The sequence below is a fragment of the Pristiophorus japonicus genome, unplaced genomic scaffold (assembly GCF_044704955.1).
Source record: "Pristiophorus japonicus isolate sPriJap1 unplaced genomic scaffold, sPriJap1.hap1 HAP1_SCAFFOLD_986, whole genome shotgun sequence".
NCBI classification, from domain to species: Eukaryota; Metazoa; Chordata; class Chondrichthyes; family Pristiophoridae; genus Pristiophorus; species Pristiophorus japonicus.
This window is the reverse complement of record NW_027254915.1, coordinates 1-137,418: the sequence shown is the minus strand read 5'-3', so window position 1 is coordinate 137,418 and position 137,418 is coordinate 1. Positions and strand designations below refer to the sequence as shown.

Here is a 137,418-nt window from a genome sequence, read left to right as displayed (position 1 = left end):
AGAAGGGAGGGGGGAGAGAGAGACAGGGAGAGAAGGGAGGGGGAGAAGGGAGGGGAAGAGAGAGAGAGGGGGGAGAAGGGGGGGGAAGAGAAGGGGGGGAAGAGAGCTAGAGAGGAGAAAGGGGGAGAGAGAGAGAGAGAGAGATGGAAAGGGGGAGAGAGAGAGAGAGAGAGAGAGAGATGAGAAGGGGGGTGAAGAGAGAGACCGAGTAGAAGGGGTGGGGGGTGGAGGAGGGAGAGAGAGAGAGAGAGAGAGAGAGAGAGAGAGGAGAAAGGGGGTGAAGAGAGAGAGAGAGAGGAGAAGGGGGTGTGGGGGGGGGAAGAGAGAGAGAGGGGAGAAGGGGGGGAGTTAGAGAGAGAGGGGAGAAGGGGGGGAGAGAGCAAGAGAGAGGAGAAGCGGGGGAGAGAGCTGGAGAGAGAAGGGGGGTAGAGACAGAGGAGAAGGGGGGTGGGGGTGGGGGAGAGAGAGAGAGAGAGAGAGAGAGAGAGAGAGGAGATGGGGGGGGAAGAGAGAGAGAGGAGGAGGAGGGGGTGAGATAGAGAGAGAGGGGAGAAGGGGGGGGGGAAAGAGGGCAAGAGAGAGAAGAAGTGGGGGAGAGAGCTGGAGAGTGAAGGCGAGGGGGAGAGAGACAGAGGAGAAGGGGGGTGGGGGTGGGGGAGAGAGAGAGAGAGAGAGAGAGAGAGAGGAGGAGGGGGTGAGATGGAAATACCCTCTTGTGAAGCACGTCGAGATTGATGACCGGCATGGCATCAAACACCCGCATGAATCCCCGGTTCATCTGGTCGAAAGTTAGAAACCCAGAGCCCGAGAAACTCTTCAGGAGTTTTACAATCAGGTCAGAGGGGTCGCCACTGGTGGATTAAAGAACCATCACCAGGGGCCCCTCCCAGGCCAAAGCTCCATCTTGATTTTCTCAAAAAGAGTGTTTCTAATCTGAAAATCCCCTCATCCAAGGCTGAAAGGAATCAAATCATCTTTTGACATGAAGAGAAGAGAACAATCAGATGACACAGCCTGCAGAGCACACTCTGGCCGCCGATGAGGGAGCCCATTCGGCCAGGGCCAGGGATGGCGTGCTTCCACACAGCCTGCAGCGCGTGTTTGCAGAAATGGCCTGCCAGGAGCTACTGCACATGTGTGCTTAGAGGCGGACAAAAGCGGCGCAGCTCGAGTGAGGGCATCAGAAAAAGAGGTTAGGGAAATTTGGGCCCATTGATGCTAAAATGCTGCAAACTACACTTTACCTTATTGCTGAAAGTCTTGAAAAGAGGCACTTTCCATAACTTGGCCTCCTTAAAGAGTGCATCATCAAGGAGGAAGGCAAGCCTCTGGCCCGCCAAGGGCCCAGGACATTTCATGGCACCTCCAAGGTAGGCCAGTTTACCAGGCAGGCACAGCTACCTAGGAACAGAGAGGTTGGTTTTAAAACACTTTGTAGAAGTAAGATAAATTTATATAACAGATAAGAGTGAGTTATCGATTTGCACAGGCCTAAAGCTCCAACAGATTATAAGCTCCACAGACATGCAACAAAGCAATCCAAGGATCTCATAGACCCCGAAAAGACGGCTGGAACAGGGAAGGGGGCTTACAATTGTTCAGAATTATTGTTCATTTGCATTTAAGACACAACTAGTTCTTCACAATTCTGTAGCATGAGGACATATGTTTTGAAAGTATATTTTAGACACAGTGCTACAGTATCACCAGAAATGGAAATTCTTAATTTCTTTCTTTTTTTAATCAGGGTATGACGACTATTTCCTATGTGTTATCCGACCTTCCGGTCACTTACTTGTCTTACTTTGTTGCCTAGAACTATTCCCACATTTATTTAATGTTTAAAACTCTATAATGTATTTTAGACCAACAAGTTTCTTTAGAAAATGTGTCTGTTGATAATTAACCTTGCAGCTAAGGGCACCAGTTCCATAAAGAAAGAAAAAGAAAGAGTTGCATTTATATAGCGCCTTTCATGACCACCGAGCATCTCAAGGCACTTTACAGCCAATTAAGTACTTTTGGAGTGCAGTCATTGTTGTAATGTAGGAAATGCAGCAGCCAATTTGCACATAGCAAGCTCCCACAAACAGTAATGTAATAATGACCAGATAATCTGTTTGTTATGTTGACTGAGGGATAGATATTGGCCAGGACATCCGAGATAATGTCACTGCTCTTCTTCTTCACTCAGAGGGTTGTGAATCTTTGGAATTCTCTGCCCCAGAGGCCTGTGGATGCTGAGTCGTTGAGTATATTCAAGGCTGAGATAGATAGATTTTTGGACTCTAGGGGGAATCAAGGGATATGGAGATCAGGCAGGAAAGTGCAGTTGAGATCAATGATCAGCCATGATCTTATTGAATGGCGTAGCAGGCTCGAAAAGCCTACTCCTGTTCCTATTTCTTACATTCGCATGAAATATTCCCATGGGATCTTTTACGTCCACTTGCGAGAGCAGACGGGGCCTCGGTTTAATGTCTCATCCGAAAGACGGCACTTCTGACAGTGCAGCACTCCTTCAGCACTGCACTGGAGATGCCTCATACCTGAGATGAGGGTCCTGAGGTGCAATGGTTTATTAACCATCCAGGCTCTAATATTCCCGCTGCTCAGTGTGCTAAATGCAATTTCTCACCCATTGATACTAATTCACTGAATTTAATGTCCTTTTTGACATGCTGAAACATCAGTGTTCCTGGCTTTGAGTTGGCAAAGATTGCCCCCAATTACTGCTTTCAATCTCAAAAGCAATTTGGAGGTGGTAAGTTCAATTGACACTTAGAGACTGCATTGTGTGCTTCATTCCTGAATCCTGCCTGCTTGAAATATAACTGTTACCCTTTTCCATTCTCACCCCCATAACCAACTTGCATCCTGCACCACAGTAATATAAACAAAATTTTCAAGTACAGCAGCTACAAGGATGTCAGCTTCAAAAGGAATCCAATATCATTTTTAATACAAATACAGTATGCGAGACTAACAATCGCTCCAATTTTTTTTAGGTTTCAAAAAACTATTTTAAATGCTTATCTTTTAGAGAATTTTCAAGAAGATGATTCTCGCTATAACTAGCTGAGACACAGCTCCAACTGGCAGTCTATAGAGCTGAATGTCACAGCATTCATCCTGCTGAATGGATGGGGCAGTTGTTCAACAGGCTAAACCAGAGTCAGTCTATTAAAATGCATTAATAAAAATTGATTCCAAGTAAGTCATTCCATACACAAAAGATGTCCTACTTAATTGGCTTGTAATATATCTTAAAACGTTCTGCACAGGAACGTTTTCTGATTCAACAACCTATCAAGCGGCAGTTTGATTCTTAAAGACACAAGTACATTCCTCATGAAATTTGTAAGACTAATCTTTTTGCACCTCTTTCACCAGCCCACATCCTTAACACAGTCAGCTGATGTATTTATTATCTCACTAGCTCTGCAACTCCTGAAGGATATTGCAACATATAAGCCGTCATCAGTTGTGTCACGAAATATCCACAAAGCTATTTCATCATCTCACTTTAACCATGGGTTAACCCACATCAAATAATGATTAATTATGGTTTAAATGAAAAGAAAACTGTGGAGGAAGGAAATCCTCTAATTTAATTCCACAGACAAAAATGGGACTGTGTGGTCCAATTGGATGTTGGCCACCTCACAAAGACACTTTCTGTTAAAATGAGAATCAGAAGATCAAGGGGCTGAATTTTTGCCACCATTCTGCGCCATTTTTTTGGCCCATGCTGTTTATTTTGGAGCAGACTAAAATCTGCAAGTTTTGGCAAAGTTTCTGCGCCATCCTAAACTATTTACGGCTGATTTTTTAATTTCTCGATTTTTTGACATCACTGGGGGTGCCGGCTGCTGGCTGCGCCATTTTCTGGCCATTTAAGTGAGTTTGGCCAAGTAGGATTTTTTCAAAGAGGTCGCGATGCACCAGTCTGAAAAACCTTACCTGCACTTAAGAAAATCGGCACAGAGAAGACACCTTTGTTTTAGCAGAGCTGAAGACACAGCACCGGGGGCGGGGAGGCCTTCTGGCCCGGGATAGGAGCAGCACCGGCACAGGGGCAGGGGGCCTTTCGGCTCAGGATAGCAGCAACACAGGCATCTGGGGCGGGGGGACCTTTCGGCCTGGGATAGCAGTGGTACCGGGGGTGGGGGGGGGGGCCTTTTGGCCCGAGATAGCAGCAGCAGGGGATGGGAGGCCATTTGGCCCGGGATAGCAATGGCACCAGGGGCAGGGGGACCTTTAGGCCTAGGATAGCAGCAGCACCGGCATCTGGGGCAGGGGACAGGAGGCCATTCAGCCCGGGATAGCAGTGGTACCGGGGATGAGGGGCCTTTCAGCCCGGGATAGCAGCGGCACTGGGGCTCTACAAAAAAGCGATAACCTAATGTGCGATTGTGTGTGGAATTACTTTCATTTCATTAGACCTGTTGCATCTAAAATTAAATAAATAAATATTGCAGAGAATGATAGTTTGTCACTACAATCTTCCAATAAACAGAAGTGAAGAAATCTTGGCAATTGAAATATGTACCTGCATCTGTCTTGCTGCATCTTGCATGTTTCACTTTGCAGCCTCAGTCCTTCAGTGTGTCCCTTGTTACCCTGGCAACCTCTGTTTTTCGGCGCAGACCTTAAGCTCCACCCACAGAGCTCAAGGACAATCTGCGCCACTCCAAAATGAAAAGGTTATGCCAGCGAAATTTGCAACTTTTTTTTTTAGTGTAATCATCAGCCACTAAAAAAAAAAATCAGACATACCTCTACAACTGCGCCAAAAATCGGCCATGTGGAAAATTGGCCCCTACATGTTCATGCATAAAAAATGTTTTCTGGCCTGAGAGTTAGATATGATAATGAATTAGGTTATTCCACTATTATTGTCTTCAGTTATGTGTGGAGGTTCTTTAGGGACATTTCCACTCACTGCCTTGATTCTTGGTCGCTTTCTGACTCGTTCGCCAAATTCTCAAAACAGGTTTGGAAGAATTTTCACAGCATATTAAAGACAAGAATAAGCTAGAAACCATTGTTTATTTGTAAGCCCATTGTTTGCAGTTTTCATTGGAAAATGAACAGAGCCACACAATAGGATCCCCAATTTTAAAATCTCAGAATTTAATGTAAGAAAAATGGAATTTGACTTAGTCAGTCATAATGATTCTATGCGTCTATGATAGAAACATAAAAAATAGGTGCAGGAGTAGGCCATTCGGCCCTTCAAACCTGCACCGCCATTCGATAAGATCATGGCTGATCATTCGCTCAGTACCCCTTTTCCTGCTTTCTCTCCATACCCCTTGATCCCCTTAGCCGCAAAGGCCATATCTAACTTCCTCCTGAATATATCCAATGAACTAGCATCAACAACTCTCTGCGGCAGGGAATTCCACAGGTTAATAACTCTGAGTGAAGAAGTTTCTCCTCATCTCAGTCCTAAATGGCCTACCCCTTATCCTAAGACTGTGTCCCCTGGTTCTGGATTTCCCCAACATCGGGAACAATCTACCCACATCTAACCTGTCCCATTCCGTCAGAATCTTGTATGTTTCTAAGCGATCCCCTCTCATCCTTCTAAACTCCAATGTATAAAGGCCCAGTTGATCCAGTCTCTCCTCAATGTCAATCCAGCCATCCCGGGAATCAGTCTGGTGAACCTTCACTGCACTCCCTCAATAGCAAGAATGTTCTTCCTCAGACTAGGAGACCAAAACTGAACACAATATTGCAGGTGAGGCCTCACCAAGCCCTGTACAACTGCAGTAAGACCTCCCTGCTCCTATTCTCAAATCCGCTAGCTATGAAGGCCAACATACCATTTGCCTTCTTCACCGCCTGTTGTACCTGTATGCCAACTTTCAATGACTGATGAACCATGACACCCAGGTCTCGTTGCACCTCCCCTTTTCCTAATCTGTCACCATTTAGATAATATTCTGTCTTCGCGTTTTTGCTCCCAAAGTGGATAACTTCACATTTATCCACATTATATTGCATTTACCATGCATTTGCCCACTCACCTAACCTGTCTAAGTCATCCTGCAGCCTCTTAGTGTCCCCCTCACAGCTCACACCACCACCCAGTTTAGTGTCATCTGCAAACTTGGAGATATTACACTCAATTCCTTCATCCAAATCATTGATGTATATTGTAAAGAGCTGGGGTCCCAGCACTGAGCCCTGCAGCACTCCACTAGTCACTACCTGCCATTCTGAAAAGGAACTGTTTATCCCTACTCTCTGCTTCCTGTCTGCCAACCAGTTCTCTATCCACGTCAGTATATTACCCCCAATACCATGTGCTTTGATTTTGCACACCAATCTCTTGTGTGGGACCTTGTCAAATGCCTTTTGAAAGTCCAAATACAGCACATCCACTCTACTAGTTACAGCCTCAAAAAATTCCAGAAGATTTGTCAAGCATGATTTCCCCTTCATAAATCCATGCTGACTTGGACCGATCCTGTCACTGCTTTCCAAATGTGCTGTTATTTCATCCTTAATAATTGATTCCAACATTTTCACTACCTACTGATGTCAAGCTAACTGGTCTATAATTACCCGCTTTCTCCCTCCCTCCCTTTTTAAAAAGTGGTGTTACATTAACTACCCTCCAGTCCATAGGAACTGATCCCGAGTCGATAGACTGTTGGAAAATGATCACCAATGCATCCACTATTTCTAGGGCCACTTCCTTAAGTACTCTGGGATGCAGACTATCAGGCCCCGGGGATTTATCGGCCTTCAATCCCATCAATTTCCCTAACACAATCAGTAGCTCTGATTGTTTGACTTCTTTTAAACAATCAAGGGAGGAGAATCATAGTACTGGTAGTAAAGAGAATGTACACAGTGTCCAAGGGCTTTTGGTCCAGAACCATAATATTCTGCATATAAAGGAAGCATTTAGACATATAGAGCTGGATTCTCCTCCTACTGGTAAGTTAGTGAAGGGCAGGGCTTCCTTCCACTCATACAATCCCACCACTAATCCCCTCAAACTTCTTGGACTGGCCCTCTTTAGTTACACGGGGCAGTAGGAAACGAGGTGCCAACATCAGATTGGTAAAGACCGGTCAAGGGGGAAGCACATGTCCTTTCAGCTTGATGTAGATTGCTCCGGCTAGAATGGCTGTACATTTAACTGCTTTTTCTTCAACGGGCTCTGTAAGTAATTACACAGCTAAACAAGCTTCTGCTATTTTGAAATTCTAGGGGGATGACTTTGAAGAAGAGACCAGCTGCTCAGATGAACAGCCAGGCTCATCAAGATTGGCAACTCTTGTCCATCCTCACCACTCCATCATGGCATCTTACCTATCCTGGCACTAAACCAGGGAAGGAAGCAGTTAGGGGGCTTTCATCAAGGACTGGCAAGCATGAAGATTCAGTAACAGAGGGGGAGGGAGAGAGCTATTTCTCCATGGAGAGGAGGAGAAACTGACTAGCCTACGGATCTAGCTCTCGAGGACTCAGCCTTCAAAATAGCAATGATTCAGGAGCATAGGTCTCATGTGCAGGCAGTGGAGACAATTTCCATGAATATGGTTCAGATTATGGAGATGTGGGAGGAGTCCACTACACACATCTGCAGCACATTGCAGGAAGGTTCTCACAACATGCGGAACACCCTGGAGAGACTGACAGTCCATGGGATTTCTGCAGCAACAAGTTGCCAGGGCTTCCAAGGCTTGATTGGAACTTTGAAGACTCTAATGGCACAGACACGATGGGCTTAATGGCATCCCTCTCTGCCGTACATTTCTATGATTCTATGACCAGTAGCACTCCTAAGCCTGATCTTGCTGACTCTCACGATAGCTACAAATGCGCCTTTTCAATGCCAGCACCTGAGGGAGCTTCAGCCCTGGGCCCAGCTCCCCTTGACAATGCAGGTGAATGCCAAACACAGGTCAGTCCTTCAGGGACAGCAGCTTCACTGATACAAGAGTCACCTCAGTCCTCGAGGGGTTAGAGCAATCTTTCCAGCCATGCACCTCTCATCGCTCAGGGAGCAGCTCATGGAAGAAGTAGGTTAGGAGTTAGAGCAAGGCAGCCAGAACACAAAGCAAACATGGTGGCAAGATATAGTTGCAGTTAGACTGCAAGAAATTATTAGAATGTTTTGGTGAATTTTGCTATGGAGGAGGAGATGGAGGAGGAGGAGGAGGAGATGGAGGAGGAGGAGGAGATGGAGGAGGAGGAGGAGATGGAGGAGGAGGAGGAGATGGAGGAGGAGGAGGAGATGGAGGAGGAGGAGGAGATGGAGGAGGAGGAGGAGATGGAGGAGGAGGAGGAGATGGAGGAGGAGGAGGAGATGGAGGAGGAGGAGGAGATGGAGGAGGAGGAGGAGATGGAGGAGGAGATGGAGGAGGAGGAGGAGATGGAGGAGGAGGAGGAGATGGAGGAGGAGGAGGAGATGGAGGAGGAGGAGGAGATGGAGGAGGAGGAGGAGATGGAGGAGGAGGAGGAGATGGAGGAGGAGGAGGAGATGGAGGAGGAGGAGGAGATGGAGGAGGAGGAGGAGATGGAGGAGGAGGAGGAGATGGAGGAGGAGGAGGAGATGGAGGAGGAGGAGGAGATGGAGGAGGAGGAGGAGATGGAGGAGGAGGAGGAGATGGAGGAGGAGATGGAGGAGGAGGAGGAGATGGAGGAGGAGGAGGAGATGGAGGAGGAGGAGGAGATGGAGGAGGAGGAGGAGATGGAGGAGGAGGAGGAGATGGAGGAGGAGGAGGAGGAGGAGATGGAGGAGGAGGAGGAGGAGGAGATGGAGGAGGAGGAGGAGGAGGAGATGGAGGAGGAGGAGGAGGAGGAGATGGAGGAGGAGGAGGAGGAGGAGATGGAGGAGGAGGAGGAGGAGGAGATGGAGGAGGAGGAGGAGGAGGAGATGGAGGAGGAGGAGGAGGAGGAGATGGAGGAGGAGGAGGAGGAGGAGATGGAGGAGGAGGAGGAGGAGGAGATGGAGGAGGAGGAGGAGGAGGAGGAGGAGGAGGAGATGGAGGAGGAGGAGGAGATGGAGGAGGAGGAGGAGATGGAGGAGGAGGAGGAGATGGAGGAGGAGGAGGAGATGGAGGAGGAGGAGGAGATGGAGGAGGAGGAGGAGATGGAGGAGGAGGAGGAGATGGAGGAGGAGGAGGAGATGGAGGAGGAGGAGGAGATGGAGGAGGAGGAGGAGATGGAGGAGCAGGAGGAGATGGAGGAGGAGGAGATGGAGGAGGAGGAGATGGAGGAGGAGGAGATGGAGGAGTCCTCCTCCGCTTCAGGAAGTACTAATCTTTTCTGCATGGTAATATTATGCGGAACACAGAAAGCAACAATGATTCTGGACTGTACTACAATGCTCCAACAGATTAAGCCAAGCACCTAAAATTAGATTTCAAAATGCCCATTGTCAGCTCTATCCTGTAGTCCCTTGGGCCTTATTGGATTTTATTCTCCCCGCGCCACCCCACCCACCCCCCACCCCTCAGCTTGCAGGGGATATCCCTGACCATCAAAGGACCATCGTGATATATTTTTCTGAGTCAGGTTAGATTGTCACAAGACAAGAGCATAATTTTAGCTTTCCAGGTAGTTGTTATTAATGTGCGTGATAAAGTTACTGACAAGCTAGATATTTATTGAATGAAAACCCTTCCTATTAATAAACCGAGGGAGTTGTCATATTGGGCTTTCAATGTCACATATTTTTCCATCTGTTGTTCCTTACACCTGTGGGAACCCAGCCAATCTATAGAATTGAACTGCTCGCTCTCTTTGTTTTGAAGCTGCCATGGAGGAGGTAATGAACTGCGAGGCCCACCTGCCTAGACCATCAGTGACAAAAAGTCAACGGAGGCTGCCTGGAATGGTCCAATGGCAAAAAACATTCAAGGCAGTGGTCATTTTCACTGTTATTGTATTCATACAATAACAGTGAAAATGTTGAAGCAGAAGTAGGCAACAGGTCGTCAGCAGAGCGGGATGGTGAAGTGCGGACTTCGGAGGCACTGACAGCCAGAGAAATTTGAATAAGACCTTCTAGGCCTATAAACCATTTGCAGTGAGTATTGGCATGTAGGAAATACACATCTTCTGTCTTGTCTCACTAAATGCCCCAATCTAGCCTCTTCCACATCCTCATCCTCCGCCTAATAAAATGATTGACTTCCTTCTGCGCTCTTTCAGCCCATTGTGCCTGTATCAGCTCTTAGTAACAGCTGTACAATTAGTCCAACTCCCGTGCTCTTTCCCCATACCCCTGCAAACCTGTCCCCTTCAGGTATTTATCCAATTCTTTTTTGAAAGTTACTATTAAATCTTGCTTCCACCACCCTTTCAGGCAGTATATTCCAGATCATAATACCTCATTGTGTAAACATTTTTTTCCCCTCAACTCGCCTCTGGTTCTTTTACCAATTATCTTAAATCTGTGTCCTCTGGTTACAGACCCTTCTACATTGGAAACAGTTTCCTCCCTATTTATTCTATCAAAATCCTCTATCAAATCTCCCATTAACCTTCTCTGCTCTAAGGAGAACAACCCCACTTTCTCTAATGTCTTCATGTAACCAAAGACTTTCATTCCTGGTTCCGTAAATCTCCTCTGAAACCTCTCTAAGGTCTTGATATCCTTCCTAAAAAGTATGGTGCCCAGAATTGGTCACAATTCTCCAGCTGGGATCTAACCAGTGTTCTATAAACGTTTAGCATAACGTCCTTGCTTTTCTACTCTATGCCACTTTTTATAAAGCCAAGGATCCTGTATGCCTTTTTAACAGCCTTCTCAAGTTTATTATGTGGTAAACATACACAACATCAACTGCACTGCCCTCTTCATAGAGATTTTCGAACTGGGCAATCCATTTCCCCAGTCCAGAAATGTACTTTCTTAAGTACTCACAAAAACATAATGACCGCAAGTTCCAGGTGTACGCATGCGCTGTACATGCACGAAAACCTGGAACTTGCAATCTGTCAAGCATCTCCGGGAAATGGACATTCACTGGCTGAGAGTTGGGCTATTTGCCCAGCGAATGCCCGTGAAATTCTTAGGCCTCGTAAAAGCAGGCATAGGGCCTTCTTTTACCAACGTAAGGGTTATTTAAATATATATTTATTTTTAATAATTTTAACATTCAAAAACATAAAATAAGTTGTGTTATTTTTGGCCCCTTGAAAAATGTTTAAATTTATTTTTCAAAAAATTAATTTTGGTTTAAATGTTTAATCAAATTGTATTTTAATTAATTTTAAACATGTGAAGGAGTGTATGCATAACTTGTACCATTTTCTGGAGGTGCAGAGAGTGAAGAAACCGCTGTTGATAAGATCTTATGCTCCTTTTTGTGATATATGCCGAGGAACCATAAAGGCTTATTGAAGTCATAGGCTCTTCGAAGAAAATTATGGAACTCCCAACCAAATGCGTCCTTGACTATGTCTCTTACATTTAATCACTGCTATTGATTGAGTTTGCTAGCACTGAATCCTGCGGGTATGTGTTGAAAGAAGATATGATTGTATTTGAAACCTTGAGACAAGAGCAGAACATCATGTTGAGACTTGGTCAAAGCCCTAATTGTAAGGATCAGCCTGGCCATATGACTGACCCAGGAGATATAAAAGACGGTCAGACTAAGCAGCTGGATTGCAGCTGGGTGGGTTGATTTCCCACACAGAGATCGACAAGAGCTCAAATCGAACTTATCAATCATTTGTACCAAGGAAGTGTATGTATTGTTTGCTGACTGTTGACTAATCAAGTAAAATAGTTGAACTAAGACTACCTGTTGTTGTGTCTTTCCTACGGGTCAACTCGTAAGGTTTTCAGTTGAAGAAACAGAATCTTACACATGTAATTATTTTTTTTATTTCAGTGTTATAATATATTTTGGTCAATTTCTATTAAGAGTATGGGGATTATGTACATAAATGGAATCCCCATAAGCATAATGGGAATCCCCTTTCTGATGGGTTGGGTTGGCCCACGTGATCCCAAGAACGCTTGCGAACCATATGCACCTCTGGAATATGTGGGTTTCTACACATGCACGCGCATAGAGGCCCATGAGTGCGAGTCTGGGGAGGCTGGGTCATTGAATATATTTAAGGCGGAGATAGACAGATTTTTAAGCGATAAAGGAATAAAGGGTTATGGGGAGCAGGGAAGTGGAGCGGAGTCCATGATCAGATCAGCCATGATCTTATTAAATGGCAGAGCAGGCTCGAGGGGCCGTATGGCCTACTCCTGCTCCTATTTCTTATGTTCTTATGAGTCTTTGTGGATCCAGAACCATCAGGTAGGTGCATAGTTTTATTGTGGTTCGGAGGCGTGAAGCCTCTGACCCCAAATTCAAGCTCATTAAGAATGTTTTCAGAGAAGTTCGAAAGCAAGAGCCAACTGAAAATTGTTTCTGCAAGTGTCAGTCAAAAAATATAAAATGGCCTCCCCACCCTCCTCAGGGATACTGCTGTGTTGCTTATACTGTCACATTTTTGGTGTCGATGTTCTCAGAGGTCTGGGTTTGGGGCGGTTAATGAGGGGAACTGCACAGAGGCCTAGGCCAGGCTCACCTGCCCCTATTTACATGCGGCAGGCAGGTGAGTAGTATTGCAGATTGGTGGATTTTGAGGAGAATTTTGGTTCAACTTTTTTGGAGTGTATTGTGGCAGTAGGCCATATCACTCTATTCTGCTCTTTTAGCACCCTATACCACCCAAAAACAGGTGGTTTAAAGGAGGCAAATTCAGCCCATTATATCTCCTTGCTGCTTTGGCTCTGGTCTGTTCAGTTAACTCCTCTCACCACACTCTCCCTCATGGCTAATCCCCTCCCTATAGAGTTAAATTTATATTTCAACTGGAGCCAAGTAGGAAAAGTCAGCTTGAGGCTGGTAACTGTACTCTATAAACGTCCGAAGGGACTGAGAATTTCAAAATACAGTGACTGACTTGCCAAACCTCTCCAAGTTCACTCCGACTAAATTCTCCAGTAACTATGGGTCATCTACTTCTGTAAACTTAGTTTTGAAAGTTACATTTAACTGAATGCCTGCTCCAACTTCGTATTTATAGAAACCGGGCACAAAAAATGTAGAGGTTTCCTCATTCTCCAACACAACTAAGTCTGTCACAATCGCAGCGACCTTACGTCTTAGTTGCAATCGAGAATATAGCAGGGAATGAATATACACAATGTTACCTGTGACCCATTACAGTAGTGCGAGCTCCCCTTATTTACAAATTAAACAATGGACCAAAACCCTTGGGAAAAGTGGAGCGTTTGGGTTGGGTGTGAGAGTGTGACTATTGTAAACAGCCTGGGTCTGACCCTAATGAGATGGGGGCGGGGAATTATTCCCATGGTATTACTGAACATGTCCAAAATCTGATTTCAGTATTTTTGTGACTGATACATTGAGCAACTGTTGTAACTTGGTATTCTAATGCAAAATAAGGGTGTAAACTCTAGCAATTTCGGAGCTAAAATCTCTGGGGGCGGGGTGCAAATAGCGGCTGCTACCCTTGAACAGCAGCAGAAACAATTACCCCAACAAAATTCACTTCAAAACAGTGGATTTGAGAACAGCTGGGCGTTCAGAAGGCGAAGGAAGAGTTACAAATAGTGGACAAGGCTTCAAACTTCTCAATCCCCTCCCTCCAGCAACATTATTAACAAAACATGGCCATCAACTTTATACCCAAAACACTACACATTTTTAAAATTCTTACTTGTAACAATATCTTGTAAACAACTAAAGCAAAAAATATAATCAGCACTGTCCTCTAAATCAATTTACTTATAGCAGTTTATATAGTGCAAGCTTTAAATGGAGAAAGTAAAATCGGACTTGTAGAATATGTAAAATATACTCTTGTATACGTACAGTACACAGAATGACATACTTGATTTGTAATATATTATGTACAATATAGCCACGGATAAGGCGCTAAGGTCCTCTGAACCGTTGATGGCTTCTGTCTCTTTGGTATTGATCTTTGGCTGAGATCCTGGTCCGGCACCAGAGGAAATATTTACGAGAGAGAAAGCTGCAATCATTTACCTCTTCCCCTAAACAAAGCGGAATGTGCGTCCTGTGTCTTCGCCCCGCTCAAATCCATCAGTTCGGCATCTTCGCTCTTCCGTTTTCAGAGTCTTGCAAGAAAACAAAAGGAAAAAGTCGAGCCTGTCTTCGTGGCTTAAAAAAAAACTTCAACTGTGGATTATAAAAAGAGAATCATGTTTCCCCGAAATGGGCGACCATTGTCCGGATGTGTACGGAAGTAGCGGGCGAAAGAAATACACACTGAAAGCCCGCAGAATTCAATGCGATCGATCGAGGAAGAAAGGGCTGATTTTACACTGTGCAGGAACCGCCCTCTGTTGCGATACCGACCGCAGCTGGAGTCTGTTTAAAACCTTCGGCTCCTCCCCGTTTCTTCACGTAAGCAGTTACGTGCTGACTTGCACGACAGGAACACCCCGTCCAGGCTGCGATCCATTTTGTGAGATGAGAAGTTTCAGCCGAACTGAACCCATTTATATTTTCATTCTTCTTGTTCGATCATCCCCAGCCACCAGCAGACAATGAATTACAAGTGTGTGAATCATAAATTCCAATGGCCGAGTTTGGAATAGTATAGTTGCTATCTGCTAATGCAACCCTCACTTTAATTACAGAGCTCACAACATCTCACTTAGTTCCAGCTGATTCTGGCTGAGATCTGGATCAGTGAAACTTGTTTTTTTCCCTGTGTCTCGCTGTGAAAAAAAACTCTACTCAATTAAATTGCTTTGCAGATTATCTGTAACTGTGAACAAATTTAACCCAGTTTGTTCGTGTTAGTAGTTTTACAATCTATTTTTACTAAAATAAAAATATCTAATTCATTTTAATGGAGTATTTAATATGAATCATTGTCATCAATCCAGCGAGCCACATCGTCCGCATGCCCAACACAGACTCCCTAAGCAAGTGCTCTACTCGGAACTCCTACACAGCAAGCGAGCCCCAGGTAGGCAGAGGAAACACTTCAAAGACACCCTCAAAGCCTCCTTGATCAAGTTCAACATCCCCACTGGCACCTGGGAATCCGTGGCCCAAGACCACTCAAAGTGGAGGAAGAGCAGCCGGGAAGGGGCTGAGCACCTTGAGTCTCGTTGCTGAGAGCCATGCAGAAACCAAACGCAGACAGCGGAAGGAGCGTGCGGCAAACCAGACTCCCCACCCACCCTTTCCTTCAACCACTGTCTGCCCCACCTGTTACAGAGACTGTAATTCCTGTATTGGACTTTTAGAGTGGAAGCAAGTCTTCCTCAATTTTGAGGGACTGCCTATGATGATGATGATATTTATTTTGATTGGGTTGCAATCTGTCTCACGAAAAAAGAAGAGAGAGAGAAAACGGGGAATTATAGACGGGTTAGCCTGACATCGGTGGTGGGGAAAATGCTGGAATCAATTATTAAAGATGTAATAGCAGCGCATTTGGAAAGCAGTGACAGGATCGGTCCAATTCAGCATGGATTTATGAAAGGGAAATCACGTTTGACAAATCTTCTAGAGTTTTTTGAGGATATAACTAGTAAGAGTGGATAAGGGAGAACCAGTGGATGTGGTGTATTTGGACTTTCAAAAGGCTTTTAACAAGGTCCCACACAAGAGATTAGTGTGCAAAATTAAGGCACATGGTATTGGAGATAATGTATTGATGTGGATAGAGAACTGGTTGGCAAACAGGAAGCAAAGAGTGGGAATAAATGGGTCCTTTTCAGAATGGCAGACAGTGACTAGTGGGGTGCCGCAAGGTTCAGTGCTGGGACCCCAGCTATTTACAATATACATTAATGATTTACACAAAGGAATTGAATGTAATATCTCCAAGTTTGCAGATGACACTAAGCTGGGTGGCAATGTGAGCTGTGAGGAGGATGCTAAGATGCTGCAGGGTGATTTGGACAGGTTAGGTGAGTGGGCAAATGCATGGCAGATGCAGCATAATGTGGATAAATGTGAGGTTATCTACTTTGGTGGCAAAAACAGGAAGGCAGATTATTATCTGAATGGTGACAGATTAGTAAAAGGGGAGGTGCAACGAGACCTGGGTGTCATGGTACATCAGTCACTGAAGGTAAGCATGCAGGTACAGCAGGCAGTAAAGAAAGCAAATGGCATGCTGGTCTTCATAGCGAGAGGATTTGAGTATAGGAGCAGGGATGTCTTACTGCAGTTGTACAGGGCCTTGGTGAGACCACACCTTGAGTATGGTGTGCAGTTTTGGTCTCCTAATCTGAGGAAGGGCGCGCTTGCTATTGAGGGAGTGCAACGAAGGTTCACCAGACTAATTCCCGGGATGGCAGGACTGACATATGAAGAAAGATTGGATCGGCTAGGCTTATACTCATTGGAATTTAGAAGAATGAGAGGGGATCTCATAGAAACATATAAAATTATGACGGGACTGGACAGGTTAGATGTTGGAGAAGTCCAGAACCAGGGATCATAGTCCTAGGATAAAGCGTAAACCATATAGGACCGAGATGAGGAGAAACTTTTTCACCCAGAGAGTGGTGAACCTGTGGAATTATCTACCACAGAAAGTTGTTGAGTCTAGTTCCTTGGATATATACAAGAGGGAAGTAGTTGTGGCCCTTATGGCTAAAGGGATCAGGGGGTATGGAGAGAAGGCATGAGTAGGGTACTGAAGTTGCATGATCAGCCATGATTATATTGAATGGCGTTGCAGGCTCGAAGGGCCAAATGGCCTGCTCCTGCACCTATTTTCTATGTTTCTATGTTTCTATGAATGAACCATGCCTATTCTTTGTGATCAAGTTGGTAATTTGTCCCACTGTAATAAATCAGGCTGGTTTGTTTGGCACATTTATCATATTGTAACATAGATACATAGAAAATAGGAGCAGTAGTAGGCCATTCGGCCCTTCGATTCTGCACCGCCATTCAATATGATCATGGCTGATCCTCTATCTCAACACCATATTCCTGCTTTTTCCACATACCCCTTGATGCCTTTTGTTTCTAGAAATCTATCAATCTCCCTCTTAAATATATTCAGTGACTTTGCCTCCACAGCCTTCTGTGGTAGAGAATTCCACATGTTCACCACCATCTGAGTGAAAACATTTCTCCTCATCTCGGTCCTAAATTTCCCACCCTGTATCCGAAGACTGTGACTCCTTGTTCTAGACTTCCCAGCCAGGGAAACATCCTCCCCGCATCGAGTCTATCCAACTCAGTCAGAATCTTATATGTTTCAATGAGATCCCCTCTCATTCTTCTAAATTCTAGAGAATATAGGCCCAGTCGACCCAATCTCTACTCATAAGACAGTCCAGCCATCCCAGGAATCAGTCTGGTGAACCTTCACTGCACTCCCTCTCTGGCAAGTATATCCTTTCATAGAAACATAGAAACATAGAAAATAGGTGCAGGAGTGGGCCATTCGGCCTTCGAGCCTGCACCACCATTCAATAAGATCATGGCTGATCATTCCCTCACTACCCCTTTCCTGCTTTCTCTCCATAAGGGCCATGTCTAACTCCCTCTTGAATATATCCAATGAACTAGCATCAACAACTCTCTGCGGCAGGGAATTCCACAGGTTAACAACTCTGAGTGAAGAAGTTTCTCCTCATCTCAGTCCTAAATGGCCTACCCCTTATCCTAAGACTGTGTCCCCTGGTTCTGGACTTCCCCAACATCGTGAACATTCTACCCACATCTAACCTGTCCCGTCCCGTCAGAATCTTATATGTTTCTATGAGATCCCCTCTCATCCTTCTAAACTCCAATTTATAAAGGCCCAGTTGATCCAGTCTCTCCTCATATGTCAGTTCTGGTGAACCTTCGCTGCACTCCCTCAATAGCAAGAATGTCCTTCCTCAGATTAGGAGACCAAAACTGAACACAATATTGCAGGTGAGGCCTCACCAAGCCCTGTACAACTGCAGTAAGACCTCCCTGCTCCTATACTCAAATCCCCTAGCTATGAAGGCCAACATACCATTTGCCTTCTTCACCGCCTGCTCTACCTGTATGCCAACTTTCAATGACTGATGAACCAGGTCTCGTTGCACCTCCCCATTGAGTAATCTGCCGCCATTCAGAGAATATTCTGCCTTCGCGTTTTTGCCCCCAAAGTGGATAAGGGGTACTGAACGAATGATCAGCTATGATCTTATTGAATGGTGGTGCAGGCTCGAAGGACCGAATGGCCTACTCCTACACCTATTTTCTATGTTTCTATGAAAGGATATACTTGCCATAGAGGGAGTGCAGTGAAGATTCACCAGACTGATTCCTGGAATGGCAGGACTGTCATATGAGGAGAGATTGGGTCGACTGGGCCTGTATTCACTAGAGTTTAGAAGAATGAGAGGGGATCTCATTGAAACATATAAAATTTATCCACATTATACTGCATCTGCCATGCATTGTGTGGAAATGTATTTTTTATAAGCTGCATTACACTGTTTTTGCACCCTTTTTGACATAAAACAAAATGGAGTCCTGGTCCTTCCAGAAACTTCTGCAACAGACAGTCTGTTTGCATAACAAATGCTAACCCTGACTGGAACTGCTGAGGGCTGATTAATAGCTACCAGACAACATTAAACTGTCTTGCTGAGATAAGTATCACCCATTGTGCTCCCCTGTATTATCAATACACCCCCTAAGAGATACTCAAACTACCAGCCATTATCTCTTGTACAGAACTCATCCATGTTATGCGAAAAGATAAGTACCCAATCAACCACTATGGGAATCAAGGGCCCAAATAACTGACCAGGAAACTGGACAATCCTGACACAACACAAGGCCGGTAATAGCACATTATCACACTCTAATCGAGTAATGGCTGACTGGCCCACTAATAACCCTGACAAGGAGACATTTGGAAACCATGTCAAGACAAGGATGTGGTAATTAACTCTTTATCTGTATTCACTGACTGCAAAGACAGAGCCAATACACAGGATGGGACCATAACTTGTTTTTTTACTGTATAAATACTTTGTGAAAACTGTACCATATTGAAGGTCTTCACTTAGCCTTTGACTGAGTGAGACTCTTCCCTTGCTGCAAGTAAAAAATTAAAACAACTGCCAGAGCTGAAGGTGTCAGAGTCGTATATTGTGAGTCGAGATTTCGACAGTTATTTCAAGGAGGTTCCACCGAGATTGCTTACTCTCTACCCTGCGAGTAAACAGATGCCGGCATAGTGCCTCTTCAGTGAAGGACTTCACTGGCCAGAATAAGGTGAGCCTTTTGCTCACAAGAGGTCTCTTTACTGTTGAATCGCATATGTAATCTGTTGTCCACTGTGGAGGTACTGCGATCTACGAGACTTGACATTTAAGAGCTAAAGTTTTTTTTGTAATCATTTCCTTCTCAGCTTGTAGGCAGAGGGATCTGAACCTGAAAATATCTTGAAACAGCCCAGGGAGATTTTCATTAGGAAAAGGTAAAAAGAGCGCTATCGATCGACGGTTCTTATGTGATAAGTTAAGGTAATTCTTGTGAAGATCAGAGTCCTTGTGTGATAGGACCATAAATTAAGGTGATTCTTGTGAGAATCAGAGTCCTTGTGCGATAGGACCATAAGTTTTATTAAGATAAGGTAAGGACTCGGTCTGTAGTGGTGTGCAATGAAGACTGAGAATTGACTATTTGTTTAGATGGAGTTTAAGGCTACGATTTGTATACCCGCGTGAATGTTGTTTGTCCTAGTTGTCCTTGTTATACTGTTGTGTTCAATACCTTTGTGCAACAGTGCAATTAGAGAAACGGGAAGAGTCACTAGGGAAAACTGTGATTCGGGAAAACAAGAATTGATTGAGAAAAGAAGCAGTAACTGATTGATCAACTACAGTTGGTTCGTGTCAATATATCTCACACACCCAGACTGAGCCCGAATTCAGAGCCTTTTCAGGCCACGTGACAGCCAGGAGAAGTGGGCGTAGACAACTCGGTTGACCGAAAGGATTGTGAGATCAGAAACTGTGAAAAACCTTAATCATCCAGAATGGGTGTCGGAGCAAGTAAAACACCACCAAAGGGCACACCAGCCTATTTTATGCTCCAGAATTGTGGTCAGTCTTCAATTGACCACCAAAAAAAAATGGGTAATGTGAACTAAGGGTGAAACCAAGCCATTTCCACCCGATGGTTCATTTAATTTAGAGAGAATAACATGTCTAAAGGAGTGTCTTATAGTCAGAGACCCAGGTAGAACAAGGTAAAAAAAAAGAAAGTAATAAAAAAAGGCCTGGGTTCCGATTCTTCGAGCCCATGTAAAATTAACATAGGAAGTAAATCACTATATAAGAAAAAAAAAGAAAACCTGATAGTGACGTATGGATCCAAAAATAGAGCTGGCCATACAATAAGCTTTGTTGAATGAAGAGAGACTTTTGTGCGTGTCTGTCTTTGAATGAGAGTGCTTCTGTCATTTTGACTGTGGAATTTTTCATATGTCTGAAAGCCTGTTTGGGAAAGTGGTGGAACTGTCTGCTGTTTTAGCTCCACGCACTTTTTCAAACAAGTGCACGTTTTTTTAACCTTTCGTAGTGTTGTCCTGTATGTGGGAAGTTTTAAGAAAGTGTGAACCTTATTGAATTACATTTTAAGTTAGAAACGCAGGTGTGGATTTATTCGGATGAAAAGTTACGGAGCTAGGAAATGCACAAAGGATAGGTCTGTTGAGCAAAAGATAAAAAATGTGTGGTCCTGTTGTTTTTTTTTAAATAATAAATTTTGGGTTGAAAGACAATAAATTTAGTCTCGGAATGAGATAAAGAATGGAGAAGGGAAGTTGTAATGCCTTTAAATGAAGTTGTAATGCCTTTAAAAAAAAACCTTGGTTGGTCTCTCGAGGCTGGGGAAAGGACACCCCCATTTTCCTTTGTGTGCTCAGTAAAAAGAGTTTTAAATAAAAGATTGGCAGTACAATATCTGAATTGGGATTTTGAGATATTTCAGGTGATTCTCCTTGATAAACATTTTGGTTGTATTGGAAAATCTTGGGTTTGGAAGCCTTTTTAATAAAATTACATAACTGCTGCGTCAGAAGCTGAAGCTTAAAAAGGTGTAATTTATGAGACACTGTATCATAAAATTGAAGTTACAGGGCAGAAGATTGGAGTTTTTGATGTTCAGCTTCTAAAACAGAAGTTGGGCACACAATTATAAAACAAGTACTTTGCATTCTGTGATCTGTGAATCACTATAAGCATAAATGAGAAGTCCGTGTAACACACCGATTTTACCGGTTCAGAAGCCCAATAGTGACAAATGGAGGTTTGTCCAAGACCTGCGAGCTATGAATGAATCTGTATTCCCAACTTGTCCAGTGCTGCCCAATCCTGCGACTATACTTAGCAGTATTCCGGCAAACTCAACGTATTATACGGTGATTGATCTATGTTCAGCATTTTTCTCAATACCCATTTACCCAGAGCCCCAATTCCTGTTTGCCTTCACGTATAAAGGATGCCAATATACGTGGACAAGACTCCCGCAAGGATTTACCGAAAGTCCTACTATGCTCTCACTACCAGAAAAGTTGATTTGGAATGAAATATCCCGGAATGCTTTCCAGAATCTTAAGCAGGCCCTCACTTCAGCAGCAGCCTTGGGATTACCAGATTACACTAAAACATTCAACTTATTTGTTCATCACAAGTCGGGTTTTGCACAATCTGTTTTGACTCAGTTACATGGGGACAGGCAGCGACCGATAGCGTATTTCAGCGCCCAACTAAACCCAGTGGCATGCGGACTACCAGGATGTCTTCCTTCGTTGGCAGCAGCTTATTATGCTGTACAACAGGCTCAAGCAATAATTCTAAATCATCAAACTGTTTAATATATATACCACACTCTGTCGAGATTTTACTTACTAAATGTGCCACTCAACACCTAACTTCTGCAAGAACCACTAAATATGAAGTTGAACTGTTATCAAATTCGAACCTTATCATTAAAAGATGTACTACCTTAAATCCAGCCATTCTACTCCCCACGGAGGAAGACGGCAAACCTCATTCATGTGAAATGGTAACCGAATTAGTGACTAAACCACGTATCAATTTAACAGATATACCAATGTGTAACCCTGATCTAGTGTATTATGTTGACGGATCAGCCTTACGAAATGATAGGGGCCAACCTAGAGCGGCTTATGCAATTGTAACCCAGTTTAATGTTGTCGAAACAGCCTCTCTTCCAGACTCCTTTTCAGCCCAACAAGCCGAATTGTTTGCATTAACTCGAGCCTGTATTCTGGCTGAAGGACAAACAGTTAATATCTACACTGACTCCAGGTATGCTTTTGGGGTAACACATGACTATGGACAAATTTGGAAAATTCGCGGGTACCTGACTTCTTCAGGAACCACTATCAAGAATGCAGAACAAGTAGAAAATCTTCTACGAGCCATTCAATGCCCCTTAAAACTTGCCATTATCAAATGCCAAGCACATACAGACCAGTTGAATGAGGTAGCACTTGGAAACGCCAGAGCTGATAATGCAGCTAAGTCAGCAGCTCTGTCAAAAGGGGGGATGCAGGTGTCATTGTTTCCACTAAGGAAAAATAATTGCTCAGATCCGCCACCCACTATTAATGATGTGCTGGCCTTTCAGACACAGGCCAGTACGGAGGAGGTGTTGACCTGGTTATAAAAATCCAGAAGGAATATGGGAATATGGTGGCGCCCAAATCCTTACTTCCATGGATTGCCCGATGTGTTCATACATTCACACATGCGGGCAAAGGGGGGATGGCAGATTATATTTTGGCAACTTGATATGCACCAGGTATTTCGGCAATTGCAAAACAAATCTGTGAAAATTATGTTACCTGTCAGACAATGAATCCGGGTAAGACGGGAAAAGTAGAATCTGCCTCCCACCCAAATCCAATGGGGCCTTTTGTACACCGATTTTATTGAATTACCTATGTGTATGGGATTCAAGTATGTATTAGTTATTGTAGATGTGTTCTCAAGATGGATTGAAGCCTTTCCATGTAAAAAGGCCGATGCCACTACTGTTGCTAAATGTTTGTTAAAAGAAATTGTACCGCGCTTCGGAATCCTTGCTAAGCTTTCTAGTGTTAATGGGTCACATTTCACTGGAATTGTTATAGGAGAAATGTGTAAAGCTTTATAGATTAACCAACGTTTTCATTGCAGTTATCATCCACAATCAGCTGGACTCGTTGAAAGATGTAATGGAATGCTTAAAAATAAGCTGGCAAAATTATGTAATGACACTGGACTAAAATGGATAGAACTGCTGCCCTTAGCCTTGATGGTAATGCGATCTGCAACCAACAGAACAACAGGCCTGTCACCGCATGAGATAGTTATGGGACATCCCCAATGACTACCTTTTACAGCACCATTTACTGCAAAACAAATGGACATCCACAAAATGGAAGAAAATATGTTGAATTATTGTATTGAACCAACCAAATGTATTTCCAGCTTTCATTCGCAGGTAAAGGAAGCTCAAGTCAAGCCAGCGGAAGGGAAGTGTCATAACCTGGAGCCCGGGGAATTCATTTACATCAAAATCTTTAAAAGAAAAAAGCAGTCTACAACCAAGATTTGAAGGTCCATACCAGGGCTTGCTGGCGACCAATACTGCAATCAAGGTAAAGGAAAGACCAACATGTATCCATGCGTCCCATTGCAAAAGGGCACCCGACCAGGAGGAAGGGAAGAAGGAACCAGAGGAACAGAAAAAGGAAGACTGAATAAGGAACTGTACGGACAATGGGGACTGATGGTGCTGTACTTGACAGGGTTTTTTGCTTTGCGTTATTGATAATACCAGGGGTACAGAAACGCGAACGAAGGGAACTGCAGGTAAACGTATTTATGGCGCTGAGTCATAAGTATGCTCAAGAAAGAAACTTGTCTAGTTGTTGGATATGTTCCCATGTACCTGTACACTCCAAAGGGGGTATTCCCCTAAGATCTGTCCCCTTTAATGAATCAGAAATGGTAGAATGGTTGATAGTGCAAAATAGGACAAACCTAACCAAGGTGTCAGAAACAAAGGATCTAACAGAATGGAGGTCAGCGGGGTATAAACTTACAATGTTCCAGGGATGGTACCAGCCAAATTATAATAATAACCGTCAGCCACCCTTCCTAAGTATTACTCCCAGAATAGGAAATCCTGAAGGTATAATATGCCTAGTGAGTAATGAGACTAAAGGACCAGAAATGGGACACAGCAATTGTTCCCAAATGACTAAGTGGCAAGCCATAACAAATCTCCCTGACGGGAGAAAGATAGCATCCATTAACTGTAAGATGGTCCATAACAAGGCCTCAGGTGAAGGGTGGGACAGGGAGACCACTCGAGTATGGATGGCATGAAGGGACCAAAAACTGACGTCTTATAATTGCACCTACTTTATTTGTGACCATAAAGCCTACCCATGGTTACCAGCCAACTGGACAGGGTCCTGTTACTTAGGATATGTGGTACCCTTTATTAGGTCAACAAAGACTCTAAGGGATGCCTATGGAAGTCATAGACTTAAACGGGATTTGACATGGGTAAATGATATATTCAGGGTAATGATACCACCCTATGGAATAGCATCAAACAATGGCAATTACAGGAACTGGCTAATTTAGTAGAATCAGTAGCCAACACAACTTCCCAAACCTTCGAAGGGGTGAATGATGAAATGGTAGCCATTCGAACAGTGGCTCTCCAAAGTCATATGGCCTTAGATTATCTCCTAGCCAAAGAAGGAGGGACATGCACATTAATAGGGGGAGAATGCTGTAGTATATCCCGGATAAGTCAGAAGAAATCGGCAGTCTAGCTGAATACATTAGGAAAAAGGTAATAGAGTACAAACAGACTATTGGCCAGGACGGTACCACCTTGTGGGATTGGCCAACGGGATGGTTGGGATACCTAGGGAGATCTTTGGTACAGGGTTTGATCATATTCCTGCTGATAGTCTTCGCCCTATATCTTATGTTTGTCTTAGACAAAGACATAGAAAATAGGTGCAGGAGTAGGCCATTCGGCCCTTCGAGCCTGCACCGCCATTCAATGAGTTCATGGCTGAACATGCAACTTCAGTACCCTATTCCTGCTTTCTCGCCATACCCCTTGATCCCCCTAGTAGTAAGGATGACATTTAACTCCTTTTTGAATATATTTAGTGAATTGGTCTCAACAACTTTCTGTGGTAGAGAATTCCACAGGTTCACCACTCTCTGGGTGAAGAAGTTTCTCCTCATCTCGGTCCTAAATGGCTTACCCCTTATCCTTGGACTGTGACCCCTGGTTCTGGACTTCCCCAACATTGGGAACATTCTTCCTGCATCTAACCTGTCTAAACCCGTCAGAATTTTAAATGTTTCTATGAGATCCCCTCTCATTCTTCTGAACTCCAGTGAATACAAGCCCAGTTGATCCAGTCTTTCTTGATATGTCAGACCCGCCATCCCGGGAATCAGTCTGGTGAACCTTCGCTGCACTCCCTCAATAGCAAGAATGTCCTTCCTCAAGTTAGGAGACCAAAACTGTACACAATACTCCAGGTGTGGCCTCACCAAGACCCTGTACAACTGTAGTAACACCTCCCTGCCCCTGTACTCAAATCCCCTCGCTATGAAGGCCAACATGCCATTTGCTTTCTTAACTACCTGCTGTACCTGCATGCCAACCTTCAATGACTGATGTACCATGACACCCAGGTCTCGTTACACCTCCCCTTTTCCTAATCTGTCACCATTCAGATAATAGTCTGTCTCTCTGTTTTTACAACCAAAGTGGATAACCTCACATTTATCCACATTATACTTCATCTGCCATGCATTTGCCCACTCACCTAACCTATCCAAATCACTCTGCAGCCTCATAGCATCCTCCTCGCAGCTCACACTGCCACCCAACTTAGTGTCATCTGCAAATTTGGAGATACTACATTTAATCCCCTTGTCTAAATCATTAATGTACAATGTAAACAGCTGGGGCCCCAGCACAGAACCTTGCGGTACCCCACTAGTCACTGCCTGCCATTCTGAAAAGTACCCATTTACTCCTACTCTTTGCTTCCTGTCTGCCAACCAGTTCTCAATCCACATCAGCACACTACCCCCAATCCCATGTGCTTTAACTTTGCACATTAATCTCTTGTGTGGGACCTTGTCGAAAACCTTCTGAAAGTCCAAATACACCACATCAACTGGTTCTCCCTTGTCCACTCTACTGGAAACATCCTCAAAAAATTCCAGAAGATTTGTCAAGCATGATTTCCCTTTCACACATCCATGCTGACTTGGATCTATCATGTCACCTCTTTCCAAATGCACTGCTATGACATCTTTAATAATTGATTCCATCATTTTACCCACTACCGATGTCAGGCTGACCGGTCTATAATTCCCTGTTTTTTCTCTCCCTCCTTTTTTAAAAAGTGGGTTACATTGGCTACCCTCCACTCCATAGGAACTGATCCAGAGTCGATGGAATGTTGGAAAATTACTGTCAATGCATCCGCTATTTCCAAGGCCACCACCTTAAGTACTCTGGGATGCAGTCCATCAGGCCCTGGGGATTTATCGGCCTTCAATCCCATCAATTTCCCCAACACAATTTCTTGGTTAAGTGTTGCTGTGCCAGGTTAGGAAAAACAGTGTTACCTACCGAGACCACTGCTAGGGTTATGGTAGCAACAACTACTCAAGGTTCTTGTATGGAAATGGAAATAGAGAGACTGTGCAAGATCAGAATGGATTAAGTTGTCCTTGTGAAGGACAAAAGGGAGAAATGTGGAAATGTACTTTTTATAAGCTGGATTACACTGTTTTTGTACCCTTTTTGACATAAAACAAAATGGAGTTCCGGTCCTTCCAGAAACTTCTGCAACAGACAGTCTGTTGGCATAACAAATGCTAACCCTGACTGGAACTGTTGAGGGCTGATTAATGTCATGTATCTCACACTACTGTACATAACTGTATCTTACCATGCTATACATGACTGTAACTAGAGATGACCTGTAACCACAAGCTTACCTTACCACCAGGGGTGCACTTGCAGGAGACACTGGATACCTGTCCCACACAGGTATATAAAGACAGGTCTCAGGCAAATGTGGCATTCGAGAGCTGTGTAGTAAAGGTACAGGTCCTGAGTGACCTTGACTTCAGCATGTGCCTCGTGTGAGTCTGTACTGCAGGGACAGGATTTTACAATTAATAGCTACCAGACAACATTAAACTGTCTTGCTGAGATAAGTACCACCCATTGTGCTCCCCTGTATTACCAATAGCCCCGAAGACATATTCAAACTACCAGCCATTATCTCTTGTACAGAACTCATCCATGTTATGCAAAAAGATAAGTACCCAATTAACCACTATGGGAATCATGGGCTCAAATAACTGACCAGGAAACTGGACAATCCTGATACAATGCAAGGCCGGTAATAGCACATTATCATATTCTAATCGAATAATGGCTGACTGGCCCACTAATAACCCTGACAAAGGAGACATTTGGAAACCATGTCAAGACAAGGATGTGGTAATTAACTCTTTATCTGTATTCACTGACTGCAAAGACATAGCCAATACATAGGATGGGACCATAACTTGTTTTTTACTGTATAAATACCTCGTGAAAACTGTACCATATTGAAGGTCTTCATTTAGCCTTTGACTGAGTGAGACTCTTGCTGCAAGTAAAAAGTTAAAAGAACATCTGCCGGAGCTGAAGGTGTCAGAGTAGTATATTGTGAGTCGAGATTTCGACAATTTGCCCACTCACCTAAACTGTCCAAGTCACCCTGCAGCCTCTTAGCATCCCCCTCACAGCTCACACCCCCACCCAGTTTAGTATCAACTGCAAACTTGGAGATATTACACTCAATTCCTTCATCCAAATCATTGATGTATATTGTAAAGAGCTGGGGTCACAGCACTGAGCCCTGCGGCACTCCAATAGTCACTGCCTGTCATTCTGAAAAGGAACCGTTTATCTCGACTCTCTGCTTCCAGTCTGCCAACCAGTTCTCTATCCACGTCAGTATATTACCCCCATTACCATGTGCTTTGATTTTGCACACCAATCTCTTGTGGGAAAGTCCAAATACAGCACATCCACTGGTTCTCCCTTGTCCACTCTACCAGTTACATCCTCAAAAAAATTCCAGAAGATTTGTCAAGCATGATTTCCCCTTCATAAATACATACTGACTTGGACCGATTCTGTCGCTGCTTTGCAAATGTGCTGCTATTTCATCCTTAATAATTGATTCCAACATTTTCCCCACCACTGATGTGAGGCTAACCTGTCTATAATTATCCGTTTTCTCTCTACCTCCCTTTTTAAAAAGTGGTGTTAAATTAGCTAACCTCCAGTCCATAGGAACTGATCCAGAGTCGATAGACTGTTGGAAAATGATCACCAATGCATCCACTATTTCTAGGGCCACTTCCTTAACTACTCTGGGATGCAGACTATCAGGTCCTGGGGATTTAGCGGCCTTCAATCCCATCAATTTCCCGAACACAATTTCCCACCTAATAAGGATATCCTTCAGTTCCTCCTTCTCACTAGACCCTCAGTCCCCTAGTACTTCCAGAAGATTATTTCTGTCTTCCTTCGTGAACATAAGAACATAAGAATTTAGGAACAGGAGTAGGCCATCTAGCCCCTCGAGCCTGCTCCGCCATTCAACAAGATCATGGCTGATCTGGCCGTGGACTCAGGTCCACTTACCCGCCCGCTCCCCATAACCCTTAATTCCCTTATTGATTAAAAATCTATCTATTTGTGATTTGAATACATTCAATGAGCTAGCCTCAACTGCTTCCCTGGGCAGAGAATTACACAGATTCACAACCCTCTGGGAGAAGAAATTCCTTCTCAACTCGGTTGGCTCCCCCGTATTTTGAGGCTGTGCCCCCTAGTTCTAGACTCCCCGACCAGTGGAAACAACCTCTCTGCCTCTATCTTGTCTATCCCTTTCATTATTTTAAATGTTTCTATAAGATCACCCCTCATCCTTCTGAACTCCAACGAGTAAAGACCCAGTCTACTCAATCTATCATCATAAGGTAACCCCCTCATTTCCGGAATTAGCCTAGTGAATCGTCTCTGTACCCCCTCCAAGGATCGTATATGCTTCCTTAAGTAAGGTGACCAAAACTGCACACAGTACTCCAGGTGTGGCCTCACCAATACCCTGTACAGTTGCAGCAGGAACTCCCTGCTTTTGTACTCCATCCTTCTTGCAATGAAGGCCAACATTCCATTCGCCTTCCTGATTACCTGCTGCACCTGCAAACTAACTTTTTGGGATTCATGCACAATGACCCCCAGGTCCCTCTGCACCGCAGCATATTGTAATTTCTCCCCATTCAAATAATATTCCCTTTTACTGTTTTTTTTCCCAAGGTGGATGACCTCACACTTTCCGACATTGTATTCCATCTGCCAAACCTTAGCCCATTCGCTTAACCTATCTAAATCTCTTTGCAGCCTCTCTGTGTCCTCTACACAACCCGCTTTCCCACTAATCTTTGTGCCATCTGCAAATTTTGTTACACTACACTCTGTCCCCTCTTCCAGGTCATCTATGTATATTGTAAACAGTTGTGGTCCCAGCACCGATCCCTGTGGCACACCACTAACCACCGATTTCCAACCCAAAAAGGACCCATTTATCCCGACTCTCTGCTTTCTGAAGGCCAGCCAATTCTCGATCCATGCTAATACATTTCCTCTGACTCCGCGTACCTTTATCTTCTGCAGTAACCTTTAGTGTGGCACCTTATCGAATCTAAATCTAAATACACCACATCCATCGGTACACCTCTATCCACCATGCTCGTTATATCCTCAAAGAATTCCAGTAAATTAGTTAAACATGATTTCCCCTTCATGAATCCATGCTGCGTCTGCTTGATTGCACTATTCCTATCTAGATGTGCCTCTATTTCTTCCTTAATGATAGCTTCAAGCATTTTCCCCACTACAGATGTTAAACTAACCGGCCTATAGTTACCTGCCTTTTGTCTGCCCCTTTTTTTAAACAGAGGCGTTACATTAGCTGCTTTCCAATCCACTGGTACCTCCCCAGAGTCCAGAGAATTTTGGTAGATTATAACGAATGCATCTGCTATAACTTACGCCATCTCTTTTAATACCCTGGGATGCATTTCATCAGGACCAGGGGACTTGTCTACCTTGAGATCCATTAGCTTGTCCAGCACTAGCCCCCCACCAGTGATAGTGATTGTCTCAAGGTCCTCCCTTCCCACATTCCCGTGACCAGCAATTTTTGGCATCGTTTTTGTGACTTCCACTGTGAAGACCGAAGCAAAATAATTGTTTAAGGTCTCAGCCTTTTCCACATTTCCCATTATTAAATTCCCCTTCTCATCTTCTAAGGGACCAACATTTACTTTAGTCACTCTTTTCCGTTTTATATATCGGTAAAAGCTTTTACTATCTGTTTTTATGTTTTGCGCAAGTTTACTTTCATAATCTATCTTTCCTTTCTTTATTGCTTTCTTAGTCATTCTTTGCTGTCGTTTAAAATTTTCCCAATCTTCTATTTTCCCACTAATCTTGGCCACCTTATATGCATTGGTTTTTAATTTGATACTCTCCTTTATTTCTTTGGTCATCCATGGCTGGTTATCCCTTCTCTTACCGCCCTTCTTTTTCACTGGAATATATTTTTGTTGAGCACTATGAAAGAGCTCCTTAAAAGTCCTCCACTGTTCCTCAATTGTGCCACCATTTAGTCTGTGTTCCCAGTCTACTTTAGCCAACTCTGCCCTCATCCCACTGTAGTCCCCTTTGTTTAAGCATAGTACGCTCATTTGAGACACTACTTCCTCACCCTCAATCTTTATTACAAATTCAACCATACTGTGATCACTCATTCCGAGAGGATCTTTTACTGGGAGATTGTTTATTATTCCTGACTCATTACACAGGACCAGATCTAAGATAGCTTGCTCCCTTGTAGATTCTGTAACATACTGTTCTAAAAAACAATCCCGTATGCATTCTATGAATTCCTCCTCCAGGCTACCCCGTGCGATTTGATTTGACCAATCGATATGTAGGTTAAAATCCCCCATGATTACTGCCATTCCTTTTTCACATGCCTCCATTATTCCCTTGATTATTGTCCGCCCCACCGTGAAGTTATTATTTGAGGGCCTATAAACTACGCCCATCAGTGACTTTTTCCCCCTACTATCTCTAATCTCCACCCACAATGATTCAACATTTTGTTCATTAGAGCCAATATCGTCTCTCACAACTGCCCTGATATCATCCTTTATTAACAGAGCTACCCACCTCCTTTCCCTTCTTGTCTATCTTTCCGAATTGTCAGATACCCCTTTATGTTTAATTCCCAGTCTTGGCCACCCTGCAACCACGTTTCTGTAATGGCCACCAAATCATACCCATTTATAATGATTTGTGCCGTCAACTCATTTACTTTGTTTCGAATGATGCATGCGTTTAGGTAAAGTGTTTTAGTACTAGTTTTTAAACCATGATTTTTAGTTTTGACCCTTCCTGCAGCCCCTTTATATTCATACATAACCCTTTCTATCATCTTGTGATTTACAGTTACCCCAGTACTACTCTGCTCTGTTGCCTCCTGCCTTTTGCATCCTTTCTTGGGGTTCTGTTCATCTGAGCTCTCACCCACTCTAACTAGCTCAGAGCCCTTCCCCCTGCCAAGCTAATTTCAAGCCCTCCCAACCGCACTATCAAAACCACCCGCGAGAACATTGGTCCCGTCTCTGTTGAGGTGTAACCTGTCCGACTTGTACAGGTCTCACCTACCCCAGAAGCGGTCCCAATTGTTCAGGAAACTAAAGCCCTCCCTCCTGCACCAATGCAGAACCAAAGTATTTGTTGAATTGGTCTGCCATTTCTTTGTTCCCCCTTATAAATTGACCTGAATCTGACTGCAAGGGACCTATGTTTGTCTTCACTAATCCTTTTCTCTTCACATATCTATAGAAGCTTTTGCAGTCAGTTTTTATGTTCCCAGCAAGCTTCTTCTCGTACTCTATTTCCCCCTCTTAATTAAACCCTTTGTTCTCCTCTGATGAATTCTAAATTTCTCCCAGTCCTCAAGTTTGTTGCTTTTTCTGGCCAATTTATATGCCTCTTCCTTGAATTTAACACTATCCTTAATTTCCCTTGTTAGCCACGGTTGAGCCATCTTCCCCGTTTTATTTTTACTCCAGACAGGGATATACAATTGCTGAAGTTCAATCATTTGATCTTTAAATGTATCATTTGCCAGTCTATTCTAGCCAATTCATGCCTCAAGCCATCGAAGTTACCTTTCCTTAAGTCCAGGACCCTAGTTTGTGAATTAACTGTGTCACTCTCCATCTTAATAAAGAATTCTACCATGTTATGGTCACTCTTCCCCAAGGGGCCTCGCACAACAAGATTGCTAATTAGTCCTTTCTCATTGCACATCTAGGATGGCAAGCTCCCTACTTGGTTCCTCGAAATATTGGTCTCGAAAACCATCCCTAATACACTTCAGGAAATCCTCCTCCACCACATTGCTACCAGTTTGGTTAGCCCAATCAATATGTAGATTAAAGTCACCCATGATAACTGCTGTACCTTTATTGCATGCATCCCTAATTTCTTGTTTGATGCTGTCCCTAACCTTACTATTGCTGTTTGGTGGTCTGTACACAACTGCCACTAGCGTTTTCTGTCCCTTGGTATTCTGTAGCTCCACCCATATTGATTCCACATCATCCAAGCTAATCTCCTTTCTTACTATTGCATTAATTTCCTCTTTAACCAGCAATGCCACCCGGCCTCCTTTTCCTTTTTGTCTTTCCTTCCTAAATGTTGAATACCCCTGGATGTTGAGTTCCCAGCCTTGGTCACCCTGGAGCCATGTCTCCGTGATGTCAATTACATCATACCCGTTAACTGCTATCTGCGCAGTTAATTCGTCCACCTTATTCCGATTACTCCTCGCATTGAGGCACAGAGACTTCAGGCTTGTCTTTCTAACACACTTTGCCCCTTTAGAATTTTGCTGTAATGTGGCCCTTTTTTATTTTTGCCTTAGGTTTCTCTGCCCTCCACTTTTACTTTTCTTCTTTCTATCTTTTGCTTCTACCCCCATTCTACTTCCCTCTGTCTCCCTGCATTGGTTCCCATCCCCCTGCCATATTAGTTTAACTCCTCCCCAACAGCACTCGCAAACATTTCCCCGAGGACATTGGTTCCGGTCCTGCCCAGGTGCAGACCGTCCGGTTTGTACTGGTCCCACCTCCCCCAGAACCAGTTCCAATGTCCCAGGAATTTGAATCCCTCCCTTCTGCACCACTCCTCAAGCCACGTATTCATCTGAGCTATCCTGCAATTCCTACTCTGACTAGCACGTGGCAATGGTAGCAATCCTGAGATTACTACTTTTGAGGTCCTACTTTTTAATTTAGCTCCTAGCTCCCTAAATTCGTCTTGTAGCTTCTCATCCCGTTTTTTACCTATATCTTTGGTACCTATATGCACCACGACAACTGGCTGTTCACCCTCCCTTTTCATAATGCCCTGCACCCACTCTGAGACATCCTTGACCCTTGCACCAGGGAGGCAACATACTATCCTGGAGTCTCGGTTGCGGCCGCAGGAACGTCTATCTATTCCCCTTACAATTGAATCCCCTATCACTATAGCTCTCCCACTCTTTTTCCTGCCCTCCTGTGCAGCAGAACCACCCATGGTGCCATGAACTTGGTTGCTGCTGCCCGCCCCTGATGAGTCATCCCCCTCAACAGTACCCAAAGCGGTGTATCTGTTTTGCAGAGGGATGACCGCAGGGGACTCCTGCACGACCTTCCTTGCACTGCTCTTCCTGTTGGTCATCCATTCCCTATCTGGCTGTATATCCTTTACCTGCGGTAAGACCAGCTCACTAAACAGGCTATTCACATCATTCTCAGCATCATGGATGCTCCATAGTTTATCCACCCGCAGCTCCAGTGCCGCAATGTGGTCCATCAGGAGCTGCAGGCGGATGCACTTCCTGCACACGTAGTCGTCAGGGACACCGGTGGCGTCCCTGACTTCCCACGTAGTACAGGAGGAGCATAATACGTATCCGAGCTGTCCTGCCATGATTTAACCCTTAGATTAACTTAAATTGGCAACAACAATGCTAAAGGTTACTTACTGATAAAGAAAAGAAAAAGAAAAACTACTTACCAATCACCAGCCAATCACTTACCCCCTTGGCTGTGACGTCACCTTTCAATTTCTTTCTACTTCTTTTTTGCCTCCCTGCTGCAGCTGCACCGGCTGGCCTCCTCGATGTCCCGCTGCTCCCGTGAACTCTCTCTCCCCCGACTCCGAGTGTGGGCCTTTATAGGCCTCTAGCCTCCTCGATGTCCCGCTGCTCCCGTGAACTCTCTCTCCCCCGACTCCGAGTGTGGGCCTTTATAGGCCTCTAGCCTCTCCGACGTCCCGCTGCTCCCGTGAACTCTCTCTCCCCCGACTCCGAATGTGGGCCTTTATAGGCCTCTAGCCTCTCCGACGTTCCGCTGCTCCCGTGAACTCTCACTCCCCGGACTCCGAGTGTGGGCCTTTATAGGCCTCTAGCCTCTCCGACGTTCCGCTGCTCCCGTGAACTCTCGCTCCCCGGACTCCGAGTGTGGGCCTTTATAGGCCTCTAGCCTCTCCGACGTCCCGCTGCTCCCGTGAACTCTTAAGTAAGGAGACCCAAGACTGCACACAATACTCCAGGTGCAGGTCTCACCAAGGCCCTGTATAACTGTACTAAGACATCCTTGCTCCTGTACTTAAATCCTCTTGCAATGAAGGCCAAACATAGCATTTGCCTTCCTAACTGCTTGCTGCACCTTCATGTTTGCTTTCAATGACTGGTGTACAAGGACACCCAGGTCCCTCTGTACATCGACACTTCCCAAGCCATCACCATTTAAATAATACTTTGTCCTTATATTTTTCCTACCAAAGTGGATAACTTCACATTTATCCACGTTATACTGCATCTGCCATGTGTTGCCCACTCACTCAACCTATTTAATTTGCCTTGCAGCATCTTTGCATCCTCCTCACAGCTCACAGTTCCACCTAGTTTTGTGTCGTCGGCAAACTTGGAAATATTACATTTGGTTCCCTCATCCAAATCATTTATATATATTGTGAATAGCTGGGGCCTATGCACTTATCCCTATGGTACCCCACTAGTCACTGCCCGCCACCCTGAAAAAGACCCATTTATTCCTACTCTCTGTTTCCTGTCAGTTAACCAATTTTCAACCAATGCCAATACATTACCCCCAATCCTATGTGCTTTAATTTTGCACACTAACCTCTTATGTGGGACTTTATCAAAGGCTTTCTGAAAATCCAAATACACTACATCCACTGGTTCTCCCTTATCTATTTTATCAGTTACATCCTCAAAAAACTCCAGTAGGTTTGTCAAACATGATTTTCCTTCCATAAATCCATGTTGACTTTGTTTAATCACGTTGATATTATCTCAGTGTGCCGTATTCACATCCTTTATAATAGACTCCAACATTTTCCCTACTATTGATGGTAGGCTAACTGATCTGTAGTTCTCCGTTTTTCTCTCTCCCTCCTTTTTTAAATAGTGGGGTTACATTTGCCATCCTCCAATCTGCAGGAACTGTTCCATAATCTATGGAAGATGACAACCAATGCATCTACTATTTCCAGTTCCAGCTTCTGTATTTCAATGGGTGCTGCAATGTTTCACTGTAATAAATGGTGTGAATTTATTTCAATGCTATTTCAATGCTCTTTCGAGGAGCAATCCAATTATTCTCACTCCCCCGCTCTTCATATCACCGCAATTTGTTCTCTTTCAAGTATTTATCCAATTTCCTTTGGAAGGCTAGTATTGAATCTATATCCACCACCCCATCAGGTTGCAGAACAGTTTATTTTCGTGTTGTCATTCACGTTAAATCTGTCCCCTCTCTTTATTGACCTATCTATGCTATCAAAACCTCATCATTTTGAGCACCTCTAATAAATCTTCCCTTAACCTTCTCTGCTTTAAGGGGAACAACCTTTATTTTATCCTGGTTTTGCACAAAGTGGATCCACGTTATTGATTCTTTTTGTTCCTTATTTTAAACACCTAAATTACATCCCCATTTTTTTTATCCTCAGAAAAACATTTGCTTCCTTAGCTTTCATTCATAGTTTCATTCATAATGAATCAACCCCAAGTTATCCTTGTTATCCTTATTTGATTCATTTCTCCTGCCTCAATATCTTTTGGAGTTGGTAATTCATTTCACTGGAATAAACCAGCTTTGTTCATCTGAATCGGTTTAAATTCCACTGCAGTACAGGGTATAATAAATACTGCTTTGTTCATTTCAATAGTTTCATTCTGCCTCACTATAATAAACACAGTGCTATTCATTTCAATGCGTTTGCAATATGTTTCACTATAATAAATTCAACTCTATTTATTTCAGTGTTTTTATCCCCCCTTCAGTTATCTCTCTGCCTGTCTGGTAGACACTGAACAGTGTCCATCAGCACTAGTTGCTCTCTCGTACCTTGCCCAAGTAGCTATTTATCATATGTGGCCTTTTCAAATTGAAATCCCTGTAGCTTAGAAGGTCCATAAGGGATCCCGGGGGTCACTGAGATTATCAGATATCTGCCTGTCATCAGAATTCTACATTTTGCTGTAAGATGACTGACTGTATGTGTTATGTATTATGGGGGTCAGCAGACACCAGAGGGCGCCGCGGTCGGAGGTCATCAGGCTGTACGCATGTGGCATGTGTGCTTGGTCACCTGTATATAAGCTGGGTGTCTTTGTCACGCAGGCACTCTCGGGCTGAAATAAAGATGGATCAGGTTGCACCTGAGTGAGTTTACAGTAACCAGACTCTTGAGTCATTACAATTGGCGATGAGGTAATTTAAGAACCTCGCGTACACAATGGGCACGGTTGGAATCCTGGAGAGATTCGTGGAGGGTGAGGATTGGACGGATTTTGTCAACCGCCTGGATCAGTATTTTGTGGCCAACGGCATGGAGGCAGAGGCCTAGGCAGTTTAAGCACAGGGCAGTTCTCCTCACTGTTTGTGGTCCGAAAATTTATGGCCTCATGAAGAATCTTCTCTCGCCTGTACGTCTGGCAGAAAAAGGGTACGAGGAATTGTGTACTTTGGTGGGTAGCCATCTGAAGCCACAAGAGGGGATCATCATATCACGCTACCGTTTCTACACGCATGTTCATGCTGAGGGCCAGGTTGTGTCGGGATTTGTCGCCGACTTGCGACGTCTTGCTGAGCTGTGTAAGTTCGGGAACATGCTGGAAGACATGCTGCGTGATGTCGTCGTGATAGGCATTAGCCATGATGCAATCCTCAGGAAACTGTTGGCTGCAGAGACGCTGGTTTTGAAAAAGGCCATCGCGGCTGCCCAGGCATGTATGCTGACGGATGATAATTTTAGGCAGATATCATCGACGAGTCGGAGATCCACGGCAAGTACTGTAAACAAGATGGAGCCATTTTCAGGCAGAGCTGCTTGCACGAAACCTGCCACTGCTCAGAGCCCACCAACTGGTTCGAACCAGATTTCAACCTATTGGCGTTGTGGGGGCAATCAGCGTCCTCATCAGTGTCAGTTTAGACAACACTCATGCAATGGATGCTCAAAAGTGGCGCAAGCATGGTGCCGCTCACCACGTGGTTGATGAGGACCAGTTCAGTGATGGCCCAGATACGCAACTCGAGGAGGAAGTGAATGGACTGTATTCGTTCCTGAGCAAGAGCCAGCCAATAGTTGTTAATGTGAAGCTAAATGGCGTGCCTGTTTCAATGGAGCTGGACACGGGTGCAAGCCAGTCGATAATGAGCCAAAGGACATTCGACAAGCTGTGGGACACTAAGGCTGCGAAATCGAAGCTGAGTCCAGTCAATGCCAGGTTGCGTACTTACACTAAGGAACTCATACCGGTGCTCGGCAGTGCAGCAATCAAAGTGTCATATCACGATGTGGTTCATGAGCTACCATTATGAATCGTCCCAGGTAATGGTCCAACGCTGTTCGGCAGGAATGGGCTCGAGAAAATCAAGCTGAACTGGAATGATGTTATCCTTGGTGGATGATACTTTGTGTGCTCAAGTATTGAAAAAGTTTCCTTCTTTGTTTGAACCGGGCATTGGTAATTTTACGGGAGCCAAGGTGCAAATTCACCTGGACTCCAATGCAAGGCCTATCTATCGCAAAGCTCGGTCTGTTCCGTACATGATGAGGGAGAAGGTTGAAATTGAGCTTGACAGACTCCAGCGTGAAGGGATCATATCACCGGTCGAGTTTAACAAGTGGGCTAGTCCCATTGTTCCTGTGTTGAATAGTGATGGCACTGTCACGATTTGTGGAGACTACAAGGGAAGATTAACCGATTTTCGAAACAGGATCGGTATCCGTTACCGAGGGCTGGTGACCTGTTTGCCATGCTAGCTGGTGGAAAGTCGTTCACGAAACTGGATCTGATGTCGGCCTATATGACCCAGGAGCTTGTCGACACTTTGAAGAAACTCACCTGCTTCAACACCCATAAAGGACTGTTCATCTACAACAGGTGTCCTTTTGGGATTTGTTCGGCTGCAGCCATATTTCAGAGGAATATGGAGAGTTTACTGAAGTTCATTCCTAGAACTGCTGTGTTTCAAGATAACATTCTGGTGACAGGTCGCGACACTGCTGAACATCTGAACAATCTTGAAGAAGTCCTACAGCGTCTGGACAAAGTGGGACTCAGGCTGAAATGCTCTAAGTGTGTATTCATGGCACCTGAAGTCGAATTCCGCGGGAGGAAGATTGCTGCTGATGGCATCAGGCCCACTGATTCAAAAACCAAGGCCATCAAAAATGCACCCAGGCCTCAGAATGTGACAGAGCTACGTTCGTTCCTTGGGCTACTCAACTACTTTGGTAATTTCTTACCCAGATTGAGCACTTTACTAGAGCCACTGCATGTGTTACTAAGAAAAGGCGACAACTGGGTCTGGGGTGCGTCTCAAGATAGAGTCTTTGAGAAAGCCAAGAATCTGCTATGTTCAAACAAGTTGCTTGTTCATTATGATCCTTGTAAGCGTCTTGTATTAGCCTCTGATGCTTCATATGGGGTTGGCTGCATACTCCAACAAGCAAATGAAGCGGGCAAGCTACAACCTATTGTGTATGCTTTGAGAAGTCTGTCTAAAGTGGAAAGAACTTACAGTATGGTAGAGAAAGAAGCTTTGGCCTTTGTGTATGGGGTAAAAAAAATGCACCAGTACCTGTTTGGTCTTCGTTTTGAACTAGAAACGGATCACAAGCCACTCATTTTATTGTTTGCGGAAAACAAAAGTATTAATACCAATGCATTCAAAGGTGGGTGCTGACGTTGTCTGCCTATGATTATGTCATCCGTTATAGACCTGGTACTGAGAATTGTGCCGATTGAATGAATCGTCTGCCCTTACCCACAACTAAAATGGAGACGCCTCAACCTGCAGATCTACTGTTAGTAATGGAAGCTTTTGAGAATGAAGGAACCCCTGTCACTGCTCAACAAGTTAGGATCTGGACCAGCCATGGCCCTATTTTATTGGTTGTGAAATGATGTGTACTTAGTGGTGATTGGTCTGCCATACCTATGGAGATGCGAAGAGGAGACCAAACCTTACAATCGTTGCAAGGATGCGCTGTCCATTCAGTCAGACTGTTTACTATGGAGTAATCGTGTAATCATGCCTAAAAAAGGTAGAGAAAAATTTGTATGTGAACTTCATAGCATTCATCCTGGTATTGTTATGATGAAGTCCATTGCTAGATCTCATGTATGGTGGCCTGGAATTGACTCTGATCTGGAATCATGCGTGTATCAATGCAATACTTGCATGCAGCTAAGTAAAGTATCAGCGGAATCTCCGCTAAGTCTTTGGTCGTGGCCATCCAAACCATGGTTGAGGATCCACATTGATTTTGTGGGCCTGTTCCTAGGAAACATGTTTTTTGTCGTAGTAGATGCATATTCTAAGTGGATAGAGTGTGTTATTATGTAATCCAGCACATCTACAGCTACCATTGAGAGCCTTCGGATCATGTTTGCTACTCATGGTTTGCCTGACATTGTTGTGAGCGACAACAGATCTTGCTTCACAAGTCTTGCATTACAGGAGTTCATGACACTCAATGGCATCAGACATGTGAGATCAGCTCCATTCAAGCCTGCTTCTAATGATCAAGTGGAGCGTGCCATTCAAACGATCAAGCAAAGTTTGAAACGTGTAACTCAGGGCTCACTGCAGAGACGGTTGTCATGTATATTGCTCAGTTACAGGTCACGACCTCGTATGCTTACTGGGGTTCCTCCTGCTGAACTACTGATGACGAGAAATCTCAAGACCAAGTTTTCTCTTCTTCATCCTGATAGAAAACATAGAGAAACATAGAAAATAGGTGCAGGAGCAGGCCATTCAGCCCTTCTAGCCTGCACCGCCATTCAATGAGTTCATGGCTGAACATGAAACTTCAGTACCCCCTTCCTGCTTTCTCGCCATAACCCTTGATCCCCCGAGTAGTAAGGACTTCATCTAACTCCCTTTTGAATATATTTAGTGAATTGGCCTCAACTACTTTCTGTGGTAGAGAATTCCACAGGTTCACCACTCTCTGGGTGAAGAAGTTTCTCCTCATCTCGGTCCTAAATGGCTTACCCCTTATCCTCAGACTGTGACCCCTGGTTCTGGACCTCCCCAACATTGGGAACATTCTTTCTGCATCTAACCTGTCTAAACCCGTCAGAATTTTAAACGTTTCTATGAGGTCCCCTCTCATTCTTCTGAACTCCAGTGAATACAAGCCCAATTGATCCAATCTTTCTTGATAGGTCAGTCCCGCCATCCCGGGAATCAGTCTGGTGAACCTTCGCTGCACTCCCTCAATTTGAATGATCGTGTTGAAAATAGACGTCAAGGTCAGCAATGTTGTCATGATCGTGTTGCTGTGTCACGTGACATCTCGGTCAACGATCCGGTTTATGTACTGAACTATGGTCAAGGTCCAAAGTGGATCGCCGGCACTGTTAAAGCCAAGGATGGTAACAGAGTGTTTATTGTCGTGCTCAAGAATGGCCAAACATGCAGGAAACACCTTGTCCAGGTTAAAATACGACACACGGATGAACTGGAACCGAATGAGGAAGATGCAGTCAAAGACCAACCAACCATTGTTCACTTATCAGAGGATTCTGCTGACATTACTGACTCTGAACCTTCAGTCTCTGATGTAGTCATGACCACTCCCATCAGATCGGCTACTCAGCCCTCAGTCTCAACGAACTCAGAACGCTCGCCCAGAGCCAAAGTTGAACTGAGATGGTCAACTCGTGAGAGGAACGCCACAGACCGTCTTAATTTGTAAAAAGACTGTTGTTAAGATTTTAAAAGGGGATGTTGTTATGTATTAATGCTTGGGGGTCACCAGACACCAGAGGGCGTTGCGGTCGGAGGTCATCGCATGTGGCATGTGTGCTTGGTCATCTGTATATAAGCTGGGTGTCTTTATCACGCAGGCACTCTCGGGCTGGAATAAAGATGGATCAGGTTGCATCTGAGTGAGTTTACAGTAACCAGACTCTTGAGTCATTATAGTATGTTATTTCATTGAAGCACTGACCACACTTGATCAGCTCTGCTGGGCAGGCCACATCGTTTGCATGCCCGACACAAGACTCCCAAAACAAGCGCTCTTCTCGGAACTCCTTCACAGCAAACGAGCCAAAAGTGGGCAGAGGAAACGTTACAAGGACACCCTCAAAGCCTCCCTGATAAAATGCAACATCCCCATTGACACCTGGGAGTCCCTGGCCAAAGATCGCCCGAAGTAGAGAGAGTGCATCTGGGAAGGCGCTGAGCACCTCGAGTCTCATCGCCGAGAGCATGCAGAAATCAAGCACAAGCAGCAGAAAGACTGTGTGGCAAACCAGTCCCACCCACCTTTCCCACAATGACTATCTGTCCCACCTGTGACAGGGACTGTGGCTCTTGTATTAGACGGTTCAGACACCTAAGGACTCATTTTTGGAGTGGAAACAAGTCTTCCTCGATTCCGAGGGACTGCCTATGATGATGATGATTTCTATTGCTGTATATTAATAAAAATGCTTTCTGCAATGATAATGCTGTTTTCCTTTGTGCAGCTGACAAAGTATTTTGGCAATTCGGTCAGGAAATCCCTGTGAGTGTATTAATATATGCAGGGGCTTCCCCACACAGAAGGGTTTAAAACTGATGCCTTAGTCAGTGAGTGCCGGCAGCATATTTCACTGTGGAAGGTGTCACAGATGAGTATGATCTGATTATTACCTAACATAAACAAACACAAGAGAGTGATGAGGTTGTTGACTGTCCCCTCCCCTTCTAGGTCAGGTATGGTCCTGGTGCCCTGCCTGATTATTTCCCTCCTCCTCAGTCCAGGTATGGCGTGGGAACTCCATCCACATTGATTGTTTTGCTCCTCCTTAGCCCAGGTATGCTGAGACCAAATTAATGGGCTTGAGATCTGCTTTGTAGTTTATCTTGCAAGTGCTATCAATAGCATATCAAAAATGTCGACATGAAAAATTGCAAATAGAAAATAATATATTAAAATGTTCACAATGACTTAAAGAGTTTATGCTCAGACTCAAATCTGTCATCTGAACCGGATCAACAAATGCATCATCTACTAACTCATTAACATAAGAATGTAAGAAATAGGAGCAAAAGTAGGCCATTGGCCCCTTGTGCCTGCTCTGCCATTCAATAAGATCATGGCTGATCTGATCATGGACTCAGCTCCACTTCCCTGCCCGCTCCCCATATCCCTACTACCTTATCACTCAAAAATCAGCCTCCACAGCTCTCTTGGGCAGAGAATTCCATAATTTACAACCCTCTGAGAGAAGAAATTTCTCCTCATCTCAGTTTTAAATGGGCGGCCCCTTATTCTAAGACTATGTCCCCTAGTTTTAGTTTCCCCAATGAGTGGAACTATCCTCGCTGCATCTACCTTGTCGAGCCCCCTCATTACCTTATAAGTTTCAATAAGATCACCTCTCATTCTTCTAAACTACAATGTGTATAGGCCCAACCTACTCAACCTATCTTCATAAGACAAACCCCTCACCTCCAGAATCAACCTAGTGAACCTTCTCTGAACAGCCTCCAATGCAAGTATATCCTTCCTTAAATACGGAGACCAAAACTGTACTCAGTACTCTAGGTGTAGCATCACCAATAACCTGTAAAGTTGTAGCAGGACATCTCTGCTTTTATACTCTATCCCCCTTGCAGTACAGGCCAACATTCCATTTGCCTTCCTGATTACTTGCTGTACCTGCATACTAACTTTTGTGATTCATGTACAAGGACCCCCAGGTCTCTCTGTACTGCAGCACTTTGCAATTTTTCTCCATTTAAATTATAATTTGCTTTTTTATTATTTCTGCCAAAGAGGATAGCCTCACATTTTCCCACATTATACTCCACCTGCCAAATTTTTGCCTGTCTATATTTCTTTGCAGATTTTTGTATCTTCCTCACAATTTGCTTTCCCGCCCATCTTTCTATCATCAGCAAACTTGCCTACATTACACTCGGTCCCGTCATCCAAGTCATTAATATAGATTGTAACTAGTTGAGGATCCAGCACTGATCCCTGCGGCACCTCACTAGTTACTGTTTGCCAACCGGAAAATGACCCATTTATCCTGACTCTCTGTTTTCTGTTAGTTTGCTAATCCTCTATCCATGCTAATCTATTACCCCCAACCCCGTGAGCTTTTATCTTGTGCAGTCACCTCTTATGTGGCACCTTATCAACTGCCTCCTGGAAATCCAAATATACCACATCCACTGATTCTCCCTTATCTACCCTATTTGTTACATTCTCCAGGAACTCCAGCAAATTTGTCAAACATGATTTCCCTTTCATAAAACCATGCTGACTCTGCTTGATTGAATCATGCTTTTCCAAACGTCCCGCTACTGCTTCCTTAATAATGGACTCCAGCATTTTCCCAATGACAGATGTTAGGCTAACTGGTCTATAGTTTCCTGTTTTTTGTCTGCCTCCTTTTTTAAATAGGGGCGTTACATTTGCGGTTTTCCAATTCGCTGGGACCGACCTAGAATTCAGGGAATTTTGATAGATTACAAACAATGCATCCACTAGTTTTTTTATAGTGCAGCCGTTCCTTGGTACAGTAGTAGAATAAAACCTGGTTGCAGTGGTGCAATGATAAGACTGCCACTTCCCTGACAGTTTACCATCCATCTGCACTTGTTTCACTCTCCCCTGTACCTTCAGGATAGTACTCCTGTTCTCTGTATGGAAAACAAAGTAATATACATTTTTATTTTAAAATTCTGCATGTGTCAGTTGTGTGTGTTACATCCCAGGTAATTATTGGACTGCTGCAAGGAAATCGTGGCACTCTGCATCCTCGGTCTGTTGAAATCAAGATTAATTTTCCCATCTCTTCACTCCAACTGATTCTTTCCCAAGACTCTCAAAACTGCAGAACTCCTTACATGCCTCAATATTCCTATCCTCCTACAATCTAGGTACTACGCACAGTGTAGTAAACAAGGTAAGTGAGCTGCAGGCACAAATAGCCACATGGGAATATAATGTTGTGGCAATAACTGAGACCTGGCTCAAAGGACAGGATTGGTTATTAAATATTCCTGGTTATAAGGTGTTCAGGAAAGATAGTAGGTGGTGTGGCAGTATTGGTTAAGGAGAATGTTACAGTGCTGGAGAGGGAGGATGCCTTGGAGGGGTCAAAGACAGAATCTATATGACTAGAGTTAAGAAATAATAGAGGTGCCATTATACTACTAGGTGTAGTCTATAGACCACCAAATAGTGAGAGGAGAAAATTTGCAGAGAAATTACCGAGAGGTGCAAGAAATGTATGGTAGTAATAATGGGGAGCTTCAACTATCCTAATATAGGCTGGGATCGTAATAGTGTAAAGGGTAGAGAAGGGGAAGAATTTCTGAAGTGTGTTCAGGAGAACATTCTTGATCAGTATGTTTCCGGTCTGACGAGGGAGGAGGCATTGCTGGATCTGGTTCTGGGGAATGAGCTGGGTCAAGTGGAGCAACTGTCAGTAGGTGAACATTTAGGGAATAATGATTATAGTATGATAAGGTTTAAATTAGCTATGGAAAAGGACAGAGAGCAATCTAAAGTAAAAAAATGTTTAACTCGCGGAAGGCCAATTTCAGTGGGATGAGAACGGATCTGGCCCGGATAAACTGGAATCAAAGATTGGCAGGCAAAACTGTAGTGGATCAATGGGCTGCCTTTAAAGAGGAAATAGTTCGGGTACATTCCCATGAGGGGCAAAGGTAGGGAAACTAAAGCCAGAGCTCTCTGGATGACGAAACAGATAGAGAGTATGATGAAGCAGAAAAAGGGCGCATATGACAGATATCAGGTTGCAAATATGTCTTAGAATCAGGCTATAATTAGAAAGGTCAGAGGAGAAGTGAAAAAGAAAATAAGTGGGGCAAAGTGAGAGTATGAGAATAGAATGGCAGCCAACTTAAAAGGTAATCCAAAAGTCTTCTATAAACATATAATAGTAAACGGGTAGTAAGAGGAGGGGTGGGGCCGATTCGGGACCAAAAAAGTGACCTATGTATGGAGGCAGAGGGTATAGCTGAGGTACTAAATGAGTACTTTGCATCTGTATACATCAAGGAAGAGGATGCTGCCACAGACATAGTGAAGGAGGAAGTAGTGGACACATTTGGAAGGATAAAAATTGATAAAGAAGATGTTATATATGAAAACTTGTATTTACTCTGTACAGCCACCAGAGGGCTCATCCCCTGGAGTCCCAAGGGATCCCATAATCCCTTGGGAGCACAGGTATTTAAGGAGGCTTAAGGAGGAGTGGTGAGTTATGTCGCCGAGCTAAGAAGCCTTGCAGGACATTGCGAATTTGAAGGACATTTGGAGCACATGCTCAGAGACTTTTTCGTACTTGGCATTGGTCACGAAACCATACTTCACAAACTTTTGACTGTAGAGATCCCAACCTTGAGTAAGGCCATAGTGATAGCCCAGGCGTTCATCGCCACCAGTGACAATATGAAGCAACTCTCTCAGAAAACAAGTGCTGCTAGAAGTACTGTGAACAAAGTGATGTTGTTTTCGAATCGTAATGTACAGGGCAGGTCACACATACCTGCAGCAACACGTCCGCAGATGTCTCAGAGTCCACCATCAAAGCTGATGAATGCTAGGCCATTAATACCTTGTTGGCGCTGCGGCAGTGATCATCATTTCCATTCATGCCGATTCAAAGAGTACGCTTGCAAGGGCTGTGGAACAATGGGACAGCTCCAACGAGTGTGCAGGCAAGCTGCAAAGCCTGTTAAACCTGCAAACCACCATGTTGCAGAGGAGGACAGATCCACGGAGGATCACGACGAACCAGAGCCTTGGATCGAGGAGGCAGAGGTACATGGGGTGCACACATTCACCACGAATTGTCCCCCAATAATGCTGAATGTTGAACTAAATGGATTCCCAGTGTCAATGGAGCTGGACACGGGCGCGAGCCAGTCCATCATCGGCAAAAAGACTTTCGAAAGGTTGTGGTGCAACAAGGCCTCAAGGCCAGTCTTAACTCCAGTTCGCATGAAACTAAGAACTTACACGAAAGAACTGATACCTGTAATTGGCAGTGCTACCGTAAAGGTCTCCTACGATGGAGCGGTGCACGAGCTACCACTCTGGGTGGTACCGGGCGATGGTCCCACGCTGCTCAGCAGGAACTGGCTGGGAAAGATACGCTGGAACTGGGACGATATCCGAGTGCTGTCGCCCGCTAACGACATTTCGTGTGCCCAGGTCTTAAACAAATTTCCTTCGTTGTTCGAATCAGGCATCGGGAAATTCCAAGGAGCAAAAGTGCAGATCCACCTAATTCCGGGGGCATGAGCCATCCATCACAAGGCGAGAGCAGTACCGTACATGATGAGAGAAAGGGTAGAGATCGAGCTAGACCGGCTGCAAAGAGAGGGCATCATTTCACCGATCGAGTTCAACGAGTGGGCCAGTCCTATCATCCCAGTCCTCAAGGGAGACAGCACCGTCAGAATCTGTGGCGATTACAAAGTAACTACCAATCATTTCTCCCTGCAGGACCAATACCCACTACCAAAGACCGACGACCTCTTTGCAATGCTGGCGGGAGGAAAGACGTTCACGAAGCTGGATCTTACTTCAGCCTAATGACGCAGGAACTGGATGAATCATCGAAGGCCCTCACCTGCATCAACACGCACAAAGGTCTTTTTGTTTATAACAGATGCCCGTTTGGAATCCGATCGGCACTGGCGATATTCCAGAGAAACATGGAAAGCTTACTGAAATTGGTCCCATGCACCGTGGTCTTCCAGGACGACATCTTGGTCACAGATCGGAACACAGTCGAGCATCTGCAGAACCTGGAGGAGGTTCTTAGTTGACTCAACCGCGTAGGGCTCAGGTTAAAACACTCGAAGTGCATTTTCCTGGTGCCTGAAGTGGAGTTCCTGGGAAGGAGGATTGTGGCGGACTGCATCAGGCCCAACAAAGCGAAGACGGAGGCAATCGAGAATGCACTGAGGCCACAGAACTTGACGGAGCTGTGATCGTTTCTGTGACTCCTGAACTACTTTGGTAACTTCTTACCGGGTCTCAGCACACTGTTAGAACCACTGAATGTTTTACTACACAAAGGGGACGAATGGGTTTGGGGCAAAAGCCAAGAAAATGCCTTTGTAAAAGCGAAAAAATTGTTATGCTCTAACAAATTGCTTGTGTTGTATGATCCATGTAAGCGTTTGGTACAAGCATGTGATCATCGTCATATGGCGTCGGGTGTGTATTGCAACAAGCTAATGATTTCGGGAAACTGCAACCAGTTGCCTATTCATCCAGGAGTCTGTCTAAGGCTGAGAGAGCTTACAGCATGATTGAGAAAGAAGCGTTACCTCTATGGGGTAAAGAAAATGCATCAATAACTGTTTGGGCTAAAATTCGAATTGGAAACTGACCATAAGCCACTTATATCCCTGTTCTCTGAGAGTAAAGGGATAAATACCAACGCATCGGCCTGCATCCAGAGATGGGCGCTCACGTTGTCCGCATACAACTATGCCACAGGCCAGGCACAGAAAACTGCGTCAATGCTCTCAGTAGACTGCCATTGCCCACCACGGGGGTGGAAATGGCGCAGCCCACAGATCTAGCCATGGTTATGGAAGTATTTGAGAGTGAGCAATCACCCGTCACTGCCCGACAGGTCAAAACCTGGGCAAGCCAGGACCCCTTATTATCCCTAGTCAAAAGCTGTGTGCTTCACGGGAGCTGATCCAGTGTCCCAATGGAAATGCAGGAAGAGATAAAGCTGTTCCAGCGGCTCAAAGATGAAATGTCTATAGAGGCAGACTGCCTTCTGTGGGGAAATCGAGTAGTGGTCCCCAAGAAGGGCAGAGACACCTTCATCAATGACCTCCACAGTACCCACCCAGGCATCGTAATGATGAAAGCGATAGCCAGATCCCACGTGCGGTGGCCCGGTAGCGATGCGGACTTAGAGTTCTGCTTTCACAGATGTAATACATGCTCGCAATTAAACAATGTACCCAGGGAGGCGCCACTAAGTTTATGGTCTTGGCCCTCCAAACCATGGTCTAGGGTACACGTTGACTATGCAGGCCCGTTATTGGGTAAAATTTTCCTCGTGGTTGTGGACGCATACTCCATGTGGATTGAATGTGAGACAATGTCGGCTAGCACATCCACTACCACTATTGAAAGCCTGCGGGCCATGTTTGACACATGTGGCCGACCCAATATCCTGGTGAGCGACAATGCTTTACCAGGGCTGAGTTCAAAGAATTCATGACCTATAACAGGATCAGTCATGTCACATCTGCCCCGTTTAAACCAGCATCCAATAGTCAGGCAGAGAGAGCAGTGCAAACTATCAAGCAAGGCTTGAAGAGGGTAACTGAAGGCTCACTGCAGACTTGCCTATCCCGAGTCCTGCTTAGCTACCACACGAGACCCCACTCGCTCACTGGGATCCCACCTGCTGAACTGCTCATGAAAAGAGCACTTAAGACAAGGCTCTCGTTAGTCCACCCTGATCTATATGAATAGGTAGAGAGCAGGTGGCTTCAACAAAGTGCATACCATGATAGCGCAAATGTGTCATGCGAGATTGAAATCAATGATCCTGTATTTGTATTACATTATGGACAAGGTCCCAAGTGGTTTCCCGGCACTGTCGTGGCCAAAGAGGGGAGCAGGGTGTTTTGGATCAAACTTTCAAATGGACTCATTCACCGGAAACACTTGGACCAAATCAAACTCAGATTCACGGACTATCCTGAGCAACCCACCTTGGACCCTACCTTTTTTGATCCCCCAACATACACACCAGTGGCAATCGGCACCATGGTTGACCACAAAGCAGAACCCATCATCCACAGCAGCCCAGCAGGGCCCAACACACCAGGCAGCCCAGCAAGGCCAGCTACACAGCAGCCCAGCGAGGGCCCAATAAATGATTCAACAACACCAACTTTCACACCGAGAATCAACCAGGGCAAGAAGGGCCCCAGATCGACTCACATTGTAAATAGTTACACTATTGGCTTGGGGAGTGGGGGGGAGGGAGTGTTGTTATATATGTAAACTTGTATTTACTCCATATAGCTACCAGAGGGCTCATCTCCTGGAGTCACAAGGGACCCCATAATCCCTTGGGAGCACAGGTATTTAAGAAGGCCTCACAGGTTGGAGAGGCACTCTGGAGACCTGCAATAAAAGACTAAGGTCACACTTTACTTTGTGCTCACAGTGTTCAATCTGACTCTTTCTCCATACACAACAGAAGGGGTATTAGAAAGACTGGCTGTACTTAAAGTAGATAAATCACCAGGAGTGGATGGGATGCATCCTAGGATGCTGAGGGAATTGAGGGCGGAAATCACAGAGGTACTGGCCATAATATTCCAATCCTCCATAGATATGGGGGTGGTGCCAGAGGACTGGAGAATTGCAAATGTTACATCATTGTTCAAAAAAAGGTGTAAAAATAACCCCAGCAACTACAAGCCGGTCAGTTTAACCTCGGTAGTGGGGAAGCCTTTAGAAACAGTAATCAGGAATAAAATTAACAGCAACTTAGATTGGGATGGATTAATTAAGGAAAGCCAGTCGGATTTGTTAAAGGCAAATCGTGTTTAACCAAATTGATCACGTTTTTAGCTGAGGTAACAGAGAGGGTAATGAGGGTAACGCGGTTGACGTAGTGTACATGGATTTCCAAAAGGTGTTCGACAAAGTGCCACATAATAGGCTTGCCAGCAAAATTGAAGCCTATGGAATAAAAGGAACAGTACCAACCTGGATACGAATTTGGATAAGTGACAGGAAACAGAGAGTAGTGTGAACGGTTGTTTTTCGTATTGAAGGAAAGTATACAGTGGTGTTCTCCAGAGGTCAGTTCTAGGAGCACTACTTTTCTTAATATATATTAATAACTTGGATATCGGTGTACAGGGCACAATTTCAAAGTTTGCAGATGATACAAAACTTGGAAGTATAGTGAACAGTGAGGAGAAGAGTGATAGATGCAAGAGGACATGGACAGGCTGGTGAAATAGGCGGACATGTGGCAGATGAAATTTAACAGAGAAAAATGTGAAGTGATGCATTTCGGTAGAAAGAATGAGGAGAAGAAATATAACCTAAATGTTACAATCATAAAGTGGGTGCATGAACAGAGAGACCTGGGGGTATGTGTGCACAAATCATTGAAGGTGGCAGTGCAGGTTGAGAAAGCAGTTAAAAAGGCTTATGGGATCCTAAGCTGCATAAATAGAGGTATAGAATACAAAAGTGTGGACATTATGATGAACCTGTGTAAAACACTGGATTGGCCCCAACTGGAGTACTGTTTCCAATTCTGGACACCGCACTTTAGGAAGGATGTGAAGGCCTCAGAAAAGGTGCAGAAAAGATTTACGTGAATGATTCCAGTAATGAGGGACTTCAGTTACATTGATAGACTGGAGAAGCTGAGGTTGTTCTCCTTGGAGCAGAGAAGATTGAGAGGAGATTTTATGGAGGCGTTCAAAATCATGAGGAGTCTGAATAGAGTAGATAGAGAGAACAGAAAATGCAGGAAATCTCAGCGGGTCAGGCAGCATTTGTGGAGAGAAAAACAGAATTAACATTTCAGGTCGTTGACCCATCGTCAATTCTGACAAAGGGTCATTGACCTGAAACATTAACTGTTAAGCTGCCTGACCCGCTGAGAGTCCCAGAATTTTCTGTTTTTATTTCAGGTTCCAGCATCCGCAGTATTTTGCTTTTGTAGATAGAGGGCAACTGTTCCCATTGGCAGAAGGGTCGAGAACCAGAGGACACAGGTTTAAAATGATTGCCAAAAGAACCAAAGGTGATGTAAGAAAAAACTTTTTTACGCGCCGAGTGGTTAAGATCTGAAATTCACTGCCGGAACGGGTGGTAGAGGCAGACTCAATCTTATCCTTCATAAGGGTGTTGGATAAGTATTTGAAGGAATAAAAATACAGGTCAATGGGGAATGGGCAGGGGTGTGGGACTAGCTAAGAGTCGGCATGGGTTTGATGGGCCGAATGGCCGCCTTCTGTGCTGTAACCTTTCTATGATTGTATGATTCTATAAATCTGTAGTCTTCTAAAACCCAAATCTGGCATGACTATTTCTTAATTTAACTCATCTTCTTACTGTTTCTTAATGGTGTGCTGCTACTGTAGGCCATAAATCTTTACCTGGGTTTAATTAATTAAAAAATGCACACATTGGTCAATGATTAAAGTGTTTAAACTTTATGTTTAATTGACACGCTCCTTCACCTCCCGAGAAAATGAAATTGTTATGATGATTCAAACATTTGCAAGGGTGTGGGCCTACTAAGGGGAGTGCTTGAAACATTTTGGGCAGGGGAAGCCGTCAGACAGACTACTTGTTGTATAAAAAAAAACCCTGGATCATATACAAGGTGCTAAGACAATTACACGCTTGAGTGAAGACTTTTCTGAAACATTAAGGCTTGAAATTACACTGGAGGGTAAACAGACTAATATCTGTTAAAATAACTAAAGAATTTCATACATTATGTTAATATGGCAGAGTGTAATTTCAAAAGCTAAATTCCCCCATCCCCATGCATGAATGAAAATGTCTGCTGTCCTGCAAATTTCCCTCCCCACCAGGCAAGACGTACCTGGAATTTAATTGGCAGCCTTGCTGCTGGCACAGGTGAGCAACTGCCTTATGGACAATCACAGAAGCGAAACCTTCAATCAAACAACTCTGTGCACAATGTATAATGAAATGTCAAGCTTCTTGAGAAGAGTTTCTTCCTGATTTTTGGAAATTGGACGCATTTAAAAAAAAAACACCAAGCCTTTTTTAGTATACTCACTTCCCCTTTAAATATTAGCTGGACCAGTAGCTTCTGTTAAACCTGAGCGTGTGGCGTCGTTTGAAGTATTGCATTCGCTATAAAGGATTTCAACAATTCGGGTTTAAATCCAGCCAGCGGTGGCATTCAGTTTGTTGTTGTGGTTTCTCTGCCCTGATCCGCCTGTGCAGCTGGCAGGCATCAGTGACCATTGAAAGGAATTTTTGGTTTAATGCGGCTATTGTCATCATTTGCTGTACAAATAACAAGTAACGTCTGACTTTTTTTGGTTAATGAAACGATAGGCATTCCATTTAAAGTAACCCTCTACTGTAGCTCTCTTACTTTCCATGTGATTTGCATGACTGTCAGGTTTAATCAATGCAAAATTGACATGTGTAATCTGCAAACGTTAAAAAAATACATTTCCAGGCCCTTTGTAACCTTGGATGTGTCAAAAATTGAATAAAAGTACAATATGTTAAACATCTGGGCGCTTTATAAATATTTGGCTTAGTTTTACAATGACAATGGAAAAATTTCCACTCGTTTCTTTCGGTATTTGTGTATATACAGTGCAGATTATATAAATAACGATCTCTTCCTCTTTCGAGACAAGATTGAGCCGGCTGAAACTTAACTGTAGACGAACTTTTTGTTGTTGCTTGCAAACTGAAACTCATTGTAAAAACGGTGAAGTGTAACTGAGTAAAGCGGTTTATTCCTGGCGGAGGAGTCAACAACTGGTTCATGCTACAGTAAACCTGGGCTAAGATTTCCCCACCACTGTCTCCTCATTGAAACGTTGGTATCCGGGCTTCCCTTTCTGTGTCCCCCCCCCAGCCCCAGCCCCAATTGCAATTGAGCCGATCTGGAAATGGACAGGCCAAAGTAAAGGGCCATTTGATTGACTTCGGGCCTGACGAATGAGAAGTGTTAACATCGTCGGCCGGGCAGTCCGGGGATTGGCAAGCAAACCAATTGACGTGGAGCAAGGGCGGGACAGGACAGTGGCTTTAAAAAGAGCTGATTGTTCGGAGCTCCGGAGAATCGGGCAACCGAGGAAGGGCGAGAAGGTAATTTAATATTGGGAATGGTGCATTTAAAAAATGAAAGAATTCCAGATTCGTTCATCTAATATTTCTTATCGAAGGAAAGACGCTTTGGTCATCTAACGGAGTTTGGTGGAGGAACAGAGAGATATATTTGTATAAGTTTGTTCAATATTACGTCTATTAAACGTATACATTACGAGTATTAGTTTATACATTTGCACATTATGTCTATTAAATATATACATTGTGCATTAGTTTATATAATTGTATTCACTTTATGTATGTATTGCATTTTGGGGCAAGGTATTGAGTCACCGGTTGCTGTGTCCTGGCACTCTCTGGTTACAGTGTAACTGCTGATTGTACTTTAATCTCAGTCAAACGCCCGGTAACATTGCTGAACCACACGGTGTCTGCTGATCCTGCTACACAGTTTCTCGTTTGCACAAAACAGCTGGAAAGTGAACGGATCCCGGGCCTGAAGATGGCAGCGGGACAAGCCCAGGCATATCGCGAGTGCACATGATGTTCCCCGCACCCGGGCATGACCCTGGATCGGTGACTGCTGAGGCTTAGTGTGGGGGAGGAGGAGCTCGACTGTTAAGCACAAATCCTAGTCTGTTCAGCGGCCCATTGCTTCTGTTGCATTCAGGCTCGCTTGGGCTGTTTTTTTTTTACTAAACTGGCTAGAGTGTTGAACAACCTAACTTAAAGCAACTGGCCAGAGTGTTGAAATATACTGTAAGTTCACAGGCATTTGTAGAAGAAAATGTTAGGTCATGTACACTTGAGCACAACAATCTCGGCTGACAGTGCTTCTAGGTCCAGCTGGTCTCCAGTTGCCTTGGGTAATCCTTGCCACTGGACCAAGGCCTAGCTCTGTCAAGCCCGTGTGGTGGCTGGTGTGCAACGGCCACCACACGTTAAAAAAAAATCTACGCACAGGCATCTTTCATCCTTCCAGATGTAGTTCGAGATCTGGAATATTGGGTCCTTCATTGAAATACCTGTAAACTCATCCCTTTTTGGCATGGAAGCAAGTCATTCTCGTTTTGATAATGATGACAGTGCAGTGCTGAGGGAGTGCTGCACTGTCAGAGGTGCTGTCTTGCGGATGAGACGTTAAACCGAAGCCCTGTCTGCTCTCTCGGGTGAATGTAAAAGACCCTATGGCACTACTTCAAAGAAGAGCAGGGGAGTTATCCCTTGGTGTCCTAGCCAATATTTATCCCTCAATCAACATCATTTAAAAACTGATTATCTGGTCATTATCACATTGCTGTTTGTGGACATTTGCTGTGCACAGATTGGCTGTTGCATTTCCTACATTTCAACAGTGACTACACTTCAAAAAAAGGTACTTCATTGGCGGTAAAGCACTTTGGGACGTCCGGTGGTCGTGAAAGGTGCTATATAAATGCAAGTGTTTCTTCCTTTGTCTGAACTCTCAATGTTCTGATCGGGATTACACCCAAAATGTGAACCTGTCTTTTTCTGTAATCAGATGCTGATAGACCTGTTGTGTATTTTTAGTATCTTATATTCTCTTTTAAATTTATATTTTTTTTATTGTGTTCAGATGTAATGGCTAACTGCTGTTAATCCACTGTGGAGGGGAAATAAAGATATATTTACTTGGTATATTCTGGCTTAGTGGATTTAATATGCTTGCTGTACCAGTGTGTGTTTTTAAAGTAGAAACTATTGATGACTAAGAAAAATTTATAATGGAATTTATGATTAGAATTTGCCTTAAATATGCATTTTTATTCTTGTGCCACAACTTAGCACTGGGTGTCTGTTGCAATGCCACTCATCTAACGGCTGTCTGGGCGTTCATCATTGTCTAAATTCTTTGTTGCACATTGAGATAATGCAGCCTCCATTACCATCTGTCGTCCTGTAGAGGAGCTTTATCTTGCTGCTTTCAAATTCTTTCTCTTGTAAGATATACATTCTTGTCTGCGTGTGCTCCTGCCTTTTAACAGAAGCAAGTAGGCTGGCAACATTTCTCTGCAGCACTTAATATAATTTGGGACATAAATCTGTTATGCATACCTCTGGTGTGGGGAAGAAAGGATTTACAGCAGGGGTTCCAAGCTTTTTGTCTTTGTGGACATAATGGATGCGTACCATGGAGCCTCCGGGGGGGATTTTAAATCCATGATCCCATTATTTGCATGTCTGAAGTCACTAATACAAATAGAGCTTGTTCTGATTTAGGATTTAATCACAAATGGGAACAATATTAAGAACAGCTCTTTCCAGACCTGCAAAATTCAGATGGGACAAATCAACCAATTAGAAATATAAGCACATATCTAGCAGTTGCCTGAGTTTCGTGGGCCAACGGTGGCCCATAGATACCAGTTTGTGCAAGGTGTACTTGAATTCAGAAATCAAGTGAGTTTTCTTCCTCTTCTGCTTGAAGAGAACAGATTAAAATATAAGCTATCTTGTGTTGAATTCAAGTCAAATCTAGGAGGGTGTTTATAGGAGGCACAGGTTCTTGGATCTCTGATCTCATTTTGGTATAGAATTGAAACTCGTATATCACAATGGTACTCCAGTATTTACTTGAATGTTTAGAGCTGTTAAGTGACAAAATGTCTTTTTTGGCCTTTCTGGTTCAGATGATTGGAACTGAAACACAAGAAGCAAGCAGTGAAATCCTGGCATTTGAGAGCCAGCTAAATGCACAATTGGAACAAGAACCAAAATATCAGCCAAGGATAAATGGTTTGAAGGTCATCGAATCAGCACATGAAAATGGAATCCGGATGACTGTGCGACTGAGAGAACTTGAAGTCAAGAATCTCCTCAGTCTGTCCCAGTTCTTTGGCTTCAGCACTGATGCATTTGTCCTGGCTGTCAGTTTGCTTGATCGATTCTTGGGTTTGATAAAGGTGAGGCTATTGAGTTATATTTCTTCTGCGAATGCATGAGAAAAATATTTTATGACCACTATAAATAAGGCTATTAAAACCTGTGCAGATATTAATGTATGAAAAATGGCTTGTATAATTACACCATACTGGCACTGTAGATCCATTGTAAAGCTTCTTGTCTCCATTTACATTGGAGACTCTCAATCGATGTAATCCAGGAATCGAGAATGAAAGAATTCAGTGTGAACCTGCTAGCAACTTTATCTTGGGAATAGGAGTGAACTTTCCTTTGACATCACGGGTACAGTCCTACAGTTAAGACTGAACTGCAGATTAGAATTATTTGCCAGATTGTGTAGACATTCTACCAATGTGAGGCCAGAGCTATCAATTCAGCTTGATAACTGCCTGGGTACCTGTATGCCAAAATGTGCCTTTTCTGGATGCATGTCCAACTTTCTGCAGATGCCTGACCCAAATGCATGCGATTCATCTGGGCTGGACTGCAAATATTGTAATATTTTAATATTTAGAATAACTATTCACATTGCTAGCAGATCTTGTGTGGTGTTCATGATGAGTCCGAGGATAGTGTTTTTGATGGTGGTGTTATCAACAAAGTGTGATCGAGGGAAAGTGTGACACTTGCAAGAAGTGCATGTTAATGTACAAGACTTTTAATTTATTGGATTTGACTACATACTTGAGTTCCTGGATGTTCACATTAAATTATGGGCTATTGGTGATGTACAAATAATTGGAGATGTGGTCCAAGGCTTAATAAGATGCCTCCCTTTCTTTCGTGTGTTCCACATAGGACTTTCTTCATGTTGTCTATGTGGCGGAAAATTTCAAATGCAAAGAAACGTGACACTTTTAGGGAAACCGTAGACAATCACTGTAACTTGGGACATAATTACACTTGTAGATGGCTGTAGTACTTGTAGATTCTTGAGTGTTTGCACCATGTTTGTCTTTGATTAGTAAAGTATATTCATATATTCTTTGATTCTAGGTGCAGCCAAAACATTTGTGCTGTGTTGGTCTGTGCTGCTTTTACCTGGCTGTGAAGGTGACCGAAGAGGAGCACAGTATCCCACTCGCCAGTGACCTGATTCGAATCAGTCAATGCAGATTCACAGTTTCGGATATGATGAGGATGGAGAGTATTATACTGGAAAAGCTGCGCTGGAGGGTAAAATCTCCAACTGCCTTGAACTTTCTGCGACTATATCACAAAATCATTCTGAACTGTTCTGCATCTGAAAGGTATGGGTGACTTTAGTGTTGTTTTAATTTGGTTTAGGTTATCATATTGGTTACCTTGTGTTAGATTTGGCAGCTCGGGGCCAGTTTGTATTACTTGCTGTAGGCAGGAGTTAGAAATATCACTATGCTGCTGTAAATTAGATACTGTCTTAATACAGGCATCTGGATTTCTAATTAAAGGTTAGGTCTATGGGCCCAAGTTTCAGCTGCCCTGCAAAACGGCGCACCCCTGGGAGGCCCGCCTATTTTGTAGAATTAAAAGCACGCCTAAAACTTACCTCGCAATTCTTGGTGTTCAGCAGGCCTGTTTAGCAGTCGGTGCAGTTCAGCACAAGTAGCTGGGGGCAGAGCTACAGCCCTGCGCCGAAAAGAGTGCTGGCAGCTGCGCGTGTGCGCAGTGGAGTGTGCGCAGTAGCTCCTGGAGTGTGTCCTGTCTCCTGGCGACTCTATACCTGGCCGAAGGGACGTCGTGATGTTCGCCGCCCCTATCCCGGGCCGAGTGGTCTGCCTGCCTCACCATCCCTCTCCTCGTCATCACTGCCCCTACCTCCCCGGTAGTGGCAGGCCCCGCCCGACGGCGGCAGGCCCCGCCCGAACACTTCCTTGGCAGGCTGTTGGAGGGCTCCTGGTGCTCCAGAACGGATAGGTGCTGCAGTAGGTGAGTAGAAACTTGACATTTTTTATTTATTGATTTATTTTTTATTTAAAAAAAAATTTTTTGTTGATTTTTTTGATTTATTATTGATGATGCTCTTTATTGGTAAACGTGAAGTGTGTAATGCTTTGGAAAATCTTCTAACTTTCCTTCCTTTCCCCCCGCCCCCGAATCTCTGGCTACCTGCGCCTAATTCTAAGGTGTACGCAAGATTTTTGAGAGTACAAAAGTCGACACTTACTTGGTTCTAAGTTAGTTTGGAGTAACGTTTCGCTGCCTAAACTTGCAAAACAGGCGTAAGTGGCTAGTAACACCCCTCTTTTGGAAAAAAAACTGAACTAAAATGAAACTAACTCACTAGAACTGGAGCAAACTAAATGCTGAGAATTGCGATTTCTAAGCTACTCCAAACTAAACTAGATGCTCCAAAAAAAATAGGAGCAACTCCAGCTGAAACTTGGGGCCCAATATGTTGTATGCACTTGTGTGAACAGAGTTTGAAGGTTATATAGAACATGGTAATACCCAATGTTACCAATTCTGTGCCCGGTTTGGGGGTGAGGTGGGGTCTGTAAGTTACTAATTAACTACACCTTGCTGTATAAATGTAAGACAAGGCATTTGCTGGGAAAATATCTTGTTTAATATAAGTGGGCAAAAAGTTCGGATAGAATGAAATAGTTATTTACGATGTTGAAATCCCAACATTGATGCAACATGGATTAGTCAACAATCTTGAGCACCATTTCTCACATGCACACTTCCTAATCTTACTCATGCTGTTGTGTAGCGGTGCTTATGTAGAAAATTGGTCAGACTTTCCCCTGGGGTAATGTACACTGCCCAGCCCTCGGGATGACTCTTGTACACCTTGTGGTGACAGAGTTTGCAGAGGCTGGGCTACCATTTACTTACTCACTCTCTCTCAGCTAGGGGTTATGTGTAGATTGTGTGGATAAAAAGAGAAACTAATAAAAGGGATAATTCTCTTGTATGTTGCATGCTGGATTGAATTGATGAAAGTTGAGTCCACTAGTATGTAGAGAAATTGTACAACTATGTTTAATGTGAGGCATAGAATCTTATCTGACACAGACTCTCTTTTTAGGAACATGGTGCTGAATCTTGAGCGACTTGAATCCCAGCTTAAAGCTTGTAATTGTCGCTTTGTCTTCTCCAAGACTAAAGTAAGTTTAGACAGTAGTGAGAAAAACTTTAAAAAAAAAATTAAGTGTTACAAATTTTTTACGTAAATTTTTTTTTAACTTTTCAGGGGTCCATATTGGCACTGTCAATCCTCGCACTGGAGGTCCAAAGTCAAAAGTTGCATGAATTAATGGAGACCATAGAGAGTCTACAGCAGCATTCCAAAGTGAGTGGTATAGTGTTACACCAAGCTGCGTGACACTAGGCTGCAGATTTACCTTGTGGTTTAAAAATAAAATGGCTGATCTAGCTCCTTCTAAAGTAATGTTAAGGATTTAAATGGAAGATAATTCTATTGAGTACTTGCTGTTTTTTTAAAAAGAGAAACTATGCCAAGGAACTTGGGATTTGGCAAAATTGTTTTATCAAGGATGTTATTTACTTTCTACTGTAACAGTGGTACAGGTTGAATATTTTATAAGGAAGGGTTTGTGAATTTGAGAAATACCATGGGATATTAACACGAGGGTGAAATTCCTGTTGGGCTGTGGTGCAAAACTGGCAATAGGGAATCAGCCACCAGTTTTACACTTCACCCGATTTTAGAAAATTGGACGTAATCTCTGTCTGGCAACACTATGATTTTAAAAATTCCCATCCTTATTTTTAAATCCCTCCATGGTCTCGCCCCTCCCTATCTCTGCAACCTTCTCTGGCACCACAACCCTCAGATCTCTGTGCTCCTCCAATTCTGACTCTTGCGTATCACTGATTTTCATCGTTCCACCATTGGCGGCCGTGCCTTCAGCTGCCTGGACCCTAGGCTCTGGAAATCTGCTTCCCCTCTCCTCTCCTTTTAAGATGCTCATTTAAAACCTACCTCCTTTGACCAAGTTTTTCATCACCTGTCCTGATCGCTCCTTATGTGGCTCGTGTCAAATTTTGTTTGATAACGCTCCTATGAAGTGCCTTGGAATGTTTTACTACATTAAATGTGCTATATCAGTACAAGTTGTTGTGTCTCTACTATTTTGGGCAAAATTCTAGTTTTATAAATATTTTCTGTTTTGCACAGATAAGTGACCACGATTTGTTCCACTGGAGAGAACTTGTTGCAAAATGTTTAGCGGAGTATTCATCATCCAGGTGCTCCAGACCTAGTAACAAAAAGCTCATGTGGATAGTATCAAGACGCACATCAAGGCAACTTCACAGATACCATCGTATAACTCCCCTTCCAACGATCCCTGAAGCTGCCACGTTCATTGAATGAGGTATGGACAGCTGCAATCTTTTTTTTGCAGTAATTAATTAAACTTACAATTGACTTGTTTTAAAACTCTTTTGCAAATCTTTCTTTTCTCTTTCCTCCTATGATTCCTCTGAATTCATTGCCCCCACCACCGTAGATATGTTTTCCTCCCTCTGACCCTGTTAGCATTACCCGACTGGCTGGGCAGTCAGCATGTTCCCTTGTGTCTCTTGGTTGCTATTGTACCATATATTAATACGTACAGAAATGACCAAATTAGAATTGCACTTCCTTTTACTTATGGTAGACAAATTGTATGTATTCTTCTACAAGAATAACTCCCAATTTTTTTCGATAACTGCATGTGGAAACTCGGTAGACAGGAATGATACACTCATTTGGGGATTTTTTTTTTTCCCCCACGGAAAGCATTTGGGGGAGCAGGCGGGGGGGGTGGTGGGAGTTACTTTTAAATGTTGGGCTTTTAAAACCAGGTGCATTCACAAGCTTTTTATATCCTTTTTTTAAAAAAAAATTGAGATGTGGTGGTAAAATTAATTCTCCCCAAAAATTGTAAACCATAAGCAATTGGCTCTCTAATCAATAAACACCTCAGACCCATTATGTTGTTTGCCTGTTTCCAGGCAATAGGCAGGATTATCTGGCAGGCCTTGTTTAAGATTGTATACACGTTTAGGATAAAGGAGGGTTGCTAGGAGTTACTTTGTTGAAGTCAATTAAGACAACCCACTCAAAGCATAGCATCTTTGTTTTGTATTATAATACAATGACGAGATGTACTAATTGATGTCCGATCATAACTGTTACTCTGTTATCTTCCCTTCAGAGAAGTAAAGCAGGTTAACAATGTATATCTGGCCTCATCCGGTATTGCTTTTTTGGTCTACCTTCAAAGAGTTTGGAGAGGCATGTGAGAACATGTTTGAAAGATATAAATATCTGGTTCCAAACTGGAGGGGTGGGGGTATGATTGTTGGGTTACACGAGCATAAAATTAGATATTTGGAAGTACAAGTACACCCTTAAACTTGCGATGTTCTGACCTTTGCTGCAGTACCGTAGAGAATATCTAAAACAGGACCCTAAACCTGTAACAGAAGCCTAGTAGTGCTACGTTCTAAACTTGGGTCACTTGTTTTTTATGCTTGATGTGCTGCTGCTTGTGTGCAGGAATGCTCTGGCTGGTCAATGCTGTAAAATGTTCAGACACCCTGATGTCCGGACATTGACATATTCTGGTATATGAGGCATAATTTTAGAAAGACAAATCCTAATACATGGTTTCCTTTTTTTGTTCTCTCCTGCAGAACCTAAATACATCGTGCACCAAAAATGAACGGCCTTTCAGATTAAGTGCCTCAACAGCGAACTATTTTTGTTCAGTCTTTGCAAGAAGTGTCCTTCTAATCAAGACTACAGCTTGCAGTGAAGCAGTGTGTAGGATGTAGTTCTGAAAAATAACATTGGCAGCTATTTTTTTACTATTGATCTTCTAAAAGTCTTTTAATTTTAATGTGATCAATATGGTGTATACACTTTTGCATAGTTACCCAATTCCATTTTTGATAGTTGAATGTAGGGTTCAGGCAAATATTGACTTTATATGTAATCATCATCTTTTATTCAATTTATTGGTTTTAATTTTAAAAACTCAAGTGAAGTTTTTAATTACTCTAGATAAGTTCAACATGTGTCTCATTCACTAGGGCAATGGAAAAGTATTGATTCTCCGAGGCAAGTTCCATTAACCTACAGGCCACGTCACTTAACAATCATGACTTTCTCTCTTCCTCCCACCCAAAACTAAATGAATTGAATTGCAATTCAATTCAGACATATCCCATAAGTGGACTGGAAAATGATTTATTTGCACAGTTATTCTGTTGAGGCTACTTTTTTTCTGATTTATGTATCAGATGTGATTGTCTGGTCCTTGGCTTATTTATTTGCTGTATCAATGGCTGAGAAGAGCCTACAGTTTCATAATTCCCTTCATTTTTCTCATTCAATTTCTGCTGCCTCAACAAACTACATCTCGTGCCCCCCTGAGATAGTGATAATACAGCCAGTCCACATCCAGAACAATAGATGCTATTGAAGGGGAGGGAAATAAAAATGTTTTGCTTTAAGTGCTGAAGATAAACATTTGTGCAAGCATTGACTTGGTGATAGTACTGTCACATCTGAATCAAAAGGTTATGGGTTCAAGCTGCACTCCAAGACTTGAATTACATAATCTAGTCTGATGCTACAGTGCAGTACTGAGTGTATTGGTGTCAGATGACATTAAACCAAGGCACCATTTGCATGCAAATGTCAAAGTTCACTTGGCATTTTGTAAAGAATAGGGGTGGTGTCCTCAACCAACATCATTAAAATGTATATTTAGTCATTTGTCGCATTGCTGTCCTTGGAACTTTGCTCTGTGCAAATTGCCTATCAGATTTACTACACTACAAAACTGACTACTCTTCAAAAGTAATTAATTGGCTGTAAATTTCTTTGGGATGTTCTGGGGACTTGAAAGGTGCACTATACTGCATCATTTATCATTTCCAGGATCTTATTTGTTATGCAATAGGACTTTGGTTAACAAAGGAAAATCAGTGCTTGTCCCTATAATTTTTTTTGCCCTTTGTTGTCAGTTATGTGCCCTACCTAACCTTTATCAGTAAACTGTTAGTTGTAAGGTGCATCCCATGGATCCAGATAGTACACCAGAAGGCACCCATTGGTTATCCACTGTGTCTTCATGCTAATAATTCATTTGTGTTTGGAATCTGTTTTTGTTGGTATTTGAGATGGGTGTTCATTTCCAACCTTGTAACCTTTGTGATTTGAACTGATCAAGGAGGATGTAATTAGATAATGATTCACTTTATCCTCGTAATGGCCATCTCTTTTTTTCTCTTTGATTTCATATTTAGCGAAAGTTCCTAAACCCTAGAAACAAACTGTTAGTTTTGTACATTGTTCAGGTTTGATACGCCTTAATTTTTGGAGCAAAAGCTAAAAGCCGGATTAGTGGAGAGGGAGATCTTATTTATCTGATTTTAAAGAAGTACAATGTTTAAATTTCAATCCTACAACTCATTCTGCTGCAATCACTATTTGGTAGTGTTTCTACTAAAGGCTTTAGTCCCAGAAGAGTGTAGATGGCCGTCACTGTCGACTATGTATAAAGCTGATGCAGACTTTAGTGAGCAGTCCTAATGGCCATGCTTCACCAGCAAGCTACACTTTAACCTAAATGCAGAAATTGGAGCACAGTAGTACAATGGCTTCAATTTTTGTCACCAAGTATTGCTTTAACACCTCAATCAATCCTAGTACTATCAGTTGGAATTGCTTTGTGGAGAATAGGAATGGAGCGTTTTGATGTGGCTTCTGCAATATGTTGAGATATGAAGGACATGTTGTTGCCATGGACAAACTGATCATGATTTCCTGACTACCCCCATGAATGCTTCCATAGTGCTATTTTATTGGCACCGCCCTTCCATAAGAATCCTGTGCCCCTTTGGGGAGCCATTCATCCCAATTGTTGCAGAATAGACAGTTGTGCTTTCTTTTTAAAAGAAGCTTTTATTATGCTTCACTTAAAATCCAAGATTATATAAGATACAATTTTATTTTAGTCTGCAGGAGAATACATAGTAAAAGGATTGTTTAACCTCTGGGTAACCTCCAAGCATAGAAGCTGCTTGACTGTAGTCCTCTAACTCGTGAAAATGTTAGACTTGGGTTGTGCTGGTAGGAGAAACTAACCAGGTAGTTTTAGGAAAATGGTTTGAGGAAGTGAATACAAATGCAGTTAGTGTGAAGATGAGGCTTTTGGGCATGGATTTTGGTTGAATCGGATGTTGAGTTTATATCTGAACCAGAAGAACCAGCCTATTTTGGTCTGTTTTTAATGAGATGAATGGTTGGAATACATTTTTCAGCAGCAAGATTGTTTTGCACTTTTTATTTATAAAGAAAACCTGAAAAACTAAATTAGCATAATGCTGTATCTTGTGCATTCACTGCTTGAAAGGCTGATTCCCATATGTTGGCAAGCTATTAGGTTAGTATATTTTTAGCACATTTTAAAAATATGTCTAGATGAGGTCCACATCAAATCACCTGAAGGGTTGACAATTCATTTTTACATTTGCTTTTTAAAGAAATCTGAACTTCTTGCAAACTTACTAAAATTATTTTTTTGGTTTGCTGCACCAACCCAACCGAATGCTTTGCCTTTCTACTCATGCTGCTGTTTTACTGATTATTGCATTTTGTGAATTGAGCATATTCTGCGCTGAGAATTTAAGCTTGTTGGTCCCCAGGTTACTAGGAAAGAAAACTGGTTCTTTACAGTACTAGTATCTGGAAGGGGAAAAGTGTGCAGCTGTTAAATTTCTTGATCAAACAACACAAAGCTTGTATAATAATCTTGCTTTTTGAAGTTATTTCCATTTGATTTACTAGGTTATGCGATGCAGTATGTGACCTAAATGTTACTGTAAAATGTATTTTGTGATAAATGCTTCTGAATTTTACTATTTGGCTTGACTTTGTTTTGAAATCACCTGAATTGGTAATAAAGGAAGTATGTATAAGATTAATATAGAGGAAAAACGACGATTGAAATCAAACTACATGGAAATTCAGACAAATACTAAATTTATAGTGCGGAATACTTCAGGGCCCTCCAGGTGATCTTTTCAGTTTTTTTTTCATTGTCCGCTTTAAAATGTGTTGCACTCTTAATCAGTATTGTTTATGCTAGCCTGCAGTCCTTGAAGTTTTAATTTATTTAAATTAGGCTCGTTCATTTTAGCCAATGAATTTATCATTTTCACTGGTGCAGTGCAATATATGACGGGTTTAGTTATAAGTCTGCGGGGGAGGGGAGGAGAGAGGAGGAGAGTTTACTCACAACTGTGACTTGGTTATACTTTATTTTAACTTAACACACTGATTTATATTCTGTAAGGAGATGCTAAACGTTTGGTTTCAATACTGTCAAAAGTGTATTGCATTGATTACTTAAACACTGAGAATCTGCAGTTTGTTTTTTAATAAACTATTCTGTAGATTTAAAAAATACAGTATGAAGAACTTGCTTGTATTTAAGATGTTTATCTACCAGTGTGAAACCATTGATGGCTGTTAAACAAATGCTTTAGGCTGGTGTTATATAAGCTTAAAAACTGATGCTGGTTAGTATCTCAATGCATTGTGCCTTTTGGAAATTGTGGCTTAAAACTGTGATGTATTTGTTTTGTTACGTTGTGCATGTATATAAAGTATTCACCTCAGAAACTGATCCAAACTCCAATATTTGATTGCTTTTTAGAGTGGCCTTTATTGAATAAATACAAACTATCATTTTAAGTTTGGGTACTTTTTATTTCAACTGTGGTGGCTTAGTGGCTGAAAGAGCCAATAGTCTTGCATTTGGGAAGAGCACGTCTTTATTTCCAGCTCCTCTGTCCTTTCACTAGCAATGTATTTTTAATAAATTCTACATTTTGGGCGGTGGGATGGAGGGGGAATTGTAGTTATTAGAAGTAGCTTGTTTAGTTCAAATACATTTTGGACCAGGACTCCCAACAGTTTCTGGGGCCCTCCAGCGAAAGCAGAGTTGCAGGCATCCAGGTCACAGGAGGCCTAGATAAATTATTTTTGTATATAAAAAGGTTCATTATGGGCCAGGAAGAGCCGGAGTGCTCATGGTGTCACTGGGATATCTCAGTACTCCCCCACCAAATCTCCAATACTTACCTTGCCTGTGACTGCAAAGTGGGTCCCTGGCAGTGTTCCCTCTCTTTCCCTACTGCCCCCCCCTTAATTTAACCCTCTTGCAGTGACTTAATTCCTGATGCCTTTAGGTGGGAGTCTGTGGAATATGGGACATGGATACAAATTCCTTTCAGCTGAAAAGTATAGATTTTTCAAACTACAATTCACCTCTTATACAATTTTCAAAGTGGAATTATCAAGGCTTATGAATTTAAAACCTGGCAGACTGGCTAAGTGTCCATGGTAAAGCTATACAATTGATAGCAAAGCAGCTGATAGAAATAAGTACAAGATGTGTAATACTTGAGGAAAAGGAGAGCATTACTTCAGATGTGAGTTCCTGAACTACTGTAAAATCTGTGGAAATTGTCATGAAAGAAGCCTGTCCTAAGGGTTCTAAACCTAATGCATGTAGCAAACAGATCCATTACTCTGTCAAATGGCCAGAAATTGATTTTGAAGTGCCTATATACTGTATATAAAGCTAATTATGATGCAAAGGAAGGTTTCAATCTTACTTGACGTTGAATCTGTAGAAAACTAATATGCCAAGATGCGCAAGTTACAAGCAACCCACATCCAAACATATGAACAATGACCGAAAGGTAACTGTCCTCTGATCTACCCAGCCTGTCCCACACAATTGTGATACTTCATGGATCACAACATATATACACTCTCCACCCAGCTTATTCACAATCTATATTAATGATTTGGATGAGGGGACCAAATATAATATATCCAAGTTTCCTGATGATACAAAGCTAGGTGGGAATGTAAGTTGAGGAGGATGCAAAGCAACTTCAAGGATATAGACAGGTTAAGTGAGTGGATAAGAACATGGCAAATGGAATATGTGGAAAAATGTGAAGTTATCAATTTTGGTAGGAGAGTATTTTTTTAAATGGTGTGATTGGGAAATGTTGTTTGAGGAACCTGGTTATCCTTGTACACAAATCAAAGTTAATTGTTTGCTGTATCTGCATGTTAAGAAAGCAAATGGTATGTTAGCCTTTATTACAAGAGGATTTGACTAAGAATAAAGATGTCTTACTGCAATTATATAGGGCCCTGGTGAGATCACACCTGGAGTATTGTGTACCGTTTTAGTCTCCTTACCTAAGGAAGGATAGACTTGCCATAGAGGGAGTGCAAAAAGTTTCACCAGACTGATTCAGGGATGGGGGTTGGATTCTCCTGAGGAGAGTTTCATAAGAAATAAGAGTAGGCAATATGGTCCCCCAAGCCTGCTGTCATTCAATACGATCAAAAGTAAACTAGAGTAGTCTGTCTGGCTCAATTGTTTTACCAGTAACCCACTGAGCCAGTTTCTCTGAAGGAACGATAACTGGATTTCCAGAGCTAATGTTCCTGTCCAGCCTATTTGAAACCAACCCAAGAGCCCACATAATTTACAAACCTTCATTTAAAAACACACACAAATTGTTCATTCAATTTCTTTTTATTGCATTTCACACTCTGTTCAGTGAAATAGCGAGTGTATAAATATACAGTGGAAATAGCAACTCTCAAGCCTTGTGACAGGGTATGTCAATGAACAGTGTTTGCAAGACTTGCAGTCCTTGAAATTATAGTCTGATGACTATAATGAATTACCACCCGTTATATTGAGGTGCAGCTTCATAACTCAGTATGCAATAATTAAGCAACAAGAACTGGAAACTGAACAGACTTGACTAATTTCTCAGCAAACAAAGATATCCTAACTGGTCTCATCATATCAGACACGGTACTTTCACAACAGGTTATTAAAAAGTAATTAAAGTAACCTGTGTATGACATACAAGGCTGTTGAGGGATGAAATGTAAGCAGTTAAAGGGAAACATCCTTTTTAATTAAAAAAAAGACTGGCATATCCACAGCAGTTCAATATGCACAGTACAACACTCCTTACATTCCTTCCTCTACCAAGACCATTTATTCTTTTCTATATAAAACTGATCACCTCCAGTTACAATACTATGAAAACAGACAACAAAACTTGATACTAAAGCAAATGCCAACCTTCATTCCACGCAGAAAAACAATACAGTAGATTATGGGAGAGGGAGGAAAGATAACTCGGCTACTTATTTTTAATCCGGTGCCATGTACCTTCAATTATTTGTGGCTGCCCAAATTGCAACAATTCACTATTTTAGGGGGTGGGAGAGAGGAAGCATTGCTTTTTCGTGCAATGCATTCTGGGGAACTTGTCACAGTTCACAATTTGTACTCTGTTTCTGCACTTAAAATTTTTGCATCAGCTAACACATGGAAAAGAAAAACAGGTTTGTTTTAAGAGCTCAAAATGCTCAGAAAACTAGTTACCAACCCATCATCCATCCCAAAATTAACCACACAAAGAATCAGTAGTATTCCCTCAGTGCTTAAAAAGACCACTGCCTTTGCTATAATGCTGCTTGTTCTTTTGAATATAGTTTATATTTATGCCAAAACAGGTCCATTATCTTGCAGGTTTAACAAAAGCTATTATATCACAATCTGGTTATCTTGAATGCACGATTCAGAACACGTAATAGATTGCTCAAATTAAATAAAAATGCAGGGTGGCATTTCCCCTAAATTATAAAGTTGGTGGTAGTGTTTATTTATGGACCTTGGACCCCTTATTGCAACATGAAGCCTGACAGTGGTGTCAGTTCTTCTGAAGTTACTGTTCTTTGTAAGAAGTCAATACTGCATTGTGCTATATGAATGCAACTGAGCATTTTATTGTTTTTTTCTCTCCACTACTCCCAAAACTTGTATTTACACCCAACACCACCATTAAAAAAAACATTACCGTACACAAGTAAATTCAAACAATTTAAATTTAATATGGGGGAATTACAGATAAATGTAACCGAGAGTGTAGATGTTGTACAGCAGCATTAACTGATGCTACTTCTTGTCCGTGATCAATCACAATCTGCCTTGAAGTAATTTGGACAGAAAGCATCTCTTTTTGTTGCCCAAACACAGGATTTATTTAATTGTTTTGAAGAATACTGAACCTAAAATATTTTCCCTTTAACATATGATCCAAACTATTTTAATTCTGACCAACACTTGACTGTTGTAAAATACAAACAGGTGCATAGGTGGAAATTGATGGTAGCATTCTAAAGGAAAAATATGATGCGTGCAATCTTGAAGATTGGGATTCTTTAAAAAGGCAGGCAATGTAGCTTTGTATTAATAGCTGTCAATAACCATCAATGCAGGCCAACAAAAAAAAACACAAAACAGGAACACAGCACTCTAGCAGAACGCGAGCGACTTAGTAAAATGCTGTAGACATTTTATTATCCAGCATTCTAATTACTAGCAGAAAGCTTGCTCGGAAAGTTCACAACAGAGTCTTGCAGTGTCAGCAATCGCCACATTTTGGGGTGGTGGGTGGGGGCTAACAGCAAATTTTTTAAAAATTACCTTTTTCGGTGAAACAAAGCCACAAGCAAAACTATTTTTTTGTAACAAAAACATTTAACTCAAGTCCCAGTTGTATCAATTATTTGCAAAGTTAGGGAAGGGGTTTAAAAAAAATGACTACATTTGCCAGAGAGAGGTTCAAGAATACCAGGTTCAGGTTACTCCATTCACCATAAAAAGGGGAAAAAAGCTGCCCTGCGGAGTCCATGACGTTAAATTTTACATAGCAGTTTGGGTATATGATTGTTGCACCGTTAATCAATGTCCATCTCTGGTAGAGTTTGTTGGTGCTGTTCTGCATTTTTCTGGGTACTCTCAGTGGTAGCAGGTGTAGAGCCCTCAGAGTCAGCACTTGGTTGTCCATTCACTGGTCCATTCTGTTCTCCCTCTTTCTCTTCCTTTGGAGGCTCTAATTTAGGCTTTGGTTTGCTAACAATGGGGTTGCAAAAATTGACCAATTCCTGGAGACAGAAAGTGAAAACTATTAAGGCTGCTGGCAGCATTATTTTACAAACATATGAAAAGGGTGAGAAAAGAAATCACTTGCAATGCTAACTCCTGGAGGAAGGGGTGGAATGAGAAAAAAAACCATAGGGCAATTTCAGGAAAAATGTGGAAATGCATGCTCGATTCGAAGATAATAAAAAAAAGGAAACCATGCTTACTCAACACATTAGACGTACTTAACTAGTCTTCTTCCGGATATATTAATTTTCTTTGGAGCACAGAACTGAAAATAACATTTTTATCTATTGGACCATTTCCTTCCCTCTGAACCTCCCACCTTTCTCCTCCTTTAAGATGCTCCTTAAAACCTACCTCTTGTCCAATCTTCTCTAATAGCTCCTATGTGGCCGAGTCAAATTTTGTTTGACAACACTCCTGTGAAGCGCCTTGGGACATTTTAACTATGTCAAAGGCGCTACATAAATACAAGTTGTTCTTCCAAAAGTCAGACATCCTTCTCCACTTTATCTCTCACATCCTTCAATAACTCGGTCTGCAGAAAAAAAGTTATCCACCCACTGCTTTCCTGGGCAACTCTTCGTGTTATCAAATTCTCCACGATGCTATATTAACTGTATATTGACCTCAACAAAGCTGTGACATTTTGATTTTGGAGGCTTGAGCATCAATAGTTTTCTACTAATTTAAGAAAATCCAATACAGCATGTGCGCCGCACAAATCATCCAAAATAATTCTGCTAAGAGTACAGGAAAATATAATATAAAATATAATACTCATAGTAAGAGCCTACATTATATTTTCCTGTACTCTTAGCAAAACCAACTTTTATAGTATCTTTGTTGGGATGTTCTGTGCCTTCAGGTACAGTATTGCTTTCACCAGGTTATGTAGACTTAGCAATGCTAACAAAATGATTATGGAAAATATACTATGTCATCATCATAGGCAATCCCTCGAAGTGAGGATGACTTGCTTCCACGCCAAAAAGGGATGAGTTCACAGGTGTTTCAGTGAAGGACCTAATATTCCAGATTCCGAACTACATCTTGGAGAGTGGAAGATGCCTGTGCTTGGATCTTTTTAACATGTGGTGGCTGTTGCACACCAACCACCACACAAGCTCGACACAGCTAGGTCTTGGTCCAGTGACAAGGATTATCCCAGACGACTGAAGACCAGCTCTGCTGCATGGACCGAGCGCGCACATATAGCAGTGTGGCCTGGTCCATGCTGCCCCTGGGCCCTTGCCCCTTCTGGGCCCCAGACTCACGCCTCTCCTGGGCCCTGGTCACTTCCATCCACAAACTCTTGCTCCTTCGCCCCTCCTGCTGTGCCTGCCCGCACTGCAATCAGCAACCTGGCTTCGCAGCCGTTGCCCTCCTGCAGTGGTACGCCGCCGCACGCTGCTCCCGCTGATGGTCCCGCAGGCCGGGACCATGCCGTCGCACGCTGCTCCCGCTGATGGTCCTGCAGGCCGGGACCATGCCGTCGCACGCTGCTCCCGCTGATGGTCCTGCAGGCCGGGACCATGCCGTCGCACGCTGCTCCCTCTGATGCAGCCTTTCAATCACAGTAAATCCTCTTCAATTCACTAACATGGCCTTTCGATGGCTGTGCATTTGCTGAGTAAATATACTATGTAGTATTCCAGATGACAATCACGAAGGCACCAGTTTGTTTTGTTCACCTCTTGCAACTCCTTTTCCAAGCTAGTGAAAAAAGAATGCCACATTCCAAATTTTGTTCCAGAGATGGGTAGATGCGAGCTCAGGCTCCAGGGAAGGAAATAGTGCTTGAGGAAACCCCACTTGAAATCAGGTTAGCAGAAAACACAAGTAACCTAAATAACAGGCAAATTTGCTTCACTGAATGCTGTATTTACACCATACATTCTCTAAGATACAATACCAAAGAGCAAAATAATTTTGCAAAAATAAAAATCCTCAAGCATCATTCCCATCATTTATTTGCCATCCATGGGAATAGCAGTACAGCAGTTCGAGAAAAAAAAAATCTAACCATAAAACTATTCTAAGAACATAAATAAGAGCAGGAGTAGGCCATTCGGCGCCTCGAACCTGCTCCGCCATTTAATAAGATCATGGCTGATCTGATCTTGTCCTCAGCTCCACTTCCCTGCATGCTCCCCATAACCATTCACCTCCTTTTCATTCAAAAATCTGTCTAACTCCACCTTAAAATATATTAAATGACCCAGCCTCCACATCTCTCTGGGGCAGAGAATTCCATAGAATTACAACCCTCAGAAGAAATTCCTCCTCATTTCAGTTCTAAATGGGCGACCCCTTATTCTTAAACTATGCTCCCTAGTTCTAGATTCCCGCACAAAGGTAAACATACTCTCTGCATCTACCTTGTCAAGCCCCCTCAGTATCTTATATGTTTCAATAAGATCACCTCTTATTCTTCCAATGAATATAGACCCAACCTGCTTAACATTTCTTCAGAAATCAACCCCTTCATCTCTAGTGAATTTTCTCTGAACTGCCTCCAATGAAAGTATAGACCTCCTTAAATACGGAGACCTAAACTGTTTGCAGTACTCGCCGTGTGGCCTCACCAATACCCTGTACAGTTGTAGCAGGGCTTCTCTGCTTTTATACTCCATCCTCCTTGCAATAAAGGCCAACATTCCATTTGTCTTCCTGATTACTTGCTGTACCTGCACACTGTGTTTCACGCACAAGGACCCTCCGTTCTCTGTACTGCAGCATTTTTGTAATCTCTCCCCATTTAAATAATAATTGGCTTTATTATTTTTCCTGCTAAAGTGGATAACCTCACACTTTTCCACATTATACTCCATTTGCCAAATGTTTGCCCACTTAGCCTATCTATAGCCCTTTGCAGATTCTGTGTGTCCTCCTCACAATTTGCTTTCCCACCCATCTTTGTATCATCAGCAAACTTGGCTACATTACGCTCAGTTCGTTCATCCAAGTCATTAATATAGATTGTAAATAGTTAAGACTCCAGCACTGATCCCTGTGGCATCCCACTAGTTACCGTTTGCTAACCGGAAAATGACCCATTCATTCCGACTCTGTTTTCTGTAGTTAGCCAACCTTCTATCCACGCTAATATATTACCCTCAACACCGTGAACTTTTATCCTTGTGCAGTAACCCTTTATATGTGGCACCTTATCGAATGCCTTCTGTAAATCCAAATACACCACATCCACAGGTTTCCCCTTATCCTCCCTGCTCGTTACATCCTCAAAGAACTCCAGCAAATTTGTCAAACATGATTTCCCTTTCATAAAACATGCTGACTCTGCTTGACTGCATTATGATTTTCCAAATGTCCTGCTACTGCTTCCTTAATAGACTCCAGCATTTTCCCAACAGATGTTAGGCTAACTGGTCTACAGTTTCCCTCCTTTTTTATATAAATAGGGGCGTTACATCTGCAGTTTTCCAATTTGCTGGGACCTCTCCAGACTGCAGAGGATTTTGGTAGATTACAACCAATGCATCCACTATCTCTGCAGCCACTTCTTTTAAGATCCTAGGATGCAGGCTATCAGGTCCAGGGGACTTGTCCATCTTTAGTTCCATTATTTTACCGAGTCCTTGTTCTTTAGTGATAGTTTTACATTCCCCACTACCTATAGCCCCATGATTATCTATTATTGGCATGTTTTTAGTGTCTTCTACCGTAAAGACCGATACAAAATATTTGTTCAAAGTCTCTGCCATTTCCCTGTTCCCCATTATTAATTCCCCAGCCTCATCCTCAAGGGGACAAATATTTACTTTAGCTATCCTCTTCCTTTTTATATAGCTGTAGAAGCTCTTCCTATCTGTTTTCATATTTCTTGCTAGTTTACTCTCAATCCATTTTTTAAAAATTCCCAATCCTCTGGCCTCCCACTAATCTTGGCAACATTGTATGCCATTGTTTTCAATTTGATACCATCCTTTACTTCCTTAGTTAGCCACGGATGGTTCTCCATCCTTAGTCTTTCCTTCTCACTGGAATGTATTTTTGTTGAGAGTTATGAAATATCTCCTTAAATGTCTGTCACTGCTCATCAATCATCTTACACTTTAATCTATTTTCCCAGTCTACTGCCTTCATACCTTTGTAATCGCCTTTATTTAAAATCAGGACACTGGTTTGAGACCAAACTTTCTCACTCTCCAACTGAATTTGAAATTCAACCATGCTATGATTACTCGTTTTTGGAGGAGCCTTTACTTTGAGATCATTTATTAATCCTGTCCCATTACACAGTACCAGATGGAAGATAACCTGCTCCCCGGTTGGTTCCACAACAGTGTTCAAGGAAACAATCCTGGATGCACTCTATGAACTCTTCATCAAGGCTACCTTGGCCAATTTGATTTGTACAATCAAGATTAAAATCACCATTATTGCCATACCTTTCTTACAAGCCATTATTTCTTGATTTATACTCTGTCCAACAGTGTAGCTACTGTTAGGAGGCCTACAGACTACACCCACCAGTAACTTCTTCCCCATATTATTTCTTATCTCCACCCAAACTGATTCTACATCTTGATCTTCTGAGCCAATATCATTTCTCACTACTGCCCTGATCTCATCCTTTAAAAAGAGAGCTACCCCACCCACTTTTCCTGTCTGTCTATCTTTCCGAATTGTCAAATACCTCTCAATATTCAGTTCCCAGCCTTGGTCACCTTGCAACCACGTCTCTGTAATGGCGATCAGATCATACCCATTTGTGTCGTCAACTCATCTATCCTGTTACGAATGCTGTATGCATTCAGATAAAGAGCTTTTAATTTAGTCTTTTTACTATTTTCCCCCTCTTTTATGCCACTTTCTGATACACTCTTATTTTTATACATTCTGTCCGTTGAACCGTGCTTCTTCCTTTCCTTCTCCTCCAAGTAACCAAACCGGTCACATGTTTCTTGTGGCCTCCAGGAACCTGGAATAGTACCTGCTCAATCAATTTAGGCAAGACAATGTTAAGAAGCCTTGGGGACTCTAATTACAGAGATGGAAACCGAACCTATGGTATTTCATTTAAATAGACTGTAAGGTTTTGCTTACCTTAACTTTCTCTCTGATTTCTGCACATTTTATAAGTGGAGCTTGTGTTAGAGGCTGTTTACTCTGCAAATTCATCTTACTGTTCAACCATTCCATTGCTTCTTGCACATGCTTTCCCACTTTCTCCATCTCCGCTGGATCCAGATGATCATATTGTTCTTCCTAGCAGAGGAGGAAAAGCAAACCACAAAAATCAGACTCACCGACATGAACGTGCTTATTTGAACCAGCTATCCATGAAATTATATTACTACTTTGGAGATCTATTTCAGCTACTTTTTAAGCCACATCATCTGCCATACATTAATGTATGAATTGCTAGGAGAAAAGTTTGCGGATTGCGATTAGTTTGGCACAGTTGATTAGAGTGTCACAGCTCTCTTGCAGTGCTTTAAAAGCACTTCAGTTTTGTTTCTAAAACCTTTTCTCATATGCTTCCTTCCGATTTAACTAATGTACTGGAATTCTTTGAGGATATAATTAGCATGGTGGATAGAGGTGTACCGATGGATGTGGTGTATTTGGATCTCCAAAAGGCACTTGATAAGGTGCCACACAAAAGGTTACTGCAGAAGATAAAGGTACGCAGAGTCAGAAGAAATGTATTATAGCATGGATAGAGAATTGGCTAACAGAAAGCCGAGAGTCGGGATAAATGGGTCCTTTTCAGGTTGGCAATCGGTGGTTAGTGGTGTGCCACAGGGATCGGTGCTGGGACCATAACTGTTTACAATATACATAGCTGACCTGGAAGAGGGGACAGAGAGTAGTGTAACAAAATTTGCAGGTGACAAAGATTAGTGGGAAAGCGGGATGTGTAGAGGACACAGAGAGGCTGCAAAGAGATTTAGATAGGTTAAGTGAATGGGCTAAGGTTTGGCAGATGGAATACAATGTCGGAAAATGTGAGGTCATCCACCATGTGAAAAAAAAACACAGAAAAAGGGAATATTATTTGAATGGGGAGAAATTACAACATGCTGCAGTGCAGAGGGACCTGGGGGTCCTTGTGCATGAATCCCAAAAAGCTAGTTTGCAGGTAATCAGGAAGGCAAATGGAATGTTGGCCTTCATTGCGAGGAGGGATGGAGTACAAAAGCAGGGAGGTCCTGCTGCAACTGTACAGGGTATTGGTGAGGCCGCACCTGGAGTACTGCGTGCAGTTTTGGTCACCTTACTTGAGGAAGGATATACTAGCTTTGGAGGGGGTACAGAGACGATACACTAGGCTGATTCTGGAGATGAGGGGGTTACCTTATGATGATAGATTGAGTAGACTGGATCTTTACTCGTTGGAGTTAAGGATGAGGGGTGATCTTATAGAAATATTTAAAATAATGAAAGGGACAGACAGGATAGAGGCGGAGAGGTTGTTTCCACTGGTCGGGGAGACTAGAACTAGGGGGCACAGTCTCAAAATACGGGGGAGCCAATTTAAAACCGAGTTGAGAAGGAATTTCTTAGAGGGTTGTGAATCTGTGGAATTCTCTGTCCAAGGAAGCAGTTGAGGCTAGCTCATTGAATGTATTCAAATCACAGATAGATAGATTTTTAACCAATAAGGGAATTAAGGGTTATGGGGAGCGGGCGGGTAAGTGGAGCTGAGTCCACGGCCAGATCAGCCATGATCTTGTTGAATGGCAGAGCAGGCTCAAGGGGCTAGATGGCCTACTCCTGTTCCTAATTCTGGTGTTCTTGTGATTCACCTATTTTCCAAAATGGCCCAGTCCTTCCTTGCTTACCCCAGCTTCATCTGCAGCCAGCTCTCCTGCCATCATCTTTTCTATTAAAATGAATATAATTTTTACTCAAATTTGAGCTAAATGCCCCATTCTTACTTCTCCTACATCACAATCATCCAAAAATGTGGTCACCTGCCTGCAGGGATATCTGCAGCTCAGCTGGAACAATCTTGGTTAACTAGTGACAAATCTACATTTTCAGGTTCTCTGGGCTCAAAATTGCCCAGGAGTTGCTCAGTTTTTTTTGGAGCAACTAGATTTTTCTAGAGTATCTTAAAAATCCCCATTTTGCATATTCAATTTGCGCCAGTGTAAGCGAGTTAGTTAGGATTTAAAAAAAAAGTTTAGTTTAGTTTTTTTTCCAAAAAGGGTGCATTACCAGCCACCAAAACCCATTTTGGCCATTTAGGCCACTTTGGACAGCTAACAGCCATTTGTGGCTGCACAGAAAACCCTTGGAGAGTTAAGAAATCAGTGCAGATAGGTACTAATGACTTGACTGAAGAATGTGAATAGGATCAAACGGCTATACAGGACATCATATGACAAACTTCGCAAAGTTAATTTACTATACAACAGAAGCATTCATGGAAGCTTAACCTACAAAAATAGTAAAAAAAAAAAAGAGACAAAACATATTTACATAATTTTTTCAAAATATCCAAATAAAAAAAAAATAGAAGTAGCTCCTGCTCGTAATTCTTATGTTCTTATGTAGGAAAGCATTTTCATCAACAGGGTTAAAGGAAAGTCTTGAGTAAGCTCATTAAAATTACTGGCTACACAGTTATCACTCACAAAACTGAACAGTGGCTGCTGAAAGTTTAAGGCTGCAGAATTTGTATTTGGAATCTTGAGGGGTAACCAGAGAATTAGAGGCTCAAGTTATTGTGATGCTGCAAATGGTGCTAATATAATTGCTTAGAAGGAACATTACAAGGGAAGTCATTTTAATTAAAAATATACTTTTTCTATTTTTGGGGGTTTAAAAAATCATTCTCCAAACAAACAGAAATTAAGTGCTAGTCTTCTTGCTAACAACTCCTGCAGACCAGTTATTCCAGTTCTGAAAAAAGATAAAGCTGCTGGTGTCAGCAGCAAGCTCTTCATTAGTAGCGTGCATCAGCAACCTTCCAAGTCTTGGATGCTGAACCAGAGGCATGAGCAATTAAAAAAAAAAAAAATTAGTAGGGCACATGGTCAGACATCTCTGGATTAATATATACGACCCAGGATGCTGCGATGAACAATATGATTCTCACTAATCTCCAAAGCTACTCGAGTGCCTTTTCTGTTGTTTGGATTCAATAATGCAGGTCTGCAGGCAATGAGCAAAAATACAAGATGTCTGATAGACATATTTTGTTACATTTCCATGCGCAAAGTATTCCGCCTAGGTCTAAAAAAAATGGTTGATACTGTAGCTTTGAGTTATTGCGACAATCTAAACAGGACAATATTTCTCGGTAATCAACTGTGAATTTATCACATTGTTAATCCATGTGTAAATAACAGCGACAGTGCAAAAACATGCGATAATGGAAAAGATAACAGGCTCTTTCAATTGACTTCCCGTGAGCAATGGGAAGGTGCACTAGTACTTATTTAAAAACAAAGCTGCAATTGGATAACCTTCAAGCTCAGGTGGTAAGTTACAAATTGCTCATGCTTCACTCGTAAAGTATGACATTTGAACCCCTCTATTGCAATTCTACCTCCGATATCCTTTGAGATACAGATTAAACAGTATTACTATTAAAAATATTATGAACAGACTTAAATAAACTGCAGTATTATATGTATTCATCATACACATTTCTTTTGATGACAAATGTCCTTGCTCACATACTTTATTTCTATAGGAGTTTATTATCTTCATGTACTGCTGCATCTGTCTTCCCAGCTCATCGAAGGCCCTTGGGCGATCCTCAAACTCTTGATAGCGGTCCCGAATTGGCTGACCAAGTTTCTGTAAAGAGAAATTAAGACATTAATGATTTGATTGCATATTAAAGTATACATGTTCCTTTCAAACAAGGATGCAAAAACTGGCCATTTCGTCCTGATGCTTTGAATTTATACTAGTCTGATGGGATGAAAAATTTATTTGCGTGCTGAAACAGTCCTTAAGAATTTTGGCAGTCTTAACTTGGTTCCAATTTCTGCAACGTTTGCAGCAATACCAAAAACTTTGTGGTATCAAATTTTGCCCACCAGAGTCTCAGAATGATTCCTCAACCTCTGGGTTGAGATTCCTAGTCGTGCAAAGCAAGCACCCAAGTGTGAATTGAGACTATGCTGGGAGCTCGCACAATTTTGGAGGGGGGGGGGGAAAAAGTGAAGTGTGGAGTTAGGAATTGCAGCAACTCTTCGACAATAGCTTTGGTCTTCCCAATGTATTACTGGAGGAAATTGTGGCTCCTCCTATACTGGATGTTGTGCACACCACACAATCTGACAACAGAGGCAGTGCAGGGGTGAAGAGAGCTGCTGGGGACATAGAGCTGGGTGTTGTCAGTATACACATGGAATCTGGCGCCACATCTTCGGCTCACTTCTCCGAGCGATAGCGTGTGGATAACAAAAGGGAGGAGGTCGAATAGATTTTAGGGGACTCCAGAGGTAACAATGCAAGGGTAGGAAGAGGAGTCATTGCTCTGGCTAGGATTGGGTAGGTAAAAGTTGAATCCAGCGAGGGCAGACCCACTCAGTTGAATAACGGAGAGGTATTGGATTAGGATGATGGAGTCAACTAAGTCAATGGCTGCAGAGGGGTCAGGAATGATGAGGAGGAGGGATAGTGCTTTATGGTCAGTTACAGAGGACTTTGATTAGGGCCAATTCAGGGCTGTGGCAGGTGCAGAAAATTGACTGCAGAGATTCAAACATGGAACTGCAGGAAAAATGGACACACATTTGGGAGATGACAACACGTTTGAAGACTGGACAGGAAAGGGAGGTTGGAGATTGACGGTAGCTTGCAACGGTGGGTTTCTTGAGCAGGGAGGTGATGACAGCAGTTTTGAAAGGGAGCGCGCCATTTACAATATTAGCTAGCATGGGGCCAGAAGGGAGGTTCTGTTGTTGGTATGGATCTATTCCTTTGTAATAAGAGGCATCTTATCCTACAAGCAAAGAAGCAGTCATCTATAAGTCACTATATGTGCTCCTTTAATTTACATTTCAAGACTGCTTCTTTGCTTACACAATAATATGCCCCCTAATACAAAAGGACAGAACCATACCAGCAGCAGAGCCAGGGAATGACAAGCCCTTGGCTCCTTTTGAGGCTATACCTTGGATATTTTTGCCTACAAGAGCATGAATTCAGTACAAGAAAGTGAAACTGCAGATCTCCCCCATCTCCCGCAAAAAGCCCTGGGTTGTACCATCCACTGTTCAATGTCTTGCTCAATGACACATGGCATGCACACAACTACAAAAATATTCGCACATATCTTACAAATCAAGGTCTACTCAAAAAGGTGCCTTTTGGAGCCAGCATTCTATTAGTGGCCAAGAATTAGTTGGCAGCTCAAAACAGCCTCCATCCCCCTCATTCATGTTGGCGAGCACCAGGATAGCTAAACACACTCCAGGAGGATGCAGTTAGTGAGCTTCGGTAGGTAGCATTAGATGAGTTGCAATGGATAGGAGCAAACAGCAGCGCCAGAGCAGGAACCTAATGCCCATTTAGCCACATGCCTGCCAGCAAGGTATTTTGGTAAATGCAGCAATGTGATTAAATTGAGCAGCAGTGTCATAAGAACGTAAGAAATAGGAGTAGTAGGCCAGGTGGCCCTTCGAGCCTGTTCCACCAGTCAATAAGATCACGGTTGAACTTCTACATCAACTCCACTTTCTCGCCCTATCCCCATAGTGTCAAAAAATCTAGCGATCTCAGTCTTGAATATACTCAACTGATCATCCATGGCCCTCTGGGTTAAAGAATTCTAAAAATTCACAACCCCGAGTGAAGAAATTTCTCCTCAGTCCTAAATGACCGATCGCTTATCCTGTGACTATGACCCCCTCGTTCTAGCCTCTACACCCAGGGGAAACAGCCTCTCAGCATCTGCCCCATTAAGCCCTCTCAAAATTCTGTGTGTTTCAATTAGATCATCTCTCATTCTTCTAAATTCCCAAGAATATAAGACCATTCTACTCTCTCGAAGCACCCTCAATCTAGTGAATCCAAGTCATGTTGTGACTGCCATTCAACGGGATAAGAGATCAAAGTGTTGGCCAGGCTGGCATTGCATCAGTCATCTGTTTTATCCAAATGTGGGCAACACATTAACAATCCTTGTGCCAGTCCAGAAGAAGCAGTAAACAGTAAGGTTAAGAGTTGTGGTGACATTAATTGCCAATGACAGTGCTGTGTCCCTGTTCACAATTTAGGTACAGGTATCCTACAACAGATAGCACAGCTATGGTGACTCATTATCCACAGAGGCAATTACTTTTGGTCATAGACAGGTAGATGCGCTAGGCAATGTTCGGTTTAAGTTGTGCGATTGCGCAGCAGTCTGGGGGCCCCGTGCAGACTGCTTGCCAGCTTTCCGATAGAAAAACCTCCCATGCGCGATGATTTAAAATTAATGATGTGTGGGTTGGCTTTAAAAGCAACCCCATCACAGGTTTTCTTTCACCCTGTAGCATTTTATAACATACTGTGATGGGGTTGCTTTTAAAGCCAACCCACACACCATTAATTTTAAATTGACGTGCCAACTTGCATGGGGCTCTGTATCTTGCACTTAGTTTGTATTCTTGGAGCCCCTTTTCTATTAACCATCTCTAATTAATTTCTTGCTCTGCTGATTTCTTATAAATGCTTCATTTATAGATTGCATTGAATTAGGATATTTTACTATGTTAAAAGGCGCTATATAAATGCAAGTTTTTGTTGCACTGATTTTGCACACGTTTGGCAGCTTTGACTTCAGTAAAACTTTAGAAGTTTTAATGCCAACTCCTATTCCACTGAAAGAACAGTAAAAAGAGCTACTGGTTTTGTTTTCAAAACCTCTGCCTCCAAGATCTTTTTATATGGAGCTCATCTTTAGGTCTACTCCATGTAGCCAGGTTGAACATACAGCACAATCCAATCACAAATGATGGAAAATCGCATGATGGGTAATTTTAGTACAAGTGTATTTGCATATAATAATGGTACTCTTGCATGTGACAGTGCACTTTAGGCCAAACTGAAATCAAAGCAGTGTGAATTCAGGATGAATCTGCTGAAATGGATAGTTGATCTGTTTCTAAGATCTTGTACACCAGTTGTGCTTACGCAATTCATTACCACCACAAAAAATCCAGTCTGCGTAACTATATACTAGTGGTAGGGATTTGTGAAGGGAATTTTATTCAATTTTCCAGGTTTGCTTTGCTGATACTGATTATCGACAACAATGGATGAGAGTTTTGTCATCAATATCACAGAAATTCTACTCCTACAAATCAATAACACAAAGTAGAGTAAATCCTTCCACTATAGGTTAACAAAGTTTTGCTACACTGCATGTTAGAGAAATAGTTATGCATTTCATACATATGTATCTCCCAGTTAGAGTCTTACTAAGTTGTACATATTTACCTTCAATTCGGCCAATTTATCGATATAAACTTGTTTTCCCTGATCCTCACCGTCTTCATACAACCAGTTTTCTGTGTCTTCTAGCAGAAGGCTTAATTTGCTTTGTTCCTAGGAGTAAAAATAAAGCTTCACATTGGTCTGTGTCAACCAAGAGTACAAAAATTTACATTTTACTATCATTTCAAAGTATCTGACTTAAAAATCGCTCAGATTTTGCACATTCAATACAAATTAATTTGGTATTTTGCAATTGAAGAATACTGTTTCACTATGGAAAATATGGAGTCACAGGCATTAAGGCAGACATTCACTAAACACACGGCAGTATATTTCTAAATGGTTTCGAAGTTTACTAAAACCCAACTTCATTTTATCCATCCTAGTTTATCCCCTGCCATTGCGTTACAAATGCATTCTTGATATTCATGGAATGGGAAAATAGATATTCCAACACAAAAGGAGTTTTCAACAGACCTGAGGTGTACCAAATGATCCAGCATCACACTGCTGTTAACACTTCTCCATTCAAATTTGAGAATTCAAAAACAATAGCCAATATAAAAATCGCTTTGTTCACCTACTCTATGTAAACTCCACCAAAAATCTGCATAAATTGCACAATTGCCAAATCTACATAAAACACAACTGCCATATTTTTCCTCAATTGTGTGGATGAACATAAAAGGTTCCTTTAAATTGAAAGCATTTCCCTCTCGCACAGAAAAATCCCCACCGCATAAATAGAACATCACACAGGCCCCTGGGTGGGACCACATTTAAACGGTATGTTGACCTAACTATACACATCATATGGAATTAAGGGGTTATGGGGAGCGGGCAGGGAAGTGGACCCTAGTCCATGATCGGATCAGCCATGATCGTATTAAATGGCGGAGCAGGCTTGAGGGGCCGTACAGCCGATTCCTGCTCCTATTTCTTATATTCTTATACTAACCACGGTGTTGCTTATATTTAGGTCAAGTCTGCTTAAAAATGTTTAGCACACTTCCTGCATCCAGTCCATACTGTATAGTCCCTCAGTTGATCTACCAGTAGACAGATTTAGGTGATTCAGGAAGGGATCCCTCTCCCCACGGCCCTTCAGTTTGGCAAGTCCACACTACACAAAACCCTGACCATCTAGTCAAGAGTACTTGGGACGCCGAGTTGAGAATTCAGAGCGCTGTTCATATATTATGATTTAAAAAAAAAACAGCACTTGTTCAGAGTTCGGAAATTATGACAAACAACTGGCTTGCTCTAAACTGAATAGAATGCAGCCTCTTGTTGGGTAGGGTTTGCTGTTACAGTGGAACAACTACAGATTAATGAGCAGGCACAATTCTGTCAGTGCAGTGAACCACATCCCCCCCCACCCTTCAACTCAAGTAGCTTTGCAATTAACCCAAAGGAATGGCAGAGAAAGCACTTGATCAGCATCTTAATCCCTCCCCAAAAGGTAAAATGCAGTAATAAAATGTAAAACAACTTTAACTAAAACAGCATGATGAAGTTAGTCCAGAGGGACAAACCTCAAAAAGATCTCAGCAAATGGCTATTTTCTCAAACCACATTTTCAGGATGACATTTTTTTCTCCCCCTCCAGTTGGCAAAAACACTTCCATCATAGGAAAAACTCGGCAATATTAAAAAGGTATGTTTTGATCATGGATTTCAGAGCACCAAGGACCAATTTGGCACAAGGTAAAACAGAGAAATGATAAAATGCAAGTAGAAATATACAAGTTCATTATTTTTGTGTTATTTATTAGAACTTATTTCCCATTGTTGTCTGCAATCGGCTTACTTCCAAGCAGGAGCAGAGACACAGAATAGCCTATTGTAAAACTCCAGGTATAGTTTTAGAACCCTCTACTTATATTCCTCATTACACATATAGCCTGATATTGAATCAAATACTTACATCTTTACTGACAAACTTTTCATAGATTCCACTTAGCTTGTCCCTACTTTCATACACATATTCTTCCAGTGCATTCTTTGCATCATTTCTTTCCTTTTCAAGTTTATCTTGCATAATCATTTTACCCTAAATTGGAAATAGAAAAAAAAATAGTTAAGATATTTCAATCATTTCAAAGCTGGTTGTATAAATTTCTATTAAATTGAAGATAAAATTGCATTTTCAAGGCATCGCAACAAAAAATGATCACAGGAATTCTGTTCAGCTGATGTTTTAAAACACTTTTCAATATCATAAAATAAGTGAGGGGTCAATTAAAACAAATATGGAAATGGGTAGAAGTCCTATACAGGGTACATTTGGAACTGGCTCGAGAATACCAAACTGCATGAATTGACGTACAAAAACTGTACAATGTATGCTATGAATTGGCATTGGAAGTGCAAGAATCATGGTTCATATGGAAACATTTATCCTGGTGAAGTAGTGAGCGCTCTCTTGAAGATGAGGTTAATAACAGATTTATGGGAAAGTGGAATAGTCTGCATCATGTCAATGCACTTGACATGGGTACAGAGGAAAAACTAAAATGTTTGCTCGAGTACATTCATCCCTCATCCCGATGAGTTAAAGATTTGGAGGGATCGATAAAGTAGCATATTTGAAACTTGCATGTCTTGCAACTGAGTAGATGGGAAGCACTTTTGTGGTCAATAAGAATTTTGCTGTTCTAAGAATCAGAGAGGTCACGCTTCAGAGTTTGTCGAGTTCCATTGTCACCATTCTAAATGCCGCTGTTCTATTCCGCAGGTAGAGCTAGCTCCCTTTACAAGCAAGAGCTGATGGTCTCAGAAGTAGGCTGAATGATCCTTTTTTAAAAATGCTACATTTAAACCTCCAATTATGAAATTATACCTGCAATTTACATAAAACAGAATTCATTCAAATGTGTAAAGGAGAAGTTACCCTTTTAAAACATTAAAAAAAGTTCAGACTAAAGATAGATTGGAAAGAGGCTATTTAGATCATCTAGATACAAATCCAGATATCATTCTTCACTAGATATTGATGCACATACTTTTGGGAGACAAATAGGTTTGGTCCAGCTTACATCGCCTCAAACACAGGGAAATTAAATATTCTTAACGGAGTGTTCATATTACAACATAATTGAATCTTATCAGCAGGGGTTTTCATTTTCTAACACCATCCAGGATTAAGCAACCCGCTTTATTGGCACCTCATCCACCACCTTAAATATTCACTCCCTCCACCGGCGCATCGTGGCTGCAATATGTACCATTTAATAGATGCACGACAGCAACTCACCAAGGTTTCTTTGACAGCACCTCCCAAACTCTTGACCTCTACCACCTAGAAGGACAAGGGTAGCAGGCGCAGGGGAACACCATCACCTCCAAGTTACACACTACCCCGACCTGAAATTATATTGCCGTCCCTTCATCATCACTGCGTCAAAATCCTGGAACACCCTCCACAACAGCACTGTGGGAGTACCTTCACCAAACGGACTGCAGCGGTTCAAGAAGACAGCTCACCACCACCTTCGAGGACAATTAGGAATGGGCAATAAATGCTGACCTTGCCAGTGATGCCCACATTCCAGGAACAAATAAAAAAAATTGAGATGCAATGCTGTAACTGGAGCTTGAAAACACTAAATGCAGATATGTGGAATGTTCCACTTCCACTAATGCATTCAGAATCTGTTTGAACTGGCAAAGTGAAAATACATCTCTTGGTAGTAGGTCTTGTTTATTTCATTACCAGTTCAGCACACCCAATTCAGATAAGTTATTGAACATGTCAGGTTGTAGATTTAGGCATGTTGGGAGTCAATATTGGTGTGCAACAAAACCAGTGCAAGATACTTTTTTCATGGCCCAATAGGCACCCATCAAAAAGTAGTTGGTTTTCCCCTACCCCGTACAGATTCACAGTATCTTCTGATGTAAATGTAACATCTTTGAAAAAGTTTGTGTCACATGTATAGTACAGAAGCAGGCCATTCAGCCCAACTGGTCTACATCGCCGTTTATGCTCCACACGAGCCTCCTCCAACCCTTCATCTAACCCCATCAGAATATCCTTCCATTCCTTTCCCCCTCCTGTACATACCTAGCTTTTTCTTAAATGCATCAATGCTATTTACCTCAACTACTCAGTGTGGTAGCACGTTCCACATCCTTAGCACTCTTTGGATAAAAAGGTTTCTCCGGAATTCCCGAATGGATTTATTAGTAACTATCTTATATTTATGACCTCTAGTTTTGGACTCCTCCACAAGTGGAAACATTTTCTAGACATCCATCTTAATCCTTTCATTATCTTAAAGACCTCAATCAGGTCACCTCAGCCTTTTTTTCCCCCCCTAGAGGAAAGAGGATGTAATTATCAGCATTTCCTGATAATTACATCCTCAGTTCTGCTATCAACTTTGTGAATATTTTTTGCATCTTCTCAAATACCTCTATCATTTTTATAATATGGAGGCCAGAACTATGCACAGTACTCCAAGTGTAGTCTAACCAAGGTACGATACAAGTTTAACATAACTTTTGCTTTTGAATTCTGTCCCTCTAGAAATGAACCCCAGTGCTTGGTTTGGCCTTAACCGGTGTCATTATTTTGTGATTTGTGTAACTGTATCCCTAGATCCCTTTCTTCCTCTCCCCCATTCAATATTTTATTATCCATGTACTTAGTATGTGGACTCCTTTTTCTTACTACCAAAATGCACCACCTCACTTATCTATATTGAAATGAATGTCAATTACACATCCATTCTGCAAGTTTATTGATGTCTTCCTGCATTTTGTTGCATTCTTCCTTTATATTAACTACTTCACAATTTAGTGTCGTCTGCAAATTTTTAAATTGTACTTCTGATTCTGAAGCCAAAAACATTTATCTAAATTGTGAACAGTGGTCCCAGCACTGATCACTGTGGAACACCACTTCCCACCTTTTACTTGTCAGAGTAGCTGCCTTTACCCCCCGACTCACTTTTGTTTTGTTGCCAGCTTGCTATCCATTCTGCTACCCCTGTCCCCAGACGCCACATGCTCTGACCTTATTCACGAGTCTACTATGCGATAATCTTAGCAAAGGCCTTTCAAAATCCAAACATATTACATCTGCTGTATTACCCTTGTCTACCCTCGGTTACCTCTTTAAAGAATTCAATAAAGGTTGGTAAAGCATGACCTTCACTTTTGAAATCTGTGCAAACTATTCTTTAATGTATTTTGGGGTTCTAGATGTTTTTCTATTACATCTTGGAGTAAAGATTCCATTATTTTTCCTACCTCAGTTTCAACGTATATATTCAGCAGTTGCTGACCCAGTTGCCATTGCAGATTGTTCTCTATAGGTAGGTCCACAGTCTTTGTTTTGACCTTCGCCTTCTTTGCCTGTGGAGGCTGGTCTTTGTTTTTATCTTCCTTTGAAGCCATTTCACATGTCTAAAAAGAAGAATTAACCAGAGTTGAGTTAAATCCAATGATAAAACTTTTTTTCATAATATAGCATTCTAAAAATCAGAGAACTGTTAAAAGGAAAGTTTTATGCAGCCGAGGAGTCCATCTTCCATGAGTTTGCATATGGAAAGAGATGACCAAGTGGCCTAGAAATACGACAGCACAGCAAAACAGCAACCCCCGCCGCCCCCCCCCCAGTTGAAAGAGCGCAGTCAGCATTGTTATTTTAGCGCTGCCTGCTGATTTAAACAATCAGAGCGTAGAACCTACTGTGGAACACGCAGGTTTCAGGTGGCAGTCTCAGTGGGAGGCCCAATGTAGTGTGACCCGTGTCCCTGGAGCAAGGCAGTGTTGTCTTAAAGCTAGCCTGTCATTTTAGAAAGCAGTCTTGAGCCCTTAAAGGGGAACTGCCTTCTAAAATGAAAAAATCATTTAAAAATAGGCAGTCGTTAGCCCTTAGAGCTCAACTGCCACCTGAAAGAAATCCCATTAAAAATAATTCCGAAATGGTAGTCTTCAGCTTTTCAAGCTAAACTGGCTTCTGTATGTAAATAAAATGGTAAAAATGCTTCAGCACGAACACTAATGGCTCAACATGCCAGGGAAAGGGCACCCAGGTTCTTGCATGCAGCACTCCAGCTTTGTGCAGGGTGGGGGGGGGGGGGGGGGGGGTCAACACTGCAAGAGAGGTCCTCTACCCAGGAGAAGGCCAGGAGGGCCCCCAGAAAGAACGATGTTGGACCAGATCACCAAGGCCATCACTGGCTGTGTCTCTTTCAAGACCTGGCTCCAGTGCCCAAAGAAGTTATGACCTCGGACCAGTGGTCAAGGTCAGTGAATGCATCTTCAAAAGCCATCTCCTACCAACTGCACCTCGAGCCTCACAGACTGCTCATTGCATGACCACCTCGCCCCCCCGCCACAATCATTCATCTACCAACAATCTGTACAAAATACAAGGCACACCTCAGATTTCTAACTTCATCTCACCCCCTTGGAGGAGATGGCCACTCTTGGCAGGGGCATGGCTGAGCCCTTGGCCAGTGGCAGGGCTGAAAGAATACAAGATGCTGGGATCCTCACAAGTTATCTTCCTTCTCGCATCCCATGTCCCCATTATCTCAAATTATCTTCCGATTTACAAGGTGCGTATGGTGTAAGTATACAGCTCTTGCTTTCCTGTCCTCCCCTCACCACAACTCTACCCTTGGGTTTCTGAAAGCCTGCCCAGCCAGTGGTTGACCAAAGAGGGAGGAGAGTGAAGAAGAAACACGGTCACTTGATTTCACACTCCCAACCACCAGCTCCTCGATGTTGTCCTGTAAGGCCATCTGCAGTAATCCCATCTGCAGTAATCCCACAGAAAGTCAGCCGCCTTCCACCAGCTATGCTGCAGCTACTGGGGTAGCACTGCGTGACATCACTAGGATAGTCAATGGGAGACACAAGACAGTCACTAAGGGAATGCACAAGGTGATTAGTTGATTTCTTAATGTTATATTGGTTGGTTAATATGGATAAAGTTGGATTGGGAAGTTTGCATTGTGGTGGCTTTTATTTCAGCATGGTGTCCCAACAGAACGCAGTGATGGTCAGTAACAGGGAAGGTATTTTGGGACAAATGTTGAAAGGGGAATTGGGCTTATGTTCACTGGTACCGCAGACAGATGATTAAATCCTGAATACCCCGGTCAGAAAGGGCCCGTTTGGGTTGCATCCTCCACTTCCGCTTCAGCTTCCTCCCCTCTCTCTGCAAGCAGTTTGTCAGCTTTGCTGCCTCGGCTTCATTTCCATGTGCCTGCCAGGACTGTGAGCAAATGGTCTTCTCAGGAGGTAAAATACTACAGATGCTGGAAATCTGAAATGAAAGCAGAAAATGCTGGAAATACTCAGGTCAGGTAGCATCGCGACCTGGAACGTTAATTCTGTTTCTCTCTCCAAAAGATGCTGCCTGACCTGCTGAGTACTTCCAGCATTTTCTGTATTCTCAGAGGCCTTCCTTTACCATCCAAAGCCTTGCAATCATCCAGCAGCACTCACTGCAAACTAAATCAATTGCATCTAGCCACTACTTAAAAATATTTTTGTGAAGTCCAAAAGCTGAAATCCAAACCTACTTGAAAGTTGTGTGCCCCTTTAAGAAGTGCTGATGGTCTCTCTCCAGGACTGCTTCACGCATATTTTTCTATGCGTTTTCAGGACACAGCATTATGAAAAACGAGAACGTCCAAACGACATCGAGGAGTTGGGAGTGTGAAATCGAATGACCGTGTTGTTTCTTCTTCACTCTCCTCCCTCATTTTGGTCAACCACTGGCTGGGCAGGCTTTCAGACAACCAAAGGTCTTGGTCGTCAAATCAGCTGTTGCAAGCCAATTGATGTCACAATCTACTTATTTAAATTTGAGAGACCAGCGCCGTCAACGGCACTGCTATGGCCCGCACCAAAATGACAGACACCATGGCCCATCCCAGAAGCGGGCGAAAGCGAGGTGGCCACCATTTCTTCAACAAAACCAGCCTTAATGGCCGGCGCTACATCACATTTTGAGGCCAGTGTATCTTCAGATGCAGTGGGCTTAGCAAACCATGTGCAGGCATAATTCAGTCCCCATTTCAAAGTCATACATTCAATCTTTTTATACAACATTTGATATAGCCACCTACAATATATTAAAAATCTCATGTCTCCATGAACTTTGTCAAATTCTGACATAACGATTCTACGAAGCGCCTTGGGACATTTATGTAAAGGACCTAAATAAATGCAAGTTGTTGTTGTTGAAAGGAGGTGGACAGTGGTAGCAGGAAAGAATGGAAGCGATAGAGGAAATTGGGAGGTGAGGGGACAGAGGAAAGGTAGGCATCGCTTATCTACAGGCAGTTGATGTCATTTGCATCATTGCACAAGTTGTACCTGAGATGTGTAGGTGGTAAACCCTGCATTAAAAAGGTGTGGCTTTCACACCGAAGCAACGGAGTGTCTCATTGTACATTTAAAAAAGTTCACACTGCAGGAAACAGAATTTGCAGACACCAGATCACCCATACTGAATAAAAATGATCTGGCATGGTAGAAGTTCTACTCTGCTTTAAAAAAAACCAAATACAAATTTTATTGGCGGCATTGCAAAATTAGTCATTCCATCAGATTAATTTTATAATTTTAATTATGAATTTGAAGTAAAAGAAATGCTGCAAAATGGGCTACCATTCTCTCTTGATCCAATGATGCTACAATGACCTTCACGCCATCATAAAGTCAGAAGTGGGGATATTCGCTGATGACTGCAGTGCTCAGTTCCATTTGCAACTCCTTAGAGAATGAAGCAGTCTGTGCTCGCCTACAGCAAGACCTGGACAGCATTCAGGCTTGGGCTGATAAGCGGCAACTCACATTCATACCACGCAAGTGTCGGGCAATGACCATCCCCAAGTGAGAGTCTAACCACCTCCCCTTGACATTCAACGACATTATCATTGTCTAATCCCCCATCAATATCCTGGGGGGGGGGGGGGGGGGGGGGGGTGGAAAGGATGGGGGCAGGGGTGAAAGAAAGTCACCATTGACCAGAAACTGAATTGGACCAACCACATAAACACTGCAGCTACAAGAGCCGGTCAGAGGCTGGGTAGTCTGTGGCGAGTGACTCACCCGACTCCCCAAAGGATTTACATCACCTACAAAAAAGGTACAAGTCAGGAGTGTGATGGAACACACTTCACTAGCCAGGATGAATGCAACTGCAACAACACGCAAGAAACTCGACAGCATCCAGGACAAAGCAGCCCGCTTGATTGGCACCCCACCCACTGCCTGCACCACCAGCGCACCGTGGCTGCAGTGTGTAATATCGACAAGCTGCACTGCAGCAACTCACCAAGGCTTCTTCAGCAGCACCGCCGAAAACCGTGACCTCTACCACCTAGAAGGATGGGGGGCAGCAGGCACTGGGAAGCACCATCACCTCCAAGTTACACACCATCCTGATTGGGAAATATAATTGCCGTTCCTTCATAGTCACTGGGTCAAAATCCTGGAACTCCCTCCCTAACAGCACTGTGGAAGTACCTGCATCACATGGATTGCAGCGGTTCAAGAAGGTAGCTCACCATTACTGTCTCAAGGGCAATTAGGAACGAGCAATAAATGCTGGTTTTGCCAGCGACGCCCACATCCCAGGAACGAATACATTTAAAAAAAAAAAATCCAATGCAGCTGAATGTGACAAAAATGATTAGAAATCTTACCACAAGTGATTGCTCAAGAAAATTATAGAAAACTACTTAAGTACAGAGTTTTATTATCTGAATGAATGCACCGGAGTGTCCATTGAATCATTAATGCTCAGGAGTGTCGATTGAATCATTAATGCTCACTGGGATAATCCAGAATGCCACTTCGCATGATTTAAAAATCACAGAAGCCGCCAAACCACAAAAATTACCTCCATTTCATCGATTTCATTTTTCTGACCCTCTGTTGAGCCTGGTGGGTGATTGCCATCTCCATGAGCTGGCTCTTCCTGCTGGTCAATTTGCATCTTACTCTGAAAAGAACAAAAGTATGTTTGCTCCAAAATCCATAATTTCTTAAACACAATATGCTACAGACAAGTTTTTAAATCTGGGGGGTGGGATAGAAGCAGTAGGAACAAAACATCATACTTGGTCGCGAGCAACACACCCCTGTACAGCTGACAAAGATTCTGAAGACTGGCCCAGCATAGCTGGCAATTCAACTTTTCCTCCCTTTTTGGTGGGCTATCGACCCTCAGCTCTTCCCTGTTGACAGTATAGCTCTGATATGGATATGATGTGGAAATGACAGGAAAAATAAATGCTGGTTTATGTTTGCTAATTTTTTGTATAAAGTACTAGCAGTAGTAGTAGTAGTAGTAGTAATCATTTCATTGGCAGTCCCTCGAAATCAAGAAGACTTGCTTCCACTCTGAGTTTTTAGGTGACTGAACAGTCCAATATGGGAATTACAGTCCGTCACAGGTGGGGCAGTAGTCGAAGGAAAGGGTGGGTGGGACTGGTTTGCCGCACGCTCCTTCCGCTGCCTGCGCTTGTTTTCTGCATGCTCTCGGCGATGAGACGCTAGGTGCTCAGCGCCCTTCCGGATGCTCTTCCTCCACTTCGGGCGGTCTTTGGCCAGGGACTCCCAGGTTTCAGTGGCGATGTTGCATTTTATCAAGGAGGCTTTGAGGGTGTCCTTAAAAGGTTTCCTCTGCCCACCTTGGGCTCACTTGCAGTGCAGGAGTTCAGAGTAGAGCGCTTGCTTTGGGAGTCTTGCGTCAGGCATGTGGACAGTGTGGCCCGCCCAACGGAGCTGGTCGAGTGTGGTCAGTGCTTCGATGCTGGCCTGATCGAGGATGCCAATGCTGGTGCATCTGTCCTCCCAGGGGATTTGCAGTATCTTGGACACATCGTTGGTGGTATTTCTCCAGCGATTTGAACCTCTATTGCATCGAACACACTTCCTCAGGTGGCTGAAGGCTGCGCTGTCGCACTGGAGGCGGTGTTGAACCTCGCTGATAGGCTCCTGAGGAATGAAAAGTGGTCCACGTGTCCAGGGCCTTGCCGTGGATCTTAATGACTGGGGGGGGGGGGGGGGGGGGTGCAGTGTTGTGTGGCGGGGTCAGGTTGGTGGAGGCCCTTTGTCTAAATGGATATTTAGTGTAAGGCTGTGCTTTCATACGCCTCAGTGAAGATGTTGACTATGACTTGGAGTTCAGTCTCAATGTGCGCAGATGCAAGTGTCGTCCGCTTACTGTTGTTCGATGAGAGGTTGGGACGGTCTTGGATCAGGCCTGGAGACAACGAAGTTGAACAGGTTCCCACTGGTTCTATAGTTTAATTCCACTCCAGCGGGGAGCTTGTTGAGAAAGAGAAAGAGAAAGAGAAAGAGAAAGAGAAAGAGAAAAAGAGAAAGAGAAAGAGAAAAAGAAAAAGAGAAAGAGAAAAAGAGAGCATTGCAGCGAGGAAGATAGAGAAGAGGGTTGGCGCGATGATGCAGCCCTGCTTGACCCCGGTCCGGACGTGGTTCGAGTTGGTGATGGATCCATTGGTCAGGGTCATGGCTTGCATGTCGTGGAGCAGGCGGAGGATGGTGACAAACTTTTGGGGGTAGCCGAAACGGAGGAGGATGCTCCATAGTCCCTCGCGGTTGACAGTGCCAAAGGCCTTGGTAAGGTCAAAGGCAGCCATGCACAAGGGTTGGTGCTATTCCCTGCATTTTTTTTTGCAGTTGTCGCGCCATAAAGATCATGTCCGTTGTACCCCGTAGTGGATAAAATCTGCACTGCGACTCCGGCAGGAGCTCCTCAGCCACAAGTAGAAGACGGTTGAAGAGGGTTCTAGCAATGACTTTCCCAGTGGCTGAAAACGGAGATTCCTCTGTAGTTGCCAGTCGGACTTGTCCCCTTTTTAAATGATGGTCACGATTACTGCATCTCGGAGATCTCCCGGCATGCTCTCCTCCTTCCGGATCAGATGAGGTCATGCATTTGTGCCAATAGTGCCTCTCCGCCATACTTTAGTGCCTCAGAGGGGATTCCATCCGCTCCTGTTGCCTTGTTGACCTTGAGCTGGCGGGTGGCCTTTTCTACCTCGTGCAGGGCTGGGGTTTTGCCGAGATGGTGGCGGGTAGCATGCTGCAGGATGGAGTCGAGGGCACTCGAGTCAAAGGCAGAGTCTCGATTAAGGAGATCTTCGAAGTGCTCCTTCCAGCGGGTCCCGACTGCCTCCCCATTCTTGGCCAGCAGTGGGGTGGGGCCTTGGGTGCGGTGAAGAATCCTCGCACATCATGGCTGTCAGCCAGCTGCTGAATCTCCTGAGTTTTCTCCACCCACCATTTTTCCTTTAGGTCGTGGGTTTTTTGTTGGACCGCGGCCTCAAGCCATCTGAAATGCTGCTTTACTGCTCCAGTGTTGGGTTGTTTTAGGTTCAGAAATGCCCTGTGCTTGTGATTGATTAGCTCTTGGATCTCCTAGTCACTCTCATCAAACCAGTCCTGGTGTTTCCTGGTTGAGTGACCGAGCGTCTCTTCGCAGGCACTGGTTATGGTGGCTTGCGAAGAGAAACATTGTGGGTATTCTGCGTCTCGGGGTCATCAAGGGTCACCAGGTTAGCAGTAATGCACTTGCTGTATAGGGCTCTCTTAGCTGGGTCTTTGAGTGTCCCAGCATTGATTTTTTTTGTGGCATTGCTTCTGATGCCTTCACCTCTTTGGGGCTATATTGATGTTGATGATGGAACGGATTAGGCGGTGGTCCATCCTGCTGTCATCAGCTCCTGTCAGGATGTGGGTGATGCGCACATCCTTGCAATCCCTGGCTCGAATAGTGACAGTCGAGTAGTGCCAGTGTTTGGAGCGAGGGTGTTGCCACGATGCCTTGTACTTGTCCCTCTGGCGGAACAAGGTGTTAGTGATGACAAGGTCGTGTTCTAGGCATTGTCAGGAGCAGGGTACCGCTGGAGTTGGTTTTCCCTACCCCCTCTCTGCCGATCACGCCTCCCCAGAGGTCTGTGCCCTTGATTGCTCTGGCGTTGGAAGTCACCGAGGAGGATCAGTTTGTCGTCCGTAAGGACGCGGGACAGGGATTGTTCAAGGCTGGAGTAAAACCCTCTTTGGTCTCATCTGTTGCATCGAGTGTTGGGGTGTACGCACTGATGACTGGCACACTGGTTCCAGGATAGGGTGAGCTGGAGAGTCATGAGACTTTTGCTAATCCCGCAGGAGGAATCTCTGGGGCGGTCAACCACCTCGTTCTTGATACTGAAACCAACTTAGTGGAGGCGGCGTTCTTCCTCTGGTTTGTCTTTCCAGAAGAAGGTGTAACCTCCACCTTGTTCCTTGAGCTGGCCTTCCCCTGCCTGCCGGGTCTCGCTTAGGGTGGCAATGCCAACATCGAAGAGTCTATGGTGGTGCAACATTCCCGTCTGTTGTTGTTGGAGGTGTCCATGAGGGTCCTGACGCTCCAGGTCCCAAACTTCATTTGAAGGGTGGAAGATGCCTGTGCATGAGTTCTTTTAACATGGGGGGGGGCCGTTGCACACCGGCTACCACATGGGCTTAGCTGAGCAAGATCCAGTGACAAACAGGTCCAAGACGACTTGAGACCAGGCACTACTGTATGAGCCCAATTGCCTACGGCGAGATATGGGCCGCAAGCTCACGCTGAGCAGCGGCCATCGGTGAATGTTAAGAGATCCGAGGCCTGGTTGGGGGCAGCCATTGGGAAGGTCAGAGGTCCATTTTGTGGAAGGAGAGTGACCACAGCCATTGTGCACACCATGTGCTTGACAGAGATTCCGCCATTTGAGTGGGGCCAGCAGCTGGGGGGAGGTCAGAGTGTCGCTGGAAGGAGAGGCCAGGACATCGTCGATGGATGAAGGCCTGAACGTCGCCGGAGGAAAGGCGGCCAGGACCTCGCCGATGGATGAAGGGAGACCTGGAGGGAAGGCTCACGCGTGAGATAGGCCCAAACCTGTTTTTGAAGCTGGTCGAAGGCTCACCACCGCGGAGATCACCAGGGGTCGCTTGGAGCAGCTGAGTCGTCCGTGGGGAGCAAGAAGCGAGGGTCCAACTGGAGGGACTTGGCAGTGAGGTGGTCGGCCTGGAAGGTAGGCCGCGGTTGGGAGATGGTCAGTGGGTCCTTGCAGCACGGTTTAAGGGGTAGGTAGAGTACTTTGAGGGTCGGAGTTAGGACCCGGGGGTGGGGGGGGGAGAAGGTTTGAGGGAGAGAGATGGCAACAGATGGCCAGATGAAGGCTTTTCGGGGAGAGCTCCCTAGGGAGCTGCTATCTCATCCACTATCTTGCAGTAATAAAGCCTCAGCAGCTAGCACATTACTTGTTAAAACTCAGTACTAGGTTTGGTGCAGGACATTTAACCCAGAGTTCACAATCTTGCTGCTGTGTGCAATTACTGAATGGAGGTCAGTCACATCCCTCTCGCGGAAGGAAGGAAAATTTAGAGAGCTGAACAATCAAGGCCAGGAAGTCTATCTTTAGTCCACTCTTTCAAGTAGGGAAGATACACAGTAGCTTTGAAGCAGAGGCAGATTAGGGAGTGGGTGAAAAACAAATTCAGACTTAATTTTAGCAAGCAACCTAGTGTCCAACAATACTGATGAATTAATACTTTTAATGTTACGATCAAGACAATCTTTCTTATGAATGGTTCCACTGCCCAATTGCAAAGATAAGAATTCAAAAAGGAGCACCAGACATAAATCTCAACATTGTTCATGAAATAGCCCACTAAGAGCAAGACATTGTATACCTCCTCCTCTTTTAGATTAGTCTGGGATTGCTGATCCGTTTCCATTGGAACATCATCCGTCTCTTCACATTTCTGCACTTCCACCAATGAGGCACTGGATACACTGAAGACACCGTGAATGTTAACCCGCACTTTCACTTTCACCTTCGAACTGGACCCATCGCTTTGAGGGACAACTTTCTGAACAGTAAAGTGACCTTAAATAGTAAATGAAAAATTATTATTTGTACATCAAAACAACCCTCAAAAATAAAAAACCTTCAAATTTAAGCTGTAAATAATGAGTTGAAATAGGTGTTATTTTTATTAGGAAATACAAATTTCAGGTCGGCCTCAGATATTCTCTCCAGTCAGAATCACCTAGCTCACAACCCTCAATCAGGAGTTTACTTCTGCTATTCAATGTCTAAATATAAGATAGCATAACCTGGGCAGGGAAAGAGACCCCTTGTTATATAACATAGTCATTATGATTCTCACAAATATCCTCACAGACACTTCAATTTTCCAGATTAATACTCTAGGGAGATAAGGCCAGATACAAAATCAATCATTCAGGTGCTTTATTTCAGGCAATAAATGAACATAGAGCAACTGTTATAGCAAATCTCACCTGAATACATTCAGTACCTCCTCATAAATAATAGAAAATATGCAACGCTGTCCTGGTTAGCTGTCTAAGTAACACCTCATTTTAGTCAGTTTGCATCACTGAATGAGACACGAGGTAGACTGACCCAAGCCTTACTTCCCTCTCAGCTAACATTACTTCAAACATGCATCCCTTCATTCTTCTTATGGCCTCCTGGGTCAAGTTTGGCAATAACCCCTTCCCTGCCTGGAAGTTGGCCTGTAGAACTACCAATTCAGCCTGCTAAATCCCTTCCCCAGGTTGTTGTCCAGCACCTCCCACCCCCCCCCTTAACTACTGCTGTTTTCAGAATGAATAGTGTTACACCAGCGTAATGAGCCTGGATGATTCATAGATAGTTAGAACAGAGAATATGCAACATTCCAACAGACTTATCTTCCTTCACCCTGCACATGGCTATATGCTGGAATTTAAACCTTTGTTAACTCATGTTAACTTAAATCTAATACTTCAATATAAGCTTGTAGCTGAATCCTTCCACATGGAAATGGTTGAAAATCGTGAAATGCAATACTCCCAGTGTTCTCAAACCAATCCCATTAGAGATAATGGAGAAGCATGGAAAGAGACAAAACTTCAGCTTGGAGAGATCTTCATAAAATCTCTAACACCCCAAAAACTATGGTTGAACTTCGTAAGAAGGACACCCATTATATTCCAAGCTAGTTTTAACAACCCTCCCAAATAAATCCATTCAAATTGTACAAACATTCCTCTCAACATGAAAACATCATTTAGAGGAAACAGAAGCATTTGCTACAACTCACCAATTTGGGGGTCAGGATAGGGTAACTCCTTAGGACAATTGTAAATTGCTTCAAGGTCAAAGGATTCTTTTCTATAGAAAGTAAGAACTTTGGAGAATGGTGCTGCATGATTCTTGGGGAACACCTCACAGTCACTAAAGAGAAATTAAAAAAAAATCATAGAATCTATTAGAATCAATTTCAAATGCATTGAAAACTAAATATACTAATCATTCTCGACAAACGTCACTAATCTGAGGAAAAAGTGTGTAACAATGATGTAAATATTGCATTACAAAAATCTTAGCCAAATATTTGTACTCATTAATGTACACTAAGTCTAGACATTTCTTTCTCCCCCACCCCTGTTCATTGTATATAGTTAACCAAACAAAAAGGGGTGAGAAAAAGAAATTAGGTCAAATAATAATTTGCATTTATATATAGAGCCTGCAACGTAGAAAAACGCTCCATGGTGCTTCAGAGGCATAACCCGACAAAAAAAGTGAACACCAAGCCAAAGTAGGTCTTGAGAGGTGACTAAAAGCTTGGTCAAAGGAGTGGATTTTAAAGAGTGTCTTAAAAAGGAGAGGGAGGTGGAAAGGTTAGGTTAGATGGTTGAAAGCATAGCCTCCAACAGTAGGATGGAGAGAGTGGGGGTGCGCAAGAGACCAGAGATGGAGGAACAAAGAGCTGAGGGTTGTAGGGCAGGAGAAGGCTACACAGATAGAAAGCAGAGAGGTCATGAAGGGATTGAAACAGGAGGATGAGAATTTTAGATTGGAGGCATTGGGGGACCAGGACTGAATTTAGGTTAGCGAGCACAGGGGCGAGAGGCAAGTGGGACAGGACACAGGCTGCAGAGTTTTGGATAAGAAAGTTTATGGAGGATAGGAGGGCAGCCAGGAGAGCATTGGAATAGTCGAGTCTGGAAGTGACAAAGACATGGATTAGAGTTTGGGCAACAGATAGGCTGAGGCAGTGGCGGAGATGGGCAATGCTACAGTGGTTGAAGTAGACGATCTTTGTAATGGAAAGAATACAGGGTTGGGAGCTCAGCTTGAAGTCAAATAGGAAGACAAGGTTGAAACAATCAGATTCATCCTGAGGAGGGGGATGGAATCAGTGGCGAGGTTATGGCAGGGGAGGACTTGAGCGAGGTGGAGGACAGGAAGAGCTGGGTGTCATTCATATACATATGGAACTAGGTGGGCATAGATTTAGGAGGTGACAACACGTTCGAGGACTTTGGATAGGAAACAAAGGTTGGAGATGGGGCAGTAGGGGCTTAGTGGATTTTCTGTGCATTGGGGCGATAATGGTTTTGAAAGGGTGGGACGCAGCAAGAAGAGTAGGACCATTTTCGTTCATTCATTCACAGGATTATGAGCGTTGATGGCAAGGCCAGCAATTATCACCCATCCCCAATTGACCTGCAATCTGTGTGGTGAAGGTACTCCCACAATGGTTTTAGATAGGGAGTTCCAGGATTTTGACCCTGCACCGATATATTTCCAAGTCAGGATGGAGTGTGATTTGGAGGGGAACTTGAAGGTGGTGGTGCTCCCATGTGCCTGCTGCCCTTGTCCTTCTAGGCAGTAGTGGTTGCCGGTTTGGGAGGTACAGTCAAAGAAGCTTTGGCGAAGTGCTGCAGTGCATCTTGTAGATGGTACACACTGCACAGTACGCCAATGGTGGAGGGAGTAAATGTTTAAGGTAGTCAAATTGCTGCTTTGTCCTGGATAGTATCGTGCGTCTTGAATGATGTTGGAGCTTCACTTATCCAAGCAAGTAGAGAGTTTTCCATCACACTCCTGACTTGTGCCTTGTAAGTGATGGAAAGGCTTTGGGGGAGTCAGAGGGCGAGTCACTCTGCGCAGAATACCCAGCCTCTGACCTGCTCTTATAGCCACAGTATTTTGTGGCTGGTCCAGTTAAGTTTCTGGTCAGTGGTGACCCCAGGATGTCGATGGTGGGGGATTTGAAATACCAGTTAGCATAGGGATCAGGAAGGGAAGTTGGGTGCTGAGCAGTTTAGTGGGAATAGGGTCAAGGGAGGATTAAGGTGGGCCTCATTCAAAGATTGATGACAGACCTCTGGTACATCACCTGTGAGCCATGTCAGTAAGGGTCAGGCATTCCAACCTCAGGATCCATCAAAGGCAAGCTGACTCTGTCCTTACTGGAGAATTCCCAGTGGAGGTTGGTGGATCATGATGCAAGAACCCTGGCGGTATGCGTCAACAATGTCACTAGCACTATAACCATACACTAAGGATTTAAGCAATCTAACTAAATACAGATGATCATTGCTCTACTTTTTTTTCTTTGAATACAATACCAAGACTCATGGAAGTTGTACATGGGAAACTGAATAGACTCCTAACTTCAGACACCTAGATCCACAAATAATCCAAACTGTTTATGATTCAGAACTTGGAAATGAATGCTCACCCAAGCCCTTCCTCAGCAGGCGAATTCCACCTCATGGAAATTGGGAATGGAACCAAGTCTGTGATAGAGAATTCCCTCACTTTGAATGCAGGTGAAAGAATAGCACACTAGAAAAATATAACAGAAACTTGGAAGTACAATATCTGAAAGACAATTTTGCCTCAAAAATAATGAGCTTTAGTACACTTGGAAAAAATGTCAAAGTACAGACACAGACCATTTCATCTATATGGATCTCTTCACTGTACCAAGCTCGTCATGCGGTGAGCATAAAAGGCAGCTGAAAAGCACCTATTTCTGCAGTATATTGATGTGTTAATGTTCTGTGCCACAGAGGATCAGGATATGAACTGTTGCCTATGATTTCTCCTGTAGTGAATCTAGCACCTCACTCAGGCAATGTGTTTATTTTTCTGAATAGAACTGTAACTGGTCTTGGAAGCTGTAGAAACTGTTGTTTATCTTACAGGGCATATTCCACAGCAAACAGAACATTAAAATGATACATATGCAAGAATGCTTGTAAATCAAAACTGCAGATATAAAGCAGCAGTGACGTAATCCATCTTAAAATGGTTTAAAATCATGGTTCACAAATATGTATCTGACTAATATCTTCCGACTGACCTAGGGAGATACATACAAGCTAGTCATTGTTCAGATGGGATGAGTTACTCAACCACCAGCCAAAAAACATGAATTCCTTTGCTGGTGTTAAGGCAGCAGCACCACCATTTAACTTTATCCCATTGCTGACATCAGGACTGGTTTCAGTAGATGAACAATAAATATTTTGTTAGAGGCCTCAAGATTAGGTAAATACTGGGAATGTCCAATTGAGTGACACGGATAAAATTTAAAAAAAATATATAGATTGTTTTTAACAGAACTATCTATATTACTGATGATTTAAAAAAGGACCAAAATTAGAACTGAGTAACAATGTGTAGACATAACTCATATCAAAAGTAGAACATTTAAATGCTGGATTATTAGAATTATTTTCCGATACTAAATTTAGGATATTTTCTAAATTAGATTCTGTAAAAGCACTAAATTATCTAATGAGGTTTTTCTTAAAGTAAAAAGATGTCCACAGATTAAATTATCCTGAATTATTCAACCGAAAATGTATAATTGCAGGCAAGCTGCAGCAATTCATTTGACTTTTTGTCAACGCACATTGTACTGGTACACAGCAACAATTTTGATATTCAGGAGCGGAGGAAAAGCTGACAATATTAAATTTTAAATTTGAGCACAATTTGTTGAATAATTGAAAATCTTCATCTCTGGCATATTAAGTGCAACTGACAAGATGGTCAGTGCTTTGGGGAACAGCAAAACATGGTGGAAAGTGGATTCATGAATCTTAATAGTAGGTTTAAATTCAGAATTCAGAAAGTAAAGATTTGTATTTGGATTTAGATTGTGAATCAACTCATGAATGCTTCCTGAGGGGAGGGGAGGGGAGGGGAGGGGGGATGCTGCACTGCACCAAGCAGATGGCCCAGGGTTGTAAAAACTGCAGTTCTACATCATAATGCTTTCATTTTGGCCCAAGAAAATGCAACTACAACTATTTTGTTTGGGTAAATGCCAGTGGTCAAGAGCACTGCCAAAACTCAACAAACTATATTGAAATTGCACAGACAACACACTTAGAGAGAAAGAAGAATTATTTTTGCTCTACAGAACATTTCAGTATTTCTTCAAAGAGAACTTTCCTTGAACCTTTTCTAGCACAAGACCCATGCTCCAAGATATCCAATTGATGAAATCCCACCTCTGCAATGCTAGTGCAAAAAGCAGCCCTTTAATCTAATTTCTGTGGCTTGTTGAGTTTTCCCTAAAGATTGATTTAAATTTTAAAGATTTGTTGATCATTCAGAAAAGCTCAAGTGGCTGCACTTCATCAATCATAGATCAATGAATTTCCTTGCCAATTGACTGGTCTCACTCAGCAGACATGGGAAGGCTAGAAACAGAGTGGAATAGAAATTTATTTAAGACAAGACTTTAAGTAACAAAATAATCTCTTAGATATACCACCTTCTCCCCGAAAAAGCTACAGAATGGAATGTCAGCCCTAATCCCAGGCTTTTGCTAATGACTCTTAAATATGCTCGTAAAAGAACAAAAAAAATTCAGGAGACTTTCATTTTATTCTTGTGATAAAACACCTGACTCCACTATGCCAATAGAGATCAGGCACACATTGGGCCCAAGTTTCCACATGATTTGTGCCTGATTTTTTAAGGAGTAACTGGTGGAGAACGGACTATCTTAGAAATCGCAATTTTCCACATTTTTTTTTCTGCAGTTCTAGTCAGGTAGAATAGTTCTACTTTGGAACAGAATTTTTTCTTCAAAAGGGGGCGTGTCCGGCCACTGACGCCTGATTTGAAAGTTTCCACATGAAAACGTACTCCAAACTAAAGTAGAATGGAGCAAGTGAAGATTTTTGTAGAACTGAAAAAACCTGTTCTACACATTAAAAAATCAGGCGCAGGTTACAAATTAGGCGTCCAGAACGAGGTGGGGGAAGGGGGGGGAAAAGAGAAGGGAAGTCGTTAAATTCTATAATAAATCCTTATTTATACTTATACAAATAAATCCAACCTGAATAAACATTTATAAGCAAAGAAAAGATTAAATAAACCACTTTCCTACCTGTGTGAAAGTGCTTCAGGCAGGCCTTTCGGGACCGAAGGCTGAACAGGCCGGCCCGAGACTTCGGGCAGGGCAGGGCCCATTCCCAGCACCAGATTTACAGGTAGGTGGCGTTGGGTTAAAGAGAAAGAGAGAAAGAGAAAAAGAGAAGAGAAAAAGGAAAAGAGAAAGAGAAAGAGAAAGAGAAAGAGAAAGAGAAAGAGAAAGAGAAAGAGAAAAAGAGAAAAAGAGAAAAAGAGAAAGAGAAGAGAAAGAGAAAGAGAAAAAGAGAAAAAGAAAAAGAGAAAGAGAAAGAGAAAGAGAAAAAGAGAAAAAGAGAAAAAGAGAAAAAGAGAAAAAGAGAGAAAGAGAAAAAGAGAGAGAGAGAAAAAGAGAGAGAGAGAAAAAGAGAGAGAGAGAAAAAGAGAGAGAGAGAAAAAGAGAGAGAGAGAAAAAGAGAGAGAGAGAAAAAGAGAGAGAGAGAAAAAGAGAGAGAGAGAAAAAGAGAGAGAGAGAAAAAGAGAGAGAGAGAAAAAGAGAGAGAGAGAAAAAGAGAGAGAGAGAGAAAAAGAGAGAGAGAGAAAAAGAGAGAGAGAGAAAAAGAGAGAAAGGGGTCAGGTCGGATCCAGTCCGTTGCAGGAGTCGGGTCGGGTCGGGTGGCGGGAGCGCGGGTCCAGTCAGGGAGGCGGGGAGCGGGAACAGGAGCGCGTGTCGGGTCGGGTCCAGTCAGGGGGGAGCGGGTGTTGGATCTGGTCCGGAGGCGGGGGGGGGGGGGCGGGTTTCGGGTGCCGGGTCTGGTCGGGGGGGGGGGGGGGGGGGAGAGCAGGAGCTGGCCGTGGGAGGAGCCTTATTCACGCAGCCCCTGTGAGGCCATTGTAGCGCGCATGTGCAGAGGTCCCGGCACGGTTTTCAGCGCAGGGACCTGGCTCCCCCCCCTACAGCTCGTGCTGCGCTGCGCCGAGGGCCAGAGGACCTGCAGGGAGGTGGAGAATACGGAGGATTTTTTTTAGGCGCACTTTGTGGCGCGAAAAACGGGCGTCCAGGTCGGGACTGCGCCGTTCTAGGCGCGTGTGGAAACTTGGGCCCATTATGTGGTGAATCACAGGCATAAACCTTAATCCTGCTAATCTATTAACGAAGCACATTGGTATGCCAATGTGTTGGACTCTAGACTGCCTACAGAAAATTTCTATTTGTATATTAAGTATTACAACATAAACTTAATTATCAGGCTTCCCATGTTCCTCCACCCATCAATATCATTCAAAAATATTAATTGCAATCTTAATTTACAAAAAATCATGTGGTGACACTCAATGTTTAAATTAATAGACACACCAAAACTGAATGTTAAAAAAAACTGGGAGGAACTTAGCATCAGCATCGAAGTTTCTTGTAAATAGAATTAAAAATAATTTTACAGCACAGAAACAGGTCAATGCTGGTGTTTATGCTCCACACAAGCCTCCTCCCACCTTGCTTTATTTCATCCCATCAACATAGCGATTCTATTGGTATGTAATTTGTAGCTCAGTTTGCACTAATGTATTCCAATTCAGTCATTTCCGTGGTACAATAAAAATGCATTTTCAGTGACACAGTCATGATCAAGAAAGAATGGCAAAATACTTCAGACCACACACAATAAACTTCTCACCTGCAAAGCACAACCACGTGCTACAGCCTCATCTGCATTTAAAGTTGTACTGAGGGTTTTGCCAAAGAATTTGCTAATTCTTTCTTTAACAGCAGGGATACGAGTTGCTCCACCCACAATCTCAACAGCATAAATATCTTCTCGTTTAAGCTCTAGAGGGAGGAGAAACATTTGTTGCTGAAGGATTATGATAGAGTTTTATAATATTTATGGCATACTGGTAGGGTGAAAATGGAAAAACAAAATGTTCCATTATGAAAAATGTTCTTCTTTAGAATACCCATTAATGTAACACAGAATAAGTCTATGCCGAAACTTGTAAAGTAATCCATTCTAAATTCACACTTTCAAGACTGGTTTCTGACATTTTAAAAATACTGTGGTGTGAGAATCACTGAAGGGGAACGCTTTCCTTACTTTGGCACTTTGCTCAAGTGGTTCTACTTTTAACTAAACTATAGCATTTTCATCAAGTAGGTTTTTTTTGGTGAATAGGCTTCAGGATTTATTTCAGAATTATGTACAAGGCATACATATTTAGTATTAAAACAGCAACTAAAAAGGGGTTCTATACAGGACAGCCTTCGACTTCTAATGAGAGCATGAGCACAAACATCTAGACTTTTTCTTTGGTTTATAAAAAAGGTTTCGCCCCTCCCCTTTTCACTGGGATCCAGTTCCATAGACACTGGAGGCCCTCTGGCACTTCGCTCAAGTGGTCATTCTTGAGCCACAGCAATGAATATCAGCAAGCTATTTGACTGCAGGTGCATCAGAGAGTTCAATCAGATGCTGATTCAATGTCCATGCACATCCAGTAGGAATCTTGGCCTACTTTGCCTTCGCTATACCAGAAGAACCATCACCATCTTGGACAAGATCAACAAATTCAGCCCTGACTGGGGATCAAACCTGGGATTTTCCTGGTCTTTCGTTCAGTTTATTAAAACAGACATCAAAAAAGCAATATCAAGAGTTATTAAATTGCAACAATAAGTTAAAAGAAACATTTTAATAGATTTGTTTTGAACATGGAATGTTTTAGCACAGGTAGATATTAAGACAGAGACTACATTATTTAATAAGAAACTAGGAATGTTAGGAACAGGAGGAGGCAGCCATTCATCCCTCGGGCCATTCAATTACATTGCAGCAGATCTGCACCTCAACTCCATTTACTCACTTTTGATGCCCTTACCCAATAGAAATGTATCTACTGCACTCCTGAAAGCTCCAACTGTCCTAGCATCCACTGCCTTTTGGGAGAGAACGCTCCTGATTTCTACTGCCTTGCATGAAAAAGTGCTTCCTAATTTTGCTCCTGAATGGCCTAGCTCTAATTTTGAGATTATATCCATTTGTTCTTAATTTCCCCGCCAGGTGAAATGGTTTCTATGTGTTTAGCTAATCAAATCTAATGTTTTAAACATCCCGATCAGATAACCCCCTTAATCTACACTCAGAACAATGCTGAGGAGATGAATGACCTTCTCCTGGTCCTAATGGATCATTCTGGTGAACCTGCATGCATCCCCTCAAAAGGTCAATATATCCTTCCTGAAGTACCCAAAACTGAACACACTACGTTAGATGGGGCTCTATACATAAATTGGCTAAGGATTTGAAAAGGAATATAAAGCTATGGGAATAGGTTAAGGAAATGGGATTAAAGTTGAAGAACGAGCTGTGATGACCTGAATGTTCTCTTTTTTTTGTGTGGATTCTATAATGAAAGGGAAATCATGCTTGATAAATCTTCTAGAATTTTTTGAGGATGTAACTAGTAGTAATGGACAAGGGAGAACCAGTGGATGTGGTATATTTGGACTTTCAAAAGGCTTTTGACAAGATTCCACAAGAGATTAGTGTGCAAAATTAAGGCACATGGTATTGGGGGTAATGTATTGACATGGATAGAGAATTGGTTGGCAGATAGGAAGTAAAGAGTCGGAATAAACGGGTCCTTTTCAGAACGGCAGGCAGTGACTAGTGGGGTGCTGCAGGGTTCAGTGCTGGGACCCCAGCGATTTACAATACACATTAATGATTTAGACGAAGGAATTGAATGTAATATCTCCAAGTTTGCAGATGACACTAAGCTGGGTGACAGTGCAAGCTGCGTGGAGGATGCTAGGAGGCTGCAGAGGGACTTGTGGACAGGTTAGGAGAATGGGCAATTGCATGGCAGATGCAGTATAATGTGGATAAATGTGAGGTTATCCACTTTGGTTGCAAAAACAGGAAGGCAGATTATATGAATAGTGACAGATTAGTAAAAGGTGAGGTGCAATGAGACCTGGGAGTCATGGTACATCAGTCATTGAAGGTAGGCATGCAGGTACAGCAAGCAGTTAAGGCAGCAAATGGCATACTGGCCTTCATAGCGAGAGGATTTGAGTATAGGAGCAGGGAGGTCTTACTTTGGTTGTAGAGTCTTGGTGAGACCACACCTTGAGTATTGTGCGCAGTTTTGGTCTTCTAATCTGAGGAAGGACATTCTTGCTATTGAGGGAGTGCAGCGAAGGTTCACCAGACTGATTCCCGAGATGGCAGGACTCACTGGAGTCACTGGAATTTAGAAGAATGAGAGGGGATCTCATAGAAACAAAGAAAATTCTGACAGGACTGGACAGATTAGATGCAGGAAGAATGTTCCCGATGTTGGGGAAGTCCAGAACCAGGGGTCACAGTCCAAGGATAAGGGGCAAGCCATTTAGGACCAAGATGAGGAGAAACTTCTTCACTCAGAATTGTGAACCTGTGGAATTCTCTACCACAGAAAAGTTGTTGAGGCCAGTTCGTTAGATATATTCAAAAGGAAGTTAATGTGGCCCTTACGGCTAAAGGGATCAAGGGGTATGGAGGGAAATTAGGAATGGGGTATTGAAGTTGCACGATCAGCCATGATCATATTGAATGGTGGTGCAGGCTTGAATGGCCTACTCCTGCACCTATGAGAAAAACAAAGTGAAACTGAAGTGTAGAACATTCAAAGATAAACCAATCTGAATTAATATGTTTACTTACTGGTTTGTTCCATAAGACTGCGAAGAGGAGCCTCCACTCTAGACCAAAAAGTACTGCACATCTCTTCAAACTGGGCCCTGTGAACAATCCAAAATAGAAAAAGAAGTTTTGACCCAAGAGTTGAAAAAACATTACACTGATATCCCCTCTGTAAAAGGATGTAATCTGTCAACCAGCTTTTGAGAGATAATTGCATAAAAACTACTTCGGTCACTTGATTTTTTTGAAAACCGTATCATTGTAAATTACATTTGTAGATAGTTTTAATATGGGAACAACTAATATTAAAAATCGTGCACCAGAGCAGAAGCTGACTAAAGTTATTCATGATACAAATCTCTGGCCAGGTTATAAATCAGTCTCTCCACTTTGAATGTAAAATATGCTTTCAATATTTGTTGGTCCGGTTTACTTGACAATTATTTCTTCTCTCCTATCCTTTTAAATTTGTCTCGCAAGCTTTTGGGTCAATGTCACAACTTCCCAGACACCATCTTAACTTGGACATATAATGCCATTCTTCATCCTCACTGGGTCAAAATCCTGGAACTCCCTACCAATAGCATTGTGGAAATACCTTCACCACATGGACTACTGCAGTTCAAGGTGGCCCATCACCATCTACTGATGGGGAAGACTAGAACTAGAAGTAATGATCTTAGAAGGAGCTGCCCATTTAAAAAAAAAAAAAAGGGGAGAAATTTCTTCTCAGACGGGTGTAAATCTGTGGAATTCGCTGCTTCAGAGAGCTGTGGTAGCTGGGTCATTGAATAAATTTAAGACAGAAATAGACAGTTTCTTAAACGATAAAGGCATAAGGGGTTATGGGGAGCGGGTGGGGAACTGGAGCAGAGTCCATGATTAGATCAGCCATGATCGTATTAAATGGCGGAGCAGGCTTGAGGGGCCGTTTGGCCTACTCGTGTTTCTATTTCTTATGTTCTTATCTTTTCGAGGACAACTATGAATGGGCAATAAATGATGGTCTTGCTAACAATGTCCATATTCCGAAGAATTACATATATTAAAAAAATTCAGTGTTTTTTTCATAATTAAAATGAGCAACTGAGTGGTAGCATGTCTGGATTGTCCTTCAAAATATCTCTGAACAATCCTTAATTTTATAAAACTGATTTATCTCAACAACTAATGAAAATCCAAAAGTACTTAGTTATTCCACGTACTGCATAGTATCATAAATCAACAGGATTCATAAGATTTTGGAAATAGGTGACTGATTCTACTTTAAACACAGTGGAAGTTTGAACCTCCAGCAGGAAGAGGTTCATCCTTCAAACCAGTCCTGGAGGCAGTCCATGTGGACTCAGGTGAGAGAGCCAATAGATTTGTGCAGAAACCATGACATTCTGAAGTGGTACCTTTTGAAAAGCGGGGAAATGGGACAGCTGCCAGCTAAGCTGTTGGTTCATTTGCTATTTTGAGTTTTGCACAGCTGCTGATGTCCTTCCTGACTGCACTGTGTGTCGTGGTCTGGAGTGTGCACAGCAAGCAGCGCTGTTCACAAACTGATAAGACAGCTCAAAGCTCAGACATGCCACCAAACACCACAATTTAGCCCGACCTCTTGCAGCAGCCAGTTAAACAGTATTAAATTTATGTCATCTACGTAACTTTGGCAAACAACTTGTCAAATTGTCTAGACAGCAATGGTGATCGGCTTTTGAAATGACTTGTGTACTAGACAGTTACATGTACCCTCTCTAACATGGATAAACCAAGTCAGGAGAGAGACAGGAAAACAGATTCAGCATGCAGTAATCACATTTAAAATGATGAGCCACATCTCAAAAATGGATAGTAAAATGTATAGTTCTTTGTTTTGAAATACAACATATCTCTCTGTCACAGATACCAGGAAAAACTTCTTTACTCAAGAAAATGATAAAATACAATCAGGCAGGATAGTAAAGGCAAAATAAATACAGTTGTATAATATCCTCAGTGCTGATCTAGGCTTCTGCAAGAGATTTACATCAGGATTTTGTAAAACAAGTGTTCATAAAAAAATCCAAAACAAAATTAACCTGGGAAAAACAACATATTTTGAAAGATTAAATATATTCAAAGCAAGAAGAGTCTCCATGTTGCCCTTTGACTTTTGGTTTAGTTCATGTGAATACCTTTGGCTCAACATCATAACCAGCATTGACATCCTTGACGCCACACCAGTTTACCTCAATGGTGCAACCAGTGGCTGAAAACAACCAATTTGTTTTTTCTTTTTCCACTCCCACTGCCTGATCAACAAACAGAATTAAAATTTACTTCTTAAAAATCTTCTAGTGCAGGGAGATACATCAGAGTATATTTTGCAGCAATCTGAAATCCTAGACTCGATTCATTTTATTCTACAAAAATGTAATTAGTGTTCAGTGTTGCAATAAGCAGATACCCATTACAGATATTAACCATTACTGTATCTTTTATACCCTCTGAAAAGGACCAAGATCCTGAAACTTCACCATTATCTTGTACCTGTTCAATGCTCCAGAAACATCGATGTCATTCATGAAACACTCAATATTCATTGGTAGGTCAGATGCATTGGCACTCATTAGTTTCTTCAGCTTTTCGCATTCCTGGAAAAGCCGCATTACGGCCCGGATCTTTGACTTAACATCTAGTTTGTACTTTTTACTGAATTCTTCACAGAAGTGATTTACTAGAATCTCATCAAAGTTCCTTCCACCCAAGTAGGGATCAAAAGCAGTAGCAAGGACCTAGGACAACACAAACCTACAGTTAAATGGCAATGGAAAAAAACTGCAAATGCTGGAAACCTGAAATAAAAACAAGTTATTGAAATTGTGTGTGTGTGTATCCTTCATCTGTTCTAATGAATAGTAGATGCCTAAAATGTCATAACCTATCTTTTCTATTTACAGATGCCGTTTGACCTACTGTATATTTCTATACCAAGAAATAAGCAGTAATATTAAAGGTTTAACGGTGGAGTCACATTAATTTGAAAGTGCAATAAGTTTACTTAATCATTTTTTGTGTCAGCCAACAGATGAATTTTCTTATCTCTGTGGCTATTCCTTATCCCACCAATTTTGGTATGTGACTGCCAAAATATGACATTTTGTTATCAGTTGCACACAGACCTTAATGAATTTTGTTTTTAGATGTGGCTTTCAGCATTGGAGAAAAGTGATCTCACCCAGTATTGACATTGCATGTCTAATTTGTCAACGCGGTAAAGTGGTCTTGCCACAAAGACTTAAAAGAACTGATATCTGGCAGTGCTAAATGCCGTTTTACGAAAAAGTGTAGATTGGAAATTCAATTGGATGCAAAGGATGACATTTTGGCTAAAATTCCAGTATGCCATGCAAGTTTAGAAGCAGTTGCACAATTTGCAAGATTGTGGACTGTGTAAACTATCAACATAACCATCACAGTCACAAAGATAGCAGCTGTTAGAGCTCGATCATTGGTCAATATACCCGTTTGTTATAAGAATTAATGATTCGTGGAAGTTAGTGATACAAAGGGTAGGAAGGCAGGAGTACTAATTTCTCTCGTGGACTGCCAAAAAGCCAATTAAATGAATAATGGTGATACACTGCTTAAAATACACGACCCGAGACCAGTGCATTGATTATGGTTGCTAAAGAGTTCCAGAAGCAGTGCTTATGCAATGCCAATGTGAAAGAAGAAAAGGAAATATGTGAAATAAGTAAGCCATATTATGAGAGTTGTGTGGCTGACTTTTCAAAGTTATTCTACCACAAAGTTCTTGCTCCCAGAAATAAATCAAGGTAAGTTATGCTCTGAAGAAGATATTGTAATTTAAACTAATGACTAAATTCAGACTAGAACCACTTTACTAAAGTTTGTTGATTATTTCTAAGACCAAGCAGAATTATGCAGCAGCAGAATTAAGATCTCAAAGTGAAGCAGCTTCTCTATTATCAAGAAGTCATCAATCAGTAGTAGTGTTTGTGAGCATTTACTGTATGTACATTGCACCTGGGCAGGACCGGAACCAATGTCCAAGGGGTGTGTTTGCTAGTGCTGTTGGGGAGGAGTTAAATTAATATGGCAGGGGGATGGGAACCTATGCAGGGACACAGAGGAAAGTAGAATGGGGGCAGAAGCAAAAGACAGAAAGAAGAAAAGCAAAAAGGGGCCACATATCATCAAAATTCTAAAGGGTCAAAGGGTGTTAGAAAGACAAGCCCGAAGGCTCTGTGCCTCAATGCGAGGAGTATTTGGAATAAGGTGGACGAATTAACTGCGCAGATAGCAGTTAACGGGTATGATCAAATTGGCATCACGGAGACATGGCTCCAGGGCTCAACATCCAGGGGTATTCAACATTTAGGAAGGATAGACAGAAAGGAAAAGGAGGCGGGGTGGCATTGCTGGTTAAAGAGGAACTTAATGCAATAGTAAGAAAGGACATTAGCTTGGATGATGTGGAATCAGTATGGGTGGAGCTGCGGAATACCAAGGGGCAGAAAACGCTAGTGGGAGTTGCGTACAGACCACCAAACAGTAGTAGTAAGGTTGGGGACATCATCAAACAAGAAATTAGGGATGCATGCAATAAAGGTACAGCAGTTATCATGGGTGACTTTAATCTACATATTGATTGGGCTAACCAAACTGGTGGCAATGCAGTGGAGGATTTCCTGGAGCGTATTAGGGATGGTTTTCTCGACCAATATGTCAAGGAACCAATCAGGGAGCTGGCCAGCCTAGACTGGGTGATGTGTAATGAGAAAGGACTAATTAGCAATCTTGTTGTGAGAGACCCCTTGGGGAAGAGTGACCATAACATGGTAGAATTCTTTATTAGGATGCAGAGTGACAGTTAATTCAGAAACTGGGGCCCTGAACTTAAGGAAAGGTAACTTCGATGGTTTGAGGCATGAATTGGCTAGAATAGACTGCCAAATGATACTTAAAAGGGTTGACTGTGGATAGGCAATGGCAAACATTTAAAGATCACATGGATGAACTTCAGCAATTGTACATCCCTGTCTGGAGTAAAAATAAAATGGGGAAGGTTGCTCAACCATGGCTAACAAGGGAAATTAAGGATAGTGTTAAAATCAAGAAAGAGGCTTATAAATTGGCCAGAAAAAGCAACAAACCTGAGGACTGGGAGAAATTTAGAATTCAGCAGAGGAGGACGAAAGGTTTAATTAAGAGGGGGAAAATAGAGTATGAGAAGAGTATGCCGGGAACATAAAAACTGACTGCAAAAGCTTCTATAGATATGTGAAGAGAAAAAGATTAGGTGAAGACAAACGTAGATCCCTTGCAGTCGGATTCAGGTGAATTTATAATGGGGAACAAAGAAATGGCAGACTAATTGAACAAATACTTTGGTTCTGTCTTCACGAAGGAAGACACAAATAACCTTCCAGAAGTACTAGGGGACTGAGGGTCTAGTGAGAAGGAGGAACTGAATGATATCCTTATTAGGCGGGAAGTTGTGTTAGGAAAATTGATGGGATTAAAGGTCGCTAAATCCCCAGGGCCGGATTACTCTGGGATGCAGACTCTTAAGGAAGTGGCCCTAGAAATAGTGGATGCATTGGTGATCATTTTCCAACAGTCTATCGACTCGGGATCAGTTCCAATGACTGGAGGGTAGCTAATGGAACACCACTTTTTTTAAAAAAAGGGAGGGAGAGAGAAAACAGGTAATTATAGACCGGTTAGCCTGACATCAGTGGTGGGGAAAATGTTGGAATCAATTATTATGGATGAAATAGCAGCGCATTTGGAAAGCAGTGACAAGATCGGTCCAAGTCAGCATGGATTTATGAAGGAGAAATCATGCTTGACAAATCTTCTGGAATTTTTTGAGGATGTAACTAGTAGCGTGGACAAGGGAGAACCAGTGGATGTGGTGTATTTGGACTTTCAAAAGGCTTTTGACAAAGTCCCACACAAGAGATTGGTGTGCAAAATCAAAGCACATGGTATTAGGGGTAATATACTGACGTGGATAGAGAACTGGTTGGCAGACAGGAAGCAGAGAGTCGGGATAAATGGATCCTTTTCAGAATGGCAGGCAGTGACTAGTGGAGTGCCGCAGGGCTCAGCGCTGGGACCCCAGCTCTTTACAATATACAACAATGATTTGGATGAAGGAATTGAATGTAATATCTCCAAGTTTGCAGATGACACTAAACTGGGTGACAGTGTGAGCTGTGAGGGGGATGCCAAGAGGCTGCAGGGTGACTTAGACAGGTTAGGCGAGTGGGCAAATGCAGTATAATGTGGATAAATGTGAGGTTATCCACTTTGTGGGCAAAAATACAAAGATAGATTATCTGAATGGTGGCAGATTAGGAAAAGGGGAGGTGCAACGAGACCTGGGTGTCATGGTACATCAGTCATTGAAAGGTGGCATACAGGTACAGCAGGCAGTGAAGGTGGCAAATGATATGTTGGCCTTCATAGCTAGGGGATTTGAAGATAGGAGCAGGGAGGTCACACTGCAGTTGTACAGGGCCTTGGTGAGGCCTCACCTGGAATAGTGTGTTCAGTTTTGGTCGAATCTGAGGAAGGACGTTCTTGCTATTGAGGGAGTGCAGCGAAGGTTCACCAGACTGATTCCCGGGATGGCTGGACTGACATATGAGGAGACTGGATCAACTGGGTCTTTATACATTTGGAGTTTAGAAGGATGAGAGGGGATCTCATAGAAACATACAAGATTCTGACAGGATGGGACAGGTTAGATGCGGGTAGATTGTTCCCGATGTTGGGGAAGTCCAGATCCAGGGGACACAGTCTTAGGATAAGGGGTAGGCCATTTAGGACTGAGATGAGGAGGAAATTCTTCAGAGAGCTGTTAAGCTGTGGAATTCCATGCCGCAGAGAGTTGTTGAATATATCCAATGAACTGGCCTCAAGAGGGAGCTAGATATGGCCCTTATGGCTAAGGGGATCAAGGGGTATGGAGAGAAAGCAGGAAAGGGGTACTGAGGGAATGATCAGCTATGATCTTATCAAATAGTGGTGCAGACTCGAAGGGCCGAATGGCCTTCTCCTGCACCTATTTTCTATGCTTACATTTGTTCCACAAAATGTCAAAAATTAGACTTCATGTACATTAAAAAATACTGCTTGACCTTACCTTTAGTTTCCCCTTATTGAATGCACAGACTGAAACCTGAAATGCTGAGTGTCCCATATCAACAAAAACAACATTCCTTGGCTTCTCCTCGGGGGCTGGTAGGTCTTGTTTGTATATCCCGTAAGCGAGTGCAACTGTATATATAAAGCAATAGGTGTAACTACACAAGGTTCCAGAGGATACATTTTAATTAACAGGTTTGCCCAACACAATTGAGACAAAATAATAAAATCCCACTGTGTGCGTGGAGCACTTATTTAGCTATTGAAATACCCACATTTCTCCTCCATAAGCACAGATTGAGAAAAGGCAATTCAGACCAGTGCTACCATTGGCCTCAGCAACCCAAGGCTGAGGAGGGACAAATTCCTACTCCTGATCACCAGATCAATGATCCTTACTAGAAACTATATGCACGCGCGGATACTGGAGTAGGATACTGTGGTTTCCTCATGGCTGACTGATCTGTTGACGTTCACAGTTTAGGCTTATATAAACAATGGGTGCCATGAGATTGTACCTCACAGCATGAGTCTCAGCCTTTGAAAGGCCTGGAGTTTCCACTCGATTGTGTTGGCTTGAAAAGCATCGTGCTAGAAGTAGGCCCGTCCCCAGCGTGAATTAATCACCATTGGGAGTTTCGCCAATTGCTCTGCAGGCCTTTGAGGGGGCTCCAAATATTAAGCTGGAAAAGGTGTTAAATCAGGTTACTCAAAGTTGGTAGATTAACACAGATATAAAATGCTTATTTTTGTGATAGACCCATTTTCAGTTGTATTAATCAAACTTTACCAAATTACCACTCTTAAATATAGCAAGGAATTTTTTTTTTTTTAAAAAAAAGCAATTTTTCCCTCAAAATTACTTTTTAAATATAAAAGTCCGATTGCGCTGGTTCTTTGCAGATTTTGCATTCGCCGATATGCAAATGAGTTTGGCCAGAAACTCAGGGAAAAAAAAGGCACAATTTGCACTGGAATCACCAATTGCACCCAAAGCAGAAACTCTCCCTCCACATCTTTAAAAAGTTCATTCAAATTAACTGTTTTTGACAGATAACGATTTCATAATGTGCCAATGTGTCCTTGTGTCCAATTTAAATAATTTACATTCATGTTATGTCTTTCAGCATTTGAAAGGACTGATCACATTTGCTTTCATTCTTTTCTCCAAAAATAACTAGCTGAAATTCAATTATCTAGCCTATTCTCATTACACAGAATGATCAATGAATGTTTGAGAATAGTGCTCCAAACAGCACAATATTTGAAATCATGTATGCACAAACATCTTTGTAAATGTGAGGATCTATATACATAGATTTCGGAGAACAGAACGACATACGGTGGTGCAGCAAGCTAAAGATCTAAAAGAGCGGTAGGATGTAGGCTTTCTCCTAGAATTACCCACATGACAAATTCTCATTCTGCCTTTGCATATAGAAGGCAACTACAGATGGAGATCAGGTTATTTCCCCACAGAGACAAAGAAGAAAGGAAGGAAACAACTCCCATTCTCAAATAAATTTTACTAATTGTTTACAGGCTGTTATTAACAAAGGTTCTAGTACTTGAGATTATTTGAACCCTTTAGTATTTCACTGCATTGAAACAATCCTACCCATCTATTAACCTACACGGAGACTGCTTCTCTCTTGCAATACAGATTAAAATCATGGATAAACATTTTTGTGAATATCACATCAAGGATATAATTGTCAATTGCTACTAATAAAAGTTACAAAAAGCCCACTAAGAAATAAAATGGTATGGATTTAATAAATACGATATATACAATTGAATTCAAGTTAGTTATCTAATTAGAATTCAAGTGCTCAATAGATATTACTCATGATTTCTGAGGTTATACAAGGTTGCGGGTGCAAGCCCCAATCTAGAGTACATAATCTAGACAAACACTTCAATGCTGAGGGAGTGCTGCATTGTCAAAGGGGTTATCCTTCAGATGAGATGTTAGACCAAAAGTCAACATTTAAGATTCCGTATCATTGTTCAAAAGTAGTCTGATCAACATTCTTCCTTCAACCACCAAAACCAAATTAAATAACCATTCATATTATTGCTGTTTCTGCAACCTTGCTATATGCTAAATGATTGTTATGTGCCTACATAACAGTCACTACATTTCAAAAAGTAATTAATTGTCAGTGAAGCACTTTAAGATGCTTAATAAACTTGGCACTACATAAACAACAATCTTAAAAGCTATTTTACTGCTGTGTAATTCCCTGCCATTCATTATTATTTGTACAGGTTGCAATGGGTTAGTAATTCAATGCATTGGACAGGCCAACAGTTTGAATCCTATTCTCACCGATAGGACAGCTGATTTTCTATTTTTCTCCTCAAACTGCACCAATATATTTTTGTTCTAGTGCAGGTCAGCAGCTAGAATATGGCAAATCCAGTCCTCTTTCCCACAAGAATGCCTATTTTGTTGCGTCCAAAAAGCATTTAACTATTACCTGAAGTGGTTTCATTAATTAGCCGTAAACAGTTGAGTCCTGCAATCTGTGCAGCATCCATTACAGACCTCCTCTCAGCATCTGTGTAGAAACATGGAACCTACAGATAGTACAAAGAAGATCAATGAAGAAAAAGGCATTTGTCCAAAGAATGACATTAAAAAAAATCAATTTCCAAAAATGACTAATATACTGTACAAAATTAGCAGTTTTTGACTACTTACTGATATCACACAATCCATGACTGATTTCTTAAGCGCAATTTCAGCAGTTTCCTTCAGTTTAGTCAACAACATTCCTGTCACTTGCTCCACACTAAAGCATCGTTCCTCTTCCATGTACAAAACCTTTTAAAAAATGAAAACAAGGAAACGTTATCACTTAATCATGACATTAGTAAAATCCTTTTATTTGAAAAATACATCTTGACCAAAAACATTTGTTCAAATATTTTTCATTAAATCAGGAGAAGAAAAATAACTGACATCAGGGAGGAAGGGACTTGCACATATATAGGCAGTACCTTACATGTCCACAGCACATCCCAATAGCACTTCACAGCTAGTAAAGTACTTTTGAAATGTAGTCACTGCTGAAATATAGAGAAACCCAGCAGCCAATTCTGCATACCAGGCACACCATGTTGCCTCAGGTAAGTAGCTATTCGCCATCAAGCCTGATCCAGTCCTATCTGACATTAAAGCATATGCATTTCCACCAAGGGTCACCCAAGAACAATCACTGATTTCCCCTCCTTAGGGGCACTATGGCCTCACCACTCCTATCATGTCAATCGCAGATAATCTCATGGCCATCTCTGACCATCTCTCCACCCCCCAACCCAACCCCACTTCCTTCTGTGACCGTCCCTGGAAAAAAAACACTCTCCCAACTCTCTTACAACTGCACTTATGAAATCCCAACTGTCCAGCCTTTAGCCCTCCATTCACCATGCTATTTCTATAGCTACTGATCTGCTCAACCACACCCTCCCCACCACCTTTGATGCCCTAGTCCCTACTAAAACAATTACACTCTCTCACCCTGGCCATTCCCCCTGGTACGGCCCTCATCGTCACTCCCTTAAGTCAAAGGGACGCAGAATTGAATGGATATGTTGGACAACTCGTTTAGCCACTCACCGCTAGATCTGGCTGGACAAAACATCGGGTCCTGCTCTCGTCAGCCAAAATTGCTCACTATTCAGAGTCATTCTGGAATGTAAAGATAAATCCCAGCTTCTAGTCTCCACAGCTAACTGTTTTCTTAAACCCCATTCCTGTCTCTTCTACCCTCACCGCCGACAACAAATGAGAGGAGCTCATGAACTTTTGTCTCCAAGATTAAGACCATCCGTTCAGCTGCCTCTGCCACTTGCCTTCCTTCTCCTGCCCCATTGGGCCAAACTTCCTCCAAGGTTTCCCCCCTGCCCTAGCTTCACATTTTTCTCTCCTCATGGACAAGATGAGCACGGAGAGGCCACAAGACTCACTTTCTGCTCCCTCTACCCTATTCCCACCAAACTGCTGACCACCCAACTTCCTTTTCTGGCTCCGTTAGCTGACATTGCTAAAGGTTCTCTCTCTCTCCTCAGGTACTGTCCCCCTCTCCCTCAAATCTGCCGTTATCACCTTGACCCCTCTGTTCTTGCAAACTATTGCCCTATCTCCAACCCCCTTTCCTCTCCAAAGTTCTTAACTTGTTGCCTCCCAAATCCGTGCCCATCTTTCCCGCAACTCCATGTTTGAATCTGCCCTTGTCACAGTATCGAAACGGCTCTCAAAGTCACAAATGACATCCTTTGTGACTGTGACAAAGGTAAACTATCCCTCCTCATCCTTCTTGACTTGTATACAGCCTTTGACACGGTTGACTACTCCAACGCCTCTCTGCCATTGTCCAGCTGGGTGGGACTGTACTCGTCTGGTTCCATTCTTATCTATCTAATCATAGCCAGAGAATCACCTGCAACAGCTTTGCTTCCCACCCCTACATTGTTACCTCTGGTGTCCCCCAAGGATTTATCATTGGCCCCCTCCTATTTCTCATCTACATTTACCGCTTGGTGTCATCATCCGAAAATACAGCGTCAGTTTCCACATGTATGCTGATGACACCCACATCTACCTCACCACTTCTCTCGACCCCTCCACAGTCTCTAAATTGTCAGACTGCTTGTCCGACAGTTCTAGATGAGCAGATATTTTCTCCAATTAAGTAATGGGAAGACCAAAGCCATTGTTTTTAGTCCCCGCCACAAACTTCATTCCCTGGACACCGACTCCATCTCTCTCCTTAACATTTGTCTGAGGCTGAACCACACTGTTCACAACCTTGCATATTTGACCCTGAAATAACCTTCCGACCACATATCCGCAGCATAACCAAGACAACCTTGTTCCTCCTCCGTAACATCGCCCGTCTCGGCCCTTGTCTCAGCTGATCTGCTGCTGAAACTCGCATCCATGCCTTTGTTACCTAGACTGGACTTCCACTCCTGGCTAGCCTCCCACATTCTACCCAATGTAAACTGGAGGTCATCCAAAATTTGGCTGCCCGTGTCCTAATTTGCACCAACTCCCACCCATCACCCACCCCTGTGCTCACTGACCTACATTGGTTTCCGGTTAAGCAACGCCTTGATTTCAAATCCCTCCATGGCCTCACCCCCTCCCGATCTCTAATCTCCTTCAGCCCCACAACCATCAGATGGATACCAGTGTAGCCTTTAAATGCATGCCTACCATATAGTAGTAGGATATAGAGACATGATGTCCTCCATGACAAGTTTACAATCTTGTGACAGACCACCCTTCGTTGAGGGGCATTGCACTTTTGTGTAGCCCTCAGTTGGAGTGGTAATGGAGAGGCTGGGCACACTACACCTACCCATCCTCTCATCTTAGACTCCAAAGCACCATAGTCTAACAAAATGAAGGCAAGAGATATTTAAAAGCTGCTCAACAGGAGCTTGGTGTTCAAGTTTATTTAGGGGCACCTGATGGCATCTACTTAGTAAATGCATTAACTATATAATTAAAAACTATTTTGCAACTCACTGCATTACAGCAATTACTGCAGGACTTAAAAATCAACAGTGTTCCACTAAAGTGAAGCATTTAGCAAGGGACCAGTAAATGTATTCTAATGTGATCACTGTATTGTATTTGCACAAAGATGACACATCTTGAGCAAGCTTTTCACTAACCATCCCTAACAAACGTTTGTGTTTAACTTTCACTCGAACAAAAAAAAAGTTAGACCAGTGACAGTGTTATTGAAGGCTTATACTGAAAAGTTAAAAAACAAGATACAATCTAAATAAGTTAGGCAAAGTAGAAATGTAACGGATTTTTTCTTTTAAACTCCTTTGAGCATTCTCAAGCATCACCAATATGGAAGTAGTCATGACAACATGAGGTAGTGTTTGGACCAAGTGACATCAACTTCTCTACTTCCATCCAAATGACAAAGCATGCACTTTTGTAATAAGCCAGCCATTAGTTACGGAGCAAAGTGACACTAACCTTAACACCTGTGGTACCATTTGACATCTGGACGAGTTCATATGCAAGCTTGGATATCTCAGTGCTTACAAACGGATCGGTGAAAGCCCGGCCATGGAGCCTTTTAAATCCTTGTAAAGTGTTCTTCACATTTGACACTACCTACAAGAGAAGTTAAAACTTGATTCTTAATATCTAAAAACAATTATTTCTACTTTCAAAGTTCTTGAATTAAATTGCAACAAATTTTAGTTCCTTTACAGAAGGTGCAATTTAGTTATAGTTTAGCTCCAATATTATAAATTACATTGAAGATTTTTGTACAGGATCAGGTTTCTCTGTTGCTAGTTATGCAAATCTTGTAAAGGAATAGGCAGCTATCTGCTCTGCAATTTAAAATGCATTATACTTAGTGAAAAGGATTAAAATGTCTGGGATAATTATAGGTTTAACTCCAAGGCACCAACAGGTAGTGCAAGCAGCATCCATCAACACACATACACTTGGAGGCAGGCAGCTGACAGAAGTGGGATTCTTGACTAATTTGTCTCCCAAGTTAGGTGCTGAGGCCAATTGTAGCTCCCTTACTGCCACTGCAGCACAGCACAGGGTTTGAACGATGACTTTCCTGGCCTGTGGTTCACCAGCATACCTGACAATGCATTGACCTTTAAGTGCAATAGCCAACATTTTAACAAATACCTGTTCTAGTTGATCATCACTCACTTACTGAAATCTGTATCATGCATTAATAGTGGTTCTGAATTGTAAAACAATATTTTAAAGAACATTAAAAAAAAAACAGCAATAGAGGATAAAAGCTGCAGTTCTAGTCAGTTCAGTGATTTCAAAAAGTTTGCCATCTGCGGAGTGTTCAACAGTGCGCCAGGGAAGCACTCTCAGCATCCTTTCCTGAAATTTTCCAACTCTCTAAAAGGAGGATGCACTGAGCTCTTCCTACCTGACTTTTGGCTGCAGCTCCAACTGAACGATTTCTGGGTCCAAAGGATACACAAGACCTGCAATTTTAAAGCACAGTGTACAATTTAACTATTCCAGGACTCAATCTAGATTACCATATTCATCCTTTCTGTGCTCTCAACAATCACCAGGGTTGAAGAAACAGCACCGAACTGTCACATGGCAAAACAGACATTGCTTTTGTAGTATACATGATTACATTTGATTCTAGATTCGTGCCCACAAGCTGGTTTCTGGCATTTACCCTGAAAAATCCGGCTCCGTTATCTAACAGACAGGCAGGCCCAGTGTTTGTGGCCAGAATAAGGGAGCCAGATTTAGCATCATAAGCACTGGGAGCTGGTGTCCAGGAATTCCAATTAAAAACAGTGTCAATATAAAAAGGAGTTAGAGATTTCCAATAGCTTAATGAATGCTGTGTTAACCATAATTAGCTGAATGCCAGTTCAGTAAATTATGGTTCACACTTCATTTGAATTTCTGCATACAAGATGGAGTTTCAGGTGCCAGTGTCTAGGACAGAGTTAAACAGGCAGAGGCAACAATGATATTCTGTGCAGATTCTATCAGCGCACAGTATTGAGTTGCAGTTGCCTGTTCATATTCTTGTCAAAAACTGAAAAAAAAAAATCAAAACAAAATTCCTGCTTGTATAGAACTGACAGCAATAGTAATGTTGGTCATGATCAGCATCACAAATCCACACCATTCTTCAAGCCAGCAGATCCACAATCATGCCATGGCCACCTTCAGTCGGACTCCAATTCTTGAGCAGGTTGCAATGCAATCAGATTTAAAAGATCGTCAAGGGAGAAGTTTAAACAAAAAAAAAAACTTCAAAACATCTGGTGGAAACTGCAAATTTGATTTATTTCAGTAATAATTTTAATAAAGGTTTTGGGACAAAATTAAGTGTCCCGAACCATGTGCTGTGGTGCTGGAAAGAGCAAAAGCTTGTTACATTCCAGTATTCACTGAAAAGGACACCTCTGCCTCTCTTTCTTTCATGCAGTACAATCTAGGCTTGGAAACTTTGTGGCTAACTTATATGCAGTAGTTATGCTATGAAGATAAACTGCTCAGCAAATTTAACACAACTTTACTGCAGTGACAGCATCTTCCCAGAATATGCTGCCTGAAGCAAAACGAATGATGAATAAAAATATAAATATGTTTGGACTTGCATTTGAGAGCAAAACACAAGAGGATGTGAGTGAGCTATTGAAAATGGCTTTTGAAAATAGGTAGCGCTCTCATTTAGAACAGAACGGGAGGGGAAGAAAATCAAGGTGGTGATTCCCTTTAAAATGAAGCAGAAAACCTTTCCCAAAATGAATCTCAGAATCAACATCCCCCATGAGATTAAAAACTCCAAATTGAGAATTATCTGAGCTCAAACTACTTTCCAGATCAGCATAATAGGTGACCAAAGGTCATTGCTGTGTGGTTTTGGACAACTGCCAATCAGTGCAACCAAGTTTTTGCAGTGATTTTTGACCTTGAATGTAGCTATTGCACTTTTGTAACTGTATGGTGCTATTTTAACCCCCAGATTGCTGAATAAACTTAGGAAAATAGACAAAAGCTCAGAAAATGCACAAAGGGCCCATCTGGAGCCTCATAAACTGTACACTTTCTGCAATCTGGGAATTAAATATAACATATTTAACACTATGGGCCCAAGTTTCGGCCTCAGTTGCTCCTGATTTTTTGGAGTAACTGGCGTAGAAAGGAGTATCTTAGAAATTCAAATTCTCGGCATTTAGTTTGCTCCAGTTCTAGTCAGTTAGAACAGTTTCACTTTGGAACAGAATTTTTTTTTCCCCAAAGGGGGCGTGTCCGGCCACTTACACCTGTTTTCAAAGTTTCGGCAGTGAAAACTTACTCCAAACTAACTTAGAATGGAGTAAGTGAAGATTTTTGTACGCTCGAAAAAAACCTTGTCTACACTTTAGATCAGGCGTAGGGAATGGGGCGAGGGGGGTTTAAAGGGAAGTTTACAAACATTAAACACTTCAGTTTTACAAATAAAGAGCCATCATCAATAATAATAAATGATAAAAACATCTATAAAATCAAAAAAAAATGTAAGAAATAATTTTTTTTAAAAATCAATAAATAAAACATTTTCTGCTTACCGACTGCAGCACTGGGAGCCCTCCAACAGCATGCTGGGATCCCCCCCGCCCCCCAGTGTGCCTCTATCTCTGTCTGTGTCTCTGACAGCGAGGGAGGGAGGGAGGGAGGGAGGGAGGGAGGGAGACACCGGGCCCAAGACTTCGAGCTTAGACTTACCGGATTGACAGGTAGGTGGCGTCGGGTCCGGAGCGCGGATCAGGGCAGAGGGGGGGAGGTCGGGAGCGGGGGAAGCGGAGGTCGGGGGAGTGGGAGTCAAGTCGGGTCCGGAGGAAACAGGAGCTGGGCGTGGGAGGAGCCTGATCCACGCAGCCCCAGTGAGCCCATTCGGCCAGGGCTAGGGGCTGCGTGCTTTGGGCCCCTCCCACACAGTTTTGGGCGCCTGGAGCTACTGCACATGCGCGCCCACTGTAGCGCGCATGTGCAGAGGTCCGGCACTGTTTTCAGCGCAGGGACCTAGCTCTGCCCTCTACAGCTTTTGCTGCGCCGCGCTGAGGGCCAGAGGACCTGCCGGGAGCCAGAGAATCTGGAAGTTTTTTTAGGCGCACTTTGTGGAGCGAAAAACGGGCGTCCAGGTCGGGGCTGCGCCGTTCTAGGCACGGCCCGAAACTTGGGCCCCAAGAAAGTAATGTTATTTTGCAACCGAATTCGACTGAAACCATTGTCTATTGGATAATAGCAGCAAAGGTCAGAGATACAGGTTTCCATTAAAAGTGCACCATTACTAGGATTTCCCCATGAGGGAGCAGAAATACCCAAATAAATTAAACGGGCCAACTTTTACAGTGCAATATGGCTTAATCAATACAGAATTTTAATAAAAATTGGGCTGCACTTTAAACACACACTCTTCATGAATTATACACCATTCCACAGACTAGGTCAGATGACCTTCTCTTGACCATTGACAAACTGCTCTATAACAAATCTGGCTATATCCTAAGGCCTTCCTTCCATTCTGGATACAGTTTTGTTTAACTAAATTCAGGAGCGTTTCTATTGAACTTAAACTAAACCTGGATGGCACTGCACCTTTTACTGATCTTACAGAATGTTATTAAGTGGTACCACTGCACTCTTCATGTGCAGTTCTCATCTTTCACTCAGTTTTAAGTTGCATGGTATGTGTGTTGGCCAATCTAAAATTACTTTTATTTAAAAAATAATTTGTAAATTCTTCTAAGACTTGAAAAGGGGCTATAAGTGTTAACCATGGCTAATTCTTTCAAACAAGTATTAATGGAATGCTAAGCATTTTTCAGTAGCTGGGTGTTTTTATACAGCAGCTTTCCAAGTCAAGACTTTTAATGAAAGACTAATGTGGCAGTAAACTAAAAACATGCTGGGTAACAACTGTTTTGTGAAGTTTCCAAAACAGCAGCATTGACTTGGACATCAGTTAATATTTTTCAAATAACTACTTTAAAAGCAGTATTTTTTTTTAATAAAAGAAAATGTGTATCAATACATTAAATTTGTGGCAATAGAACTCCTTTGATCTCCATTTCCTATCTGTCTGCAGCCTCCGCTAATACTACAAGAACCGAATTCAGTGTCACCATTGGAGATCAATTCAGCTGTGGATGATATACGAATTCTGAGACACTAAAAGATGGTGCATGGGAAAAATGTTATGGGTTACTTGGTTATGCCTGTCCCGACAAATAGATGAACGAGTAATTTTATCTCTTGTATATATGGATCAACTGAAAGGACTTGCTTATTAATTGACTGTTTTCTCCTCACTCAGCTGCCAATACAGTGGCATAATATAAATTTACAGCCTGTGCTACTGAACATGAATAGCAGAGCTAGCCAGTTCCAGAAAAGTTCTCACATTAAGTTTAAAAATGTCACAGTGTAGCAGCCATGATTCACTTCTGCTTAGATTATGCTGCAATAGCTCTAGCTTAATATCAGAAAGTAATCTGCATTCCACCTAAATATATCTCTCGGGGACGAAACATCCTGTTGGTTTTATGCACTTGCTCCAAGGATGGATAGCAAGAAATTTGTGCTTTATTCAGCATATATTTGTATGTAACAAATAAATATTTTAATCTCAGCTTGTATACTGTACTTTTCTTTTTTTTTTAAATGTACATAAGTAATTGCACTGTGATTTTTCTCCAGGCTAAGAATGATGATTCCCACCATTAGATAATGTATCTAACTTTTACTAATATTTCCTTAATCGACAACCTAACAATTCTTAAATGTTCACACCTCATTACGGCCTCTTCTTGGTGTGGGGATTGTCAGGTGTAAATCCAAATGTGATCCTTTTGTACATCAATCCCAATCTTACCAGCAATGTAAGGAATCTGCCTACAGGCATTATTTTTTTAAAAAAGCAAATGAAAAATACTGAGCAAGTGTAAGCTCCAGAAATTTTAGTGGAGGGAGGCCAGAATGAGGATGGATATTTAAGAACTGACAATGGAGGTATTAGCGAATATTATGAATATACTGTACAAGGGAGTACAATGTTAAAAATCATAGCCATTCTAGAGAAAAAAACATGGTGCGGCTACTTTATGTGCAGAGAATTTTCTTTTGGAGAAAAAACACATACGCTACACAGTCAGGGACCAAAACGACCACCCGCCTTCCTAGTGTAGGCAAATATGAATTAAGCACTCATCGCTTACTACCAGTCTTCCAACAAGCATCAGACTGGTTAGCCTGACATCGGTGGTGGGGAAAATATTGGACTCAATCATTAAGGATGAAATAACAGCGCATTTGGAAAGCAGCGACAGGATCGATCCAAGTCAGCATGGATTTATGAAAGGGAATTTTTTGAGGATGTAACTAGTAGAGTGGACAAGGGAGAACCAGTGGATGTGGTGTATTTGGACTTTCAAAAGGCTTTTGACAAGGTCCCACACACAAGAGATTAGTGTGCAAAATTAAAGCACATGGTATTGAGGGTAATGTATTCATGTGGAAAGAGAACTGGTTGGCAGACAGGAAGCAGAGAGTAGGAATAAACGGGCCCTTTTCAGAATGGCAGGCAGTGACCAGTGGGGTGCCGCAGGGTTCAGTGCTGGGACCCCAGCTATTTACAATATACATCATGATTTAAAATGAAGGAATTGAATGCAATAGCTCCAAGTTTGCAGATGACACTAAGCTGGGTGGCGGTGTGAGGAGGATGCTAAAAGGCTGCAGGGTGACTTGGACAGGTTAGGTGAGTGGGCAAATGCACGGCAGATGCAGTATAATGTGGATAAATGTGAGGTTATCCACTTTGGGGGCAAAAACAGGAAGACATCATCATCATCTGAATGGTGACAGATTAGGAAAAGGGGAGGTGCAACGAGACCTGGGTGTCATGGTACATCAGTCATTGAAGTTTGGCATGCAGGTAAAGCAGGCGGTGAAGATGACAAATGGCACGTTGGCCTTCACAGCTAGAGGATTTGAGTTATAGGAGCAGGGAATCTTACTGCAGTTGTACAGAGCCTTGGTGAGGCCACACCTGGAATAGTGTGTTCACTTTTGGTCTCCTAATCTGAGGAAGGATATTCTGGCTATTGAGGGAGTACAGCGAAGGTTCACCAGACTGATTCTCGGGATGGCAGGACTGACATGAGGAGAGACTGGATCAACTGGACGTATCCACTGGAGTTTAGATGAATGAGAGGGGATCTCAGAAACATATAAATGGAAGAATGCTCCTGTTGCTGTGGAATTCCAAAACCAGGGGTCACAGTCTAAGAATAAGTGGTAAGCCATTTAGGACCGAGATGAGGAGAAACTTCTTCACTCAGAGTGGTTAACCTGTGGAATTCTCTACCACAAAGTTGTTGAGGCCAGTTTGTTAGATATATTCAAAAGGGAGTTAGATATGGCCTTTATGGCCAAAGGAATCAAGGGGTATGGAGAGAAAGCAGGAAAGGGGTACTGAGGTTGAATGATCAGCCATGCAGGCTCGAAGGGCCAAATGGCCTGCTCCTGCACCCAAGTTCTATGTTTCTATGTTTCATCCCGACATTCGCTCCCTGTCCCAGAGGGGATACAAAATCAGTGCATTTGACATTAAGTTATTAAAAAAAACATTTTAGTTAGTATGAACAGAAATGCTCTTAGTCTTGCATGAGTGCGCATCTCTAGTAATGTTACAAAATATGCTGATGACATCAAGTTTACTAATTTAATTTAAGAAGACTGGTGCATTTAATGGGACAAGTTAAGGAATGGCAAATGGATCTTTACTATGGATAAAATAGAAGGTAGTTCACACTGCTTTAGGAGATATGACATTTATGCATCTAAATCGCTTCAATTAATACAAGTAGAGGAAAAGAATTGTGTGAATAGCCCATTCACTAAATGAAGTCAATGTAAGACTATTAGAAATAAGATAAAATAAGGACTAGGAACTATCACAAGGGTGCTGATTAACTACTTATAATCCACTAATAAGGACATTTTTGGAACACTGGAGTAGATCTTCTTGTCTTGACACTCAATTTTCATTCATTGCATTGCAATCTTACATTGGCATTGAATCGGAACAGTTGAGCCCACCATGTCTTTTGGGGCCGGCCATAATTATATGTTTAATACGAGATCTTGGCTGGGATTAAAGGAGAGTTGCTTTCATTCTGCATGAAGACAGACATCAAATTAATGTTTCCAAATCACAAAGGTGAGCTCACAAAGCAAGCTCCCAATAAAAATATCTGAATGGTGCAAGTTCATTTACTGACTCGCAGTAGGATGAGCACATGGACATCACTTTGTGTGCTCTTCAAATTTCAACATCTGAACACTAGGGGTCAAGTTTCGGCCTGAGTTGCTCCTATTTTTTTGGAGCAACTAGTTCAGAATGGAGTATGTTAGAAATTGCAATTCTCGGCCTTTAGTTTGCTCCAATTCTAGTGAGTTAGAACAGATTTTTTTTTCCCCTCAAAAGGGGCCAAGTCCGGCCATTTACACCTGTTTTGCAAGTTTAGGCAGTAGAAACTTACTCCAAACTCACTTAGAATGGAGTAAGTGTAGATCGAACAAAAAATCCCCAAAAAAATCAAAATAAATAAAAAATTATTTCTACTCACCAACTGGAGAGAGGGGCAGAAGGCGGGGCAGAAGAGGGGCAGGCGGGGCAGAAGAGGGGCAGGCGGGGCAGAAGAGGGGCAGGCGGGGCAGAAGAGGGGCGGGCGGGGCAGAAGAGGGGCGGGCGGGGCAGAAGAGGGGCGGGCGGGGCAGAAGAGGGGCGGGCGGGGCAGAAGAGGGGCGGGCGGGGCAGAAGAGGGGAGGGCGGGGCAGAAGAGGGGAGGGCGGGGCAGAAGAGGGGAGGGCGGGGCAGAAGAGGGGGGGGGCGGGGCAGAAGAGGGGGGGGCGGGGCAGAAGAGGGGGGGGCGGGGCAGAAGAGGGGGGGGCGGGGCAGAAGAGGGGGGGGCGGGGCAGAAGAGGGGGGGGCGGGGCAGAAGAGGGGGGGCGGGGCAGAAGAGGGGAGGGCGGGGCAGAAGAGGGGAGGGCGGGGCAGAAGAGGGGAAGGCGGGGCAGAAGAGGGGAAGGCGGGGCAGAAGAGGGGAAGGCGGGGCAGAAGAGGGGAAGGCGGGGCAGAAGAGGGGAAGGCGGGGCAGAAGAGGGGAAGGCGGGGCAGAAGAGGGGAAGGCGGGGCAGAAGAGGGGAAGGCGGGGCAGAAGAGGGGAAGGCGGGGCAGAAGAGGGGAAGGCGGGGCAGAAGAGGGGAAGGCGGGGCAGAAGAGGGGAAGGCGGGGCAGAAGAGGGGAAGGCGGGGCAGAAGAGGGGAAGGCGGGGCAGAAGAGGGGAAGGCGGGGCAGAAGAGGGGAAGGCGGGGCAGAAGAGGGGAAGGCGGGGCAGAAGAGGGGAAGGCGGGGCAGAAGAGGGGAAGGCGGGGCAGAAGAGGGGAAGGCGGGGCAGAAGAGGGGAAGGCGGGGCAGAAGAGGGGAAGGCGGGGCAGAAGAGGGGAAGGCGGGGCAGAAGAGGGGAAGGCGGGGCAGAAGAGGGGAAGGCGGGGCAGAAGAGGGGAAGGCGGGGCAGAAGAGGGGAAGGCGGGGCAGAAGAGGGGAAGGCGGGGCAGAAGAGGGGAAGGCGGGGCAGAAGAGGGGAAGGCGGGGCAGAAGAGGGGAAGGCGGGGCAGAAGAGGGGAAGGCGGGGCAGAAGAGGGGAAGGCGGGGCAGAAGAGGGGAAGGCGGGGCAGAAGAGGGGAAGGCGGGGCAGAAGAGGGGAAGGCGGGGCAGAAGAGGGGAAGGCGGGGCAGAAGAGGGGAAGGCGGGGCAGAAGAGGGGAAGGCGGGGCAGAAGAGGGGAAGGCGGGGCAGAAGAGGGGAAGGCGGGGCAGAAGAGGGGCAGGCGGGGCAGAAGAGGGGCAGGCGGGGCAGAAGAGGGGCAGGCGGGGCAGAAGAGGGGCAGGCGGGGCAGAAGAGGGGCAGGCGGGGCAGAAGAGGGGAAGGCGGGGCAGAAGAGGGGAAGGCGGGGCAGAAGAGGGGAGGGCGGGGCAGAAGAGGGGAGGGCGGGGCAGAAGAGGGGAGGGCGGGGCAGAAGAGGGGAGGGCGGGGCAGAAGAGGGGAGGGCGGGGCAGAAGAGGGGGGGGCGGGGCAGAAGAGGGGGGGGCGGGGCAGAAGAGGGGGGGGGCGGGGCAGAAGAGGGGGGGCGGGGCAGAAGAGGGGGGGCGGGGCAGAAGAGGGGAGGGCGGGGCAGAAGAGGGGAGGGCGGGGCAGAAGAGGGGAGGCGGGGCAGAAGAGGGGAAGGCGGGGCAGAAGAGGGGAAGGCGGGGCAGAAGAGGGGAAGGCGGGGCAGAAGAGGGGAAGGCGGGGCAGAAGAGGGGAAGGCGGGGCAGAAGAGGGGAAGGCGGGGCAGAAGAGGGGAAGGCGGGGCAGAAGAGGGGAAGGCGGGGCAGAAGAGGGGAAGGCGGGGCAGAAGAGGGGAAGGCGGGGCAGAAGAGGGGAAGGCGGGGCAGAAGAGGGGAAGGCGGGGCAGAAGAGGGGAAGGCGGGGCAGAAGAGGGGAAGGCGGGGCAGAAGAGGGGAAGGCGGGGCAGAAGAGGGGAAGGCGGGGCAGAAGAGGGGAAGGCGGGGCAGAAGAGGGGAAGGCGGGGCAGAAGAGGGGAAGGCGGGGCAGAAGAGGGGAAGGCGGGGCAGAAGAGGGGAAGGCGGGGCAGAAGAGGGGAAGGCGGGGCAGAAGAGGGGAAGGCGGGGCAGAAGAGGGGAAGGCGGGGCAGAAGAGGGGAAGGCGGGGCAGAAGAGGGGAAGGCGGGGCAGAAGAGGGGAAGGCGGGGCAGAAGAGGGGGAAGGCGGGGCAGAAGAGGGGAAGGCGGGGCAGAAGAGGGAAGGCGGGGCAGAAGAGGGGAAGGCGGGGCAGAAGAGGGGAAGGCGGGGCAGAAGAGGGGAAGGCGGGGCAGAAGAGGGGAAGGCGGGGCAGAAGAGGGGGAAGGCGGGGCAGAAGAGGGGAAGGCGGGGCAGAAGAGGGGAAGGCGGGGCAGAAGAGGGGAAGGCGGGGCAGAAGAGGGGAAGGCGGGGCAGAAGAGGGGAAGGCGGGGCAGAAGAGGGGGAAGGCGGGGCAGAAGAGGGGAAGGCGGGGCAGAAGAGGGGAAGGCGGGGCAGAAGAGGGGAAGGCGGGGCAGAAGAGGGGAAGGCGGGGCAGAAGAGGGGAAGGCGGGGCAGAAGAGGGGAAGGCGGGGCAGAAGAGGGGAAGGCGGGCAGAAGAGGGGAAGGCGGGGCAGAAGAGGGGAAGGCGGGGCAGAAGAGGGGAAGGCGGGGCAGAAGAGGGGAAGGCGGGGCAGAAGAGGGGAAGGCGGGGCAGAAGAGGGGAAGGCGGGGCAGAAGAGGGGAAGGCGGGGCAGAAGAGGGGAAGGCGGGGCAGAAGAGGGGAAGGCGGGGCAGAAGAGGGGAAGGCGGGGCAGAAGAGGGGAAGGCGGGCAGAAGAGGGGAAGGCGGGGCAGAAGAGGGGAAGGCGGGGCAGAAGAGGGGAAGGCGGGGCAGAAGAGGGGGAAGGCGGGGCAGAAGAGGGGAAGGCGGGGCAGAAGAGGGGAAGGCGGGGCAGAAGAGGGGAAGGCGGGGCAGAAGAGGGGAAGGCGGGGCAGAAGAGGGGAAGGCGGGGCAGAAGAGGGGAAGGCGGGGCAGAAGAGGGGAAGGCGGGGCAGAAGAGGGGAAGGCGGGGCAGAAGAGGGGAAGGCGGGGCAGAAGAGGGGAAGGCGGGGCAGAAGAGGGGAAGGCGGGGCAGAAGAGGGGAAGGCGGGGCAGAAGAGGGGAAGGCGGGGCAGAAGAGGGGAAGGCGGGCAGAAGAGGGCAGAAGAGGGAAGGCGGGGCAGAAGAGGGGGAAGGCGGGGCAGAAGAGGGGAAGGCGGGGCAGAAGAGGGGAAGGCGGGGCAGAAGAGGGGAAGGCGGGGCAGAAGAGGGGAAGGCGGGGCAGAAGAGGGGAAGGCGGGGCAGAAGAGGGGAAGGCGGGGCAGAAGAGGGGAAGGCGGGGCAGAAGAGGGGAAGGCGGGGCAGAAGAGGGGAAGGCGGGGCAGAAGAGGGGAAGGCGGGGCAGAAGAGGGGAAGGCGGGGCAGAAGAGGGGAAGGCGGGGCAGAAGAGGGGAAGGCGGGGCAGAAGAGGGGAAGGCGGGGCAGAAGAGGGGAAGGCGGGGCAGAAGAGGGGAAGGCGGGGCAGAAGAGGGGAAGGCGGGGCAGAAGAGGGGAAGGCGGGGCAGAAGAGGGGAAGGCGGGGCAGAAGAGGGGAAGGCGGGGCAGAAGAGGGGAAGGCGGGGCAGAAGAGGGGAAGGCGGGGCAGAAGAGGGGAAGGCGGGGCAGAAGAGGGGAAGGCGGGGCAGAAGAGGGGAAGGCGGGGCAGAAGAGGGGAAGGCGGGGCAGAAGAGGGGAAGGCGGGGCAGAAGAGGGGAAGGCGGGGCAGAAGAGGGGAAGGCGGGGCAGAAGAGGGGGAAGGCGGGGCAGAAGAGGGGAAGGCGGGGCAGAAGAGGGGAAGGCGGGGCAGAAGAGGGGAAGGCGGGGCAGAAGAGGGGAAGGCGGGGCAGAAGAGGGGAAGGCGGGGCAGAAGAGGGGAAGGCGGGGCAGAAGAGGGGAAGGCGGGGCAGAAGAGGGGAAGGCGGGGCAGAAGAGGGGAAGGCGGGGCAGAAGAGGGGAAGGCGGGGCAGAAGAGGGGGAAGGCGGGGCAGAAGAGGGGAAGGCGGGGGCAGAAGAGGGGAAGGCGGGGCAGAAGAGGGGAAGGCGGGGCAGAAGAGGGGAAGGCGGGGCAGAAGAGGGGAAGGCGGGGCAGAAGAGGGGAAGGCGGGGCAGAAGAGGGGAAGGCGGGGCAGAAGAGGGGAAGGCGGGGCAGAAGAGGGGAAGGCGGGGCAGAAGAGGGGAAGGCGGGGCAGAAGAGGGGAAGGCGGGGCAGAAGAGGGGAAGGCGGGCAGAAGAGGGGAAGGCGGGGCAGAAGAGGGGAAGGCGGGGCAGAAGAGGGGAAGGCGGGGCAGAAGAGGGGAAGGCGGGGCAGAAGAGGGGAAGGCGGGGCAGAAGAGGGGAAGGCGGGGCAGAAGAGGGGAAGGCGGGGCAGAAGAGGGGGAAGGCGGGGCAGAAGAGGGGAAGGCGGGGCAGAAGAGGGGAAGGCGGGGCAGAAGAGGGGAAGGCGGGGCAGAAGAGGGGAAGGCGGGGCAGAAGAGGGGAAGGCGGGGCAGAAGAGGGGAAGGCGGGGCAGAAGAGGGGAAGGCGGGGCAGAAGAGGGGAAGGCGGGGCAGAAGAGGGGGAAGGCGGGGCAGAAGAGGGGAAGGCGGGGCAGAAGAGGGGAAGGCGGGGCAGAAGAGGGGAAGGCGGGGCAGAAGAGGGGAAGGCGGGGCAGAAGGAGGGAAGGCGGGGCAGAAGAGGGAAGGCGGGGCAGAAGAGGGGAAGGCGGGGCAGAAGAGGGGAAGGCGGGGCAGAAGAGGGGAAGGCGGGGCAGAAGAGGGGAAGGCGGGGCAGAAGAGGGGAAGGCGGGGCAGAAGAGGGGAAGGCGGGGCAGAAGAGGGGAAGGCGGGGCAGAAGAGGGGAAGGCGGGGCAGAAGAGGGGAAGGCGGGGCAGAAGAGGGGAAGGCGGGGCAGAAGAGGGGAAGGCGGGGCAGAAGAGGGGAAGGCGGGGCAGAAGAGGGGAAGGCGGGGCAGAAGAGGGGGAAGGCGGGGCAGAGAGGGGAAGGCGGGGCAGAAGAGGGGAAGGCGGGGCAGAAGGAGGGGAAGGCGGGGCAGAAGAGGGAAGGCGGGGCAGAGGAGGGGAAGGCGGGGCAGAAGAGGGGAAGGCGGGGCAGAAGAGGGGAAGGCGGGGCAGAAGAGGGGAAGGCGGGGCAGAAGAGGGGAAGGCGGGGCAGAAGAGGGGAAGGCGGGGCAGAAGAGGGGAAGGCGGGGCAGAAGAGGGGAAGGCGGGGCAGAAGAGGGGAAGGCGGGGCAGAAGAGGGGAAGGCGGGGCAGAAGAGGGGAAGGCGGGGCAGAAGAGGGGAAGGCGGGGCAGAAGAGGGGAAGGCGGGGCAGAAGAGGGGAAGGCGGGGCAGAAGAGGGGAAGGCGGGGCAGAAGAGGGGAAGGCGGGGCAGAAGAGGGGAAGGCGGGGCAGAAGAGGGGAAGGCGGGGCAGAAGAGGGGAAGGCGGGGCAGAAGAGGGGGAAGGCGGGGCAGAAGAGGGGAAGGCGGGGCAGAAGAGGGGAAGGCGGGGCAGAAGAGGGGAAGGCGGGGCAGAAGAGGGGAAGGCGGGGCAGAAGAGGGGAAGGCGGGGCAGAAGAGGGGAAGGCGGGGCAGAAGAGGGGAAGGCGGGGCAGAAGAGGGGAAGGCGGGGCAGAAGAGGGGAAGGCGGGGCAGAAGAGGGGAAGGCGGGGCAGAAGAGGGGAAGGCGGGGCAGAAGAGGGGAAGGCGGGGCAGAAGAGGGGAAGGCGGGGCAGAAGAGGGGAAGGCGGGGCAGAAGAGGGGAAGGCGGGGCAGAAGAGGGGAAGGCGGGGCAGAAGAGGGGAAGGCGGGGCAGAAGAGGGGAAGGCGGGGCAGAAGAGGGGAAGGCGGGGCAGAAGAGGGGAAGGCGGGGCAGAAGAGGGGAAGGCGGGGCAGAAGAGGGGAAGGCGGGGCAGAAGAGGGGAAGGCGGGGCAGAAGAGGGGAAGGCGGGGCAGAAGAGGGGAAGGCGGGGCAGAAGAGGGGAAGGCGGGGCAGAAGAGGGGAAGGCGGGGCAGAAGAGGGGAAGGCGGGGCAGAAGAGGGGAAGGCGGGGCAGAAGAGGGGAAGGCGGGGCAGAAGAGGGGAGCGGGAGGGGAAGGCGGGGCAGAAGAGGGAAGGCGGGGCAGAAGAGGGGAAGGCGGGGCAGAAGAGGGGAAGGCGGGGCAGAAGAGGGGAAGGCGGGGCAGAAGAGGGGGAAGGCGGGGCAGAAGAGGGGAAGGCGGGGCAGAAGAGGGGAAGGCGGGGCAGAAGAGGGGAAGGCGGGGCAGAAGAGGGGAAGGCGGGGCAGAAGAGGGGAAGGCGGGGCAGAAGAGGGGAAGGCGGGGCAGAAGAGGGGAAGGCGGGGCAGAAGAGGGGAAGGCGGGGCAGAAGAGGGGAAGGCGGGGCAGAAGAGGGGAAGGCGGGGCAGAAGAGGGGAAGGCGGGGCAGAAGAGGGGAAGGCGGGGCAGAAGAGGGGAAGGCGGGGCAGAAGAGGGGAAGGCGGGGCAGAAGAGGGGAAGGCGGGGCAGAAGAGGGGAAGGCGGGGCAGAAGAGGGGAAGGCGGGGCAGAAGAGGGAGGGAAGGCGGGGCAGAAGAGGGGAAGGCGGGGCAGAAGAGGGGAAGGCGGGGCAGAAGAGGGGAAGGCGGGGCAGAAGAGGGGAAGGCGGGGCAGAAGAGGGGAAGGCGGGGCAGAAGAGGGAGAAGGGGCGGGGGGCAGAAGAGGGGAAGGCGGGGCAGAAGAGGGGAAGGCGGGGCAGAAGAGGGGAAGGCGGGGCAGAAGAGGGAAGGCGGGGCAGAAGAGGGGAAGGCGGGGCAGAAGAGGGGAAGGCGGGGCAGAAGAGGGGAAGGCGGGGCAGAGAGGGGAAGGCGGGGCAGAAGAGGGGAAGGCGGGGCAGAAGAGGGGAAGGCGGGGCAGAAGAGGGAAGGCGGGGCAGAAGAGGGGAAGGCGGGGCAGAAGAGGGGAAGGCGGGGCAGAAGAGGGGAAGGCGGGGCAGAAGAGGGGAAGGCGGGCAGAAGAGGGGAAGGCGGGCAAAGGCGGGGCAGAAGAGGGGAAGGCGGGGGAAGAGGGGAAGGCGGGGCAGAGAGGGGAAGGCGGGGCAGAGTGGGGAAGGCGGGCAGAAGCGAGGAAGGTCCGGAGGCAGAAGAGGGAGGCGGGGCAGCAAGAGGGGAAAGGCGGGGCAGCAAG

At 44.1% G+C, this 137,418-nt stretch overlaps 2 protein-coding genes across 3 annotated transcripts; one reads left to right on the top strand and one right to left on the bottom strand.

The window, feature by feature from the left end:
• The first annotated feature begins 53,620 nt into the window (after positions 1-53,620).
• Positions 53,621-66,279, top strand: ccng1 (cyclin G1). 2 transcript variants are annotated; one of them, XM_070874788.1, is made up of 7 exons: positions 53,621-53,690; positions 56,303-56,575; positions 57,573-57,826; positions 59,590-59,668; positions 59,755-59,853; positions 60,703-60,901; positions 62,208-66,279. In XM_070874788.1, the coding sequence occupies exons 2-6, from the start codon at positions 56,303-56,305 to the stop codon at positions 60,898-60,900; spliced, it is 903 nt and encodes a 300-aa protein (XP_070730889.1). In that variant the 5' UTR covers positions 53,621-53,690; the 3' UTR covers position 60,901; positions 62,208-66,279. The 2 variants fall into 2 exon arrangements, with proteins under 2 accessions (XP_070730889.1, XP_070730890.1); XM_070874789.1 differs by lacking the exon at positions 53,621-53,690 and adding an exon at positions 53,741-53,822.
• Positions 66,280-68,130: 1,851 nt separating this feature from the next.
• Positions 68,131-122,159, bottom strand: LOC139258434 (heat shock 70 kDa protein 4-like). The gene is made up of 17 exons (XM_070874787.1): positions 122,047-122,159; positions 118,744-118,866; positions 118,520-118,619; positions 116,035-116,168; positions 111,405-111,649; positions 108,909-108,985; positions 105,882-106,033; positions 101,573-101,679; positions 99,140-99,273; positions 97,721-97,917; positions 92,877-92,978; positions 88,259-88,414; positions 84,930-85,055; positions 83,006-83,113; positions 79,250-79,369; positions 75,659-75,820; positions 68,131-70,584 (listed from the first exon to the last, which is right to left on the bottom strand). The coding sequence occupies exons 1-17, from the start codon at positions 122,071-122,073 to the stop codon at positions 70,378-70,380; spliced, it is 2,277 nt and encodes a 758-aa protein (XP_070730888.1). The 5' UTR covers positions 122,074-122,159; the 3' UTR covers positions 68,131-70,377.
• Positions 122,160-137,418: the final 15,259 nt, after the last annotated feature.

Coding starts and splice junctions, on each gene's coding strand:
- ccng1 (XM_070874788.1), top strand. CDS start 56,303: ATGATTGGAACTGAAACACAAGAAGCAAGCAGTGAAATCCTGGCATTT. Junction 57,827..59,589: donor AACTGTTCTGCATCTGAAAG/GTATGGGTGACT, acceptor CTCTCTTTTTAG/GAACATGGTGCTGAATCTTG. Junction 59,854..60,702: donor GTCTACAGCAGCATTCCAAA/GTGAGTGGTATA, acceptor TGTTTTGCACAG/ATAAGTGACCACGATTTGTT.
- LOC139258434 (XM_070874787.1), bottom strand. CDS start 122,073: ATGTCAAATGGTACCACAGGTGTTAAG. Junction 85,056..88,258: donor ATATATACGTTGAAACTGAG/GTAGGAAAAATA, acceptor TTTCCAATTTAG/GGTAAAATGATTATGCAAGA. Junction 79,370..83,005: donor ATAAATTGGCCGAATTGAAG/GTAAATATGTAC, acceptor TTCTCTTTACAG/AAACTTGGTCAGCCAATTCG.